Source organism: Coturnix japonica, chromosome 24 (assembly GCF_054131305.1).
Source record: "Coturnix japonica strain WE chromosome 24, WE-NBRP24, whole genome shotgun sequence".
NCBI lineage: Eukaryota > Metazoa > Chordata > Aves > Galliformes > Phasianidae > Coturnix > Coturnix japonica.
In genome coordinates, this window is record NC_140686.1 from 2080544 (window position 1) to 2224722 (window position 144179).

Genomic DNA, 144179 nt, shown 5'->3' on the forward strand with positions numbered 1-144179 from the left:
ACAGACACTAGTGAATTTTCGAGGAATTTTTTTTTTTTTTTTTTTTTTTTTTTTTCAGGGAATTTCCCCAAATCTAAACTAAAGAGAGGAGAAGTCGGGTTCTCAAGTTAGTTGCTGGATTGGCTGCATGACAAAGGGAACAAAAACAGCACTTAAGGACAAAGTTCCCTTCCCTCCTCCAATACTGATAGAAATGCTGCCTTTTTACCTTTAGCATCTTCACAACGGATTGGCAGATTCCTACGTTCCTAAAGACCTCAATGCTGCTCAGCACAGACTCGGGGCACCAACTGTCACTGGACTCTGCACCGTGGAACACGCACACAGCTCAGCACTTCTGTTTCCTCACAATTGGAAGGGTTCTGGAATCGGGAGCATGAAGCGGACTAGAAATACCTCACATCCCTCTGCTCCTTACGAGCCCTTCCATTTTAAAACAAGATAACCCCAGACACATCTGTTAGCACAGCAGCCCAAATGCTAACCAGAACACACAGTGTGTAACGCTGAAAGTACCAGTTTAATGCCATGCCACAAACCCTATTTAATGGTGCAGGTGACCGCCCCTATCAGATACCCGTGACCTCCATGACTCCAGCCCTGGTGCACGCAAGCACCACCTGCCCAATACCCAACATCTACCCCCTCTTTATCATCTCCAGCCCCTGTAAAGGTTCCCCCACGTACTCCCTGTTACCCCAAAGGTGATTTGCACATTTAAGGCTATTCCGCAAATGAATCAATCATTAAACATATGCGAAAAACAATGAAACTGTCATAATAACATACCAAAGAGATGCAGCTGCAGTGACTACAAACCTGAAAGCACACAACAGCAATCTGCCTAAAAATTGTGAAATGCTGTATGGCAACACTTAGTCAACTTGTAGAGAACGGTGCATTCAAGTTCAAGATAACAGCACAGTACACAATGGAGTTACAACTTCTCCAAGTTCAATGTAACACTATTGTACAGAATCTTCGTGGCAATCCAGTTCTGTCCAGTGTGCATTATAATGTCACACTCCATAACCAAATAAGAAGACAAAAACATATTGGCTGTGCAGAATCGTTCTGAATGTCCACCACTGGGGGACTATCCAGGAACAAGGTCTCCCCCGCTCACGAACTATCAGTCCGGCATGAAGGCTGGATTCCCAGTTCGGACCTTCAGGCACATTGGGAGCAACGCAGTCTCATGTGCCGTTACCAGCAGCCGCTGCCCAGTGCTGACGTCAAATCACTGGCTGCACTGGAGACATTAACCAAGGAGTTGTTGACCAAAACCGGTGCTGAGATGTTCAGATCCTCACGGTGCACAGGATGGCTCATCATTTGGTGCCGGCTTAACCCAACGCTCCGGCAGCCAGCAGGGCCCACTTGGGGTCCCGACACAGACGTGTTTCCTGCCCTTGACAAGGAGTGGCATAGGGTCTGGGAGCCATGGCCCTCCGTCGGGTCTGATCAGGACCTGACCTATTGGTGTCCATTCGGTCAGCTGATGGTCTCCCATCCGATTCTCTTACGCAGGAGGAGAGCGTGTGGGCACAGCTCAGGCCCCTTCAGCCCTCCCCCCTCTTTAAGCGCACAAAGACGCCCCTTCAAGGTCTGATGTGCACACTCCATAATAGCCTGACAGGTGCTGCTGCCGGGAATGCTGAAGATATGCTTAATGCCCCAAGCTGTGCACCAGCGTCCAAAACATGCACTTCTATGTCCTGGGCCATTGTCAGTCTTTAACTCATGAGGTGCACCCATGACAGCGATGGCCATGCACAATGCTTTTATGTAATGCATGGCGGTCTGTCCAGATTGTGCCACAGCCCAGAGAAAACCACTGCATGTGTCAGTTGTGACATGCAAGTGATGGAAACACCCAAACTCTGGGAAGTCTGTGACATCCATCTGCCAAACCTCATTTGGTCTCAAACCTCTGGGGTTCACCCCTGCAGGAAACAGGTTAGCCATAACTCCCGCTCCTCCTTGGCCAATTCAGTTAACTTTCTAAGAGCACCAAGGGCGGGTAGCAGCTTCTGCGCCTCTTTGTCCCCCGCACAAGCTCACAGAGCTCCTTGCTGGCTTTCTCTAATGCTGACCGACTCACACAGTGAGAAGCTTCATCCGCCAGACCTCTCCGCATCATCCGCTTAATAAGCAATTGAGGTCCTCATCACACACTCTGTGCCATCTCTTGTCAGCATGTCCTGTCCCATCCCTGGTTCTCCAGCAGGACTGTAATGCTGGGGTGAGCAACACTGGGCACTGTCAGTGTGTTTTTCTTGCAAGCATCTTCCAGGGCAACACGTGCAGGCGTTCCCCACTCCTGGCCGTATCTCTGCAGTGCTGGGTCCTGTGTGAGCAGAGCTCTCTGCCCCAGAAGCCAAGTCACTGCTGTGCAGAGCTCAGCCTCGGGCTGAATGTGCTCCTGAGATTGTCCCAGTGCAAGGACAACCTTCTCATTGCCCTTTAGGAGCACCTCTGGTGATGATGGGTGCTCTGCTCTCAGCAACCACTGGATACACGGCTCCAGGCGCGTGTGTGCTTTGTCACCTTGAGCTGTTTGCTCTGATCGCATCTCACCCTGGGGAGCCGGGATTTCCCTTTGGTCTCGGTGTCACTTCGAGACCAGTAGCAACACTAGGGGTCAGAGGAGAGCTGCTGAATGTGTGAGCACAGCTTCTAATTGAGAAGGAGGTCGCACTCGTGTGACTTCGAAACCCGAATTAATGAGCTTACCTTCACCCTCCTGACTAATGCAGACCTCATGCAGCCCTGGGCCTGCCCTTCTCCAGCCTCCTGCCTTGTTTTGCCTACTCATAGGAAAAGATTTAGCACAGCTCAGAGCCCCAGGCGGCGCTTGGAATGCCAGCAGGAAAGAGCTGCTGGTGTCCACATAGCTCAGGACTGCAGCAGTGGGGCTGCTGGACCTCAGTGTTCTGAACACTCTGATGTGGAAGTGATTGGCAGATGCTGTGGCCGGAGGGATGAGGTGCCTGCAGGGCGTCCCTTGGAAGAAGGTTTGGTGAGGATGGATCCTCTGAGCCAGCATCGGGCACAGGGTGCTGGGTGCAAATGCCAGTGCTGCCCTCTGTCATCCTTTTGGTTTTAAAAGGAGTACAGCTCCGTTTCCAAACGTTGCCAACCACAGGCTGGCTGGCAGCTTGAAGGAACTGCCATGAAATAGGTCTAATGAAGCGTTCCTGGCAGAGCTTCAGGATGGAGAAATTGCAGTTTGTCCTCAACTGAGCTGGGGTCCAATGAGCTGAGTTTCCTGGCTCAGAGCAGAGGCCGTGAGCATCACGTCTCACAGTCTGTGTCACCTGGGCAGAGCCATTAGGCAGGGGCTGCTAGTGGGGAGATGCCAAGGTTTTCCATGAAGATGATTGCTCAGATATGCCTGAGTTCAGATGGAGGGGCCCATTGCCCTTCCAAACAGTGGAAGATGCTTGGGGGTGAGGCAGCTCGTGCTTTCCCATGCCTGTAGGACCTTACAGTGCTGTGCCTTTCCACATACCTACCCCACCTTCTTTCTTTCCCATGCAGGGGGCATCATTAATCCAGTGGGTGGCACCAAGAATGCCCGGACAGCCCCACTGCAGTGCGTCGCTGTGGCAGAAGGACACACCAAGCCTGTGCTCTGCCTGGATGCCACTGATGAACTGCTTTTCACTGCCTAAAAAGGTATATGTTGGACAGAACAGGTGTGGGGGCTGCTGGCTTTTTATGCGCTATTCTCATAGATCTCCCCAGGCTGGTGTGGGGAATTGGGGTGCATGGCAGGGATGGCTCCTTCTGGGCTGCTCCCCTGTCCCTGCCTTCTGATGTCCAGGTGCTGGAGCAGGCTGGCTCCATTGCCCTGGAGTGGAGCTGTGGGTGGTGGGAGGCAGTGCTTGGGAAGGAGTCGGTGCCTCCACGCCACGGATGAACTCCCCAGCCCAACTCTCTCAGGCACGTTCTTCTTCCTACAGACCGGAGCTGTAAGATGTGGAACTTGGTGACGGGTCAGGAAATTGCTTCCCTCAAGGGTCACCCAAATAATGTTGTTTCCATCAAGTACTGCAGCCACACGGGGTTGGTGTTCACCGTGTATCATGGTTTTGTAATTTTGTAATTTTGCTATCAGTATTCCACATCATAACATCATGTAAAGTATATATATGTTCCTATGCATTCATTCTATGCGGAAGTCTCCTCCAGAACCAGAGAATGATGACTGGCAGGGAATATGGAAAGGTTTAGGAAAAGTCTTAGAAGCATGGGGACCCTCAGTGTCATGGGATTTCACTCTTGAACACCTAAGGGACCCTAAGAAATTAAGTGAGTATTTGGGTCAGAGATCTAAGGAGGTAAACCTTATGTGGGGTTTGGCTTATGCATACCGTGCTTTGTATCATACTATTCTGGAGAGAGAGAGTTTCCGATCTGAGATTCAAGCCCAAATTAATTCTGATCAGTCACAGGAGGCATCAGTAGCAATATCAGTTGCCCCTGTGGAAGGCAAGAATTGGAAACGGGTGTCCATGTGTCTAGGAGAAGCACAGGGGGGGGCAGCAGAAGAACCAGGTGCTGGGCATGGAGCAGTACCGAAAAAAGCAAAGGCAAAAACCAAGAGGCATGAAGAAGAGACTGATGATGAGGAGGAAATCACCTATTGTCAGCCTCTGAAGCTGACTGAAATCCAAGGCTCAAGAAAGGAGTTCACATGGCGTCAAGATGAAGGTATCCTTGCTTGGTTGCTTCGCTGCTGGGACAACGGGGCCAACAGCTTGTCTCTAGATGGTAATGAAGCTCGCCAACTAGGAAGCATTGCCCAAGATGCAGGTATCGACAGAGGGATTAGCAGATGTTCGGATGGAGCTGCCACTCTCTGGTTGCGGCTGTTAGAAGCCGTGAGAGAAAGGTACTCCTATAAGGATGCTTGGAAGCCTAAATTTGATAGTTGGAATACAGTCCAAAAAGGTATTCAGCGCCTGAGGGAATTGGCCATGGCGAAAATGTTGTACAGCCCTGATCCAAGCGAACTTGACCCTGAGAGAGTGAGGGCCGATCCTGACATGTGGCAGAAAATCACAAGTACAGCACCAGAGAGAATTGCACAGTCATTGGTAACAGGTTCTAAAGGGTTCGAGGACAGATGGCCCCGAGTTGTTGAGCTGATTATAATGCTTCAAACCACCGATCAGCAGCTCCCTCAACTGCATGCCGCAGTTTCTGCCATCTCACGGCTAGAAGACCGAGTGGATGAAATGTGCAAGAAATTGTTTCCATCAACTAATCGTAATGATCCCGTAATAGTATCAGAAACAACTGATGAAGGTCAATCCTCGTACGGGCCACTAGGTCTAATGAAGGATCTGATCAAAGTATTCCAGTCCTACTCCTCACCTGCATCACCAAAAGTCTCAGCTGTTAAACGCACACGCTTCCCAGCTCGAGCAAAGAACAACAGTACGATTGCACCGCGTGTTTCCATGTGGCGCTACCTACGTGACCGTGGAGAAGACATGAGGAAGTGGCATGATCAGCCTACTTCTGCACTACGAGCACGGGTGAAAGAACTACTAGACATACCAACCACCAGTGGAGTTGCTCCAGTCATCACAGGTAACCAATAGAGGGGCCCTGCCCTCAGTCAGGGGAGGGAAAGGGATAATAGAGTTTATTGGACTGTGTGGATTCGATGGCCTGGCACATCAGAACCACAGGAATATAAGGCGCTGGTGGATACCGGTGCACAGTGCACCCTAATGCCCTCCAGTCATGAAGGGACAGAATCAATCCATATTTCTGGAGTGACTGGGGGCTCTCAAGAATTGACTGTGCTGGAGGCTGAAATAAGCCTCGCTGGCAAAGACTGGCAAAAACATCCTATTGTGACTGGCCCAGGGGCTCCATGTATACTGGGTATTGATTACCTCAGAAGGGGGCATTTCAAGGATCCTAAGGGGTATCGATGGGCCTTTGGGATAGCTGCTGTAGATATGGACAACATTAAGCAGCTGTCTGTTTTGCCTGGCCTGTCAGAGGACCCGTCTATTGTGGGGCTGCTATGAGTAAAAGAGCAGCAGGTACCGATTGCTACAAAGACAGTGCACAGACGGCAGTATCGCAGCAACAGGGATTCCTTGCTCCCCATTCATGATTTGATTCGCCAGTTGGAGAATCAGGGAGTGATCAGTAAAACTCACTCACCTTTTAACAGTCCCATATGGCCAGTGCGTAAAGCCAGTGGAGAATGGAGGCTGACAGTAGACTACCGTGGCCTGAATGAGGTCACACCCCCATTGAGCGCTGCTGTGCCGGACATGTTGGAACTCCAGTACGAGCTGGAGTCAAAAGCAGCCAAATGGTATGCCACCATTGACATTGCCAATGCCTTCTTCTCTATTCCTTTGGCTGCAGAATGTAAGCCACAGTTTGCCTTCACCTGGAGGGGCATTCAATATACTTGGAACCGTTTGCCCCAGGGGTGGAAACACAGCCCAACCATTTGCCATGGGTTGGTCCAAACTGTACTGGAACAGGGTGGTGCTCCTGAACACCTGCAGTACATTGATGACATTGTTGTGTGGGGTGATACAGCAGAAGAGGTTTTCACAAAAGGAGAGCAGATCATCCAAATTCTTCTACAAGCCGGCTTTGCTATTAAGTGAAGCAAAGTAAAAGGACCTGCCCAGGAAATTCAGTTCTTAGGTATAAAGTGGCAGGATGGACGTCGTCACATCCCAACAGATGTGATCGACAAAATCACTGCCATGTCTCCACCAACTAGCAAGAAAGAGACACAATCTTTCCTGGGTGCAGTAGGCTTTTGGAGGATGCACATTCCAAACTACAGCCTCATTGTAAGCCCCCTTTATCAGGTGATGCGGAAGAAGAACGATTTTGCATGGGGCCCTGAGCAGCAGCAGGCTTTTGAACAGATTAAACAAGAGATAGCCCGTGCTGTAGCCCTGGGGCCAGTACGGACTGGACAGGATGTAAAGAACATCCTCTATACTGCTGCTGGAGAGAAAGGCCCCACTTGGAGTTTGTGGCAAAGAGCCTCAGGAGAGACCCGAGGCTGACCCCTGGGATTCTGGAATCGATCATATAAGGGGTCTGAAGAGTGCTACACTCCAACTGAGAAGGAGATCTTAGCCGCGTATGAGGGGGTTCGGGCTGCTTCCGAAGTAGTCGGGACTGAAACACAGCTCCTTTTGGCACCTCGACTGCCAGTGCTGAACTGGATGTTCAAAGGACAGGTTCCCTCCACTCGTGCTACTGATGTCACCTGGAGCAAGTGGATTACGCTGATTACACAGCGAGCACGAATGGGAAATCTCAATCGTCCAGGAATCCTAGAGGTAATCATGGAGTGGCCTGAAGATAAAAAGTTTGGAACATCACCAGCAGAAGAGGTATCACGTGCTAAAGAGGCCCCACCATACAACGAATTACCAGAAAATGAAAAGAAATATGCCCTATTCACAGACGGATCATGTCGCATTGTAGGGAAGCATCGCAAATGGAAAGCTGCTGTGTGGAGCCCCACACGACAGGTTGCAGAGGCCACTGAAGGTAAGGGAGAATCAAGTCAGTTTGCAGAGGTAAAAGCTGTCCAGCTGGCCTTAGATGTTGCGGAACGGGAGAGGTGGCCAATGCTGTATCTTTACACTGACTCATGGATGGTGGTAAATGCCTTATGGGGGTGGTTACAGCGGTGGGAACAAAATAACTGGCAACGGAGGGGAAAATCTGTTTGGGCCGCTGAACTATGGAAGGACATTGCTTCCCGAACAAAGAATATGGTTGTAAAGGTGCGTCATGTGGATGCACATGTGCCCAAAAGTCGGGCTACTGAAGAACAACAAAACAACCATCAGGTAGATAAAGCTGCTAGAATTGAGGTGGCTCAAATCGACTTGGATTGGCAGAATAAGGGTGAATTATTTCTAGCTCGATGGGCTCATGAGACCTCAGGCCATCAAGGAAGAGACGCGACATATAAGTGGGCCAGAGATCGAGGGGTGGACTTAACCATGGACGCTATTGCGCAGATTATTCATGATTGTGAAACATGTGCCATAATTAAACAAGCCAGAAGGATGAAACCTCTCTGGGAGGAAGGGCGATGGCAAAAGTATAAATATGGGGAGGCGTGGCAGGTTGATTATATCACCTTGCCACGATCTCGCAGTGGTGTTATGTACTCACCATGGTAGAGGCAACCACTGGGTGGCTTGAAACATACGCAGTACCCCATGCTACTGCTCGAAACACCATATTAGGTCTTGAGAAACAAGTCCTGTGGCAACATGGTACCCCAGAAAGAATTGAATCTGATAATGGGACACATTTCAAAAATTCCCTTATAAATACTTGGGCCAAAGATCATGGCATTGAGTGGATTTATCATATTCCCTACCATGCACCAGCTTCTGGTAAAATTGAACGATATAATGGGTTGTTGAAAACTATGTTGAAAGCAATGGGTGGTGGAACATTTAAGCACTGGGAGAAGAATCTGGCAGAAGCCACTTGGTTGGTGAATACTAGAGGATCTGTCAATCGTGATGGTCCTAGTCAATCTAGCCCCCTACACACTGTAGAAGGAGATAAGGTCCCTGTTATACATGTAAAGAACATGTTGGGAAAAGCTGTTTGGGTCCTTCCAGCTTCTGGAAGGGGCAAACCTATCCGTGGAACTGTCTTTGCCCAGGGACCTGGGTGCACTTGGTGGGTAATGCAGAAGGATGGGGATGTTCAATGTGTGCCACAAGGGAATTTGATGCTGGGGGAGTGCAGTCAATAATTTTATGTATTTATATATATATGTTTGCATGTGTAGTGTATTTTAGTTATTATAGTTGTACATTTAGTTATGTTACATGCAATTCTACTGTTTAGCTATCATAATTTTACATACGTGTATATATATGTATATATATATTTACCATGATGTAATAATGTAGAATAAGGGGTGGTATGTCATGGTTTTGTAATTTTGTAATTTTGCTATCAGTATTCCACATCATAACATCATGTAAAGTATGGATACTTCTATTGAATGTGCAGTCCACAGAAGAAGACTACATATCCCAGAGAACAACAGGGGTAATAATAAGTCACGGGACCAGGACTCTATATAATCTCGTTCCCAGGCTGGAGTGCCCTTCTTCTTCTCTTGAACTTCTTGGGGAGTGGGAAGCGTTCCAGCCGTGTCGCCTAGAGTTCACAGTAGGCCTCTCGGTTTTCGGGGACTCTCTCTCTCTGTTTCGTTCGATTTGTTAGCCTCAATTATATTATATTGTGTTATCTTGTATTTCGATATTTAGTAAAATAAGTTTTTCCTCCTTAGATTGTCGCTGTTTTATCCCACTCCCTTTTTCCCCCTCCTTTCCGGGCCCCAGGGTGGGGGCCCACGGGTTGGCTTCCCCTGTCATGGGCATAGGTAAATCTAAGTAACCCGTGATAGGGACATGGGGGGTTATTTGGGGGGGATGGGGGGTTATAGGGGGTTATTGGGGGGGATGTGGGGGTTATGGGGGGTTATAGGGGGTTATAGGGGGCTTATGGGGGGGATGGGGGGTTATTAGGGGGCTATTGGGGGGAAAGGGGTGGGATGGGGCGTTATAGGGGGTTATGGGGGGGTTATGGGTGGGATGGGGGCTTATAGGGGGTTTATGGGGGGGATGGGGGGGTTATAGGGGGTTTATGGTGGGAGATGGGGGGTTATGGGGGTTATTGTGGGGTATGGAGGTTTATGGGGGGTTATAGGGGGTTTATGGGGGGAATGGGGGGTTATAGGGGGTTTATGGTGGGAGATGGGGGGTTATGGGGGTTATTGTGGGGTATGGAGGGTTATGGGGGGGTTATAGGGGGTTTATGGGGGGGCTATAGGAGGTTATTGGGGGGTGTGGGGGGGAATGGGGGGGTTATAGAGGGTTATTGGGGGGGATAGGGGGGATGGGGGGTTATAGGGGGTTATTGGGTGTGTGGGGGGAAGGGGGGTTATAGGGGGTTATGGGGGTGTTATGGGGGGATGGGGGGTCATGGAGGGGGATGGGGGGGTTATAGGGGTTATAGGGGGTTATTGGGGGGATGTGGGGGTTATGGGGGGGATGGGGGGTCATAGGGGGTTATAGAGGGTTTATGGGGGGGATGGGGGGTTACTAGGGGGGTTATAGGGGGGAATGGGGGGGATGGGGGGTTACTAGGGGGGTTATTGGGGGGAATGGGGGGGATGGGGGGTTATAGGGAGTCATTGGGGGTTTATGGGGGGGATGAGGGGGTTATTGGGGATTATAGGGGGTTTATGGGGGACGATGGGGGGTCATTAGTGGGATATGGGGGGGAGATGGGGGTTATGGGTGGGATGGGGGGACATGGGTGGCTTATGGGGGGGGATGGGGCTGTTATAGGGTCCATGGGGGTCATGGGTGGGTTATGGGGGGGGATGGGGGGGTTATGGGGGTGATGGCGGGACATGGGTGGGTTATGGGGGGGTTATCGGGGGGTTATAGGGTCGATGGGGGACACGGCTGGGACATGGGGGGAGATGCGTGGGTTATGGGGGGTGACATGGGGGTATGAGGGTTAATGGGTGGGTTATGGGGGGATGGGAGTCATGGGGAGGGGATGGGGGGGATAGGGGGACGGGAGGGGTAATGCGGGGGAGTTGGGGGTGGTCATGGGTTGGTATGGGGGGGTATGGGGTCTATGGGGGGACATGGGTGGGGTAATCCACTGTTAACTGAGAAAGCCGCTTGGCATTCTGATCTGCTCATCATCATGGGAATCTTGCTACCCTTGTGGAGATGTCTTACTTTTGAACTCAGTCCTGTCCTGTTTCTGTCTAGTTCTTCGTAAATACTGATGCATCAGGAAGGAGAAATACTAGGGATTACTAGGAAGAACAATAGAACAGCAGGCATCATTGTGTCATTGCGTAAATACCTGGTATGCCTTGAATTTCAGAGGGTTGCAGTAGGAAAATTCACAATGAGCAGAAGTTAGAATAACAAGAGGTATGAAATGTTATATGTCAAGGAAAACCTGAATAGACAAAGGCTTCTCAGTGTGGAAAAGGCACAGCTGTAGAGTCAGCTGATTGCTGAAATGGTACAATGAGGTGGGAGAATACCACGAGAATTTGGCATTTAAGTGATAGAGCTCTACAGTTAAATTTAAGCAATAAAAACAAAACTAAGTCTTCACTTTCTAGGTTTGCATCAGAGGATTTTAACAATTGGTAACTTGTTTTTTATTACAGTGCTGTCATTGGTGAGATCGATGAAGAGACAGATTCAGCTCTTGACTTAGGGAATATTCGAGCAGAACCCTTAAGTTCAGTTGTGCATTGAAAAGAAGAGAATGCACAAGGACTTTGTAAATCTTTGGTTGTACAGACCTATTTAACAATGTTCAACAGTTTTTAGAAATTGTACGTAACTTGTCTAGTCACCAGTTGTTTTTTTTTTTTATTATGAATATGTTGTAGTTTCGCTTGTAAATTAAAGTTTCTACATTTTACTAAGTATGTTTTTGTTGGATTTACTTTAGACATTTCATGCTGTGTAATTTCACTATGAATAATGGGAAACTCAAGCAATATCAGGACAGGGGGCTCTGGTATAGAGTTCAAAGAAGGTAATGCATCTCTATTCACAGGCTGACAAAGATGTAGGTGCTAGAGCATTCTTGGAGAAGCTGAGAAAGGTGATTTCAGACTCTTTCAGAAAAGACTGCTGACAAAAACTGGCAGCACAAAGCCCCATTAGGTTGATAGGCTGTGCATTGTTGAACTGACTCTTCTTCAACAAGGTAGGCAAAGGATGGTCTGCTCACGGGTCTGGTTAGAATTTCAGACTGCAATTCAGTGCTGCCAGGAGGGAGACTACTCAGAAGCAAAGTTCTGTGTGACAGCTTAAACTGTCAGCTGTGAAGTTTGGTTACCTACACATGTAGACAGCAGCAATGTTAAGATTATTTTTTACTTTTGGATTGCATTCAAATTTTCTGTTTCAACAGCAGATTTTATTTCAGTTTTGATGCCATTGGTTTTGGTCTGGATTTGACCAAAGACTGTGCTGGTTACACTGGTGAAGAAATCGGAGAGAGAAGAACTGGTAACAAAGGGGTTCTTTAAATCAAACAGAAGGCCCACTACCCTTCTAAAAACTACAAAGGTGAAATCATAGCCTAATAAAGTTACACTCTACAGTGGATTGTTAGGTCTTAATTAGAGCTTAATTTTGAGAGAAGTTTCATTCTCAGATGTTGGAAGAAGTCTGGGAGAGGAAAAAGGGAACCACAAGCCGTTATTGTTTTGGACAGGGCTGTGCCAGTTGCTGTGTGCCATTTGGCTGGCTGCTAAGATTCCTGTGGTTTCCCACTCTGTACGGAGGTAGAAAAGAAAGTGTTTCCTAGGAGATAAGTGGTAATTTCTGCAAAAGAAGTCCTTTCTCTCACTGAAGGAAAGAAAAAAGTACTCAACAAAGAAGAACAATTCTCAGGCTTGAAGGTACTCTCAGTACGGACTGCTGGTCTTAAGACTGACAGATGGTTCCTCAGTACATGGAGAGTCCTACTGAAATACATATAAGGTGTCAGTTCACAGTGTTCTTGAAAAGCGGCTTTTCCTGCCAAGAGCCAAAATCGAGTATGATAAATAACAAGAAACTGAGTAAAATTCAATGTGTCCTTGCAAATTAGCAAACTGATTTTACAAAAATGAGCAGGGAAGAGAAAGATGATGTTGAGGACAAAAGGAAGTAACACTGAATTGGAGGTAATCGTCATAATCCACTACGTTTCCTGTGTTGCCTGATGTTGGTCGCTTCCTCCTTTTGTTTATTTAAAAGACATCTTGGAGTTAAGGGACAAATCTTGGCTAACACTGGAAAAGGATGTCTCCAGTGAAAGGACTGAGCTGGCTTATAAAAAGATGTGTTGAATTCATTTGGTGTGCTTGAAGCAAAACAAAAGCCACCTTTGTAGTCAAAGAGCAAGTTCCTTAATTGCAATCCGTGTGCAGAGCCTCCGTGTCCACACGTCTGCAAAATTCTTCAAACATTAGTTGGTCAACCCATAGGTTGAAGGAATGTGATTCTGTTTTGAGGACTTAGTCTGATAAGGGAGGCTTTCTGTCCAGCTCATCCCTTGCTATCAGCTACAGCCTGTTATCCTTAGGCCTTGGACTTGGTGAGTATCAAACATGCTGAGCTAGATCTGGAGACTCATCAGGTAGTGTGATGTATCTAGTACGATTCCATCAGTATACTACCTTCCCAACAAACATACCAGTTCTGTATGTGTGAATAGATGCTTTTCCACCTATTAGCTTCCGATGGGTGAAGCTGTGCTCCACTGAGAATTTTACTCTGCAGGTAAAATGATCCTAAATACCTGGCTGGTGTTCTCAATGCCTTGCTGAGAGGTGATTTAGTTGATTCCATGGCTGACAGTTCATGGCTTGGTATTTGGTCATGTTCCTTTAGGAACTGAATGACCTTGAAGGCACTTCTCAGCACAATGAAAGCCTCTCAGAAGAGACTCAAACTCCAAATGGGAGTAATGCCACTGTAACTACATGGTTTATGCTTGCAAGGTTTATTTGGTCTATAGTATTTGTGAACACATCTGCCTCTTTCGCATCCTTCAGGCTGTGGGTTTAAGGAGTGACAGTGACAACCAAAGGAAGTGTGAGCCATGGAGCCAGACATAGCAGCTCTGCCTTCATGTCTGGCAGCACTGTATGCAACTTGGCTAATTTTTAGTAATTGTATTTTCATTCCTACCTTCCAGCTGTGTGTTCTGCTTAGTGATTAGAACCATGAAAGTCCATGAGTTTTCTTTGAGTGGAAGAGGGTTCTTCAGTCTCAGTTGCTGTCCAGTCAATGAGGGGAAACTTGTACCAGGTTTAGTTTAACTACATGTGGCAGAAGGTAATGAGTCAGGTGTTTGCCTTGAAAATCCCACACTTGCCTCTAATACTCTTTTAAGGATTTATTTATTTATTTATTTATTTATTTACAGTAATTTTTACAGCAATTACAGAAACTGTGACATTTCTTCCAGTAGTAGAATCTTCCCTGAAGAAAATAAAAGCTCTGCTGACGAAGGTAGAAATCAAAGGTGAAAACAATAGCAGTCAGACTCCTGCCAAGAGCCACTTGCCTGCACTGTGATCCTGACCTTATCCAGGCAGTAATATCTTCCTTCCTGGACCTTGCAGCATGTTCCAGGAACTCAGGGACTTGTGCTGAACAATGTGTTGCTGCTGTTAGTCTGACATCAATAACGCTGGCCCTGAGTGGGTGCCAAGAAATGTCACTCCACAATGAACTCCTCCACTTGCACTGTTATATAAACGGTGTTGGTTTCTCCTGGGGACACGAGGGCAGGAGGAGGGCAGTCCCTGTACGATTTTTGTTCTCTGAAACATCAGTAGTGGTTGTTCCCCACACCTCCTTGTCATCATTGTGTCATGGTTTTGTAATTTTGTAATGTTGCTATCAGTATTCCACATCATAACATCATGTAAAGTATGGATACTTCTATTGAATGTGCAGTCCACAGAAGAAGACTACATATCCCAGAGAAAAACAGGGATAACGAGAAGTCACGGGACCAGGACGCTGTATAATCTTGTTCCCAGGCTGGAGTGCCCTCCTCCTTCTCTCGGACTTCTCGGAGAGTGGGAAGCGTTCCAGCCGTGTCACATAGAGTTCACAGTAGGCCTCTCTGTTTTCGGGGACTCTCTCTCTCTCTGTTTGTTCGATTTGTTAGCCTCAATTATATTATATTGTGTTATCTTGTATTTCGATATCATATCCGCAGGCACCGAACCCCAAGGGGCCGCACACGCTCTGCCTCACTGCTCCGGCAGCCCAACTCTAACTCGGTCCGGTCCCGGGCTCGGCGCAGCTGCTAGTCCGATGGCAATGGAAATTATAATAATTGATCACAGTCCGTTACAGATTTCTTTGTTCTTTCTCCACACCCACTCCTGCATTTGACTAGTCTTTAAAAAATCTGTCATGGGTTACTTAGATTTACCTATGCCCGTGACAGGGGAAGGCACCCCGTGGGCCCCCCCTGGGGCCCAGAAAGGAGGGGGAAAAAGGGGAATGGGATAAAAACAGCGGCAATCTAAGGAGGAAAAACTTATTTTACTAAATATGATATTGAAATACAAGACTCCTCACAAATTGAGGATTTCCCCTGCAGTTTCCTTAAATGACAGCATTCCCTGTCCCTTCTCTATTACAAGGAACTATCCACTCCCTGCACTGAATCTAGTTTAAAGTGCTGGTAATCAATCCAACCAGCTTGCTCCCCAGCATGCTTTTGCCCCACCTGCTCTGTCACATTCTGTCTGATGTCTACATACCTGGTCTCTCAAAGGCCTGCCCAAGATCACAGTAACCAAAACCTTGATCTGACACCATTACCTGAGCCAGTAATTTACCTGGCCCATTCTCCCCCTTCATTTCTCAGCCCCCAGTCAGCAGTACAGAGAAGACTACTTGTGTTCCTGCTCCCTTTAACATCTTCCCAAGGGATTCAAAGTCCCTTTTAATGTTCTGTAATTTCCTTTTTGCAGCCTCCTGGGACCCTACTTGAATGAGACCTTGAGTGGGTAGTAGCCTTCTATTTTATCAGAGGCAGTAGAGTCTTCTTAACATCTGTGACATGTGCCCCCAGATAACAGCAAACTGCTCTGGAGAGGTTATTTTTGGTGACAAATTCGAGGCCTCAGTGCCTCCCAGCAAGGAGTCCCAATTACCAAGGCTCGTCAGCTGTTTTTGGTGGCACTAGTTTTAATAGGACTCCTTGGTTGGCCCTGCCCCGCATGCTTGTTGTATGCAGTGGAAGCAGGGACAGGTAGCTGGGAAGGGGCCAGGGATGCTGTCTGGACATGCATGGGATCAGGAAGGCTGAGGCACAGATGGAACTGAACTTGGCGAGGGATGTAAAAATAACCAGAAGGGAGCCTACAGGTGCACTGGGCAGAAGTGACAGACCTGGGAGAGTGCACTCCCTCTGATAAATGAGGAGGGAGAACTGGCTTTAACCAACATGGAGAAGCGCAAGGTACTCTATGAGTGCTTTGCTGTCTGGATTCTGCTGGAGATATTCTTCCACCTGGCTCCTGGCTTGTACCAGCTGGAGAGAGCACAAAGGGCCACCAGAAGTTATCTCATAAAGGAATGTCCAACCTGCAGAAAAGGCTCCAAAGATCCCCCTCCCAAGCATGGCCAGGTTTACAACAGAGACTTTACCCTTGGCTTCCTGTTAATGAATCACCACCGAAGACCTGAAAGTGGTTCAGCACACCCATTAAAATCACAACCCTCCACACTTGTTTCAAGCATATACCCCTTAATTTCTATGATGACAAACCTTATGACATATAGTAGCTGTTTGCCCCACTGTTTCAAGTACCCAGGAGGAAAAGAACACAACATGCTGGCCACTTGTCTGATCTCAGGGCAGACTGAAGGCACCAGAAGGAGAGATGGAAGTGAGCAGAGGAGGACTGTAGCAAGTCATAGAGGCAAGGAATGAGGTGGAAAGCAAGTCAAGAAGGCCAACAGAATAAAACAAAGATGTACCAGATATGAAAGTTTATTAAATACCAAGTTGGAACATAAATATCTGGAATTAAATATAGCATATTAGTGTCACAAAATACATTCATATAAAAAGGTGCAGTACCAATTGGACAGAAGGTTGAAACATTAATTTTCCTTCTTACCACTATGAACCGCTTCAGGTTCATCATGTGTTCATCTACCAACTGTGAATGTCTTAAGATGAGTCAAATTCTAATGCAAAATCCAACAAGGATATCAAGTCAGAAATATCAAAAAGGTCACATTAAAGCTTTCTTGGCACTGCTACACACGCACAGTATTTTTAAACCCTAGGTGCGTGAAAGTGACAGCAATGTAAAGTGCATTCTTCTCCAGCTTAATCACTGCTAAAACTTCCACTTAACCAGCAGAAATATTCACAGCATCAGGACGGAAACAGCTGGCAGGAATCCAATCAAAATCTCCTATGCGTTAAAATAACACTGGAGACTCTACCACAAACAGTGGAAGGGTTAAATAGAACCAAAGGAATGCTTCTGGTAAAACCTTTAACAAAAAACATGGAGCAAAATAATGTGTCAAAAACATTTTGACAGTTCCGTCAAGCTCAAGAACCAACCTTACTCAGTCTGACAGTAATTAAAAATAGATATGGTTCTTATCCTGAGTGCAAAATAAACTGACTACCCCTCGGTGACCAACAGGTAAGTGCAGAGTGTCAACCTATTTAATATATTTAAAATTTATATTCAAACCGCAGTAAAGATGTTTCCACACTAAGCTGCAGGATGGGAAGTCACAGACCTCCTATGTAAACAAATGATCTCCAGTACTTTTCCCTTTACATTTTAAATAAAAATATATTTAGATCAGGTAATTTTGGTTTAAAACATCCCGGTACTCCTGTACCGCTCTGCAAAGGGGATCCTGGTCAACATTGAGATTTTTTGAAGATCCATAAGTAGATTTCATTGGAGAAGCTCTAGCAGTTTCAAGCTCAGCGGTGGCTGGAAAGAAAAGAAACAAGATTGACGATGTTACTTTTACAGTAGATTGAGTCAAATCAGTCACTGTAAAAACATTACTGATAACTGATCAGGCTACGCTCTACAGAGATATTTAAAAACTTCCAAGGAAAACACAAATCAAAAAGGACAGGCATAAAGGAAGAAACATTTTTTCACATTCAATGATCAGCCAATACAATTTTTAAAGCTAGTTAAAGAAATTCCAGGTTTTAGAAACACAGAATGGTTTGGGCTGGAAGGGACCTTTTAAGATCACCCAGTTCCAATCTCCCTTCTATAGGCAGGGACAGCTCCCTCTAGACCAGGTTCCTCAGAGCCCCATCCGGACTGGCTCTGAATGCCTGCAAGATGGGGGCTATGCACAACATCTCTAAGCAACTTGTTCCAGAGTCTCACCACCCTTACATTAGGAAGTAAAGAGTTTCTTCCTAATATCTAGTCTAAATCTACCTACTTTCAAGTTTACAGCCATTTCTCCGCATCCTGTTATTACATGCCCATATATATATATGAAAGTTTTAGCCTTAACTTTAACTGCCAGGGATGTCTTAACTTTCCCTGGCTAAACCCTCTTTCGTTCATGGAAACACATCTTCGATGGAAGCAGAAAAGGATTTTCAGTACTTCCATCCATCAGCCTTTTCCAGACAAGATCCCCAGACCAAGCAAATACTACGGCTCCTACTACACATGTAATTATGTTTGAATATGCAAATGAGCACATGGCAATGGGTTTCTGTCTATTCAGGGAAATTGGAAGAGCTGTGAAGCAACAGCTGGATTCTCAAGGGCTCCCTGCTTCAAAATAACTCTAGGAACAGCAGCAGTGACTCTGGCAGAATGCTAATTGTGAAACAGTATGAATTCTTCTTTGAAGACCTGGCCTTTTATTATAGAACAGGCTTTACACTGCATATTAAAAGCAATCAGTTCATGCTGTGTTTGCCTATATATTGCTGAATGATTTTTACCTAAAGAAAGGCTATCTTTTCCACTGATTCTTCTTTATCCAAAGACAAGTATGACAACATGTCAGGTACAAAAAAAAGCAATGAAAAAGAGCGAGCAAAAATTAAGAACACCAGAAAATGTATATGGTATATTTGAAGTGCTGAATGCAATGAATGTATGCAGAAAGAGAAGTAGTGACAGAAGTCCATAAAAATCTTATTTCTGGGCTTTTTTTTTTTTTTTTTACATTTGATGTTTGTGCCTGAGGATGAAAGGTGACTTCAGCTTAAGCCAAGTGTATCTGTGCGGGGGAGATGGTTTGCTCTCCATGCTTCTTCTCAAAAGTAGCTGCAGAACATTCTGAAGAGTATATTGGTTAGCAGGAAGTTTTCCATTAAAACTCTCTAAGTTAGAGTTAAAAACAGCCCCACACTGTGCTTCAAACAGCACAAATCTTGACAACTTTTGAAAATAATTACATAGAAGTTACGAACAGTCATCATCTTCCTTAAAAACACTGATATCAGAGTAGCATATTACCTTGCTGAAGTTCCTTATTGATTTTTTCCTCCAAATCCTTCTGTACCTAGAATTATAAATAACACATGCATTATAAATAACACTGCACATTTTATTAAGTAACAGAAACCAGCTTGGATCGCTAGAAAGGAGCATTTGCCCCTCGCTCTCCCAGGAGATGTTTATTTACTGTCATTTATTCTGAATGCAAAGTTTTCATAAGGAGAAATTAGACCTTTTAAAGGGCCACAGTCCAAACACCGTATGCGATCATTTACATTTGAAGATATTTGCGACTCCTGTGTTATTTTCCATCAGGTCTTTAACGCATAGAAGTAATTGTCAAAACAGACAGCATAAAGCTTCCAGACTCATGTAATTAGCAAATACAGTTAAGTGCTTGGAGCATGTGGCTTACGTGGAGAGGCTGAGAGCATCAGGACTGTTAAGCCTGGAGAACAGAAGGCTTGTGGTCTCACCTACAGGTGTAATTATCTGACTGTGGGATGCAGCATAAAGAAGACAGAGCAAGAAATTTCTCGGTGGTGCCAAGTAAAAGAACAAGAGGAACAGGCAGAAGTCAAAAGAGTGGAAATTTATAAGACTGCTAAAAATCAGGAGTGCAGACAGGAAATAAAATCAGAAAGGAAACAGAAACTGAGAGACGGAATGGGAAGTAGGTGTTCCCTTTCTTATGCTACCAGTAGGAAAACTGGTTTCATGAATCCATGCACTCACGCTGGTTGCAGCTAGCAGAAGTCACTATTATTTCCTGCACCCACTTTTCAGAGCTGCATTTCTTTCTCCTGTTTGTAATCAGTGCAATTTGTTTCTTCAAACAGTTGCATGGACAAAGTAATTGATACCAGCATTTTGAATAACGGCGGCGTAAAGTATTTTCAGCTTCTTATCCTTGAAGCTTTATCAAAGCTTTTGCAAAATCAAAGCCAAAATCTACACGAGCTTCCTCATCCCAGGAGATGCTCACACTCTACTTCAGATAACCTCCCTTACTTTGAAAAACACCAAATGTGCACTGAGAGCTTTACATAAAAACAAAAGTGCAAGATGACTACACGAGGCAAACTCCAATTTAAGTTCCTTAGTTTCCAGTTATTATGAACTTTACTGTCAGGAGAACTTGTAATCTCCTCCATCCAAGAAGGCAGCACTTAGTTTGAATTTAATGGCAATACAGAGGTGGTTTTTTTTGTTGCTTTTTTTTTTTTCCCAATAGAAGGAAACAGATTACTGGAAAAATCTGAGGTATAACTGAAGCAAAGACAAGGCTCAGAGTCAGGTAAACTCTTGTCTTTTTAAGTAGCCTGGTGAACAGGCCAAGTACTAAGCAGCACAACTGGCAAAGTACTTCAAAGCTATTGCAGAAGTTGCAATCATGTATAAATTGCTGCAAAATATTATAAAGCTGTGAAGACTTGAAGAGTAGGTTGTTGTTTTCTCAGGTAATAATACATAGCAGGAAGCACAAAAAGAAATGTTTACTAGGCACAGCATGCATCCCACAGCAGACTGTATAGGAAGAAGCAAAGCAATCATACTCATATCATCCTAGTTTTAAAGGATGTCTTTGTTAGTATTAATGTACTAAAAGAAACTAAAAATGAAGATCAGTAAGGAAAAAAACAACGTGGCTTGACCAGAGATGTCTGATGGGCTGAGCAAAGATGTCAAAGTTATCCATTTCAAGTATGTCATACACTTATGCACATTCTATACAGTAAAGTTTAATAAATAGCTTAGCTGGGAACTTCCAATGCCACAGCAGCTGCTTATTAAATTTTCTCTAGTTGAAAAAAAAGAAAAAAAAAAACAAAACACACAAAAACCTTACATAAGTACATAGTTATGTGTATATACAGTTAGATAGTTCATCATTTAGATGTCAGTATTTTTGGTGTCTGAGCACTCTAGGAATTCTGTACAATCTTAATGACCTAAAGTCTTCATCACTGAAGAGTATTTCACAATGCTTACCTTATCCATGTACACTTCAACTTTTTTTCTTGCCAATAATGCAATCCCAGCAGCATCTAGGAAGCATTCCTCTTGGCTGGAGCTTCTGTTTAGTGCGGAATTGTTTCTGAGATTTCCCAGTTCAGCTGAATATTTTCCTGGACTTGCAGGAGGACCTCCACTGACAGTGCTGCTCGCAATTAAAGATTTGTTTCTTTGGCGTTCCTCAAAGAGCTTACAATTGGCTTCTGCAAGTCTCTTGGTTGTTCTGAAATATTTAAAAACACACAAAGAATTATCTTTGATAATATTTTTGCAGAGTCACTTCTTCCAGGTCTTTGACTACTATTCAGCTTTTGAAAAGAGAAGGCATTAGAAGTCCAAAATGAGAGGGGCCCAAAGGCCATGTGTTAAAATGCTATCAACTTCAAACATGGGCCAGTGATGCCATAACTAGTGGTGTGACTGCTAGAACACTGAAGTGAAATGATGGTGGTTCCAAAAATAAAGGGGAAAGGTTTTAGAGGGTTACGCTTACATCCATAGTGCTGACAAGACACAGAAAAAGGATTTTAGGAGGAAACAGTACAAGGTTTTTCATGCAAGCTACTGCTACTTCACGTCTTGTTACCACTCCAAAAAAGCACGCACTTACCTTTCCAGCTTATTTGCTAGCCTTATTCTCATTTTCATTTCTTCACGATGCAGCTCTTTGTATTTTCCCAGTTCCGCAAGCATAGATTCGTTTTGAAAAATATTGTCTTTGGTATTTTTTATTTTGTCCAACTCACATTCAACCTCTTTTATTCTGCACTTCAGCTGGTCTCTCAGCGAGGCATGATGATTTTCTCTGATTTGTTCTATCTTGTCTTGTGAGGCTGCCTGGACCTGAAGCAGATAATACAATTTCAACCATTGCAAAGAAAAAGTGAACTGCATCTCCCTATACGGTTGCCCATAACCAATTTAAAGGGCCCAGTTTTACTCAACTGAGTCAACTGGACCTTTTCACTACTATCAGCAATCAAGGCAAAACCCTGGAACCAACACGTTAAATAACTGTTTTCATCCAGACAGATCTGCTCTTAGCAATATTACTTATGGGAGCAGCTACTAAAAGAATGCTATCGTTGAAGGACAGGGCACACAAAAAGGATTCTACAAAGAAATTATGAGAATCCCATCCCCACTCTTTCTGCCCCACGGTAACTTCAGTGACTTCTTCCCTGAGCATTTTATCCTGTACAATGATAAAACATAACCTGTACGTATGGCCAAGCCATCTCTAAGTTATAGCATTCATGTGATGAACAGCAATAACAAGATGACCAGATGGCCATAGCTTCTTCTAAGAACTGCAAAACAGAAGTCTGTCAAGGGACGGCTATTAGCTTGGGGACCTGCAGGCAAATTACACACACAAAAGCACTTTCGCCAAACAATTTTCCATTCTTCCACTTCCCTTCAGGAAATATAGAAGTATGGCACTAACACAAAAAACCAAAGTACGAACAAGAAATGGCAAAAAGAAGTTACATAATAAAAACTATAGACATACACAACAAATTCACTTACCTGCAAAAACAAATTGACTTCTTGAAGTTTTTGATTTATTTCTTGTGCAGCTCGCTCTTCCACTTCTTTCTTGTATCGTTCGATTTGGTTGTAAGTCATCATGTGCACATTGTGGACAGCCTCCAGATGTTGTCTCAGGTTTGCCACCTCTTCTTTCAGCTGGCATCTGGTCTTCTCTAGTTTTTCATGTTTTTTCATGTTTAGAGCCAGCAGTTCTTGCAAATAATGGTTTTGTCCTTGTAGTTGGACGCATTTTTTACACTCTAAATCCAGCTGATGAGAAAGTTCAGTAACCTACAGACAGTAATAAAATGAACTTAGAGGGGTGTAAAATTATTCTCTGAAAATTTATGAAGGGGAAGACCATCAAGTCTGTAACTGTCATCTGCTGACTCAGTACCCGAGTCAAAGGAAAGACAAGATCATCTTTTAAGGGAAGAACAACTTTTAAGTTCTTGCCAATAGGGTTCCTTGACTTACAACCTTCCTCAGTTCTGCAGCAAGTAAAAGATCAACAAGTAGCAAACTAGCAGAATTTCACTTACGGGAGTGTGCTGAAAGGCACTAGGGCCATTCTTTTGTGCACTGCTCTACTGCTCGATGGAAATCAAACCACTCTACCCAGACAGCAGAAAGAATGCCTATCATGCTTCAGGGGGAATGTTCCAGTACAGAGTTAACTAGGCACAGGAAACAAGTACTCCTCCTGCCATTGCTCTTGAAAGCTTTGTAAACAGTGCTTCAAAAAGCAGCTTCCACAGCAGTGGTAAAGGAAGGTATTTTCTCTCTAGGTCAAATCCAGTGTCTGGTTGCAAGAATATGTACAAAATATGAGATGTTTCAGTAGTTTCCAAGGTCAACTGTGAAGCCAATTTTCTCTCCCAGAAATATAACTTTTCCATACCTACTGAAAAGAATATTACAAGTCTCTAGAAATTAACATGACCCAAAGAAAACAACAACAACAACAAAAACAAACAAACAACAACAACAACAACAACAAAACCACCAAAAAAAACCAAAAAGAAACAACAAGAACTTGCCTTTGTTCTTAATTTTTCAACTTCATTCACCATTTCAGAATACCTGTTCTTCATTTCTCCCTGGAAATTAAACTGGGAGTCTCTTTCTTTGGCTTCATGCATCTTTAGTTTTTTCACAGCTTTCTTCAAAAGGCTCTTGAACCTGCACAACAAATCAGTCAAGAAAATAAGCACAGGAACTAGGTATCTATTTGTCACGCTTGTACAAGAAAAGCATAGCTATGGCTTGCTTCATTTTTAACATGCTCAACAGGCCAAAAGTTAATAAGAAAAACCAGCATTTCAATGCAATAGATCACCTGGAGGGTCCACATTTCACCTCAACAGAGGAAAAAAAGACTTCCCTCCCAGAAGTGCAAGGCAGCCTACATTTGCTCTTCTTATGGCAGCTACAGAAAATCATAGGCTCATGTACCAGAACTGTCTTGCAAGAACTGATGTGAGATCTGAATTTGTTCAGAGTTAAACACACCTACTTTTACATGCAAGTTCCTTAAAGCCTGACTTCTAACCTACATGAGCTCTCTTTCAAGTACTAGTGAACCATACCTGTCACATTCCTTCTGCAGTTCAGTATTTCTTTCCCTTTCCTGGTCAAGACATGCTTCAAGTGGTCGTTTCAATTCTATCGGCTTCTTCACATTCTTTCTTTCATTCTCACACTTTCAAAAAACAAACAAACAAAAATACATGATACACTCAGCACAGGACAGTACACATAGCAACTGCAGATAGCACATATCCATCCCTTTGCCACATTCAGCAGAACACTGAGGCACAGGATTCTTGTAAACATTTAAATCACTTCAGGCTTCACACAAGCGGGCCAAGACCTAGGGATACCAATTAACGCCCCTGCTGAAGCAAATGCTCCTCTGCCCCCTTATTGGGCTTCGTCCCAAAAAGCTGGAAAAAAGATGCTAGAGAACAGCTTCCGCAGTTCCTCTGCTAATAGGTCAGCTTGCACAGGTAGCCACAGCCCTGGAGAACACTGCACACTCTACAGCATTCATTCCAATGACCAGCAGGCTCTTGTGGAAGAGTCTGCTTTTCTGGAATTCACCAGTGTCTTCTCAGTCATTACTTCCGTATCTTATTTGTGGGTGTTTACTAATTTAGTTGCTGTTCCTCATGGTGTTTTTTCAGACAAACTACAGGAGAACTGGCAACTAGTTCTGTAGTTTGCATTTGCACCATATTTATTCTGCAAGGGTTTTAAGCTCCTGTTATTCTGAAAACATGCAGCAGTTCCTCCGTACACTGCACTGAAAATAAGGGGTGTTTTAATCCTGCTTGGAAATCAAGGGGTCAGACAATAACCAGAAGGAAATCAAATAAAGAACACAGGAACTGCTGCCTTGCTCCATGTGCTCAACTGGTATCAAACCACACCGTCTTTCTGATAGCACAACTCCAAGATATTCTCTTGGCTTTTATTCAATTCCTTCATGACACCCAAATCACAATAGTACTCAGGGCCTGAGTAGCAGGGATATAAAATCAGAGTATGTAAGAACTCAAGAAAATGTCAGCATTGCTCTGGGTATTGGCTAGGTGTTAGGGACTGTTTTCTGGGCTCACTTCTTCTAAAAGCTCAGCATTTTCCCTACTCAGTTTAGCAATATGGTCTTCAAGGTGGGCTCTCGACTTTCGATCTTCCTCGCACATCATGCATGAGCCTCTGGATGTCATAGCCAACATATTCTGATTTTGTATCTATGGAAACAACAATGACAAAGGGAATGCCAAGATAACCAGAGAGACAACACTGCACATGAACTGCATTATAAACTAGTAACTCAAATGGAGGCAGGGCTAAGCTCTCACCACTAAGGATCTATAGTGAATGTTACACTGAGTTTATAAAAGATGGCTTGAGAAGCACTGTCAAGAATAGCACTTAATGCTAGTGGAAAAAGTGAATGCTCTCTATACGATAAAATGAGGTTACATCATTTGGAGATAAGAAGACACACATACAACATTAACTCACAGTTTTCTTAAAATTCCCTACACTTACTGACTGTGAAATAACTGCAGATCTCCTCAGAGCAAGAAAATGTTTTCAGAACAGCAATGTTACTTATCCTTTTACACAAAGGAGCAAAGATTTGCATCACAGATGCATTTGTGTGTAAACAAGTTTGCTTATTCAGTTCCCTTTGTAAAGAATGAAAGTTGCCTACATGCTTTGAATAGCACATTTTAAGAAAAAGAGAGACATCCCTGACGTACAGAAGGACATAAAAACCTGAGCTTAAAGGCTTATATGACAAACTCATAAAACTTCCTCATGTGTCTTTACAGGATATGTTAAATGTTGGTTCTCCCTATGTGACAATGTATGGGTAAAATACAGAAGTGTTAAAAATGCTAAAAACCTTCTAATTGGTATATCACCAAAAGAAGATGACAGGAAAGGAACCTGGAAAAGAACTCAGACTTTTTGGGTGCAGATAATCAACAGCTTTTCCCTTCCACTAGATCCTTCTTATTCTCCCTATAGCAGCTTAATTTTCCAACAGCAAACTAATTAAAGAATATTCCAAGGTTACACAAGATGCTAAGCCATGCATGCACACCAGCTACTTCCCAGCTGCCTGCCACTGACTGCACAGCATTACTTCACCTAGTTGTTCTTTCCTTACCTCAGCCCCCTGCGGGGCAGTAAAGAACCAACACATATTCACAAATGGAAAAAGAACCTAATGAGCTCAGGTGGAAACTATGACAAAGCTCTGAAGATAAAATAGATTTCTCACATCCAGGTTTCCCCTCCCAGATCTCAACCACACATCTCCCTCCTGCTGACACTGTCCGTCCTATCCATCAAAAGAATCATGCTGATTAACACAAACATTTTCATACTACTGCAAAGACAGAAATGGCAGCAGTGAAAGGTGGAGATTTACAACCTTTACCTTATGGGAAAACTCTCAAAACTGGAGAATAGACCATCAGGATTTTCAGAGTACCCTACAGTCACACCACAGCTCAGATGACTCAGCTCCCCTATGATCCCCAGGAAAACCACATAACTTCCCCACGAAAAATATCTAAATAGGCTCAGAAGCTCACATAAAAAAATAAAAAATAAATAAATAAAAGGGAAGTTTATGACTGGCTTACTGAGGCTTCAGTTCTCTTGTCCTGGTGTTGCGCAGCAGCTTCCACTCTGGCATTTTCCATTTCAAGCCTTAAAGAGAAGCACAGATCTTATTAGACAAATCCATAATAGCGCACACTGCAAAAGAATGGTGTGAAAGAATGCTATTTAAAGCAAGAGCTTCTTTTAAAATCATGTTTTACCCTGATGATGCAACAAGGCAATTCTGACGTTTTCAGAGAATCCCAGAAAGCAAAACCTTGCTTCACTCTGTTATTTTCTTACCGTTGGACATGTTCTTCCAGCTGCTTTATTGTAGAACTGCTTCTGGAAGCTGCTAACAGAAGGTCTTTCATTTTTTGGTTAGAAGCTGATATTTGTCTTTCCTTATTATCTAGGTCAGTCTTCAAATCTTGAATGCAACGCTCATATTGAATACGCTGTTTTTCAGAGTCATGTAACTGTAAAGTAGCAATGAGAATCCTCAGCAGCCCGGTTAGGTTCAGTATAGAGAGCTCAGTGAGCACTGAAGAATTTGGATATTGCATGTATCTACATACACCCCCTACCCAAAGTACTGGAATCGTTTCCAATTCATTCAAGCCTTCATTTCTCTTAGCAAATGAACAATAACAGATGATATTTCATCCTCTGTGACACTGGCCTCTCCCATCTGTACAAAGGATTTTCTATAACACCATTATGAGCATTGACACTGCCAATCCTACCTTCTCAGTGACTTGTGACATCCTGAAATTACTTGTTTGCTATTCTATCGAAAATATTAACCAAAAAACCTCATCCTTTTCCTAAAGTGATTTCACAGCTCATTAGTACGTTATTATGGTAGATGTTTCAGAAAAAACCCACAACTCTCACAGAGAGCAAAAAAGAAAAACTCAAATTCAGCTGTCCAGTATTTCTACTTTTTCTCAGAAATCAGACACCAAACTTGGCCAAACCAAAAGCGATAACCTGCTGAGACACCAGGTCATTTTGCAAAGCAGCTTATCAAATACAGATCTTCTCCAGTTAAAGACATAATGACTTCGTGTCGAAGACCACCCAGTCATGGACACCAAGTGCACAGAACAATGCAGTTCATATACTTGTCTTTAAATCTATACCCCTGAATTTATTTCTAGGATAGGAGGACATTTGCTTATACTTTGAACTCTCTGCTCTGATTTGGCACAGGCATGACTGTGATCACAGATGACAAGGGGCAAGTTGAGAAGACTAAGGGGATAAAGACCACCTTATAGTGTTTACAACCAACCTTATAAGACATAGAAAAACAATTTGTAAATTCAGAGCACCTGTGTAATGTTGCTTCAGATAGTTGGTAGTTTGTACACATCCCATCCACAAATAAATTCTTAATTGTGTTTGACACCAGGAGAGGGAAGTAAGTTGGGAAAAGAAAGAACACTGCTACAACACCCTGGAGCCACAAGAAGAACTTTAGCTGTGGGGCTGAAGAACGGCTCCTACTTGCAAAAGAAACTAGTTGGCTTTTTGATGATTCTAGTAACACTTATCTTTCACTACAGAGGAGGAGGCCAGCTGGCAAAGATTTCACCAGCTTCGTGAATTATGACAGGGTATCACTGCTAACCTCCTTAGCTCTCTCTGGTACTTGCTCTCAGAACATTATTTTTCTCTTCTTCACCAGAAACAGGGAAAAATCACCCTCAGATTTTATGTGTAAGTTACAGCCTCTCTGTACCTTAGCTTTAATCCTGTCCAGTTCCTTCTGCAAGTGCAATTTGTCTTCCTCAAGGTCACTGCGGTAGCATGTAGTAACTACAAGGGAAGCTTCTGACATAGACTGCTTTTTAAGAGCATCAGCAAGCTCCTGCTGCAGCTGTCTGACCAAACCCTAAGGAAACAGATAAACATGAGGAAAAACATGAAACTTGACTTTACTCCTTTAAACTGACTATATTATACAGTTCAGTCATTTACCGGTCCTCCTTAATTCTAAGAGAAAAAACAATGAACCACAACAAAACAACACAATTTGGTCCTATGTGTAAAACTTACACCTGATGCATTTTAGAAATACAAAATCATTTTATGAATTGAAACATTTTAATTTATTCTAATTGTATAGCTTACCTCTCTTTCTACTTTGTCAGTCTCATATTTAAAGACTTGTTCCTTTAAATCAGTACACTTGGTATTTAATTCCTTGTTTCTCTCTTCCATGAGGTAAACCTGCTTTTCACTGTCAGCTCTGAGTTTGTTGAACATATCATGAAATCTGTCCTGGACATCATTCACAACCTTTTCTTTGATGATCTCCTTGTTCTGCAAATCTTCCAGCTGCTGACGGAGTAAAAGGTTTTCACTTTGGAGCTGGGCCAATCGTTCCTGCATAGATTCATGCTTTATCATAAATTTACTGACTTGATCTTTCTCAAGTTGCCACGCATGCTCATTTTCTTTTGCTTGACACTGGGCTTGATTTAAGTCTTTTTGTGTCATTTCTAAAAGCAGTGTTTTTTCTCGAAGTGTTTGTTCCAACTGGTGAAGCTCGTTTTCTAGACTATTAACTTTGCTTTCCGTTTTACTCAGCTGCTGAGACAAGCTCTTGTTGTTCTCTCGCACCTCAGAGAGCTCACGATGGAGCTTGTCTTGTAAACGAAGCCATTCATCACGTTCTCTCTGAAATGTTCGTTCGGCATCACTTTTCAATGACTGATGACGTTCGAGATCTTGAACCACTGCATTCAAGCGGGAACAGAATGATTCAATCTCTGTTTCCAGTCTGTCTTTGCTTTCTTTTTTCTGTTCAAGCTTGGAAGTTAGCATTGCAGATTCCGTCTTGAGTAAATTCAGCTGTCCGTTGTACTGAAATACTGTCTGTGTTAAGGTTTCCTCACTCAGTTTAAGTTCCTTCTGAAGAGAACCATTCTTTTCTTTCAAAGACTCATTTTCCTCTAAGTATTTTCCTTCATCCTCCTGGTGCTTAAGTTTTACTTGATCGAGTTCTAGTCTTAGCATAGCAATCTCTTCTTGCAGTAACTGATTTCTGTGTAGCAGATCCTTTTCTCTGTCATTAGTGTCAGATTTCTGTGCGATAAAGGACAATAATGAATAGTTAGTTGGGAAATAAATTCAGGTTTAACCCATCAGGCAGCTAGGCACCACACTCTCATCACTAAGTGGGATGAGGGAGAGAACAGGAAACAAAACAGAACTCATGGGCCGTGATAAAAATAATTTATTAAGCAAAAAGATGAAGGACATGGAAACAAGAAAGTGATGACAGTATAATAACGAATTCAAAAGCCAAGTAATAGGATCACAAACAGCCTCAGCCAGCTTCTTTCCTAGTGAATCTCCAGATATCTGGACATTTCACCTTAGAAATGATTGTAACAACTATACAGTGAAGAACAGCAGGCAGTTTAAGAGACTGGGAACACAATGTCTTATTTTCCAGTGGCTTCCTACTTCCACATGCAATTCAGATCTATGTGGGATTGATGATGCTATTCAGAGTTTTTAGACAACAGTAACAAAATTTGGTTATATTGATAAACTGTAGATAATCCACGAAAAGGCACAAAAGGTTATTTTTCTTAAGGTTTTAGAATGAGCACAGTGAAGTATAACCAAATTAATTAGGAATGGAACTGCTTACCTCTGAATTTTTCCCAATAGTTTTTCTTGTCTCTTCTTCCAGCTCCTTCTGTCTCCACAGGTGGTTGCTCAAAATTCCTTCTTGCAGAGCTCTAGCACTCCTTTCATTAGAGAGCTGTCTCTGTGTTTCATCACGCTCTTCTTCAACCTACAGTAATATAGTTGAACTTGTGAATCTTGAACAAAATCAGAATTAGCAATACCTTCCTATTTCATTCTTTTTATTCTTACATTCTATTAATTCTATTAAGAGTCATTTATCATAAAATCATAGAATGACCTGCATATCAATTTTCCATGTTTGCAAACAAACATCTTTAGATTTATCTGAATTGAAAGTTATAAGGATAGTGTGAGTCCTTTGCACAAATCAGCATCATAGAAGTTTTATACTTAATGAATCTCCCTCTATAACACAAGAAAAAAACAAACAAACTAGAACTACTATTCTTGGAAACATACAGAGTTTAAGTAGAAACCCAAGTTATCTTTCTAACAAACTATATATACATACTAAAACCAGAGATGGACACTCATATGCTTACAGTCAAAGATTTAAAAACATCTATTCATCAATATGAGCACTAACACTAAGAACTGCACAAAACAAATGACTAAGATTTCCAAAAGCACAATAACTACACTTACTTTACCCCACTGCAAGGTCTTAAGTCTACATCTCTTCTACTAATATTTAGAAATGCTTCAGAAAATGTGCCAATCCATTTTCAGTTTACCAAAATCTAGCAATACTGCTGGATAAATTGAGTTGTATGAGATTTCCAAAGGCTATTAATGAAGTGAGACACAGAAGAGGACTGACCAGCTGAACAGCAGACCAGGAGGTAAACTAATGCCAATGATGTCCCTGTTAAATCCAGGCAGACTGAAAGAGGTGATGCTAACTACTTACTGCTTCTGCCAGAGCAACGTGGCCACTGAGGATCCTTAATGACCACTTTCACATGTTCTTAATATGTTTGCAAATACAAGTTCTGAAAATTTGAGGCTTACTATTTATGGGGAAAAATACAACACAACAGACCGAATTTCCGAGGTATATTTCAAACTGCGTAGAACCATGACAGGAATGCTGAAAAGTAGGTAAAGGCCAGTGAAAAGACCCTCAAAACTGTATGTAAGAACTGAAGAATTCATGCAGGTTGTGTACAGTGAGAACATCATCATCTCAATTGCATTAAATAAGCCACTAAACTTGTAATAAAAATAAAGGTGAGAGTTTTTCTGGATTCAGTCTTGATTGTAAGCAACTGAGGCAATTTACAGATTATCAGGTAAACAGTAACATTTAGGCCTAAATTTAAATTCATGTAAGTATAATTGAAAGAATACTACAAACAGTAACTGTAATTTCCTTCTGAAGAAAAAAAACAATAATAAAAACATTATATATATATATATATACACATATAATATATATACAGATATATAGATATAGACATACATATACACACACGCGCACAGAGTTCTGTAGTAATTAGGAAAAATAACTCAAAGAGAAGCTTTGCCTGAAGCACAAACCAAACTATAATTCTGAAAAATGTGAAAAGGTATCATGAACTTGTTTGTTCACGCTGGTTTCATGACAATGGTCCTCAAAATGCACCAAGATAATTACCTAATGTCTCTTTCACCAACAAGTTGAACATACTAGCATAAAATATCAGTTTGAAAGAAACAGAAAAACAGAAGATATATATTTAATATACCTGTTTCTTGAGCTGTTTCAGCGTTATTAACTCTGTTTCTAAATTCCTTACACGAAACTCAAGTTGTTTTTCCTCTGTCTCTCTAGAATATTGATCCTTTTCCCTCTTTAGTTGCTTTCTTGTTTTTTCATATTGCATTTCAGCTCTATGTCTCTTTTCCTCTTCTTGTTTCACAGAAAATCTGGGATTTAAAAGAGAGTATTTGAGGAATTAAAGCACTGACAAAAAAGTAAATATGCCACATCATGAACCAGGAGAAACAACTTAAAACTGTAGAAATGTCACACCTTTTCAAATATAGAAGTTTTTCTGCAATTTGAAACTTTTAACATCACTCTAATTTCATTCCATTAGTGGTGGAAGACACCTTATACATGAGCTGCACAAGACTGACAAATAAGCCCTTAAGTGATGTACAAAATTCATCATGTATTTCCATGTCGACATAGGTAAACATGAACAGTAAACCATGAACTTTTACTAACAAAAATACACTGTTTTTAATAAGTTGATCATCACCTACATAGTACAGATTCATAATGACTGCAAGTAATACCGATAAAACATCACATCACTTATCTAAGACAATTCAAAAACTTTTAAGAAGCCTTCCCTAAGACTATAACAACTGCTTACCATGTGCGGATGAACCTTTTCATTTCTTTTAATAAATTAAAGGATAAGGATAGTGTTCAAAAAAAGATTTGAATATCACCAACCACTAACAAGTAGTTCAAAACATTGGCTGTAACATCAGTATTGAAGCAGCTTATTCTAAAGGAGAAAGATTTACATGTAGTCTTTAGCTTCCCAAAAAGTACAGCTTTTACTCATGTATAGCTAATACTGTTTTGAGATTTTACATAGAAGAAAAAATTAATTCCTTCTATTTACAGATGTTTGGGAATTCTGAAAAATGTTTAGAATCAAATCCAGGCCAAATCAGGAACGGCTTTGTCTTACTTACAATCCCCTTCCACGTACTGGGAGACTGTTGGCACATCCTGAAGTTTATTTCCCTCAGCTTATTCTCACAGAGTTTCATGCTCTGTGATCAGCCTGGAAAGCCTCTACTGAACTCACACATGTTGACTACGATCTCTTGAAGGCCATAAAAAGAAATGCACACAAGTACTTGGAGGCCAAAAGTTGGACCCAGTGCTCCAGACACAGACCAACTAGATGCTAAGTAGGGATGGACTCCTCCCTTCAGCTTCTTGACTCTGCAACCCAGGATGCTGCTGGCCTTCTCAGCTGCAAGATCATCCTGACTCATGTTGCACTTAATCTCTGCCAAAGCCCCCAGAGGCTTCTCAGCGAATCAGCTCACCAGCCAGAGCATTTCACTGTGTACACAAGGGGTTCCTCCATCCCACGTGCAAGGGCTTTGAATTCGTTCTTGATTAATTTATTAGGCATAGGAGGTAAGATTCTAAAGACACGATTAGAGTCAGTGTTAAGGAAGAAATTCTCTGGGAAGCCTGGTCTGGTGGTTGGTGACCCTGCACATAGCAGGGGGGTTGAAACTAGATGATCATTGTGGTCCTTTTGAACCTGGGCCATTCTATGATTCTGTGATTAAGACCTCTATCACCTCCAGCAAAATTAATCTGAACCTCCACTGTGCATTTAGTTCTTTGAAAAATATACTTTTAAAACAGTTTGGGGAGCAGGGGACTACTCAGCATAGCTTTCAATACCGAGGAAAGTGCTTCAATTACAAGATTTAAAACAATCTAATTCTACGGATTATTTTATTAGCTTACCCTTTTACTGGCATTTCAAGTAATTTTGGTCTCTCCTCAGATGAAGAATTCTTTGTGTGTTTTTCTTCTATCATTTTTTCATTCTTCCTTAGAGCAAGCTTTTCTTTTACTGGTTGATGGGTAATATTGCCCACTGGTGTATTTGATTTATCAAGACTTTCCTGTTTCTCCACTGCTTGCATTTTGAAATGTTTCTGCTTCCTTTTTTCCTTCTCAACCTATGAAGAGAAAATTAAGCTTCATATATTTTTCTGATTCTAAAGGAGATCCAAGACCAAATAATCTAAGCTTGACTTTTAAAATAATGTAAAATAAAAAAGATTTTCCCCCAAAATTACTCTACAAAATGTACCAAGTCAACAAATATACTCTGAATTCACTCTTGATTTGAAGTATAACAATCAAACAAAAACAAAAAAGCAAAGCAGCCCTAAGGAAACAAACAATAGAAGCATTACTGATGGATAAGAAATCAGATGGACTACACAACAGTAGTTGTAGAAACACAAAGTATGAGTGGATGTATGATGTCGTACTTCCTTAATGATGAGGAAAAAAGCAAACTGAACTCAAAAGCAGAAACAGCTTCACAGCAATCAGGAATTTTAGTGAGAGGCAATGAAGGCACACCATGCACAAACCACAGCAAATGAAGAGATAAATCAAGACCCTGTTCAGAAGCTATTTTCATTCCTTGATCGACAATCAAAACTGGTGTACTTGTATGAATTTCTTTTTATGGTAATGAGGTGATAACTACTTACACTGGAAATGACTGCCACCTACTGTCAAACTGAAACAATACATTTTGCTTTCTCAAAACCTTCTGATTACATTATGGGGAAAAGCACAGTTCTCCACTGCTTTCCTTATTTATGAGTAACGTTCTTCTCTTAAGACAAAAAAACCAATTTGCACAAAGCACCTTCTTTTAATGATCAATAGCTAACATGAACAGGACCACCGATACTGAGAAAGACTAAAGAATAAGGAAAAGCAGGTGAACTTCTACCTCTTTTTGTAGCTCTACCTTCTCTTTTTCCAAAGCCAGGAATACCATTTGCAGCATTCCTACCTTACTCTTAAATCTTTCCACATCTTGTTTTAGTTCTTCATCCAGATTCCTTTTCAGCATGCCACAAGGTTGCTGAGCATGCGGGAAAAGATTTTCGATTTCTGTTTCTCCTATTTCCTTGTTTTTGATAAGGCAGTCTCTGGGAACACTGTCACTAAGACAGATGTCCTTGCCAATTTTCTTCTCACTTATAAAGCCAAGTGTACTTTCACCATTTGTGGAAACAGGTCTTATATTAGGAAGATTATTAGAAATGTCATCCCAAATATTTGTTTTTAAACAATGTCTCAGGGAATACTCAGGACTTCCCTCTACATCTCTACTAATCCCATTCTCATTCTCTTCCATTTCCTCTGCTTTTGATAGATGTACTTTTGTATTATCTGTGTAATTAGTGCAGCCTTCTTCATCTGGTATTCTCCAGGTATTTTCCATGCTCGCATTTAAGTTATTGTGATCAGGAAGGACACAGAGACTCAGAATAACTATTTCAGGTTTGGGTTCTTTTAGGTCTACATTAAGCTTCACATCTCCAAATTCACCTTTACTTTCTAACTTATCACTTGATTCTGTCACACAAGACGAAACACAAAGACTCTTCAATTCTTCAATGAGGTCATCTTCTGACACTTCTGCCACAAGGGATGGAGCTTTCTCAGATTCATTAATTTCACCAAACAGCTGCTTCAGCTCTGCTGTAATGTTTGTAAAATTTCTTTTCAACTCCCTTTTCTCTTTTTCAATCCACATTTTTTGTATCTTTCTTCCCACAGCTTTAGACTTAACTGCTTGTCAGCACTGTGGGATTCCTCATTTTCTGCTAGGGCTTCCTGATGAGAAATTTCTGCTTTGTCAGTCTGCTTTTCATGTGCTGTATTTTCTATCAAGTTGGTAGTTTCTAAAACATATTTATCCTTAAGTAAGCAGGTAAAGACAGAAAAATTACCAAGAAAAATGAAATTACCGTTAAGCCATATAATTTACATTGCAAACTCATCCCATCATACAACAACAACAAAACAAAGATACCTTATTTATTTTTTCCTCAAAACAGAAGGATCTAGTTTAGAAACATAAACCAATCAAACAGATCAAAACCAATCAGTAACAACAGAAAACACAACTGCCCAAATTTTCCCATACTCCATTACTTTCTACTGACTGTCCCTTTAAACCCCCTGCTGGTGAGCGTTCATAACAAGCGTGAGTGATCATAACAAGCTTTTTTACTAACCACCACAAGGGACTGGCTACATTACAATCACTTATGCTCCTCAGAGTCAGAATTATTAAATTCTATTCCAAGCTCCCAAGACAAATATTTACAAGGAATACCTGTTCATTCCTGCCCTCAGCCCAAAATCAAGAACTGAGACATCTATCCAAACGGTACCATGCCTCAAGCTCACTGACCAGCTCCTCTCTCCAGCCTTCTCACTATCTCTGACTTCACAGTCCCTGCAAAGTTGCCCTTGGTTTGTGTTCCCTTCTGAACAAGGTCTGCAGCCTTGGCATCCCAAGGAACCACAACTATTGTCCTTCTTACTCTGGTTATAGAGGCCCTTTTCTCCTTCCACATCGTAACTCCACAAAAATCTTTCACAATGGAGAGCATCTCAGTCACCACCTGTCTCAGCCACTTCATTTCCAAGCTCCATTCACTTTGCACATCCGCTACCACCTTCCAATACTTAAGTTCCGCTCTCTACCTGCTGAAATGAATCACATCCCTCTTCCACAGTGCCTTGGATGTATGATGATATTACTTCCTCCACTTCCCTTGAGGTATTACAGAAGACTCCAGACACTCAATGAAGATCCCTACCCAGTCCTGTATGCTCAATACAAACAGGACGCCTAGCCTATATGACCATAATGACCTTCAAAAAATATTTTCGAACACTTACTAACTTGATCAGATAAGGAGATATTTTGCAGAGGCAGAGAAAGCACTGACAGATCATATTTCAGGTTTTTACTTAATCTTTCTAATACACAGAGGAAAATCTGGCATGTTTTGTCAAAGAAATAATCACATGATATAAAATTTTGCTCCCAAATGAGTATGTATTTTGCATAGGAAAAAACAAAAAACCCACCACATGACTGCACTGTTTCTCAGAATTGCACGCAAGGAAAAACACAATATTTGGTTTCACATACCTGCCTCCCAAAGTTTTCAGTGGCATCCTTGACCATCTCTTTTTTAGCTGATGACGACACATGAACGGTAGATTGTGAGCGCTCACCTACAGTGAAAAAATTACATCTTTATAACGAACATGACTTATTACAAATTAATTATACCTAGAGTACATCCTGAATCATTGCATTTGTGAGAAAATAGCACAAACTAACACAGCCTCTCAAGCGTATGATTATTTACGATTTGAACATAATATTACAAAACAGTTTGAAGATGCCTCTGTGCGAACTAATCCCTCTCAGGGCATTTTCCCTTTCATTCCTAAGGGAAATTTGATGAAAATCAGTCAGAAATACACCTTTAAGAATCTCAAATGGTTTACATGTAGAACTATATTTATACATACATGACACACTGTATGCTAGACAGCAATCGGCTAGATTCCTCTAGCTACTTTCATTTCTCCTTGTTTTGTGCCACAAAGGGTCTCATTTAACCCTTTTAGAGTTAGAAATACTTGTACCATAGGAATTATAACACTCTGCAGAAGAAATACAGCTTGCTGAAACCCAAACATAGGAGTTTGAGACAAACTTTCACATATATTTCTTAATACCTGATCTTTGAGCAAATACATGGATTATAGAAAAAAAACAGACACGAGGAAGGATGAACAGAAAATACATGAAATGATGACATAAAATGAGCTATGAAAAGACTGTTTTTCCTATCTAACTTTGCCACGTCCCACACCATCACTGGACTACATTTCACATGACTACATAAAACAGACAAAACAAGAACTCACAGAATCACAGAAACACAAAGGATGGAAAAGACCTCCAAGATCATGGGTAAATTAGGTTGCTAAGTCACTATCCACCATATTTAAAGAGTTGTGGCAGTCAGGTAAAACCCTTTGTGACAGGAGAAAGGGAAACATCACACTTGTTTTTAAAGAGTTTAAGAAAGGAGGTACTTTCCAAGGCCCAGACAACCTTCTATTATGGAGTGACTAGAGTGGAGGATAAAGAAATAGCAACTGATGTTAGCTACCTAGAGAGCTCATCTCTCTAAATTGGAGAAATATCATGGATGGATTCTTTGGTAGACAGGGAAGTGCTGCCAAGTGGTGTATCTGATATGTTAGTGAAAAGAGATCGCATTCAGACAGATACTGACAGCCTACAGAAGAAGGTCTTATGATGTTTAGCAAGGCCAAGCGCAAGATCCTGCACCTGGGTTGGGAAGTCATCAGCTTCAGCACAGGCTGGACAATGAACAGACTGAGAGCAGTCCTGTGGAAAAGGACTTGGGGATAATGCTGGATGAAGAATTACATATAAGCTGAGAATGCATGCTTGCAGTCCAAAAAGCCAATTGCACCCTGGGCCACAAAAAAAGAAGCACTGCATGGCCAGCAGGCCAAGAGAGGTGGTGTCCCCTTCTACTCCACTCTTTCAAAACCCTACCAGGAGCACCGAGTTCATCTCCGGGGCCCCCAGCACAAAAAATCTCTGGCTAGAGCAGGTCCAGGGAAGGGTCTCAAAAAACAATTTGAGGACTGGAACACTTTTCCTATGAGGAAAGCTGACAGAGTTGGGGAATATAAGAGTTTGCAGAGACCGTATGATGGCCTTTCAATAATTAATGGGGGCTTACACGAAAGACTTTTAACTATGGCCTGTAGTGACAGAGCAAAGGGTAACAGTTTTAAACTAAAAGATTGTTCAGATTAGATATAAGGAATAAATTCTTGATGAGGGTGATGAGGCACTGCAACAGGTTACCCACAGCTGGGAAGTTTCAATTAGGTGATTTTTAAAGGTCCTTTCCAGCCCAATTCTATAATTCAATGATTCTAACCACCTTTTGTGCATCTTACAGAAACAATATCACTGCAGTAGAGAATCTCCTTTTCTTTATGCAAACGCACGTACATTTTTTTTTCTAGAAAGAAGTTTAACCTCTATTGTCATCAAAAGAAACAGTACCTTTTTTCCCAAGACATGGATGTCAAACAGCTTGGAGCAATTTCCATTCCATACTTAGAAGTTGCAATAGTTTTCTGAACTCTTATCTAATCATCTACTTCATATGCTTGCTTATATAGGTTTTCACCTGATTTGTAATTTTCAGGGCTCGTTGTAGAAATTCTAAGACCTTAATAGGGAACTGTTTTGTATCTCGCTAACAAATACTTAAATTCACATATATCAGAATTAAGAAACTAAGAACCCATTGAGGTTAGATATACTCTCTCCCATGTATAACAAATGATCTAGCTGCTTCACTTTTATTTATCTTTCCCAACCAAAAGGAATACCTGCCAACATACTTCCACTCACTACCTCCCACCTACACTCTCTTTCCCATGTCCTTCCACTAGCTCTAAACTCAGTGGCCAGTTTAAACAAAACATGAGAGGATGGCTTTGGAAGAGCATATGTAATACATGTTTTCATACAACTGCCAGAGAGGCAAAGAAAAAGCCAGGTAAATAATCAATCATGCTAATGAAGCATAAGCCTGTGAATCACCCATTCTGTCCCACCTGCAGCTCCTGGACAGCTCCATCTGCAGACCCTAGCCAGGAATCAGACACAGGACATGACCCCTATTGCTCCTCTGCAGATTGGTATATTTGGCAATGAGAAGGAAATGAGTAAATGTGGACTGCCTGACAAGGGGTGATGATAGCAGGTATGCTGGAGGAACCTTACACTGTAGAAGGATGTTTAGAAATGTTGAATGGAGCTGTAGTGGAGAAAACACCCAAAGATAGAGCCATATTTCATTAAATCTGCTGCTGAAATAACATCTTGCTAGCAAAACATTAATTTAATATGAAGAATTTACAACTACAATGTATCTGCCCACAAAGGGACATGACAAAAAAAAAACAACAACTATTTATAAATACCTTCAATATCATCTACACTCAATTTCTCCTGTGGATCTGCAAAACAAATGAATCAAATGCTTAATTAAATATGCTTATCAGAAAGATTTTGAAGCTAAAATCAGAATATAAAAGACAACATTACCTGATTTTTGCTTTTCTGTTTTTGAAGATGTTTCATTCATCTCTAAAACTGCAGAAACCTTTAACTATGAAAGACAAACCAATGAAAAATAAACACCCATACATTCAAAGTAACTACATATTCATTAATGAGCAGGACAAGTAGATTTCAGTGAAAAGCATTTACCTGCAAATTACTGGGTTTCTCTGAAAAGCCTGGAGATGAAAAATGAAAGCGTTATTTTATTTAATTGAAGATATCTTTTATTCTTTACAACATTAGTAGGCTCTGTAATTGTTTCTTGCACAAATTACTTCATTGAGAGTGAAATAGCTAATATCCAATTATCTTATCACACAGAACTTGTAGTAGTATATAAGAAATACAGAGTAATTCCCATCATCCAACTTTTATTAAAAAAAAAAAAAAGAATCAAATCACAGAATGACAACAATTCATGTGAAGCATTAAGTCATGTCTATTAAGAGAACAAGATTAAATTATTTTGTTCCTTTTGGAAGCTGAATTCTGCTTTCTGGAAAAATTAATTAGAGCAGATAGCTTTGGCTTCTTAATGACCAATCAAGAAAGAACCCAGCAGAACTATGACTACTTCTATTCTAGCAGTGCATAATGTTGAGGCTACTTTCTCATTAACAGCTTATGGAGAGCAAGGGTACAGACACAGCAACCTCATACAAACATCATTCAATGAGGTAAAAACAATCTGGTTCTCAACTGACCTCTCTGGATCAGTTTGCAAGGAAATAAATGATACAAACATTGCTTGGTTGTAATGCACAACATGTGCGTTATTCCAAATCTTTTTCAAGTTTAGTGTCAAATCTTATTTCCTAACTCACACAACCTACTGCCCTGTGCTGCAGTCATCTTATACTTTACGACTCCATTCATGAAACACGCATACAAAATGCTTCTACGAATTGTTCCACAAAATAATTTTTAGATTTAAATAAATACTAAAAACAAATCATCAAGACTTGATTTTCAAACACTAGGTGGTCAAGTAACATGGAAATACATTAGAAAGACTACCACAGTCACCTCTTCCCCCCTCCCACACTGATTTAAAGCTTAGCAGAATCATATGAAGCAGACATTAAAGACAATTGGTAAGTTGATTTATGGATTCCAGAAGCTTGCTAAGATTTGGTGTCTGATTACAAAAATAAAATTGGACTTGCCTCTTAGGCTATGTCATTGAATCCATATTATAAGCCACATTGCCAAAGCACTCTCAAAAAGATAAAAGATTTATTCCAATAGCAAAATTTTCCAGCACACTTATGATCAATCAGGATGGTCATAAAGCAACTGCCATGAGCTGCAGGTGGAAACCCGCAGAAACATAACAAGAATTTGCCCACATATTTTAGTTCTTAAAGAAAAACAGGAAACTAAAAAAAATTAAATAAACAAACAAAAAGATTAACCAAATGATATTTTTCTTCTACTGATTATCCAGAAATATCCAAATCCTCAGACAGATAAATCTTAAACCAGATATCACTCCCACCACTTTAAGCAACCACTTAAAGCAAAGAAAAACACCCGAACAAATACATATCCAAAAAGTATACATAATGAACGCAAGAACCGCCTGGACTAATCAAGCAGGCCAGCAAGTTCAGTGTTCACTGCTGTTAATTAACATCAGCCAAGCACTTCATTGCTACAGCACATACTCACTGAACAACAGGACTGACAAGGAAAACAAAAGAAAAAGTTCACTTGTCTATAAACACAGACAAATCCAATCTATCAGATAGTTACCCTTGTTGTGCTCCCCTGAAACACTCTGCAAGCGTACTCCATGTTCAACTGCAGGTGGGAGAAACACAGGAGGAGATGCTTTCCTCGAACCTTCAGAACACGGCTGTATAATACAGTACATACGCGTAAGAATTTGTACAAAACAATTTTTTAAAAATAAAATCTAAGAAAGGCTTTTGCATTTTAAATAAAAGGGCAAAAAAATCCTCACAATTCATCTAAACTATTCCATAATGTTGATTAAGGCTGGCAAATCACAGAGCCACACAAGAAATTAACACAGGAAATCAAGATGTTGATTGTGAACAAGAAGCTGCAGCTCTGTGTTGATTGAACATTGGCATCAAATTTGCACCTGGCATTCAAATATCAGCCTACATTGCTGGGGCACATGTCCCACAATGTTGAGTGAGTGCATCACTACGTTGCAAAAGCAAGATTTGATTTGCTTAAAGGCCAAAAAGGCAAAGCTGATAGCGATTAAGCTATCTAGAAAGTCTTGTATTTTTAAGAAAGGAGTGGGGAATTAGTTTTTTTCCCAACAACAAAGGCTAGAGGGGAAGTAGCTACAGACCCTGCTCACTCTCATCTTGAGAATTATCAGACAGAAAGGATAAACACAGCCAGCACACTTGGTGTCTGCTGAACATGATTTTCAAAATCGGATTAAGTCTATCTAGAGAAGACAGAGGTTCTATACAGAAAAATCTAAATGTCTGGGTTGCTCAATGTATTGGCATCCATTAAACTCTGACTGGATCAGCAGAATAGATCTGAATAGTAGGAAAAAAAAAAAATCCTCACAAAAATATGCCTGAGAAATTCATAAGTTTAAAAGCAGCAATAAACTGCTGTATTAAAACTGTGCTAGAAAATCAACTCCAAAGCCTGCAGCCAGGAGGCCAACGTAAGTAGTCTGACATAACTTTGTCCCAGTACTATCTCAACAGAGAACCTACGCTACAGGTATTTCAATGACCCTCAGATACAGGACATCGAGCAGCAGCAACATGGGGTAAATAAGCCTCACCAGGGGCGGGGCTCAACTCAAAGGCAAGCTCTCACGTAGTTCTCATCTGGCTCTCCCACAGACCGGGGAGATGCACATATCACAAAAAGTACCTCAGAATCCCAGGGAGAATCAGACTCTTCCTTTTTCTCTGTTCCTACTGCTGGCAGAGCACCTACAAAAAAATGGACAAAGAGAGACACTGAGAATTTACTGCACTCCACTTTTATACCCCATCAGTCAAACAAAGGATCTGAAAGATGAGTAACAGTACTACAGCAAAGGACAAACCAAGAAATGAGTTACACTCAACGGTAGCTTTACACCCAGTCACATCACAGTATTCTGTTTTCTCCTCTTCATTTCTTTTCCAGCAAAAGATGCATAAGAATGGTGGCTGACATGACAATGTCCCTCGTGTTGGGACAACGTTAAGGAAGAAACTCCAGCATGCTTCAGTCTCAGCATATGGACACCCTGAGTCATCTTCCCTCTTGCCTACACCTCCATTATCTGGCACTTACTATCACATTCCACTCTACAGGACATACCACAAAAGCACGATACAAAACAACATCAAACTAAGAGGAAGCTGCCAACACACACGGCTCCTTGCTTAGTGCTATCAAGGGATACCTCACCTGACCATGATTCATAATCCTGCAACTTCTGACCAGGTACATACATAAGGACTGACATTTAGGAATGAAACAGAAGCTCACAGCTCCAATACAGTCCAGAACACTGCAAGCATTTTAAATCTTATCACTTCAAAGACTAGTATCTTCTGACCACCAAACTCCCATCTAGAGCAGACCACTGTCAGTTCTCTCTTCTAAGCTACTCCATTATGTAAAACAAACTCAGGATTGACTCACACAGAAACGCAAGGAAAATTTACAGGAATGAGCCAGACAGGAGCAATGGCGTCCACTCTGGAAAACCATAACTGCAGATTCCAGCCTGAGTGCTGACTACTCACGCTTTTCCAAAATAAACTCTTTGCACATAAAATGCACTAAGAGAAAAGTGAATGCACCGTGAGTGCTGCTTCCACACCTTCTGAGCAGCAACTGACCAATAGCTACACGAGCTCTGAAAACATCTACAGCAACAAGATATCCTCTGGAGACGGACATACTATCTTCTGCTCTGAGACCCTGGGGTGAGTACCTAAGCACCCACCTCTCTCTGAGGTCATGCTCTCAAGCATACAAACGAGTAGCACAGGAGAGATCTCCTACATTTTACAACTGAACAAGGTGAGGCACTGGAAGAGTCTTCTCCGACTTTGAATCAGGTCAGCTCTTGGCTGAAGCCCTGAAAAACCACAGCTTTTCAATCTGATAGTACCCATTAGAAAGGGAATCAATAGTGTCACACACAAGGCACACTAGACTACCTACTTGTTTTGTGCAGATCAAGGAGAACACAGCAACAAAATTAATAAAGAAACTTGCATCATACATAATCATTAGGAACCCAGCACCACCATTTGTGACCTTTAGGAAAGAACGAAAAGCAACAAAAGCTGCAGACCTTCTCTACCACAGCAGGCTAGGGTTCACAGCTAAATCTTAAACCAGATACCACTCCCACCACTTTAAGCAACCACTTAAAGCAAAGAAAAACACCCGAACAAACACATATCCAAAAAGTATACATAATGAACGCAAGAACCGCCTGGACTAATCAAGCAGGCCAGCAAGTTCAGTGTTCACTGCTGTTAATTAACATCAGCCAAGCACTTCATTGCTACAGCACATACTCACTGAACAACAGGACTGACAAGGAAAACAAAAGAAAAAGTTCACTTGTCTATAAACACAGACAAATCCAATCTATCAGATAGTTACCCTTGTTGTGCTCCCCTGAAACACTCTGCAAGCGTACTCCATGTTCAACTGCAGGTGGGAGAAACACAGGAGGAGATGCTTTCCTCGAACCTTCAGAACACGGCTGTATAATACAGTACATACGCGTAAGAATTTGTACAAAACAATTTTTTTAAAATAAAATCTAAGAAAGGCTTTTGCATTTTAAATAAAAGGGCAAAAAAATCCTCACAATTCATCTAAACTATTCCATAATGTTGATTAAGGCTGGCAAATCACAGAGCCACACAAGAAATTAATACAGGAAATCAAGATGTTGATTGTGAACAAGAAGCTGCAGCTCTGTGTTGATTGAACATTGGCATCAAATTTGCACCTGGCATTCAAATATCAGCCTACATTGCTGGGGCACATGTCCCACAATGTTGAGTGAGTGCATCACTACGTTGCAAAAGCAAGATTTGATTTGCTTAAAGGCCAAAAAGGCAAAGCTGATAGCGATTAAGCTATCTAGAAAGTCTCGTATTTTTAAGAAAGGAGTGGGGAATTAGTTTTTTTCCCAACAACAAAGGCTAGAGGGGAAGTAGCTACAGACCCTGCTCACTCTCATCTTGAGAATTATCAGACAGAAAGGATAAACACAGCCAGCACACTTGGTGTCTGCTGAACACGATTTTCAAAATCGGATTAAGTCTATCTAGAGAAGACAGAGGTTCTATACAGAAAAATCTAAATGTCTGGGTTGCTCAATGTATTGGCATCCATTAAACTCTGACTGGATCAGCAGAATAGATCTGAATAGTAGGAAAAAAAAAATCCTCACAAAAATATGCCTGAGAAGTTCATAAGTTTAAAAGCAGCAATAAACTGCTGTATTAAAACTGTGCTAGAAAATCAACACCAAAGCCTGCAGCCAGGAGGCCAACGTAAGTAGTCTGACATAACTTTGTCCCAGTACTATCTCAACAGAGAACCTACGCTACAGGTATTTCAATGACCCTCAGATACAGGACATCGAGCAGCAGCAACATGGGGTAAATAAGCCTCACCAGGGGCGGGGCTCAACTCAAAGGCAAGCTCTCACGTAGTTCTCATCTGGCTCTCCCACAGACCGGGGAGATGCACATATCACAGAAAGTACCTCAGAATCCCAGGGAGAATCAGACTCTTCCTTTTTCTCTGTTCCTACTGCTGGCAGAGCACCTACAAAAAAATGGACAAAGAGAGACACTGAGAATTTACTGCACTCCACTTTTATACCCCATCAGTCAAACAAAGGATCTGAAAGACGAGTAACAGTACTACAGCAAAGGACAAACCAAGAAATGAGTTACACTCAACGGTAGCTTTACACCCAGTCACATCACAGTATTCTGTTTTCTCCTTTTCATTTCTTTTCCAGCAAAAGATGCATAAGAATGGTGGCTGACATGACAATGTCCCTCGTGTTGGGACAACGTTAAGGAAGAAACTCCAGCATGCTTCAGTCTCAGCATATGGACACCCTGAGTCATCTTCCCTCTTGCCTACACCTCCATCATCTGGCACTTACTATCACATTCCACTCTACAGGACATACCACAAAAGCATGATACAAAACAACCTCACACTAAGAGGAAGCTGCCAACACACACGGCTCCTTGCTTAGTGCTATCAAGGGATACCTCACCTGACCATGATTCATAATCCTGCAACTTCTGACCAGGTACATACATAAGGACTGACATTTAGGAATGAAACAGAAGCTCACAGCTCCAATACAGTCCAGAACACTGCAAGCATTTTAAATCTTATCACTTCAAAGTCTAGTATCTTCTGACCACCAAACTCCCATCTAGAGCAGACCACAGTCAGTTCTCTCTTCTAAGCTACTCCATTATGTAAAACAAACTCAGGATTGACTCACACAGAAACGCAAGGAAAATTTACAGGAATGAGCCAGACAGGAGCAATGGCGTCCACTCTGGAAAACCATAACTGCTGATTCCAGCCTGAGTGCTGACTATTCATGCTTTTCCAAAATAAACTCTTTGCACATAAAATGCACTAAGAGAAAAGTGAATGCACCGTGAGTGCTGCTTCCACACCTTCTGAGCAGCAACTGACCAATAGCTACACGAGCTCTGAAAACATCTACAGCAACAAGATATCCTCTGGAGACGGACATACTATCTTCTGCTCTGAGACCCTGGGGTGAGTACCTAAGCACCCACCTCTCTCTGAGGTCATGCTCTCAAGCATACAAACGAGTAGCACAGGAGAGATCTCCTACATTTTACAACTGAACAAGGTGAGGCACTGGAAGAGTCTTCTCCGACTTTGAATCAGGTCAGCTCTTGGCTGAAGCCCTGAAAAACCACAGCTTTTCAATCTGATAGTACCCATTAGAAAGGGAATCAATAGTGTCACACACAAGGCACACTAGACTACCTACTTGTTTTGTGCAGATCAAGGAGAACACAGCAACAAAATTAATAAAGAAACTTGCATCATACATAATCATTAGGAACCCAGCACCACCATTTGTGACCTTTAGGAAAGAACGAAAAGCAACAAAAGCTGCAGACCTTCTCTACCACAGCAGGCTAGGGTTCACAGCTAAATCTTAAACCAGATACACCTCCCACCACTTTAAGCAAACACTTAAAGCAAAGAAAAACACCCGAACAAACACATATCCAAAAAGTATACATAATGAACGCAAGAACCGCCTGGACTAATCAAGCAGGCCAGCAAGTTCAGTGTTCACTGCTGTTAATTAACATCAGCCAAGCACTTCATTGCTACAGCACATACTCACTGAACAACAGGACTGACAAGGAAAACAAAAGAAAAAGTTCACTTGTCTATAAACACAGACAAATCCAATCTATCAGATAGTTACCCTTGTTGTGCTCCCCTGAAACACTCTGCAAGCGTACTCCATGTTCAACTGCAGGTGGGAGAAACACAGGAGGAGATGCTTTCCTCGAACCTTCAGAACACGGCTGTATAATACAGTACATACGGTAAGAATTGGTACAAAACAATTTTTTTAAAATAAAATCTAACAAAGGCTTTTGCATTTTAAATAAAAGGGCAAAAAAATCCTCACAATTCATTTAAACTATTCCATAATGTTGATTAAGGCTGGCAAATCACAGAGCCACACAAGAAATTAACACAGGAAATCAAGATGTTGATTGTGAACAAGAAGCTGCAGCTCTGTGTTGATTGAACATTGGCATCAAATTTGCACCTGGCATTCAAATATCAGCCTACATTGCTGGGGCACATGTCCCACAATGTTGAGTGAGTGCATCACTACGTTGCAAAAGCAAGATTTGATTTGCTTAAAGGCCAAAAAGGCAAAGCTGATAGCGATTAAGCTATCTAGAAAGTCTTGTATTTTTAAGAAAGGAGTGGGGAATTAGTTTTTTTCCCAACAACAAAGGCTAGAGGGGAAGTAGCTACAGACCCTGCTCACTCTCATCTTGAGAATTATCAGACAGAAAGGATAAACACAGCCAGCACACTTGGTGTCTGCTGAACACGATTTTCAAAATCGGATTAAGTCTATCTAGAGAAGACAGAGGTTCTATACAGAAAAATCTAAATGTCTGGGTTGCTCAATGTATTGGCATCCATTAAACTCTGACTGGATCAGCAGAATAGATCTGAATAGTAGGAAAAAAAAAAAATCCTCACAAAAATATGCCTGAGAAGTTCATAAGTTTAAAAGCAGCAATAAACTGCTGTATTAAAACTGTGCTAGAAAATCAACTCCAAAGCCTGCAGCCAGGAGGCCAACGTAAGTAGTGTGACATAACTTTGTCCCAGTACTATCTCAACAGAGAACCTACGCTACAGGTATTTCAATGACCCTCAGATACAGGACATCGAGCAGCAGCAACATGGGGTAAATAAGCCTCACCAGGGGCGGGGCTCAACTCAAAGGCAAGCTCTCACGTAGTTCTCATCTGGCTCTCCCACAGACCGGGGAGATGCACATATCTCAGAAAGTACCTCAGAATCCCAGGGAGAATCAGACTCTTCCTTTTTCTCTGTTCCTTCTGCTGGCAGAGCACCTACAAAAAAATGGACAAAGAGAGACACTGAGAATTTACTGCACTCCACTTTTATACCCCATCAGTCAAACAAAGGATCTGAAAGATGAGTAACAGTACTACAGCAAAGGACAAACCAAGAAATGAGTTACACTCAACGGTAGCTTTACACCCAGTCACATCACAGTATTCTGTTTTCTCCTCTTCATTTCTTTTCCAGCAAAAGATGCATAAGAATGGTGGCTGACATGACAATGTCCCTCGTGTTGGGACAACGTTAAGGAAGAAACTCCAGCATGCTTCAGTCTCAGCATATGGACACCCTGAGTCATCTTCCCTCTTGCCTACACCTCCATCATCTGGCACTTACTATCACATTCCACTCTACAGGACATACCACAAAAGCACGATTCAAAACAACCTCACACTAAGAGGAAGCTGCCAACACACACGGCTCCTTGCTTAGTGCTATCAAGGGATACCTCACCTGACCATGATTCATAATCCTGCAACTTCTGACCAGGTACATACATAAGGACTGACATTTAGGAATGAAACAGAAGCTCACAGCTCCAATACAGTCCAGAACACTGCAAGCATTTTAAATCTTATCACTTCAAAGTCTAGTATCTTCTGACCACCAAACTCCCATCTAGAGCAGACCACAGTCAGTTCTCTCTTCTAAGCTACTCCATTATGTAAAACAAACTCAGGATTGACTCACACAGAAACGCAAGGAAAATTTACAGGAATGAGCCAGACAGGAGCAATGGCGTCCACTCTGGAAAACCGTAACTGCTGATTCCAGCCTGAGTGCTGACTATTCATGCTTTTCCAAAATAAACTCTTTGCACATAAAATGCACTAAGAGAAAAGTGAATGCACCGTGAGTGCTGCTTCCACACCTTCTGAGCAGCAACTGACCAATAGCTACACGAGCTCTGAAAACATCTACAGCAACAAGATATCCTCTGGAGACGGACATACTATCTTCTGCTCTGAGACCCTGGGGTGAGTACCTAAGCACCCACCTCTCTCTGAGGTCATGCTCTCAAGCATACAAACGAGTAGCACAGGAGAGATCTCCTACATTTTACAACTGAACAAGGTGAGGCACTGGAAGAGTCTTCTCCGACTTTGAATCAGGTCAGCTCTTGGCTGAAGCCCTGAAAAACCACAGCTTTTCAATCTGATAGCACCCATTAGAAAGGGAATCAATAGTGTCACACACAAGGCACACTAGACTACCTACTTGTTTTGTGAAGATCAAGGAGAACACAGCAACAAAATTAATAAAGAAACTTGCATCATACATAATCATTAGGAACCCAGCACCACCATTTGTGACCTTTAGGAAAGAACGAAAAGTAACAAAAGCTGCAGACCTTCTCTACCACAGCAGGCTAGGGTTCACAGCTAAATCTTAAACCAGATACCACTCCCACCACTTTAAGCAAACACTTAAAGCAAAGAAAAACACCCGAACAAACACATATCCAAAAAGTATACATAATGAACGCAAGAACCGCCTGGACTAATCAAGCAGGCCAGCAAGTTCAGTGTTCACTGCTGTTAATTAACATCAGCCAAGCACTTCATTGCTACAGCACATACTCACTGAACAACAGGACTGACAAGGAAAACAAAAGAAAAAGTTCACTTGTCTATAAACACAGACAAATCCAATCTATCAGATAGTTACCCTTGTTGTGCTCCCCTGAAACACTCTGCAAGCGTACTCCATGTTCAACTGCAGGTGGGAGAAACACAGGAGGAGATGCTTTCCTCGAACCTTCAGAACACGGCTGTATAATACAGTACATACGGTAAGAATTGGTACAAAACAATTTTTTTAAAATAAAATCTAAGAAAGGCTTTTGCATTTTAAATAAAAGGGCAAAAAAATCCTCACAATTCATCTAAACTATTCCATAATGTTGATTAAGGCTGGCAAATCACAGAGCCACACAAGAAATTAATACAGGAAATCAAGATGTTGATTGTGAACAAGAAGCTGCAGCTCTGTGTTGATTGAACATTGGCATCAAATTTGCACCTGGCATTCAAATATCAGCCTACATTGCTGGGGTACATGTCCCACAATGTTGAGTGAGTGCATCACTACGTTGCAAAAGCAAGATTTGATTTGCTTAAAGGCCAAAAAGGCAAAGCTGATAGCGATTAAGCTATCTAGAAAGACTCGTATTTTTAAGAAAGGAGTGGGGAATTAGTTTTTTTCCCAACAACAAAGGCTAGAGGGGAAGTAGCTACAGACCCTGCTCACTCTCATCTTGAGAATTATCAGACAGAAAGGATAAACACAGCCAGCACACTTGGTGTCTGCTGAACACGATTTTCAAAATCGGATTAAGTCTATCTAGAGAAGACAGAGGTTCTATACAGAAAAATCTAAATGTCTGGGTTGCTCAATGTATTGGCATCCATTAAACTCTGACTGGATCAGCAGAATAGATCTGAATAGTAGGAAAAAAAAAATCCTCACAAAAATATGCCTGAGAAGTTCATAAGTTTAAAAGCAGCAATAAACTGCTGTATTAAAACTGTGCTAGAAAATCAACTCCAAAGCCTGCAGCCAGGAGGCCAACGTAAGTAGTGTGACATAACTTTGTCCCAGTACTATCTCAACAGAGAACCTACGCTACAGGTATTTCAATGACCCTCAGATACAGGACATCGAGCAGCAGCAACATGGGGTAAATAAGCCTCACCAGGGGCGGGGCTCAACTCAAAGGCAAGCTCTCACGTAGTTCTCATCTGGCTCTCCCACAGACCGGGGAGATGCACATATCACAGAAAGTACCTCAGAATCCCAGGGAGAATCAGACTCTTCCTTTTTCTCTGTTCCTACTGCTGGCAGAGCACCTACAAAAAAATGGACAAAGAGAGACACTGAGAATTTACTGCACTCCACTTTTATACCCCATCAGTCAAACAAAGGATCTGAAAGACGAGTAACAGTACTACAGCAAAGGACAAACCAAGAAATGAGTTACACTCAACGGTAGCTTTACACCCAGTCACATCACAGTATTCTGTTTTCTCCTCTTCATTTCTTTTCCAGCAAAAGATGCATAAGAATGGTGGCTGACATGACAATGTCCCTCGTGTTGGGACAACGTTAAGGAAGAAACTCCAGCATGCTTCAGTCTCAGCATATGGACACCCTGAGTCATCTTCCCTCTTGCCTACACCTCCATCATCTGGCACTTACTATCACATTCCACTCTACAGGACATACCACAAAAGCACGATTCAAAACAACCTCACACTAAGAGGAAGCTGCCAACACACACGGCTCCTTGCTTAGTGCTATCAAGGGATACCTCACCTGACCATGATTCATAATCCTGCAACTTCTGACCAGGTACATACATAAGGACTGACATTTAGGAATGAAACAGAAGCTCACAGCTCCAATACAGTCCAGAACACTGCAAGCATTTTAAATCTTATCACTTCAAAGTCTAGTATCTTCTGACCACCAAACTCCCATCTAGAGCAGACCACAGTCAGTTCTCTCTTCTAAGCTACTCCATTATGTAAAACAAACTCAGGATTGACTCACACAGAAACGCAAGGAAAATTTACAGGAATGAGCCAGACAGGAGCAATGGCGTCCACTCTGGAAAACCGTAACTGCTGATTCCAGCCTGAGTGCTGACTATTCATGCTTTTCCAAAATAAACTCTTTGCACATAAAATGCACTAAGAGAAAAGTGAATGCACCGTGAGTGCTGCTTCCACACCTTCTGAGCAGCAACTGACCAATAGCTACACGAGCTCTGAAAACATCTACAGCAACAAGATATCCTCTGGAGACGGACATACTATCTTCTGCTCTGAGACCCTGGGGTGAGTACCTAAGCACCCACCTCTCTCTGAGGTCATGCTCTCAAGCATACAAACGAGTAGCACAGGAGAGATCTCCTACATTTTACAACTGAACAAGGTGAGGCACTGGAAGAGTCTTCTCCGACTTTGAATCAGGTCAGCTCTTGGCTGAAGCCCTGAAAAACCACAGCTTTTCAATCTGATAGTACCCATTAGAAAGGGAATCAATAGTGTCACACACAAGGCACACTAGACTACCTACTTGTTTTGTGCAGATCAAGGAGAACACAGCAACAAAATTAATAAAGAAACTTGCATCATACATAATCATTAGGAACCCAGCACCACCATTTGTGACCTTTAGGAAAGAACGAAAAGCAACAAAAGCTGCAGACCTTCTCTACCACAGCAGGCTAGGGTTCACAGCTAAATCTTAAACCAGATACCACTCCCACCACTTTAAGCAACCACTTAAAGCAAAGAAAAACACCCGAACAAACACATATCCAAAAAGTATACATAATGAACGCAAGAACCGCCTGGACTAATCAAGCAGGCCAGCAAGTTCAGTGTTCACTGCTGTTAATTAACATCAGCCAAGCACTTCATTGCTACAGCACATACTCACTGAACAACAGGACTGACAAGGAAAACAAAAGAAAAAGTTCACTTGTCTATAAACACAGACAAATCCAATCTATCAGATAGTTACCCTTGTTGTGCTCCCCTGAAACACTCTGCAAGCGTACTCCATGTTCAACTGCAGGTGGGAGAAACACAGGAGGAGATGCTTTCCTCGAACCTTCAGAACACGGCTGTATAATACAGTACATACGGTAAGAATTGGTACAAAACAATTTTTTTAAAATAAAATCTAAGAAAGGCTTTTGCATTTTAAATAAAAGGGCAAAAAAATCCTCACAATTCATCTAAACTATTCCATAATGTTGATTAAGGCTTGCAAATCACAGAGCCACACAAGAAATTAACACAGGAAATCAAGATGTTGATTGTGAACAAGAAGCTGCAGCTCTGTGTTGATTGAACATTGGCATCAAATTTGCACCTGGCATTCAAATATCAGCCTACATTGCTGGGGCACATGTCCCACAATGTTGAGTGAGTGCATCACTACGTTGCAAAAGCAAGATTTGATTTGCTTAAAGGCCAAAAAGGCAAAGCTGATAGCGATTAAGCTATCTAGAAAGTCTCGTATTTTTAAGAAAGGAGTGGGGAATTAGTTTTTTTCCCAACAACAAAGGCTAGAGGGGAAGTAGCTACAGACCCTGCTCACTCTCATCTTGAGAATTATCAGACAGAAAGGATAAACACAGCCAGCACACTTGGTGTCTGCTGAACACGATTTTCAAAATCGGATTAAGTCTATCTAGAGAAGACAGAGGTTCTATACAGAAAAATCTAAATGTCTGGGTTGCTCAATGTATTGGCATCCATTAAACTCTGACTGGATCAGCAGAATAGATCTGAATAGTAGGAAAAAAAAAAAATCCTCACAAAAATATGCCTGAGAAGTTCATAAGTTTAAAAGCAGCAATAAACTGCTGTATTAAAACTGTGCTAGAAAATCAACTCCAAAGCCTGCAGCCAGGAGGCCAACGTAAGTAGTCTGACATAACTTTGTCCCAGTACTATCTCAACAGAGAACCTACGCTACAGGTATTTCAATGACCCTCAGATACAGGACATCGAGCAGCAGCAACATGGGGTAAATAAGCCTCACCAGGGGCGGGGCTCAACTCAAAGGCAAGCTCTCACGTAGTTCTCATCTGGCTCTCCCACAGACCGGGGAGATGCACATATCTCAGAAAGTACCTCAGAATCCCAGGGAGAATCAGACTCTTCCTTTTTCTCTGTTCCTACTGCTGGCAGAGCACCTACAAAAAAATGGACAAAGAGAGACACTGAGAATTTACTGCACTCCACTTTTATACCCCATCAGTCAAACAAAGGATCTGAAAGATGAGTAACAGTACTACAGCAAAGGACAAACCAAGAAATGAGTTACACTCAACGGTAGCTTTACACCCAGTCACATCACAGTATTCTGTTTTCTCCTCTTCATTTCTTTTCCAGCAAAAGATGCATAAGAATGGTGGCTGACATGACAATGTCCCTCGTGTTGGGACAACGTTAAGGAGGAAACTCCAGCATACTTCAGTCTCAGCATATGGACACCCTGAGTCATCTTCCCTCTTGCCTACACCTCCATCATCTGGCACTTACTATCACATTCCACTCTACAGGACATACCACAAAAGCACGATTCAAAACAACCCCACACTAAGAGGAAGCTGCCAACACACACGGCTCCTTGCTTAGTGCTATCAAGGGATACCTCACCTGACCATGATTCATAATCCTGCAACTTCTGACCAGGTACATACATAAGGACTGACATTTAGGAATGAAACAGAAGCTCACAGCTCCAATACAGTCCAGAACACTGCAAGCATTTTAAATCTTATCACTTCAAAGTCTAGTATCTTCTGACCACCAAACTCCCATCTAGAGCAGACCACAGTCAGTTCTCTCTTCTAAGCTACTCCATTATGTAAAACAAACTCAGGATTGACTCACACAGAAACGCAAGGAAAATTTACAGGAATGAGCCAGACAGGAGCAATGGCGTCCACTCTGGAAAACCATAACTGCAGATTCCAGCCTGAGTGCTGACTATTCACGCTTTTCCAAAATAAACTCTTTGCACATAAAATGCACTAAGAGAAAAGTGAATGCACCGTGAGTGCTGCTTCCACACCTTCTGAGCAGCAACTGACCAATAGCTACACAAGCTCTGAAAACATCTACAGCAACAAGATATCCTCTGGAGACGGACATACTATCTTCTGCTCTGAGACCCTGGGGTGAGTACCTAAGCACCCACCTCTCTCTGAGGTCATGCTCTCAAGCATACAAACGAGTAGCACAGGAGAGATCCCCTACATTTTACAACTGAACAAGGTGAGGCACTGGAAGAGTCTTCTCCGACTTTGAATCAGGTCAGCTCTTGGCTGAAGCCCTGAAAAACCACAGCTTTTCAATCTGATAGCACCCATTAGAAAGGGAATCAATAGTGTCACACACAAGGCACACTAGACTACCTACTTGTTTTGTGCAGATCAAGGAGAACACAGCAACAAAATTAATAAAGAAACTTGCATCATACATAATCATTAGGAACCCAGCACCACCATTTGTGACCTTTAGGAAAGAACGAAAAGCAACAAAAGCTGCAGACCTTCTCTACCACAGCAGGCTAGGGTTCACAGCTAAATCTTAAACCAGATACCGCTCCCACCACTTTAAGCAACCACTTAAAGCAAAGAAAAACACCCGAACAAACACATATCCAAAAAGTATACATAATGAACGCAAGAACCGCCTGGACTAATCAAGCAGGCCAGCAAGTTCAGTGTTCACTGCTGTTAATTAACATCAGCCAAGCACTTCATTGCTACAGCACATACTCACTGAACAACAGGACTGACAAGGAAAACAAAAGAAAAAGTTCACTTGTCTATAAACACAGACAAATCCAATCTATCAGATAGTTACCCTTGTTGTGCTCCCCTGAAACACTCTGCAAGCGTACTCCATGTTCAACTGCAGGTGGGAGAAACACAGGAGGAGATGCTTTCCTCGAACCTTCAGAACACGGCTGTATAATACAGTACATACGGTAAGAATTGGTACAAAACAATTTTTTTAAAATAAAATCTAACAAAGGCTTTTGCATTTTAAATAAAAGGGCAAAAAAATCCTCACAATTCATCTAAACTATTCCATAATGCTGATTAAGGCTGGCAAATCACAGAGCCACACAAGAAATTAACACAGGAAATCAAGATGTTGATTGTGAACAAGAAGCTGCAGCTCTGTGTTGATCGAACATTGGCATCAAATTTGCACCTGGCATTCAAATATCAGCCTACATTGCTGGGGCACATGTCCCACAATGTTGAGTGAGTGCATCACTACGTTGCAAAAGCAAGATTTGATTTGCTTAAAGGCCAAAAAGGCAAAGCTGATAGCGATTAAGCTATCTAGAAAGTCTTGTATTTTTAAGAAAGGAGTGGGGAATTAGTTTTTTTCCCAACAACAAAGGCTAGAGGGGAAGTAGTTATTCTGTTTCACTACTGTGCTAGAAAATCAACTCAAAAGCCTGCAACCAAAGGGCCGATACAAGAAGCTTAACCTAACTTTGTCCCAGTACTATCTCCACACAGAACCTACACTACAAGTATTTCGTTGACCCTCAGATACAGGACATAGAGCAGCAGCAATATGGGGTAAATAAGCCTCACCAGGGGCAGGGCTCAACGCAAAGGCAAGCTCTCACGTAGTTCTCATCTGGCTCTCCCACAGACTGGGGAGATGCACATTTCACATAAAGTACCTCAGAATCCCAGGGAGAATCAGACTCTTCCTTTTTCTCTGCTCCTACTGTGGGTTGGGCTTCTACAAAAAAAAAGGAGAAATACAGACACTGAGAAATATACTGCACTACACTTTTATACCCCATCAGTCAAATTAAGGATCTGAAAGACGAGCAGTAATTCTACAGCAAAGAACAAACCAAACAGTGAGTCCCACTCAAGGGTAACTTTACATCCAGTCACATCACAGTATTCTCTTCACTCCTCTTCATCTGTTTTCCAGCAGAAGATGCCCAAGCAGGACAGCTGACATGGCTACGTTCACCATGTTTGGACAATGTTCTGTGCAGCATCTGACCAATAGCTACACATGCTCCGAAGAAGTCTACTGCAACAAGCAGTGCTCTGGAGTCAGACAATGGAAATAGTATCTTCTGCTTTCACACCCTGGGGTCTATGCCAAATTACCCAACTCTCTCTGAGCTGGTCATGCTCTCAAGCCCACAAAGGTTTAGCAAAGGAGAGATCTCCTACATTCTACAACTGAACAAGTCGAGGTACTGGAAGAGTCTTCTCTGAGTTTGAATCAGGTCTGCTTTTGGCTGAAGCCCTGAAAAACCACAGCTTTTCAATCTGACAGTACCCATTCGAAAGGGAATCAGCAGTGCCACACACAAGACACACTAGACTACCTACTTGTTTTGTTCAGATATAGGAGAATACAGCAACAAAATTAATAAAGAAACTTGCATCATACGTAATCATTAGGAATCCAGCACCACCATTTGTGACCGTTAGGTAAGAACGAAAAAAAACAAAAGCTGCAGACCTTCTCTACCACAGCAGGCTAGGGTTCACAGGTAACAGGAAAGTTTATCATCTTTGAGGATAATCATCATTTTACTTTATTTACTGAACATTAATACTTATAGAGGAGCAATCAGGATCATATTTAAACTCACTTCTCGCATAAGCTGTGTCTTCTGAAACTTTACGGACTTGATGTTTATTACTAGAAACAGAATGTTTCACATCCCCCAAAACTGTCGTTTGCAGCTTCCTTCTTGTATCTTCCTTCTCCTGTTCTTCTTTCCATTTAGGTGACTCCTTCTAAAACAGATTGACCAAAACAGCTGAAAAGCACAGAAATCAATATCTACTTCACCACCCATTAACAACTTGGAAAACGGTTTTCTTGGGTAAGACTTAAATGAAGCAAAGTGCAACATGGTTTCTAAAGGCCTACAATTTTTAGTGGGAATCTGCACAATTAAACTGCAGTGCCTCATGTTGTAAACCTCATCTCTGGCTATGCAAAACCTCTGAGAAGCACTTCCTTGTGTCAATCTAAATGCAGTTTCATTGATATTATTCAGAAAGTCTTCTTTCTGCCTACATATCTCACAATTTCACTAGTTTCCTGCCCTCAATTTCATTCAAAACTTCCTTTTGTTTCTTCATTTCCAGTCATTACCTCATGAATTCTACTAAATGGCTACAACTTCTAATGGATATTATCCATTCCCTCAGTTTTACATAACAGAAAGTGCACAGATTCCAGAAAGAATGAAGTTTCCTGTCTTTCTCCTTCCAAAACTCTCCAATCTCATAATAAAAATATTGAAAATAATGTCTGAGTTTGGCTATGAACAAGATGTTTTCAGTATCAAAATACAATGATTGAATACAGATACGTGATTGAGTATTAACAGGAAAATAGTTTACTGTCGCTTACCTGTATTACCCTTAACAAACTCTTCCAATTGAATCATCCCTGTACACTTACTTTTGTGCTTGAGGGAAATGCTGCCCATAGATTTTCCTCATATCTATTTAGGCCCAGGTTTTCACTTTCTTGTTTTAGTGTTTCATGGAATTTATTATGTACCTCTTTGCACTGCCCTTCTTCCTCTTCCACCAATTCATCTTCCTCAAGGTTGCCTGAATCTGAGACATCTTGTTTCAACAACTCTCCACATTCTCCTCTGCTCAGATTTGCACCTGTTGGTTTTTTTTGTTTGAGGCTTTTCTTCTGTGACTTAGGAATTTCAATTCTAGAACTATCACCACCACCTTAAAGCATGAGAAAGGGAAAGAGGAATATGAATCAAATGGGTTATATAAATAGCAGCAGGCATTTTACCCATTAAAAACACAGGAAAGTAGTCATCTGGGACTGTATGGAAAAGAAGCCAGGTAAGGGCAGGATGGGAGAAGGACACATCAGACACAAAGGCTTAGGAGGGGACTCAGTATGGTCATTTCCATTATCTTACTTATTTTATTCTGACATGACCATCTGTTCTGTTCTTATAACACTACTTTCCTCAATTACTACAGCCAAGTGAAAACAACAACAACAAAAACCGAAATGAAATTACTTAGTAAGTTTACTTTTGTATGTCATTGTATTATGAAGTACTTTCCAAATAACTTACCATTATTTCTGAATTTTTGGGGAACATTCGTTAACGATGTCAAGTTTGGCTTCTGTGGCTTCTGCAAATAAAAACACATTTTAAAAGAATTATTTGATCTGTTTTTGTTTGCTTTTTTGTTTTAAAGCAAATCCTTTACTTACATCAAATCTTGAACAGTAAATACAACCAGGCTGTTGTATTTTGAAAGGACTCAGATACTTGCTAGATCCTTCAACTTTAATTACACAAACATTCCTCTCCTCTTGTGTACAAGTCAGTGACTATTCAAAACTATCTGTAAATGCGTAACAATTCTAAAAAGGTACTTTAATCTATTGGTAAAATACAACTACACTCGCGATTACTTACTTGTAAGTATGCACAACTCAAGTATCAATTAAAGTTCCTGAAGCTTGAAGAATAAATTAGTTAATATAACTCCACTTAGTGAAATATCTGTAAATTTCAAAATAATGCTAGAAATTTGAATCACTTCCCCTAAAATCAATGTAAGAAAATAGAAAAAATTTTAAAGTACACATGCTTACATCTCCAGCATTACAGAGTGTGCTGAACTAACAAACTAAAGTTCCTAATCACTGCAGAATCCCAGTGCAACAGACTAAATACTCCAGACGCCATTGAAAAAACTGGTAATCCTTTGGAACATTCATAAAAACAGCAGGATAAGCACATGGAGCTTATAAAGAGAAAAATCCAAATATTCAAAAAATGAAGATAGTCATGCAGTGTGAGATTATATACAAGCACGGAATGTCATCCCACAGAAGGAAAAAAGAAAGAAAGAATAATTATTTGAGCAACTCAAGTATCGAACACTCGAGGAACCTAGCGAGGAAGGAAAGAGAACCAGGTGATGAACAATTTCACTAGATTTTGATAAATAAATGTTCTTTTTCATTATCGTGTTCTTTTTCATTAATCATCCTATCATGTAAATTAGGGGAAACAATTGTGAAGTTTGAAAGAGAACAGAACAGGTTATTTATTAACTTATCAATTCCTAGGGTTGGCAAATCTCACTCAATGAACAACTAATACGATGTGGTAGTTTATCTTAATATCTACTCTTTTGCCTCAAACCACAAATCTACTGCATGTTCTGCCAAAGCAACAATTTTTAGGAAAAACTTACAGCAGAAGAAAGGTTGGCAGATGAGAGACTCTTCTTAAGGAGGAAAAAAAAAAAAAAAAAAAAAAAGAATTGGCTGGAAAAAGAGTTTCCTTCTATCTCATAGGAAATTGCCTTCAAATCACTTATTTTACACAACTATTTTCCCATAAAGGCACCATACCTTGGCTGTAAAATCCAGTTCTTCTTCCTCAGAATTATTCCAGGTGCCATTACTGCCCTCTTTTTCAGAACTTCAAAAACAACGAAAAGTAAGTACTGGTCCTCTCAAATAATTCCTCAAATAAGCATTTGGTATTTTTATAAGACTCACCTTGTTGAGTATCCTTCGAAAAAGTCATCCATTGCTGTTCAAATATAAATCGACATGTTGAGATTAGATTTTGCATACTAAAAATTAACCAATACAGACATTTAACATGAAAACAGCTCATAAGAGTACAGAAGCTGAAGTGGCCAATTCAATAAGAACAGCATGAAGGAAAGTATTTACAAAACAAATGCTTTTTCAAATTATACTGAAAAACAAATCAGACATATCTACAATATCTACCATTTTTTGCTGCCGTACCTTGCTATGGATTATAAATAAAGTATATTTATAAATACAAAGAAAATCAAAAAGCATACTCAGGAGCTATAGGTTATCCCTAGCTAGAAGAATCACCAGCATTTCTCTACAGTGAATCAAAAAATGATATACTTGAGACAAAAGGAGCATTAGCAGGGCATGCTATACTACACCCCCAAGTTTTTATCAGTTCAGTGAAGGTAGTAACTCACACCTAAGACTATAGGATAGGTCAGGTCAAAAGGGATCTCTGGAAGTCTCTCAACCAACTACTTAAAGCCAGCTCAGCTTTGAGGTCAGGAAAAGTTGGTCAGGGTTTTATTCAGTCTAGTCTTGAACACCTCCAAGAGAAGGTTCACAACTTCTCTATTTTGCCATCCTTATCATGGCAACACTTTTCATCTCCAGCTAGAAACCATCTTGCTTCCATTTATACCTCTTGCCATCTTCGCTTCCTGTCAAGTATCACAGGGAAGCATCTGGCTTTGTCTTCTCATCTGCATTGGACGCTGCAGTTAGGGCCCTTCAAAGCTGCCTCTTCTTCAGGCTGAGTAAGTCCACTTTCTCAGCCCTCTCTCACAGGGCAAATACTCCTTCACAAATATGATGGCTCCCTAGAGAATTAGCTTGCTATTGATCCATCGACCTCTCACGTAGAAGGAACTCAAAATTACAGCCAAGGCACAGTCAAGTGAGTGCTAAACAGGGGCTGACAATCGCTTCTCTCAGTCTCCTGGCTTTGCTACTCTTAGCACAGTGCAAGCTGCAGCCCTTAGCTGCCAGAGCACCCTGCTGCCTCATGCTCAGCTTGCCTTCTGACAGGTCTGTGTCCTTTCTCAGCAGAGCTGCTCCCCTGCCGTGCAGTCCCATCATGTTTTGTAGGAAGGGGCTTTTTCACCCCAAATGGGTCTTGGTATTTGCCCCCGATGGATTTCTTAAGATGCCTGCCAGTCTATTGCCCTGGCTCATTGAAGTCCCTCTGAATGCCAGCTCTGTGCTGAAGCATATCCAACAATCGCTCTTACTTCAGATCATTAGCAACCCTGATGAGAGCGCCCTGCAGTAAATCCTTCAGGTCACCGTTCTAATGAAAACTGCAGTCTAGGAACACAATTTTTGAAGCGCTAACACCTCTTAACAACTAAAACATAATAGAAGGACTTTCTGATTCCCAGCACAGAAGGGAAAACAGACATACCTGATCTCCACATAGAAATCATAATTCCTGAAGTTTCTGAACTGTTAAATATTATAACAAAAAGAAGGGTTACTACTAACAACCTACAAATGAGTGTACAAATTTTGCCTTTCCTAAACACAGTATGCGAGAATATTCCCTGATCTGAACACAGCTTTCTGAGATGCAGTACAGTATAAATGTTCAAAGAAATCTCATGGAGAAAAAAGCTAGAGGCTGAAACTTCCCATCTGAGGGCATCTTAAATGGTTCAAATGCTAACAATCTGATTTTTGATGTTTTCCACTACAGAAAACACAGAATATTCTTAAATGCTAATGGAATCCTGCTGTATGTAAAGCTAAATAACTAATTCAGTACTATGACTCTATCTGCTAACTTTCCACGCAGAACAGAAAATTGCTGCTGTGTGGAACAGTTAAACTCTGGACGAACGACTTCAGTTACATCTTCAATGAGTACCACTAGAAGTAAGGAAAACAGCTCATTAAATTACCTACACTTTTGCTTTCAACATATAAATACTGCCAATGATCCTGCTATCCTTTAGAAGGCGAGACAGGAATTTGATGAGATAGCTTTCAGCTAGACCAAAACCACAGCCATGATGCACTGACACAGAAATGAGATCTAGTCTCCAGGGACCCGTTTCCACTTTAACTGAAGCCTATATCACCATTTCTGAGCAAGAGGAGAACAGATTACAAAACAAACAACCCCAAAACCAACACTATCACAAGTGATAAAAGCAAATGCTGAATTCAGTAATAAGGGACTCATGCAAAACATGCAAAGAAACAAAAGCTGCCCCAAATCCACTCTAACTCATAGATCTTAAATCATCAAGATACAGATCTGCAAGATAATAAGCACCTATGATGAATAAGTATTTGTGTATCACAAGACATGTGTGGTATTTAAAATACTGCTGTGCAGAATGAATACCTTCACTCGATTCTCCTGTTCTCAGAGTCTGCTCAGGGGACCGTTGCATTTCTATATCCATTAAGGGAAAGGCATGGAAAGGACAGACAACAATGACATCAGAATAAATGCGGAATCTCACAAGTTTGGAAAATACAAAAAGCACACACACAAAGCTACAGCACTGGGAGAATGCGCTGTGACTATGACATGCATTTGTGTGCATGTGTACATCTGTGTGTCAAAAGAGAAACTGTGGAACACTACCTTGACATCAAATTCTTTCACAATAAATCTGTTACTTTTCTCTGGAGCAGAAGATTGTCCTACTTACATGGATTTTATCACATACACATGCAGTGCTGTGGAAAAACAGCTACTATCAGAAACATACAATTAAGAGAAAGTTTAAAAGAATCATAGGATGGCTTGGGTTGAAAAGAACCTCAAGATGATTTCTCATCCCTTCTGGCTTTTCTCTGTTTCCTTAAGAGGGAATACAGGAAAAGTTTTATCTGACCTCAGGAGATAAAAATCACACAGAAGTGATAATTTACTTTTGTAAAGAGTTTTACAATGCTGAGACAATTCCTCTAATCATAGAAACACTAAGGTTGGAAAAGATTATCAAGTCCAATTGCAAATGACTCAGGGAAACGCTGAACAATACACTAGTATGTGCTGCAGTGGCCAAACATACTGTCACTGCAAACATACTAGAAACAGAAATAGCACAACTACTGTTTTCCTCAAAAAGAAATTGTTACTTAAAATCTAAGAGATCGGTCATTCAATATGTTCTGGAAGCCAATCTGTACGTGATTAATAAAAGGGTTCATGTTCTGACATCCAAATAATCATGAGCAAACTTGTTGAAAAATGCTGACCTGTTCAACATTCTTCAGAATCTCCTCTTCTAATTAGAAAGTACAAAAGTAGCAGAAAGGATAAGGTCAAAATTTTAGATAGCAGAAAAATAAAACAGAAGAGCAAAAGACAATAAAAGAATTCCAAAGTGGGTATTTCTCTGGTCTCTCTCTCAACATCCCGGCTTCTCCTCTAAAGGACACTTTTAAGACTGTTACTGTGGCATATTAAAAGGACTCTCATGATTCAGGGTGTGGATGCAATCAGAGACTGCAGAATTAATTCCAATATTGTTTCTACTACGCTACTGAACTTTCTCTCTGCTCCCTCCTACTCCTCATGCTGGTGTCATCTTTAAGAGACTGAGCACAGGGAGAATCACAGAATGGTTTGAGTTGGAACAGACCTTTAATATCATCTAAATCCAACTCCCTGCTATAGGCAGGGACACCTCCCTCTAGACCAGGTTGCTCAAAGCCCCATCCACCTTTGGCTTTGAATGCTTGCAGGGAGGGAGCATTTACAACCTCTCTGGGCAACCTGTTCCAGTGTCTCATCCCCCTCACAGTAAAGAATTTCTTCCTGATATCTAGTCTAAATGTACCCTCTACTTGGAAGAAGAAACCCTCAAATCACATATTTTAAATTAACCCAGGCCTGTTAGTCCTTACAATGGGGTACCAGAGCAACTATCTACGTGCATGGAAGGTAGCAACTGAGTGGATTTGGATAAAAAAAAGTATTTCAATGATTAAACCAACTGTATCGAGCCCCACTGAAAAACAAGCAAACAAAACTTCAAAACCAAGCTACGAAGAAACTTTTTCAACCACTCTCTAGTTCAAAGTAACTGCTCCTAAGTCAAAGGCAACATCACTTGGGTCTAAAATCTATACTTCCATCTGGGATAAGTCCAGGAAGAAAAAATATGCCATGTATTCTTTGTTCATATTTCTAAGTCTTTATAATAAAAAAGTAATGAATTGTGTTTGAACAGTCTGCTGCCCATCTGACACATGATTCTCACAAAACCCTTAAAAATAAGGAACAAATAAAACCTCGTACGTTGGGGCTTGAAACGTAAACTGCAAGGCAATCTCATTCATACTAAAATAGCAACTTTCTAAGATTCATTTAGGGCAATTTGAGCTTATAAACGCTGCCTGGATTTTACAAATTCATTGAAGGAATGTATTTCTTTTATTTACAAGGCAATGAGAAAATGTAACAGTTTTTCTGGATCACAAAGTCTTTCTCAGTTGTTTTTTTTTTTTCTTTTTTAAATAAAAGTAATTGAAAAAAACATTATTTGATTATAAATCAAACCATGTCCAAAAAGATACGGTGTATACAAACAATGTACTGTTGTTGCTTATGAAGTTATTTTTCCAAGACAATTTTTGTTACGTCTCCACAACACAAACAAAAGCAATTGTAATTGAAGGTGAGAAATTATGTCTCCCAAAAAAGGAGCTTTATGCAGGTGAAACTATTAAAATTAAAACAAAGTGACAGAAATCCAGTGGTAATCAACAAAAGATGCATCTTCTTGCAATTCATCTGCTGCTTCGCTGCTACAGAAGATAAAACTACTATTTGGGATGAAACTACAGCTTTTGCAATTGGATTTTCTGAACAACAATCTAAATGAGCATCTCTAAGAAAAATTGCACACCCATAAAACAAGGCTACTTTAACCTATTTTGTTTCTTCTCTTCCCTCCTCCCCCTTGCTAAAGGGACAGTTTAAATAAATGGGCAACTTGATGTGCTGAAAGTGACAACTGTATGAGCAGATGGATGTAGTGCACACAAATCACAACTGTCCCCACAGCCTGTGGAGATGCAGTGTAAACTAGCAGCAAGCAAACACATTCATAACACTTCTTATTACAGTCCACCTGATGCTTCCACTGAAGTCCACACTGAGCACGGTGAATTTAAAAGATGCAAACCAACCTAAGGAAGGGGCCACCACGATTCTGCCCATTAGCTCTACCACAGTTAAGTATCCTACCTCCTCTGCTCGAAGCAGCTGCACCCAACGTAAAGCCAGCAGCTCTTGCCTGGTGAGGAGTCACTGGCACAGGGATGCCTCCTTTAGCACCTGCAGAAGCTTCCCCTGCATTCTCATGGTCTGCATATTCTGCCAGTGTTTTACTAAGACTATGGAGAGCAAAAAAGGAAATGCATTTGGGAAAAATAATCCCATAGCTACATAAACACTTAATGGGATAATAAGAGCCTTATACTATCCATCCTAAACATAACCATAGCCAAAACAATTTTCATATTCAGTAAGTGTAACATACTCTACTTTTTGCAAACCGTAACATACTCAAATATAATGGACACATCTATTTTATAGATGCACATCCAGATCTATGAAGTTATTTACTTCTGCTCGGTACCCTTTGCAGTCCAGTTTTTACAAATACAACCACTCTTATGAATGAACACCCATGGGTAAAATACTTATGTGTAGGAGGAGTTAAACTGCTTAGTAATTTAACAAAAGAAATAACAGCTAGATCTCCTCTGAAACAAAACAGGTGGTTCCTGCTCAGTGGAACTGAAGACAGTAATAACAAGGGTTCTGTTTTGAGAAGAATTTACAAACATTTCAGTTTTTCAAGTTGAACTTCTGCGTCTGTGGGCTACAGACACATTTTAATAGTGTATAGCAGGCAGACATCAGCTTAGAAACAAACACTTGAAATCTTACAGAGAATTTTGAGCAGAAGCCCTTTTCTCAACTTTCAAATTAACACCAGACACATGAACAGTATACGTGAGAAGATGTCAATGAACACATCTTCAAAATAGCACCGTTAAACTTGGTGCTGTTACCAAAAAGGTTCAAACTCAACACTGATAACTAAAAACCTAGCAATAAATTTAAAAGTTTACCTAGCATTTCCATGAAGAATAGCATAGTCCTCAGCTGTCCATCCATTAACGTCTTTATGGAAAATTTCAGCACCATAGCGAAGAAGCATTTCTACCAACTTAAGCTCCCCACCGGCCGCTGCAGTCATAAGTGGGGTTCTACAGCATCCAAAATACAAGACAAACCATACAATTTAGTCAGACATTGTAATTATTTTAATTCCCATTTGCTCAATCTCAAAGAAAAATAAAATCACTTTATGAACAGAAAAAAAAGCTTCTATATTAACAACACTTGCATACAAACTTGGCATCAATTTGAAAAACTCTCTCTGGCATAACAGCAATGTTGCTGGCACAATAGCAATTTTCCTGCCACAGCGGCTACCAGAAACAATGTTTTCTTGCAGTTCTCAATGCAGAAAACATGCAATAATGCATGTCACCTGCCAAGCTGAGACCTGCTTTCGCCAGTCACTCAACGAGCTCTTTCTCTGTGTCTTTCTACTTCAATGCTCATTCCCATCCCTCCCATCAGTCCAACCTGAAGACAACTAAGGTGACCTGCAGAGTTTAGACCATCTCCTCACCTTTCACACGGATCTCGAGTGTGAACATCAGCTCCTTTTTTAAGAAGGAGCTCTACCATTTCTTTGTGATTTTCAGAGATAGCAAGAGTAAGAGGAGTACATCCGTCCTGAAAGAACAGAAATAATTCAAGTTAAAAATCAAAAGAAACAAACAAAAAATCTACAATAAAAATATCAATGCAACTTTTTGAACTTCTCTATTGAATATCGAAATGTACCTTATTCTGAGCATTGATACGGGCACTGTGCTCAATTAACATCCCTGCTAGAAATGTGTTAGGAGTTACAGCAGCCAAGTGAAGGGCAGTGTTGCCACCAGCATCTGCCAGGTTCGGATCAGCACCATGCTCTAGCAGGATCACTGCACATCTTTCTTTCTGGCATTGTACTGCCTGGAAACAACACACACACACACACACAAAAAAAAAAAGGTAAAATTTCCAGCAGTCATATTTCACTGTGTCACTACTACTACAACTTCCCATTCCTGGAATATAAAAGCATCTGCCAAGATTAGCTAGCACATGCCAAAGCCACACTGATTACAGCATGCATGCTTCTACACAGACTTACTTAAAGAATCTGGAAAGACATCATTTAATACATAATCAATAATTCCTACTTGCAGCAACATAGTATGTTCTACTTACCTTCATCAGTGGAGATCTGTTATCACTGTCAAAAAGATTTAGCTTACACTTGTTTTCTACTAGAAACGTAACGACATCCTCACGTCCATTTGCACAAGCAAGATGCAGTGGTGTCCTAAAAGTGAAACGTGTAAATTGAAACAGACAGCTAAATAAATATTTTCACTCTGTGGTACATGAACAGGGCAAATTGCATTTCTTTATCCCAATTACCTCCCAAAATAAACAAAATAAAATAAAAACAAGCTTATTCCATTACCAGCGTGCACCAAACCATGTCCCTTAGTACAACATCTACATGTTTCTTGAACACCTCCAGGGACGGTGACTTTACCACCAACCTGGGCAGCCCATTCCAGTGCACAACCACTCTCTGGAGAGGCTTATCCTAGCATCCAACGTGAACCTCCCCTGGTGCAAGCTGAGGCTGTTCCCTCTTGTCCTAACAGCTCCCATCACGGGCAGGCTGATGAGTACCCTCCATAAGACCAGCTTCCTCCAAGGCAGAGAAGATGAGGACGAAATAACAGGCAGAACGTCAAATAACTCATCATGCCTTGTCACAGACATGGAACAACTCGAGGGTGACTGTCCCCACTGAGAAATTCCCAAATAAGTATACAAGATCCTTCACCTCCGAACAGAAGCCTGACAATATTGATCTGAGCACTGTATTTATTATTTATTTAGCACAGTGTACCGCAAAGAGCTCGAATGAGTAATTTAACTGTAACAAACACAACTTTGTGCAGGAGCCCCTCCTCACCCAAAAGCAGCCGTTACCAAGCACTGGGGAATATGACAACCTAAAGGAACCACCATCAGCTTCGCAAGCAAGAAAGCCTTCATGAAGCCAGCAGCCTTATCGCTGCCCTTTCTCACCAGCCCCCAACAGAGCTCTCAGCTCGGAGGAATGCCGAGCAGCCCTACGAGGGATCCAGGCCGGGAGGGCACATCGGAGCGGCCTCTACCGGCCGTCCCAGCCACGCGCGGCCCCCGTTAACAGCAGCCCTCTGTGCCCAGGTCATGCAGCGGGGATCCCGGCCCGGCCCGCCCCCCTTACCGCTGCGCCCTGTCGCGCTCGTCGATGTCGTGCTTCTTCAGTCCTTGCTGCACCAGGGCCAGGTCTCCGGCGGCGGCCCCTCGGTGCAGCTTGGTCAGCTCCTTCCGGCGGATCTCGTACGCACCGGCGGAGCACGCCGAGGCGGCGCTGCCGGGCGGCGGATCCCGTTTTTTCTTCTTTACGAAGCTGAGTATCTTCTTCATGTCGTCTTAAAACACTGCCGGGCCGAGCCCCGAGCAGGACGCGGAAACACGGCGCAGGCTCAGGAAGCCGCGGCCCAACCCACAGGCTGCAGGGCAGCCTCAGGCTCCCAGCCGGAGCCGGGAGCCCCACGTATGCGTTATACGTGCGATATTAAGCGATATGAAGCGATAGTAAGCGATATGAAGCGATATCAAGAGGATACACACCCGCGGAGAGCAGGAGTGTGCGCGTCTGTAGGCTCAGCTGCCTCAGAAAGCGGTTGGCAACGGTGTGTCCTGGGGCCGTTGCCTTTGGAATAGTCACGGGGATAACCGTCTGCAGGGTTATTTCTTGCTCTACTTGTGGGTATTATTTAATAGGGATCTCAAAGCACACGTTTTTAACCTGTTACTAAACCAGTTGTCAGCTTTCTGTCTTCAGTTTTCCCATCTTCCCCTCCCCCCCTCCACCTTTATTCATACTGTTTATTAAATCTTTAATATGGGTGATTTTGAATAATATTTTAAATTCATTCCTGTTAAAAACAAATAGTTCCATTTAATTTTTATTTTTCTTCAGAAATTGGTATTTCCTGTCACAGTTCCTCATATTCTCAGTGTGTTCTCTTTGATAATCTGGAGCTTTCTCTAAGAACCATTGAGCAATTGCTATTCCTGTTGCTGTCTGCGTGAGGTGATTCCTCTTCTTTTACCCAGTACTAGATCCACGTAGCACAGTAAGATTTTCAAGTAAGGGCTTAAGTGTGGCTTAAGTGTTGCGTAAGCATTGGCATTTGGGTTAGTCTGCTAAAGACTCACCTTTCCTTTGACATAACAATACGGCTGGATAATTTAGCTCACAATCCTTGCAGCTCTGAGGTACAAAATGGCAGTCTGAAGCTCTCTTTTTGCAGTCTTTATTTTTCCCCTATTAAATCACTGTGTGTATTTTGCTTATTGAAGAGTAACAATGGCAGTAAAGGCTTGTGTGCTGCGTGTTGTCTGGTCATAGAATCTTTTAATCATAGAATGGAATGGCCTGGATTGAAAAGGCCCACAATGACCATCTAGTTTCAACCCCCCTGGATATAGCCACATCCAGCCTGGCCTTGAATGTCTCCAGGGATGGGGCATCCTCAACCCCCTTGGGCAACCTGTTTCAGTGAGTTACCACCCTCTGTGTGAAAAACTTCCTCCTAATATCTAACCTAAACCTCCCCTGCCTTAGTTTCAAACCATTCCCCTTGTCCTATCAGTATCCACAGGTGATTTACTACGCCTGATTTGCAGCTGATGTGTTTACAAGCTGGGAAATCTGGCTGGGCAGATAGCATGTTTCTGCATTGCTTGCTCCAGGGCTTTGAAGAGAACTGGGCAGTTGCAGGTAGAGACTATAGCAGCTCCAGCTCTGTCTAGGTTGGAGAGCTGGAGCTGAGGTGGTGCTTTTGATGTTACACTCTTGCTTCCCTATGCAGCCAATGTGTATGCTTAAATACAGTTTTGCTTGTTCCTGGTCCAGTCTGAAGCTCTCACACTGTATCTCATGCACATGGTCTGTTAATCCTCAGCTGGATTAACAGCTAGTTTCTATTGATAATGCTGAAAGAATTCCTTTTGGCTTACTCTAAATGAAAAAGATGCAGCTATGCTTCCCATTTTAACAATGAAAATTAAGAATAGGTTTCAAGATTGAAAAAAAAAATATATCATTTATTTGCTTTCTTTATGACTCCATTTTCAGTTGACATAAATACATGACTTGCAGATTTTCAAATGGAATATATGGAGTTGCAACTAAAAGTTTGATCATGTCTCTCTACCAGACCTCTACAAGTCTCATTTTACCAGAGAGAAATATCCTCCTTCTTACTTGTGTCACCGCTTCTGGCAGTAAATACATTTGTGAGTGACTGTTTTTCAAGGCTGAAGCACAGGAAGAGTAAAATTTCATCAAAACTGTGATCAAAACCTGGAGTTCTCACTGAGAATGGCAATCACTGCCATTAAAGCAGCCTCATGTGGTTGTTTCACAGAAACAAGATCACATATCCCACTAGTTTTGTGGGTTTTTTGGTCTCTTTTTTACATGCTTTAATAATAAAGACTAAAAATTAAGTTTTGTTATTTTGTATATGCAGTGTTTCTTCCTGAAGTTCACACCTTATTGCCACTCTTGCCAGTATCAGTACAGCACAGGGCCTGCAGTCACCTCCCTACCTCCCCAGACCAAATCCATGAATCATTTGCTTCTCATAGGCCTCAGATGAAAATACTATTTTATAACAACTCTAACCACGTTAAGGACAGTGAGACACTTTAAGTCAGTGCTGTGCAGTTCTACAAACTTGGCAAATACCTCTAATGAGGAGGAATGTCTAACGTGCAGCCTGAGGTCTTCGATACCACAACTAAAGCAGATCTAAACCTGAAAATACTTACACCAGCATGTTAGTGTAAACCCTTACCTTCTCTAGTGTTAACTACGGCTTGTCATAGCATCGTGGCAAGTCTCAAAACCACAAACATGGGGAAATAACGAATGGCAGGATTTTCAGAGTAGCCTATGGTCAGCACAGCTTGGGAATTCAGCTCTCCTAGGCCCTCCAGGAAAATGTCATCATGCATTTTCCTCACAGAATTACTTAACTAGTCTCAGGAGCTTGCAAAACCCACAGAGGTTTTTAACTAGCTTACTGAAGCAAAGGCTTGAAGGTTGTCCTGAGGGGCTTCATTCGTTTTGCTTTGTTGCTGAGCTGTGGTTTCCAGTCTGTCACTTCCAGCCTTGAGCCTGAAAGAGAGACAGGCCTTGCTGTGGACATTCACAAGAGCGCAACTTCTGAAAGAGCAGTCTTTATGGAGGGAAACTGACAACTTCTACTTTCAAAAACTCACGTTACTTAATTGCATTCCCTTCTATTAGAATTCAAAAAATAGCTTTTTGAAAGGAACATGCACACAATTCTCCCAGCATGGAAAAAGCAACTTCTTGATTGGCAGCCCTCCTAATTACAGGTTAGTAAAACAAGGCAACCAACTTTCATATCACTGAATCTACCCTGCTGAAACGATGCTCAGTGTGCTACAGCAACCTGAGCTCATGCCCCCACTGTAACCTTAAGCTGCTCATAGGAGCAGACACGGAATGCAGCAGCCCCATTCCTTCCCAGTCACTGTCATAGCTGAGTGCACGCTGAAGCATCCTGAGCTACAGAAATGTCCCAGAGAAGGAATCAGCTCTCCACTCTGGGTTGTTACAGCAAAGACCTGAGCACCACTCTCTGGGAACTACGTGGAAACTTAGGACGGACATGGAGAAACCTCAGAGTCCAGAGCTTTGATGTGAGTATATGGCTTGTGTTGTCGTGTAATTTGGTGCCTGTTTACATTAAACATCCCCAATATGGCTGCAGTCTTTCATGTGGCACAAGCTTAGCAAAAGGGCCAATTCACAGTTGGGCATTGAAGGCAGGAGCTTGGGCTCCTCCTAGAATCAGGGATGGGGAGAATTCAGAAATACCCATTGCTCATCCACTGTTAGGTTCATGTCAGCTTCAGTGCAGAAACCTGCAGGGGGAGCAAAGTGTTTCTGTGTATCCACTAGAAGGCTGTTTCTAACACACTGCTTTGCCCCTCCAGCTTGTGAAAAGCACCCAGGCCTGCTAGCAGCATTATGTACCTTGAACAGCTGGCCTAGAGCTTAAGTATTTCAAGGTCTCATTGTTCAGAAGCATAAGGCAGAGGCAGCAGCAGAGGGAGGTGGGTCCAGAGGTGACAAGCCTAGAAGTAAGCAAGCCAAGAAGTAAGCAAGCCAACAGGGGTCCCTGCACATCCTTCAGAGAAAGTACCTCAGAGTACTGGGGAGATTCAGTCTTCCTCTTGCTCTGCTCCTGCTGCGGGCAGGGCACCTATGAAGAATGGACAAAGTGAGACACATTCAGTCTCTTGCAGTGAGTTTTCCTAAGTCTGTTAAGCCCTGTCATCAAAGCTTTGCCATGCTCTCTGTGGGGAAGTGCAGCTGCAAGCTTTGTTAAAAATTGGTGTTATCTAGCTTTACAACGTGAGTTTTCCAGTTATCATGTTCTGTGTTTTTTTTCAAGATTGTAATAGGGCCCTCTGTCAAAAGAAGCCCAACTCTATGCAGAGAGATGTGCATAATCAGGCAGAGCTTTCTAAAGAACAGCACCTGTTGCAGAACGGCAGGAGAAAAGCAAACGATCACACCTGTCATTGACATATGATCAGCTAATCTCGTTTATTCCTTGGCTGCGTGTACATTTATAATACGGATAATTAGCTCATACATATTGCAAAAGTGGAGCTCATCATTGGTTCCCAATTACATACCATCCCCAAGTATCTTTGCAACTTCTTGTTATCAACCTGAAAGCTACTCCCTTGCTGAGTTCACAGAACCATGGCTAGTTTCTCACCATCCCAGGGCATCCTGTTGTTCTCACTGTCCTTGCAGGTGGTATGGCTGCTTGATTAACTGCACCGTGTTTACGACCCTTCTCAGCTAACTAGCTGTAAAAAACACTCTCTACATTTCCCCCGTTTTCTTTTAGGCTGAAAAGGCTCAGTTTACCGACCGACTAACCATATTTAACAAGCAATTCAGTTCATTTGTTCAATTAGTTCTCATGTAGTTTTATCCTGCCCCGTAGCTGCTGCTCTGTGAACTCCTTATCTTGATCCATGGCTGCTGCTCCATAAATTCTTCTTGTATTACAACAATTTCAAGATACTGCCTATAGAATAACAACACTACTTATATTAATAACATAACTATGATAACTCAATCAAGGCCTTGATTGACAATACTCTGAAAGTGAAAAAAGAGACAAGTCAAATACAACATAACAACATTACTGTTAAACCCACTAAAAAGAACAAATATGTTTGTACTGCAACCTAAGTTTCTGCAACCTGAAAATAAATCTGTGAGGGTCCCATTGTGTTAATCTGTAACTGATTTGGAAAAGTCTTCAATTTTCATATACTCTGATACATTGATTTTTTAATGACCACTAAAATTTGTGCAATAAATGCTTTTAAGATGCTCATAACCATGCTCTACTGACTGAGTTATCCGGGCTAATAATTGATTAATGATCGCGCAATTTAATGGAATAGCATGTCAAATAGAACCAATTTTAGAGGAAAAATGTACTAGAGTATCACTAGGGGCATTATTACTTACTGACCCTTGAGAAACAGCAAGCCATGTTGGTGTTGGATGTAACAGGCGGTGCCAGCAGGGCGTCCCCTGCTTCAAGGTGCACATTTCCTCTCTCACCCATCACAGATTCTCTCCTGCATTCAGGGTCTGAAGGATTTCTTCCAGTTGTACACCATATCTGCGTGGCCAGTACGTGATACAGAGCCCAAGTGCAACACCTGCTTGGAAAACAGAATAAACTATCAAATTTAGTTCTATTAGCGTGCACTTTTGTCTAAAATGATCACAGAGGCTGCCTGCAGTGAGTGGGGAAAAAGGCATCATTAGTCTCAGGCAATGTGATGGGGTTACTTCCTGCTAGCAAACATTTCCAGGCTGATTAAGAGAGGTGCTGGGAAGATATCCAGGGCCTACTGACGCGAGAACAAAGAGGGACAGCAAACTTGCATTTCAGTTGCCTTTGCCCGCCTGCCTACGAAAAGAGCCCTCAGCCTTCAGTACTGCTGCACTTGCAGGTGGGGGGGAGTGAGGGTCACGAAGCACTGGAACAGGCTGCCCAGGGAGGTGGTGGAGTCTCCTTCTCTGGAGATATTCAAGACCCGCCCGGACGCCGAGCTGTGTGATGTGGTATATGGAGCCTGCTTTGGCAGGGGGGTTGGACTCGACGATCTCTAGAGGTCCCTTCTAGCCCCTACAATTCTGTGATTCTGTGATTCCGGGAGGGACGTGAAGCCGACCACTTCATGGCCCTGCAATTGCCAGCCCGAGCCAGGCACTGTATTGAGCAGCTACTGAAAGAGGCAGCAACACTTATCAAATGTTTGTTTCGCTTTTATTTACAACAAAGAGAAGCCAAATGCATCCAAAATACATTTCAATATGAAATCAAAAAGGCGGAATACTGGTAATGATTAAAGACACAGCTTCCTTAGTTCCCCTCTGGAGTCCATGAAAGGGAAAGCACAGCCAGGCCTGAAAACCGCACCACACAGTGTGTGTCCTTTGGTGCACCTGTGAGGACGCAATCCAGGCGATTCTGCTGTCCTTTGTGCCTTTCTGCTCAAGCCCTTATCGTTTCTTTTTGCTTTCCTTCTTGGCTTTCTTGCTCAGCTGAGCAGCACTTGCCTTGGGTTTCTTCACTGTCTCCCAAGTCTGATACTCAAAACCCTCCGAGTCCTGCAAGAATCAATTGGGAAACAGTCAGGGAGCTTTAACCATAGCCAAAACAATTTTCATATTCAGTAAGTGTAACATACTCTACTTTTTGCAAACCGTAACATACTCAAATATAATGGACACATCTATTTTATAGATGCACATCCAGATCTATGAAGTTATTTACTTCTGCTCGGTACCCTTTGCAGTCCAGTTTTTACAAATACAACCACTCTTATGAATGAACACCCATGGGTAAAATACTTATGTGTAGGAGGAGTTAAACTGCTTAGTAATTTAACAAAAGAAATAACAGCTAGATCTCCTCTGAAACAAAACAGGTGGTTCCTGCTCAGGGGAACTGAAGACAGTAATAACAAGGGTTCTGTTTTGAGAAGAATTTACAAACATTTCAGTTTTTCAAGTTGAACTTCTGCGTCTGTGGGCTACAGACACATTTTAATAGTGTATAGCAGGCAGACATCAGCTTAGAAACAAACACTTGAAATCTTACAGAGAATTTTGAGCAGAAGCCCTTTTCTCAACTTTCAAATTAACACCAGACACATGAACAGTATACGTGAGAAGATGTCAATGAACACATCTTCAAAATAGCACCGTTAAACTTGGTGCTGTTACCAAAAAGGTTCAAACTCAACACTGATAACTAAAAACCTAGCAATAAATTTAAAAGTTTACCTAGCATTTCCATGAAGGATAGCATAGTCCTCAGCTGTCCATCCATTAACGTCTTTATGGAAAATTTCAGCACCATAGCGAAGAAGCATTTCTACCAACTTAAGCTCCCCACCGGCCGCTGCAGTCATAAGTGGGGTTCTACAGCATCCAAAATACAAGACAAACCATACAATTTAGTCAGACATTGTAATTATTTTAATTCCCATTTGCTCAATCTCAAAGAAAAATAAAATCACTTTATGAACAGAAAAAAAAGCTTCTATATTAACAACACTTGCATACAAACTTGGCATCAATTTGAAAAACTCTCTCTGGCATAACAGCAATGTTGCTGGCACAATAGCAATTTTCCTGCCACAGCGGCTACCAGAAACAATGTTTTCTTGCAGTTTTCAATGCAGAAAACATGCAATAATGCATGTCACCTGCCAAGCTGAGACCTGCTTTCGCCAGTCACTCAACGAGCTCTTTCTCTGTGTCTTTCTACTTCAATGCTCATTCCCATCCCTCCCATCAGCCCAACCTGAAGACAACTAAGGTGACCTGCAGAGTTTAGACCATCTCCTCACCTTTCACACGGATCTCGAGTGTGAACATCAGCTCCTTTTTTAAGAAGGAGCTCTACCATTTCTTTGTGATTTTCAGAGATAGCAAGAGTAAGAGGAGTACATCCGTCCTGAAAGAACAGAAATAATTCAAGTTAAAAATCAAAAGAAACAAACAAAAAATCTACAATAAAAATATCAATGCAACTTTTTGAACTTCTCTATTGAATATCGAAATGTACCTTATTCTGAGCATTGATACGGGCACTGTGCTCAATTAACATCCCTGCTAGAAATGTGTTAGGAGTTACAGCAGCCAAGTGAAGGGCAGTGTTGCCACCAGCATCTGCCAGGTTCGGATCAGCACCATGCTCTAGCAGGATCACTGCACATCTTTCTTTCTGGCATTGTACTGCCTGGAAACAACACACACACACACACACACACACACAAAAAAAAGGCAAAATTTCCAGCAGTCATATTTCACTGTGTCACTACTACTACAACTTCCCATTCCTGGAATATAAAAGCATCTGCCAAGATTAGCTAGCACATGCCAAAGCCACACTGATTACAGCATGCATGCTTCTACACAGACTTACTTAAAGAATCTGGAAAGACATCATTTAATACATAATCAATAATTCCTACTTGCAGCAACATAGTATGTTCTACTTACCTTCATCAGTGGAGATCTGTTATCACTGTCAAAAAGATTTAGCTTACACTTGTTTTCTACTAGAAACGTAACGACATCCTCACGTCCATTTGCACAAGCAAGATGCAGTGGTGTCCTAAAAGTGAAACGTGTAAATTGAAACAGACAGCTAAATAAATATTTTCACTCTGTGGTACATGAACAGGGCAAATTGCATTTCTTTATCCCAATTACCTCCCAAAATAAACAAAATAAAATAAAAACAAGCTTATTCCATTACCAGCGTGCACCAAACCATGTCCCTTAGTACAACATCTACATGTTTCTTGAACACCTCCAGGGACGGTGACTTTACCACCAACCTGGGCAGCCCATTCCAGTGCACAACCACTCTCTGGAGAGGCTTATCCTAGCATCCAACGTGAACCTCCCCTGGTGCAAGCTGAGGCTGTTCCCTCTTGTCCTAACAGCTCCCATCACGGGCAGGCTGATGAGTACCCTCCATAAGACCAGCTTCCTCCAAGGCAGAGAAGATGAGGACAAAATAACAGGCAGAACGTCAAATAACTCATCATGCCTTGTCACAGACATGGAACAACTCGAGGGTGACTGTCCCCACTGAGAAATTCCCAAATAAGTATACAAGATCCTTCACCTCCGAACAGAAGCCTGACAATATTGATCTGAGCACTGTATTTATTATTTATTTAGCACAGTGTACCGCAAAGAGCTCGAATGAGTAATTTAACTGTAACAAACACAACTTTGTGCAGGAGCCCCTCCTCACCCAAAAGCAGCCGTTACCAAGCACTGGGGAATATGACAACCTAAAGGAACCACCATCAGCTTCGCAAGCAAGAAAGCCTTCATGAAGCCAGCAGCCTTATCGCTGCCTTTTCTCACCAGCCCCCAACAGAGCTCCCAGCTCGGAGGAATGCCGAGCAGCCCTACGAGGGATCCAGGCCGGGAGGGCACATCGGAGCGGCCTCTACCGGCCGTCCCAGCCACGCGCGGCCCCCGTTAACAGCAGCCCTCTGTGCCCAGGTCATGCAGCGGGGATCCCGGCCCGGCCCGCCGCCCTTACCGCTGCGCCTTGTCGCGCTCGTCGATGTCGTGCTTCTTCAGTCCTTGCTGCACCAGGGCCAGGTCTCCGGCGGCGGCCCCTCGGTGCAGCTTGGTCAGCTCCTTCCGGCGGATCTCGTACGCACCGGCGGAGCACGCCGAGGCGGCGCTGCCGGGCGGCGGATCCCGTATTTTCTTCTTTACGAAGCTGAGCATCTTCTTCATATTGTCTCAAAACTCTGCCGGGCCGAGTCCCGAGCAGGACGCGGAAACACGGCGCACGCTCAGGAAGCCGCGGCCCAACCCACAGGCTGCAGGGCAGCCTCAGGCTCCCAGCCGGAGCCGGGAGCCCCACGTATGCGTTATACGTGCGATATTAAGCGATATGAAGCGATAGTAAGCGATATGAAGAGGATACACACCCGCGGAGAGCAGGAGTGTGCGCGTCTGTAGGCTCGGCTGCCTCAGAAAGCGGTTGGCAACGGTGTGTCCTGGGGCCGTTGCCTTTGGAATAGTCACGGGGATAACCGTCTGCAGGGTTATTTCTTGCCCTACTTGTGGGTATTATTTAATAGGGATCTCAAAGCACACGTTTTTAACCTGTTACTAAGCCAGTTGTCAGCTTTCTGTCTTCAGTTTTCCCATCTTCCCCTCCCCCCCTCCACCTTTGTTCATACTGTTTATTAAATCTTTAATATGGGTGATTTTGAATAATATTTTAAATTCATTCCTGTTAAAAACAAATAGTTCCATTTAATTTTTATTTTTCTTCAGAAATTGGTATTTCCTGTCACAGTTCCTCATATTCTCAGTGTGTTCTCTTTGGTAATCTGGAGCTTTCTCTAAGAACCATTGAGCAATTGCTATTCCTATTGCTGTCTGCGTGAGGTGATTCCTCTTCTTTTACCCAGTACTAGATCCACGTAGCACAGTAAGATTTTCAAGTAAGGGCTTAAGTGTGGCTTAAGTGTTGCGTAAGCATTGGCATTTGGGTTAGTCTGCTAAAGACTCACCTTTCCTTTGACATAACAATACGGCTGGATAATTTAGCTCACAATCCTTGCAGCTCTGAGGTACAAAATGGCAGTCTGAAGCTCTCTTTTTGCAGTCTTTATTTTTCCCCTATTAAATCACTGTGTGTATTTTGCTTATTGAAGAGTAACAATGGCAGTAAAGGCTTGTGTGCTGCGTGTTGTCTGGTCATAGAATCTTTTAATCATAGAATGGAATGGCCTGGATTGAAAAGGCCCACAATGACCATCTAGTTTCAACCCCCCTGGATATAGCCACATCCAGCCTGGCCTTGAATGTCTCCAGGGATGGGGCATCCTCAACCCCCTTGGGCAACCTGTTTCAGTGAGTTACCACCCTCTGTGTGAAAAACTTCCTCCTAATATCTAACCTAAACCTCCCCTGCCTTAGTTTCAAACCATTCCCCTTGTCCTATCAGTATCCACAGGTGATTTACTACGCCTGATTTGCAGCTGATGTGTTTACAAGCTGGGAAATCTGGCTGGGCAGATAGCATGTTTCTGCATTGCTTGCTCCAGGGCTTTGAAGAGAACTGGGCAGTTGCAGGTAGAGACTATAGCAGCTCCAGCTCTGTCTAGGTTGGAGAGCTGGAGCTGAGGTGGTGCTTTTGATGTTACACTCTTGCTTCCCTATGCAGCCAATGTGTATGCTTAAATACAGTTTTGCTTGTTCCTGGTCCAGTCTGAAGCTCTCACACTGTATCTCATGCACATGGTCTGTTAATCCTCAGCTGGATTAACAGCTAGTTTCTATTGATAATGCTGAAAGAATTCCTTTTGGCTTACTCTAAATGAAAAAGATGCAGCTATGCTTCCCATTTTAACAATGAAAATTAAGAATAGGTTTCAAGATTGAAAAAAAAAATATATCATTTATTTGCTTTCTTTATGACTCCATTTTCAGTTGACATAAATACATGACTTGCAGATTTTCAAATGGAATATATGGAGTTGCAACTAAAAGTTTGATCATGTCTCTCTACCAGACCTCTACAAGTCTCATTTTACCAGAGAGAAATATCCTCCTTCTTACTTGTGTCACCGCTTCTGGCAGTAAATACATTTGTGAGTGACTGTTTTTCAAGGCTGAAGCACAGGAAGAGTAAAATTTCATCAAAACTGTGATCAAAACCTGGAGTTCTCACTGAGAATGGCAATCACTGCCATTAAAGCAGCCTCATGTGGTTGTTTCACAGAAACAAGATCACATATCCCACTAGTTTTGTGGGTTTTTTGGTCTCTTTTTTACATGCTTTAATAATAAAGACTAAAAATTAAGTTTTGTTATTTTGTATATGCAGTGTTTCTTCCTGAAGTTCACACCTTATTGCCACTCTTGCCAGTATCAGTACAGCACAGGGCCTGCAGTCACCTCCCTACCTCCCCAGACCAAATCCATGAATCATTTGCTTCTCATAGGCCTCAGATGAAAATACTATTTTATAACAACTCTAACCACGTTAAGGACAGTGAGACACTTTAAGTCAGTGCTGTGCAGTTCTACAAACTTGGCAAATACCTCTAATGAGGAGGAATGTCTAACGTGCAGCCTGAGGTCTTCGATACCACAACTAAAGCAGATCTAAACCTGAAAATACTTACACCAGCATGTTAGTGTAAACCCTTACCTTCTCTAGTGTTAACTACGGCTTGTCATAGCATCGTGGCAAGTCTCAAAACCACAAACATGGGGAAATAACGAATGGCAGGATTTTCAGAGTAGCCTATGGTCAGCACAGCTTGGGAATTCAGCTCTCCTAGGCCCTCCAGGAAAATGTCATCATGCATTTTCCTCACAGAATTACTTAACTAGTCTCAGGAGCTTGCAAAACCCACAGAGGTTTTTAACTAGCTTACTGAAGCAAAGGCTTGAAGGTTGTCCTGAGGGGCTTCATTCGTTTTGCTTTGTTGCTGAGCTGTGGTTTCCAGTCTGTCACTTCCAGCCTTGAGCCTGAAAGAGAGACAGGCCTTGCTGTGGACATTCACAAGAGCGCAACTTCTGAAAGAGCAGTCTTTATGGAGGGAAACTGACAACTTCTACTTTCAAAAACTCACGTTACTTAATTGCATTCCCTTCTATTAGAATTCAAAAAATAGCTTTTTGAAAGGAACATGCACACAATTCTCCCAGCATGGAAAAAGCAACTTCTTGATTGGCAGCCCTCCTAATTACAGGTTAGTAAAACAAGGCAACCAACTTTCATATCACTGAATCTACCCTGCTGAAACGATGCTCAGTGTGCTACAGCAACCTGAGCTCATGCCCCCACTGTAACCTTAAGCTGCTCATAGGAGCAGACACGGAATGCAGCAGCCCCATTCCTTCCCAGTCACTGTCATAGCTGAGTGCACGCTGAAGCACCCTGAGCTACAGAAATGTCCCAGAGAAGGAATCAGCTCTCCACTCTGGGTTGTTACAGCAAAGACCTGAGCACCACTCTCTGGGAACTACGTGGAAACTTAGGACGGACATGGAGAAACCTCAGAGTCCAGAGCTTTGATGTGAGTATATGGCTTGTGTTGTCGTGTAATTTGGTGCCTGTTTACATTAAACATCCCCAATATGGCTGCAGTCTTTCATGTGGCACAAGCTTAGCAAAAGGGCCAATTCACAGTTGGGCATTGAAGGCAGGAGCTTGGGCTCCTCCTAGAATCAGGGATGGGGAGAATTCAGAAATACCCATTGCTCATCCACTGTTAGGTTCATGTCAGCTTCAGTGCAGAAACCTGCAGGGGGAGCAAAGTGTTTCTGTGTATCCACTAGAAGGCTGTTTCTAACACACTGCTTTGCCCCTCCAGCTTGTGAAAAGCACCCAGGCCTGCTAGCAGCATTATGTACCTTGAACAGCTGGCCTAGAGCTTAAGTATTTCAAGGTCTCATTGTTCAGAAGCATAAGGCAGAGGCAGCAGCAGAGGGAGGTGGGTCCAGAGGTGACAAGCCTAGAAGTAAGCAAGCCAAGAAGTAAGCAAGCCAACAGGGGTCCCTGCACATCCTTCAGAGAAAGTACCTCAGAGTACTGGGGAGATTCAGTCTTCCTCTTGCTCTGCTCCTGCTGCGGGCAGGGCACCTATGAAGAATGGACAAAGTGAGACACATTCAGTCTCTTGCAGTGAGTTTTCCTAAGTCTGTTAAGCCCTGTCATCAAAGCTTTGCCATGCTCTCTGTGGGGAAGTGCAGCTGCAAGCTTTGTTAAAAATTGGTGTTATCTAGCTTTACAACGTGAGTTTTCCAGTTATCATGTTCTGTGTTTTTTTTCAAGATTGTAATAGGGCCCTCTGTCAAAAGAAGCCCAACTCTATGCAGAGAGATGTGCATAATCAGGCAGAGCTTTCTAAAGAACAGCACCTGTTGCAGAACGGCAGGAGAAAAGCAAACGATCACACCTGTCATTGACATATGATCAGCTAATCTCGTTTATTCCTTGGCTGCGTGTACATTTATAATACGGATAATTAGCTCATACATATTGCAAAAGTGGAGCTCATCATTGGTTCCCAATTACATACCATCCCCAAGTATCTTTGCAACTTCTTGTTATCAACCTGAAAGCTACTCCCTTGCTGAGTTCACAGAACCATGGCTAGTTTCTCACCATCCCAGGGCATCCTGTTGTTCTCACTGTCCTTGCAGGTGGTATGGCTGCTTGATTAACTGCACCGTGTTTACGACCCTTCTCAGCTAACTAGCTGTAAAAAACACTCTCTACATTTCCCCCGTTTTCTTTTAGGCTGAAAAGGCTCAGTTTACCGACCGACTAACCATATTTAACAAGCAATTCAGTTCATTTGTTCAATTAGTTCTCATGTAGTTTTATCCTGCCCCGTAGCTGCTGCTCTGTGAACTCCTTATCTTGATCCATGGCTGCTGCTCCATAAATTCTTCTTGTATTACAACAATTTCAAGATACTGCCTATAGAATAACAACACTACTTATATTAATAACATAACTATGATAACTCAATCAAGGCCTTGATTGACAATACTCTGAAAGTGAAAAAAGAGACAAGTCAAATACAACATAACAACATTACTGTTAAACCCACTAAAAAGAACAAATATGTTTGTACTGCAACCTAAGTTTCTGCAACCTGAAAATAAATCTGTGAGGGTCCCATTGTGTTAATCTGTAACTGATTTGGAAAAGTCTTCAATTTTCATATACTCTGATACATTGATTTTTTAATGACCACTAAAATTTGTGCAATAAATGCTTTTAAGATGCTCATAACCATGCTCTACTGACTGAGTTATCCGGGCTAATAATTGATTAATGATCGCGCAATTTAATGGAATAGCATGTCAAATAGAACCAATTTTAGAGGAAAAATGTACTAGAGTATCACTAGGGGCATTATTACTTACTGACCCTTGAGAAACAGCAAGCCATGTTGGTGTTGGATGTAACAGGCGGTGCCAGCAGGGCGTCCCCTGCTTCAAGGTGCACATTTCCTCTCTCACCCATCACAGATTCTCTCCTGCATTCAGGGTCTGAAGGATTTCTTCCAGTTGTACACCATATCTGCGTGGCCAGTACGTGATACAGAGCCCAAGTGCAACACCTGCTTGGAAAACAGAATAAACTATCAAATTTAGTTCTATTAGCGTGCACTTTTGTCTAAAATGATCACAGAGGCTGCCTGCAGTGAGTGGGGAAAAAGGCATCATTAGTCTCAGGCAATGTGATGGGGTTACTTCCTGCTAGCAAACATTTCCAGGCTGATTAAGAGAGGTGCTGGGAAGATATCCAGGGCCTACTGACGCGAGAACAAAGAGGGACAGCAAACTTGCATTTCAGTTGCCTTTGCCCGCCTGCCTACGAAAAGAGCCCTCAGCCTTCAGTACTGCTGCACTTGCAGGTGGGGGGGAGTGAGGGTCACGAAGCACTGGAACAGGCTGCCCAGGGAGGTGGTGGAGTCTCCTTCTCTGGAGATATTCAAGACCCGCCCGGACGCCGAGCTGTGTGATGTGGTATATGGAGCCTGCTTTGGCAGGGGGGTTGGACTCGACGATCTCTAGAGGTCCCTTCTAGCCCCTACAATTCTGTGATTCTGTGATTCCGGGAGGGACGTGAAGCCGACCACTTCATGGCCCTGCAATTGCCAGCCCGAGCCAGGCACTGTATTGAGCAGCTACTGAAAGAGGCAGCAACACTTATCAAATGTTTGTTTCGCTTTTATTTACAACAAAGAGAAGCCAAATGCATCCAAAATACATTTCAATATGAAATCAAAAAGGCGGAATACTGGTAATGATTAAAGACACAGCTTCCTTAGTTCCCCTCTGGAGTCCATGAAAGGGAAAGCACAGCCAGGCCTGAAAACCGCACCACACAGTGTGTGTCCTTTGGTGCACCTGTGAGGACGCAATCCAGGCGATTCTGCTGTCCTTTGTGCCTTTCTGCTCAAGCCCTTATCGTTTCTTTTTGCTTTCCTTCTTGGCTTTCTTGCTCAGCTGAGCAGCACTTGCCTTGGGTTTCTTCACTGTCTCCCAAGTCTGATACTCAAAACCCTCCGAGTCCTGCAAGAATCAATTGGGAAACAGTCAGGGAGCTTTAACCATAGCCAAAACAATTTTCATATTCAGTAAGTGTAACATACTCTACTTTTTGCAAACCGTAACATACTCAAATATAATGGACACATCTATTTTATAGATGCACATCCAGATCTATGAAGTTATTTACTTCTGCTCGGTACCCTTTGCAGTCCAGTTTTTACAAATACAACCACTCTTATGAATGAACACCCATGGGTAAAATACTTATGTGTAGGAGGAGTTAAACTGCTTAGTAATTTAACAAAAGAAATAACAGCTAGATCTCCTCTGAAACAAAACAGGTGGTTCCTGCTCAGTGGAACTGAAGACAGTAATAACAAGGGTTCTGTTTTGAGAAGAATTTACAAACATTTCAGTTTTTCAAGTTGAACTTCTGCGTCTGTGGGCTACAGACACATTTTAATAGTGTATAGCAGGCAGACATCAGCTTAGAAACAAACACTTGAAATCTTACAGAGAATTTTGAGCAGAAGCCCTTTTCTCAACTTTCAAATTAACACCAGACACATGAACAGTATACGTGAGAAGATGTCAATGAACACATCTTCAAAATAGCACCGTTAAACTTGGTGCTGTTACCAAAAAGGTTCAAACTCAACACTGATAACTAAAAACCTAGCAATAAATTTAAAAGTTTACCTAGCATTTCCATGAAGGATAGCATAGTCCTCAGCTGTCCATCCATTAACGTCTTTATGGAAAATTTCAGCACCATAGCGAAGAAGCATTTCTACCAACTTAAGCTCCCCACCGGCCGCTGCAGTCATAAGTGGGGTTCTACAGCATCCAAAATACAAGACAAACCATACAATTTAGTCAGACATTGTAATTATTTTAATTCCCATTTGCTCAATCTCAAAGAAAAATAAAATCACTTTATGAACAGAAAAAAAAGCTTCTATATTAACAACACTTGCATACAAACTTGGCATCAATTTGAAAAACTCTCTCTGGCATAACAGCAATGTTGCTGGCACAATAGCAATTTTCCTGCCACAGCGGCTACCAGAAACAATGTTTTCTTGCAGTTTTCAATGCAGAAAACATGCAATAATGCATGTCACCTGCCAAGCTGAGACCTGCTTTCGCCAGTCACTCAACGAGCTCTTTCTCTGTGTCTTTCTACTTCAATGCTCATTCCCATCCCTCCCATCAGCCCAACCTGAAGACAACTAAGGTGACCTGCAGAGTTTAGACCATCTCCTCACCTTTCACACGGATCTCGAGTGTGAACATCAGCTCCTTTTTTAAGAAGGAGCTCTACCATTTCTTTGTGATTTTCAGAGATAGCAAGAGTAAGAGGAGTACATCCGTCCTGAAAGAACAGAAATAATTCAAGTTAAAAATCAAAAGAAACAAACAAAAAATCTACAATAAAAATATCAATGCAACTTTTTGAAGTTCTCTATTGAATATCGAAATGTACCTTATTCTGAGCATTGATACGGGCACTGTGCTCAATTAACATCCCTGCTAGAAATGTGTTAGGAGTTACAGCAGCCAAGTGAAGGGCAGTGTTGCCACCAGCATCTGCCAGGTTCGGATCAGCACCATGCTCTAGCAGGATCACTGCACATCTTTCTTTCTGGCATTGTACTGCCTGGAAACAACACACACACACACACACACACACACAAAAAAAAGGCAAAATTTCCAGCAGTCATATTTCACTGTGTCACTACTACTACAACTTCCCATTCCTGGAATATAAAAGCATCTGCCAAGATTAGCTAGCACATGCCAAAGCCACACTGATTACAGCATGCATGCTTCTACACAGACTTACTTAAAGAATCTGGAAAGACATCATTTAATACATAATCAATAATTCCTACTTGCAGCAACATAGTATGTTCTACTTACCTTCATCAGTGGAGATCTGTTATCACTGTCAAAAAGATTTAGCTTACACTTGTTTTCTACTAGAAACGTAACGACATCCTCACGTCCATTTGCACAAGCAAGATGCAGTGGTGTCCTAAAAGTGAAACGTGTAAATTGAAACAGACAGCTAAATAAATATTTTCACTCTGTGGTACATGAACAGGGCAAATTGCATTTCTTTATCCCAATTACCTCCCAAAATAAACAAAATAAAATAAAAACAAGCTTATTCCATTACCAGCGTGCACCAAACCATGTCCCTTAGTACAACATCTACATGTTTCTTGAACACCTCCAGGGACGGTGACTTTACCACCAACCTGGGCAGCCCATTCCAGTGCACAACCACTCTCTGGAGAGGCTTATCCTAGCATCCAACGTGAACCTCCCCTGGTGCAAGCTGAGGCTGTTCCCTCTTGTCCTAACAGCTCCCATCACGGGCAGGCTGATGAGTACCCTCCATAAGACCAGCTTCCTCCAAGGCAGAGAAGATGAGGACGAAATAACAGGCAGAACGTCAAATAACTCATCATGCCTTGTCACAGACATGGAACAACTCGAGGGTGACTGTCCCCACTGAGAAATTCCCAAATAAGTATACAAGATCCTTCACCTCCGAACAGAAGCCTGACAATATTGATCTGAGCACTGTATTTATTATTTATTTAGCACAGTGTACCGCAAAGAGCTCGAATGAGTAATTTAACTGTAACAAACACAACTTTGTGCAGGAGCCCCTCCTCACCCAAAAGCAGCCGTTACCAAGCACTGGGGAATATGACAACCTAAAGGAACCACCATCAGCTTCGCAAGCAAGAAAGCCTTCATGAAGCCAGCAGCCTTATCGCTGCCTTTTCTCACCAGCCCCCAACAGAGCTCCCAGCTCGGAGGAATGCCGAGCAGCCCTACGAGGGATCCAGGCCGGGAGGGCACATCGGAGCGGCCTCTACCGGCCGTCCCAGCCACGCGCGGCCCCCGTTAACAGCAGCCCTCTGTGCCCAGGTCATGCAGCGGGGATCCCGGCCCGGCCCGCCGCCCTTACCGCTGCGCCTTGTCGCGCTCGTCGATGTCGTGCTTCTTCAGTCCTTGCTGCACCAGGGCCAGGTCTCCGGCGGCGGCCCCTCGGTGCAGCTTGGTCAGCTCCTTCCGGCGGATCTCGTACGCACCGGCGGAGCACGCCGAGGCGGCGCTGCCGGGCGGCGGATCCCGTATTTTCTTCTTTACGAAGCTGAGCATCTTCTTCATATTGTCTCAAAACTCTGCCGGGCCGAGTCCCGAGCAGGACGCGGAAACACGGCGCACGCTCAGGAAGCCGCGGCCCAACCCACAGGCTGCAGGGCAGCCTCAGGCTCCCAGCCGGAGCCGGGAGCCCCACGTATGCGTTATACGTGCGATATTAAGCGATATGAAGCGATAGTAAGCGATATGAAGAGGATACACACCCGCGGAGAGCAGGAGTGTGCGCGTCTGTAGGCTCAGCTGCCTCAGAAAGCGGTTGGCAACGGTGTGTCCTGGGGCCGTTGCCTTTGGAATAGTCACGGGGATAACCGTCTGCAGGGTTATTTCTTGCCCTACTTGTGGGTATTATTTAATAGGGATCTCAAAGCACACGTTTTTAACCTGTTACTAAACCAGTTGTCAGCTTTCTGTCTTCAGTTTTCCCATCTTCCCCTCCCCCCCTCCACCTTTGTTCATACTGTTTATTAAATCTTTAATATGGGTGATTTTGAATAATATTTTAAATTCATTCCTGTTAAAAACAAATAGTTCCATTTAATTTTTATTTTTCTTCAGAAATTGGTATTTCCTGTCACAGTTCCTCATATTCTCAGTGTGTTCTCTTTGGTAATCTGGAGCTTTCTCTAAGAACCATTGAGCAATTGCTATTCCTGTTGCTGTCTGCGTGAGGTGATTCCTCTTCTTTTACCCAGTACTAGATCCACGTAGCACAGTAAGATTTTCAAGTAAGGGCTTAAGTGTGGCTTAAGTGTTGCGTAAGCATTGGCATTTGGGTTAGTCTGCTAAAGACTCACCTTTCCTTTGACATAACAATACGGCTGGATAATTTAGCTCACAATCCTTGCAGCTCTGAGGTACAAAATGGCAGTCTGAAGCTCTCTTTTTGCAGTCTTTATTTTTCCCCTATTAAATCACTGTGTGTATTTTGCTTATTGAAGAGTAACAATGGCAGTAAAGGCTTGTGTGCTGCGTGTTGTCTGGTCATAGAATCTTTTAATCATAGAATGGAATGGCCTGGATTGAAAAGGCCCACAATGACCATCTAGTTTCAACCCCCCTGGATATAGCCACATCCAGCCTGGCCTTGAATGTCTCCAGGGATGGGGCATCCTCAACCCCCTTGGGCAACCTGTTTCAGTGAGTTACCACCCTCTGTGTGAAAAACTTCCTCCTAATATCTAACCTAAACCTCCCCTGCCTTAGTTTCAAACCATTCCCCTTGTCCTATCAGTATCCACAGGTGATTTACTACGCCTGATTTGCAGCTGATGTGTTTACAAGCTGGGAAATCTGGCTGGGCAGATAGCATGTTTCTGCATTGCTTGCTCCAGGGCTTTGAAGAGAACTGGGCAGTTGCAGGTAGAGACTATAGCAGCTCCAGCTCTGTCTAGGTTGGAGAGCTGGAGCTGAGGTGGTGCTTTTGATGTTACACTCTTGCTTCCCTATGCAGCCAATGTGTATGCTTAAATACAGTTTTGCTTGTTCCTGGTCCAGTCTGAAGCTCTCACACTGTATCTCATGCACATGGTCTGTTAATCCTCAGCTGGATTAACAGCTAGTTTCTATTGATAATGCTGAAAGAATTCCTTTTGGCTTACTCTAAATGAAAAAGATGCAGCTATGCTTCCCATTTTAACAATGAAAATTAAGAATAGGTTTCAAGATTGAAAAAAAAAATATATCATTTATTTGCTTTCTTTATGACTCCATTTTCAGTTGACATAAATACATGACTTGCAGATTTTCAAATGGAATATATGGAGTTGCAACTAAAAGTTTGATCATGTCTCTCTACCAGACCTCTACAAGTCTCATTTTACCAGAGAGAAATATCCTCCTTCTTACTTGTGTCACCGCTTCTGGCAGTAAATACATTTGTGAGTGACTGTTTTTCAAGGCTGAAGCACAGGAAGAGTAAAATTTCATCAAAACTGTGATCAAAACCTGGAGTTCTCACTGAGAATGGCAATCACTGCCATTAAAGCAGCCTCATGTGGTTGTTTCACAGAAACAAGATCACATATCCCACTAGTTTTGTGGGTTTTTTGGTCTCTTTTTTACATGCTTTAATAATAAAGACTAAAAATTAAGTTTTGTTATTTTGTATATGCAGTGTTTCTTCCTGAAGTTCACACCTTATTGCCACTCTTGCCAGTATCAGTACAGCACAGGGCCTGCAGTCACCTCCCTACCTCCCCAGACCAAATCCATGAATCATTTGCTTCTCATAGGCCTCAGATGAAAATACTATTTTATAACAACTCTAACCACGTTAAGGACAGTGAGACACTTTAAGTCAGTGCTGTGCAGTTCTACAAACTTGGCAAATACCTCTAATGAGGAGGAATGTCTAACGTGCAGCCTGAGGTCTTCGATACCACAACTAAAGCAGATCTAAACCTGAAAATACTTACACCAGCATGTTAGTGTAAACCCTTACCTTCTCTAGTGTTAACTACGGCTTGCCATAGCATCGTGGCAAGTCTCAAAACCACAAACATGGGGAAATAACGAATGGCAGGATTTTCAGAGTAGCCTATGGTCAGCACAGCTTGGGAATTCAGCTCTCCTAGGCCCTCCAGGAAAATGTCATCATGCATTTTCCTCACAGAATTACTTAACTAGTCTCAGGAGCTTGCAAAACCCACAGAGGTTTTTAACTAGCTTACTGAAGCAAAGGCTTGAAGGTTGTCCTGAGGGGCTTCATTCGTTTTGCTTTGTTGCTGAGCTGTGGTTTCCAGTCTGTCACTTCCAGCCTTGAGCCTGAAAGAGAGACAGGCCTTGCTGTGGACATTCACAAGAGCACAACTTCTGAAAGAGCAGTCTTTATGGAGGGAAACTGACAACTTCTACTTTCAAAAACTCACGTTACTTAATTGCATTCCCTTCTATTAGAATTCAAAAAATAGCTTTTTGAAAGGAACATGCACACAATTCTCCCAGCATGGAAAAAGCAACTTCTTGATTGGCAGCCCTCCTAATTACAGGTTAGTAAAACAAGGCAACCAACTTTCATATCACTGAATCTACCCTGCTGAAACGATGCTCAGTGTGCTACAGCAACCTGAGCTCATGCCCCCACTGTAACCTTAAGCTGCTCATAGGAGCAGACACGGAATGCAGCAGCCCCATTCCTTCCCAGTCACTGTCATAGCTGAGTGCACGCTGAAGCATCCTGAGCTACAGAAATGTCCCAGAGAAGGAATCAGCTCTCCACTCTGGGTTGTTACAGCAAAGACCTGAGCACCACTCTCTGGGAACTACGTGGAAACTTAGGACGGACATGGAGAAACCTCAGAGTCCAGAGCTTTGATGTGAGTATATGGCTTGTGTTGTCGTGTAATTTGGTGCCTGTTTACATTAAACATCCCCAATATGGCTGCAGTCTTTCATGTGGCACAAGCTTAGCAAAAGGGCCAATTCACAGTTGGGCATTGAAGGCAGGAGCTTGGGCTCCTCCTAGAATCAGGGATGGGGAGAATTCAGAAATACCCATTGCTCATCCACTGTTAGGTTCATGTCAGCTTCAGTGCAGAAACCTGCAGGGGGAGCAAAGTGTTTCTGTGTATCCACTAGAAGGCTGTTTCTAACACACTGCTTTGCCCCTCCAGCTTGTGAAAAGCACCCAGGCCTGCTAGCAGCATTATGTACCTTGAACAGCTGGCCTAGAGCTTAAGTATTTCAAGGTCTCATTGTTCAGAAGCATAAGGCAGAGGCAGCAGCAGAGGGAGGTGGGTCCAGAGGTGACAAGCCTAGAAGTAAGCAAGCCAAGAAGTAAGCAAGCCAACAGGGGTCCCTGCACATCCTTCAGAGAAAGTACCTCAGAGTACTGGGGAGATTCAGTCTTCCTCTTGCTCTGCTCCTGCTGCGGGCAGGGCACCTATGAAGAATGGACAAAGTGAGACACATTCAGTCTCTTGCAGTGAGTTTTCCTAAGTCTGTTAAGCCCTGTCATCAAAGCTTTGCCATGCTCTCTGTGGGGAAGTGCAGCTGCAAGCTTTGTTAAAAATTGGTGTTATCTAGCTTTACAACGTGAGTTTTCCAGTTATCATGTTCTGTGTTTTTTTTCAAGATTGTAATAGGGCCCTCTGTCAAAAGAAGCCCAACTCTATGCAGAGAGATGTGCATAATCAGGCAGAGCTTTCTAAAGAACAGCACCTGTTGCAGAACGGCAGGAGAAAAGCAAACGATCACACCTGTCATTGACATATGATCAGCTAATCTCGTTTATTCCTTGGCTGCGTGTACATTTATAATACGGATAATTAGCTCATACATATTGCAAAAGTGGAGCTCATCATTGGTTCCCAATTACATACCATCCCCAAGTATCTTTGCAGCTTCTTGTTATCATCCTGAAAGCTACTCCCTTGCTGAGTTCACAGAACCATGGCTAGTTTCTCACCATCCCAGGGCATCCTGTTGTTCTCACTGTCCTTGCAGGTGGTATGGCTGCTTGATTAACTGCACCGTGTTTACGACCCTTCTCAGCTAACTAGCTGTAAAAAACACTCTCTACATTTCCCCCGTTTTCTTTTAGGCTGAAAAGGCTCAGTTTACCGACCGACTAACCATATTTAACAAGCAATTCAGTTCATTTGTTCAATTAGTTCTCATGTAGTTTTATCCTGCCCCGTAGCTGCTGCTCTGTGAACTCCTTATCTTGATCCATGGCTGCTGCTCCATAAATTCTTCTTGTATTACAACAATTTCAAGATACTGCCTATAGAATAACAACACTACTTATATTAATAACATAACTATGATAACTCAATCAAGGCCTTGATTGACAATACTCTGAAAGTGAAAAAAGAGACAAGTCAAATACAACATAACAACATTACTGTTAAACCCACTAAAAAGAACAAATATGTTTGTACTGCAACCTAAGTTTCTGCAACCTGAAAATAAATCTGTGAGGGTCCCATTGTGTTAATCTGTAACTGATTTGGAAAAGTCTTCAATTTTCATATACTCTGATACATTGATTTTTTAATGACCACTAAAATTTGTGCAATAAATGCTTTTAAGATGCTCATAACCATGCTCTACTGACTGAGTTATCCGGGCTAATAATTGATTAATGATCGCGCAATTTAATGGAATAGCATGTCAAATAGAACCAATTTTAGAGGAAAAATGTACTAGAGTATCACTAGGGGCATTATTACTTACTGACCCTTGAGAAACAGCAAGCCATGTTGGTGTTGGATGTAACAGGCGGTGCCAGCAGGGCGTCCCCTGCTTCAAGGTGCACATTTCCTCTCTCACCCATCACAGATTCTCTCCTGCATTCAGGGTCTGAAGGATTTCTTCCAGTTGTACACCATATCTGCGTGGCCAGTACGTGATACAGAGCCCAAGTGCAACACCTGCTTGGAAAACAGAATAAACTATCAAATTTAGTTCTATTAGCGTGCACTTTTGTCTAAAATGATCACAGAGGCTGCCTGCAGTGAGTGGGGAAAAAGGCATCATTAGTCTCAGGCAATGTGATGGGGTTACTTCCTGCTAGCAAACATTTCCAGGCTGATTAAGAGAGGTGCTGGGAAGATATCCAGGGCCTACTGACGCGAGAACAAAGAGGGACAGCAAACTTGCATTTCAGTTGCCTTTGCCCGCCTGCCTACGAAAAGAGCCCTCAGCCTTCAGTACTGCTGCACTTGCAGGTGGGGGGGAGTGAGGGTCACGAAGCACTGGAACAGGCTGCCCAGGGAGGTGGTGGAGTCTCCTTCTCTGGAGATATTCAAGACCCGCCCGGACGCCGAGCTGTGTGATGTGGTATATGGAGCCTGCTTTGGCAGGGGGGTTGGACTCGACGATCTCTAGAGGTCCCTTCTAGCCCCTACAATTCTGTGATTCTGTGATTCCGGGAGGGACGTGAAGCCGACCACTTCATGGCCCTGCAATTGCCAGCCCGAGCCAGGCACTGTATTGAGCAGCTACTGAAAGAGGCAGCAACACTTATCAAATGTTTGTTTCGCTTTTATTTACAACAAAGAGAAGCCAAATGCATCCAAAATACATTTCAATATGAAATCAAAAAGGCGGAATACTGGTAATGATTAAAGACACAGCTTCCTTAGTTCCCCTCTGGAGTCCATGAAAGGGAAAGCACAGCCAGGCCTGAAAACCGCACCACACAGTGTGTGTCCTTTGGTGCACCTGTGAGGACGCAATCCAGGCGATTCTGCTGTCCTTTGTGCCTTTCTGCTCAAGCACTTATCGTTTCTTTTTGCTTTCCTTCTTGGCTTTCTTGCTCAGCTGAGCAGCACTTGCCTTGGGTTTCTTCACTGTCTCCCAAGTCTGATACTCAAAACCCTCCGAGTCCTGCAAGAATCAATTGGGAAACAGTCAGGGAGCTTTAACCATAGCCAAAACAATTTTCATATTCAGTAAGTGTAACATACTCTACTTTTTGCAAACCGTAACATACTCAAATATAATGGACACATCTATTTTATAGATGCACATCCAGATCTATGAAGTTATTTACTTCTGCTCGGTACCCTTTGCAGTCCAGTTTTTACAAATACAACCACTCTTATGAATGAACACCCATGGGTAAAATACTTATGTGTAGGAGGAGTTAAACTGCTTAGTAATTTAACAAAAGAAATAACAGCTAGATCTCCTCTGAAACAAAACAGGTGGTTCCTGCTCAGTGGAACTGAAGACAGTAATAACAAGGGTTCTGTTTTGAGAAGAATTTACAAACATTTCAGTTTTTCAAGTTGAACTTCTGCGTCTGTGGGCTACAGACACATTTTAATAGTGTATAGCAGGCAGACATCAGCTTAGAAACAAACACTTGAAATCTTACAGAGAATTTTGAGCAGAAGCCCTTTTCTCAACTTTCAAATTAACACCAGACACATGAACAGTATACGTGAGAAGATGTCAATGAACACATCTTCAAAATAGCACCGTTAAACTTGGTGCTGTTACCAAAAAGGTTCAAACTCAACACTGATAACTAAAAACCTAGCAATAAATTTAAAAGTTTACCTAGCATTTCCATGAAGGATAGCATAGTCCTCAGCTGTCCATCCATTAACGTCTTTATGGAAAATTTCAGCACCATAGCGAAGAAGCATTTCTACCAACTTAAGCTCCCCACCGGCCGCTGCAGTCATAAGTGGGGTTCTACAGCATCCAAAATACAAGACAAACCATACAATTTAGTCAGACATTGTAATTATTTTAATTCCCATTTGCTCAATCTCAAAGAAAAATAAAATCACTTTATGAACAGAAAAAAAAGCTTCTATATTAACAACACTTGCATACAAACTTGGCATCAATTTGAAAAACTCTCTCTGGCATAACAGCAATGTTGCTGGCACAATAGCAATTTTCCTGCCACAGCGGCTACCAGAAACAATGTTTTCTTGCAGTTCTCAATGCAGAAAACATGCAATAATGCATGTCACCTGCCAAGCTGAGACCTGCTTTCGCCAGTCACTCAACGAGCTCTTTCTCTGTGTCTTTCTACTTCAATGCTCATTCCCATCCCTCCCATCAGTCCAACCTGAAGACAACTAAGGTGACCTGCAGAGTTTAGACCATCTCCTCACCTTTCACACGGATCTCGAGTGTGAACATCAGCTCCTTTTTTAAGAAGGAGCTCTACCATTTCTTTGTGATTTTCAGAGATAGCAAGAGTAAGAGGAGTACATCCGTCCTGAAAGAACAGAAATAATTCAAGTTAAAAATCAAAAGAAACAAACAAAAAATCTACAATAAAAATATCAATGCAACTTTTTGAACTTCTCTATTGAATATCGAAATGTACCTTATTCTGAGCATTGATACGGGCACTGTGCTCAATTAACATCCCTGCTAGAAATGTGTTAGGAGTTACAGCAGCCAAGTGAAGGGCAGTGTTGCCACCAGCATCTGCCAGGTTCGGATCAGCACCATGCTCTAGCAGGATCACTGCACATCTTTCTTTCTGGCATTGTACTGCCTGGAAACAACACACACACACACACACACACACACAAAAAAAAAAGGTAAAATTTCCAGCAGTCATATTTCACTGTGTCACTACTACTACAACTTCCCATTCCTGGAATATAAAAGCATCTGCCAAGATTAGCTAGCACATGCCAAAGCCACACTGATTACAGCATGCATGCTTCTACACAGACTTACTTAAAGAATCTGGAAAGACATCATTTAATACATAATCAATAATTCCTACTTGCAGCAACATAGTATGTTCTACTTACCTTCATCAGTGGAGATCTGTTATCACTGTCAAAAAGATTTAGCTTACACTTGTTTTCTACTAGAAACGTAACGACATCCTCACGTCCATTTGCACAAGCAAGATGCAGTGGTGTCCTAAAAGTGAAACGTGTAAATTGAAACAGACAGCTAAATAAATATTTTCACTCTGTGGTACATGAACAGGGCAAATTGCATTTCTTTATCCCAATTACCTCCCAAAATAAACAAAATAAAATAAAAACAAGCTTATTCCATTACCAGCGTGCACCAAACCATGTCCCTTAGTACAACATCTACATGTTTCTTGAACACCTCCAGGGACGGTGACTTTACCACCAACCTGGGCAGCCCATTCCAGTGCACAACCACTCTCTGGAGAGGCTTATCCTAGCATCCAACGTGAACCTCCCCTGGTGCAAGCTGAGGCTGTTCCCTCTTGTCCTAACAGCTCCCATCACGGGCAGGCTGATGAGTACCCTCCATAAGACCAGCTTCCTCCAAGGCAGAGAAGATGAGGACGAAATAACAGGCAGAACGTCAAATAACTCATCATGCCTTGTCACAGACATGGAACAACTCGAGGGTGACTGTCCCCACTGAGAAATTCCCAAATAAGTATACAAGATCCTTCACCTCCGAACAGAAGCCTGACAATATTGATCTGAGCACTGTATTTATTATTTATTTAGCACAGTGTACCGCAAAGAGCTCGAATGAGTAATTTAACTGTAACAAACACAACTTTGTGCAGGAGCCCCTCCTCACCCAAAAGCAGCCGTTACCAAGCACTGGGGAATATGACAACCTAAAGGAACCACCATCAGCTTCGCAAGCAAGAAAGCCTTCATGAAGCCAGCAGCCTTATCGCTGCCTTTTCTCACCAGCCCCCAACAGAGATCCCAGCTCGGAGGAATGCCGAGCAGCCCTACGAGGGATCCAGGCCGGGAGGGCACATCGGAGCGGCCTCTACCGGCCGTCCCAGCCACGCGCGGCCCCCGTTAACAGCAGCCCTCTGTGCCCAGGTCATGCAGCGGGGATCCCGGCCCGGCCCGCCGCCCTTACCGCTGCGCCTTGTCGCGCTCGTCGATGTCGTGCTTCTTCAGTCCTTGCTGCACCAGGGCCAGGTCTCCGGCGGCGGCCCCTCGGTGCAGCTTGGTCAGCTCCTTCCGGTGGATCTCGTACGCACCGGCGGAGCACGCCGAGGCGGCGCTGCCGGGCGGCGGATCCCGTTTTTTCTTCTTTACGAAGCTGAGCATCTTCTTCATATTGTCTCAAAACTCTGCCGGGCCGAGCCCCGAGCAGGACGCGGAAACACGGCGCACGCTCAGGAAGCCGCGGCCCAACCCACAGGCTGCAGGGCAGCCTCAGGCTCCCAGCCGGAGCCGGGAGCCCCACGTATGCGTTATACGTGCGATATTAAGCGATATGAAGCGATAGTAAGCGATATGAAGAGGATACACACCCGCGGAGAGCAGGAGTGTGCGCGTCTGTAGGCTCGGCTGCCTCAGAAAGCGGTTGGCAACGGTGTGTCCTGGGGCCGTTGCCTTTGGAATAGTCACGGGGATAACCGTCTGCAGGGTTATTTCTTGCCCTACTTGTGGGTATTATTTAATAGGGATCTCAAAGCACACGTTTTTAACCTGTTACTAAACCAGTTGTCAGCTTTCTGTCTTCAGTTTTCCCATCTTCCCCTCCCCCCCTCCACCTTTGTTCATACTGTTTATTAAATCTTTAATATGGATGATTTTGAATAATATTTTAAATTCATTCCTGTTAAAAACAAATAGTTCCATTTAATTTTTATTTTTCTTCAGAAATTGGTATTTCCTGTCACAGTTCCTCATATTCTCAGTGTGTTCTCTTTGGTAATCTGGAGCTTTCTCTAAGAACCACAGAGCAATTGCTATTCCTGTTGCTGTCTGCGTGAGGTGATTCCTCTTCTTTTACCCAGTACTAGATCCACGTAGCACAGTAAGATTTTCAAGTAAGGGCTTAAGTGTGGCTTAAGTGTTGCGTAAGCATTGGCATTTGGGTTAGTCTGCTAAAGACTCACCTTTCCTTTGACATAACAATACGGCTGGATAATTTAGCTCACAATCCTTGCAGCTCTGAGGTACAAAATGGCAGTCTGAAGCTCTCTTTTTGCAGTCTTTATTTTTCCCCTATTAAATCACTGTGTGTATTTTGCTTATTGAAGAGTAACAATGGCAGTAAAGGCTTGTGTGCTGCGTGTTGTCTGGTCATAGAATCTTTTAATCATAGAATGGAATGGCCTGGATTGAAAAGGCCCACAATGACCATCTAGTTTCAACCCCCCTGGATATAGCCACATCCAGCCTGGCCTTGAATGTCTCCAGGGATGGGGCATCCTCAACCCCCTTGGGCAACCTGTTTCAGTGAGTTACCACCCTCTGTGTGAAAAACTTCCTCCTAATATCTAACCTAAACCTCCCCTGCCTTAGTTTCAAACCATTCCCCTTGTCCTATCAGTATCCACAGGTGATTTACTACGCCTGATTTGCAGCTGATGTGTTTACAAGCTGGGAAATCTGGCTGGGCAGATAGCATGTTTCTGCATTGCTTGCTCCAGGGCTTTGAAGAGAACTGGGCAGTTGCAGGTAGAGACTATAGCAGCTCCAGCTCTGTCTAGGTTGGAGAGCTGGAGCTGAGGTGGTGCTTTTGATGTTACACTCTTGCTTCCCTATGCAGCCAATGTGTATGCTTAAATACAGTTTTGCTTGTTCCTGGTCCAGTCTGAAGCTCTCACACTGTATCTCATGCACATGGTCTGTTAATCCTCAGCTGGATTAACAGCTAGTTTCTATTGATAATGCTGAAAGAATTCCTTTTGGCTTACTCTAAATGAAAAAGATGCAGCTATGCTTCCCATTTTAACAATGAAAATTAAGAATAGGTCTCAAGATTGAAAAAAAAAATATATCATTTATTTGCTTTCTTTATGACTCCATTTTCAGTTGACATAAATACATGACTTGCAGATTTTCAAATGGAATATATGGAGTTGCAACTAAAAGTTTGATCATGTCTCTCTACCAGACCTCTACAAGTCTCATTTTACCAGAGAGAAATATCCTCCTTCTTACTTGTGTCACCGCTTCTGGCAGTAAATACATTTGTGAGTGACTGTTTTTCAAGGCTGAAGCACAGGAAGAGTAAAATTTCATCAAAACTGTGATCAAAACCTGGAGTTCTCACTGAGAATGGCAATCACTGCCATTAAAGCAGCCTCATGTGGTTGTTTCACAGAAACAAGATCACATATCCCACTAGTTTTGTGGGTTTTTTGGTCTCTTTTTTACATGCTTTAATAATAAAGACTAAAAATTAAGTTTTGTTATTTTGTATATGCAGTGTTTCTTCCTGAAGTTCACACCTTATTGCCACTCTTGCCAGTATCAGTACAGCACAGGGCCTGCAGTCACCTCCCTACCTCCCCAGACCAAATCCATGAATCATTTGCTTCTCATAGGCCTCAGATGAAAATACTATTTTATAACAACTCTAACCACGTTAAGGACAGTGAGACACTTTAAGTCAGTGCTGTGCAGTTCTACAAACTTGGCAAATACCTCTAATGAGGAGGAATGTCTAACGTGCAGCCTGAGGTCTTCGATACCACAACTAAAGCAGATCTAAACCTGAAAATACTTACACCAGCATGTTAGTGTAAACCCTTACCTTCTCTAGTGTTAACTACGGCTTGCCATAGCATCGTGGCAAGTCTCAAAACCACAAACATGGGGAAATAACGAATGGCAGGATTTTCAGAGTAGCCTATGGTCAGCACAGCTTGGGAATTCAGCTCTCCTAGGCCCTCCAGGAAAATGTCATCATGCATTTTCCTCACAGAATTACTTAACTAGTCTCAGGAGCTTGCAAAACCCACAGAGGTTTTTAACTAGCTTACTGAAGCAAAGGCTTGAAGGTTGTCCTGAGGGGCTTCATTCGTTTTGCTTTGTTGCTGAGCTGTGGTTTCCAGTCTGTCACTTCCAGCCTTGAGCCTGAAAGAGAGACAGGCCTTGCTGTGGACATTCACAAGAGCACAACTTCTGAAAGAGCAGTCTTTATGGAGGGAAACTGACAACTTCTACTTTCAAAAACTCACGTTACTTAATTGCATTCCCTTCTATTAGAATTCAAAAAATAGCTTTTTGAAAGGAACATGCACACAATTCTCCCAGCATGGAAAAAGCAACTTCTTGATTGGCAGCCCTCCTAATTACAGGTTAGTAAAACAAGGCAACCAACTTTCATATCACTGAATCTACCCTGCTGAAACGATGCTCAGTGTGCTACAGCAACCTGAGCTCATGCCCCCACTGTAACCTTAAGCTGCTCATAGGAGCAGACACGGAATGCAGCAGCCCCATTCCTTCCCAGTCACTGTCATAGCTGAGTGCACGCTGAAGCATCCTGAGCTACAGAAATGTCCCAGAGAAGGAATCAGCTCTCCACTCTGGGTTGTTACAGCAAAGACCTGAGCACCACTCTCTGGGAACTACGTGGAAACTTAGGACGGACATGGAGAAACCTCAGAGTCCAGAGCTTTGATGTGAGTATATGGCTTGTGTTGTCGTGTAATTTGGTGCCTGTTTACATTAAACATCCCCAATATGGCTGCAGTCTTTCATGTGGCACAAGCTTAGCAAAAGGGCCAATTCACAGTTGGGCATTGAAGGCAGGAGCTTGGGCTCCTCCTAGAATCAGGGATGGGGAGAATTCAGAAATACCCATTGCTCATCCACTGTTAGGTTCATGTCAGCTTCAGTGCAGAAACCTGCAGGGGGAGCAAAGTGTTTCTGTGTATCCACTAGAAGGCTGTTTCTAACACACTGCTTTGCCCCTCCAGCTTGTGAAAAGCACCCAGGCCTGCTAGCAGCATTATGTACCTTGAACAGCTGGCCTAGAGCTTAAGTATTTCAAGGTCTCATTGTTCAGAAGCATAAGGCAGAGGCAGCAGCAGAGGGAGGTGGGTCCAGAGGTGACAAGCCTAGAAGTAAGCAAGCCAAGAAGTAAGCAAGCCAACAGGGGTCCCTGCACATCCTTCAGAGAAAGTACCTCAGAGTACTGGGGAGATTCAGTCTTCCTCTTGCTCTGCTCCTGCTGCGGGCAGGGCACCTATGAAGAATGGACAAAGTGAGACACATTCAGTCTCTTGCAGTGAGTTTTCCTAAGTCTGTTAAGCCCTGTCATCAAAGCTTTGCCATGCTCTCTGTGGGGAAGTGCAGCTGCAAGCTTTGTTAAAAATTGGTGTTATCTAGCTTTACAACGTGAGTTTTCCAGTTATCATGTTCTGTGTTTTTTTTCAAGATTGTAATAGGGCCCTCTGTCAAAAGAAGCCCAACTCTATGCAGAGAGATGTGCATAATCAGGCAGAGCTTTCTAAAGAACAGCACCTGTTGCAGAACGGCAGGAGAAAAGCAAACGATCACACCTGTCATTGACATATGATCAGCTAATCTCGTTTATTCCTTGGCTGCGTGTACATTTATAATACGGATAATTAGCTCATACATATTGCAAAAGTGGAGCTCATCATTGGTTCCCAATTACATACCATCCCCAAGTATCTTTGCAGCTTCTTGTTATCATCCTGAAAGCTACTCCCTTGCTGAGTTCACAGAACCATGGCTAGTTTCTCACCATCCCAGGGCATCCTGTTGTTCTCACTGTCCTTGCAGGTGGTATGGCTGCTTGATTAACTGCACCGTGTTTACGACCCTTCTCAGCTAACTAGCTGTAAAAAACACTCTCTACATTTCCCCCGTTTTCTTTTAGGCTGAAAAGGCTCAGTTTACCGACCGACTAACCATATTTAACAAGCAATTCAGTTCATTTGTTCAATTAGTTCTCATGTAGTTTTATCCTGCCCCGTAGCTGCTGCTCTGTGAACTCCTTATCTTGATCCATGGCTGCTGCTCCATAAATTCTTCTTGTATTACAACAATTTCAAGATACTGCCTATAGAATAACAACACTACTTATATTAATAACATAACTATGATAACTCAATCAAGGCCTTGATTGACAATACTCTGAAAGTGAAAAAAGAGACAAGTCAAATACAACATAACAACATTACTGTTAAACCCACTAAAAAGAACAAATATGTTTGTACTGCAACCTAAGTTTCTGCAACCTGAAAATAAATCTGTGAGGGTCCCATTGTGTTAATCTGTAACTGATTTGGAAAAGTCTTCAATTTTCATATACTCTGATACATTGATTTTTTAATGACCACTAAAATTTGTGCAATAAATGCTTTTAAGATGCTCATAACCATGCTCTACTGACTGAGTTATCCGGGCTAATAATTGATTAATGATCGCGCAATTTAATGGAATAGCATGTCAAATAGAACCAATTTTAGAGGAAAAATGTACTAGAGTATCACTAGGGGCATTATTACTTACTGACCCTTGAGAAACAGCAAGCCATGTTGGTGTTGGATGTAACAGGCGGTGCCAGCAGGGCGTCCCCTGCTTCAAGGTGCACATTTCCTCTCTCACCCATCACAGATTCTCTCCTGCATTCAGGGTCTGAAGGATTTCTTCCAGTTGTACACCATATCTGCGTGGCCAGTACGTGATACAGAGCCCAAGTGCAACACCTGCTTGGAAAACAGAATAAACTATCAAATTTAGTTCTATTAGCGTGCACTTTTGTCTAAAATGATCACAGAGGCTGCCTGCAGTGAGTGGGGAAAAAGGCATCATTAGTCTCAGGCAATGTGATGGGGTTACTTCCTGCTAGCAAACATTTCCAGGCTGATTAAGAGAGGTGCTGGGAAGATATCCAGGGCCTACTGACGCGAGAACAAAGAGGGACAGCAAACTTGCATTTCAGTTGCCTTTGCCCGCCTGCCTACGAAAAGAGCCCTCAGCCTTCAGTACTGCTGCACTTGCAGGTGGGGGGGAGTGAGGGTCACGAAGCACTGGAACAGGCTGCCCAGGGAGGTGGTGGAGTCTCCTTCTCTGGAGATATTCAAGACCCGCCCGGACGCCGAGCTGTGTGATGTGGTATATGGAGCCTGCTTTGGCAGGGGGGTTGGACTCGACGATCTCTAGAGGTCCCTTCTAGCCCCTACAATTCTGTGATTCTGTGATTCCGGGAGGGACGTGAAGCCGACCACTTCATGGCCCTGCAATTGCCAGCCCGAGCCAGGCACTGTATTGAGCAGCTACTGAAAGAGGCAGCAACACTTATCAAATGTTTGTTTCGCTTTTATTTACAACAAAGAGAAGCCAAATGCATCCAAAATACATTTCAATATGAAATCAAAAAGGCGGAATACTGGTAATGATTAAAGACACAGCTTCCTTAGTTCCCCTCTGGAGTCCATGAAAGGGAAAGCACAGCCAGGCCTGAAAACCGCACCACACAGTGTGTGTCCTTTGGTGCACCTGTGAGGACGCAATCCAGGCGATTCTGCTGTCCTTTGTGCCTTTCTGCTCAAGCACTTATCGTTTCTTTTTGCTTTCCTTCTTGGCTTTCTTGCTCAGCTGAGCAGCACTTGCCTTGGGTTTCTTCACTGTCTCCCAAGTCTGATACTCAAAACCCTCCGAGTCCTGCAAGAATCAATTGGGAAACAGTCAGGGAGCTTTAACCATAGCCAAAACAATTTTCATATTCAGTAAGTGTAACATACTCTACTTTTTGCAAACCGTAACATACTCAAATATAATGGACACATCTATTTTATAGATGCACATCCAGATCTATGAAGTTATTTACTTCTGCTCGGTACCCTTTGCAGTCCAGTTTTTACAAATACAACCACTCTTATGAATGAACACCCATGGGTAAAATACTTATGTGTAGGAGGAGTTAAACTGCTTAGTAATTTAACAAAAGAAATAACAGCTAGATCTCCTCTGAAACAAAACAGGTGGTTCCTGCTCAGTGGAACTGAAGACAGTAATAACAAGGGTTCTGTTTTGAGAAGAATTTACAAACATTTCAGTTTTTCAAGTTGAACTTCTGCGTCTGTGGGCTACAGACACATTTTAATAGTGTATAGCAGGCAGACATCAGCTTAGAAACAAACACTTGAAATCTTACAGAGAATTTTGAGCAGAAGCCCTTTTCTCAACTTTCAAATTAACACCAGACACATGAACAGTATACGTGAGAAGATGTCAATGAACACATCTTCAAAATAGCACCGTTAAACTTGGTGCTGTTACCAAAAAGGTTCAAACTCAACACTGATAACTAAAAACCTAGCAATAAATTTAAAAGTTTACCTAGCATTTCCATGAAGGATAGCATAGTCCTCAGCTGTCCATCCATTAACGTCTTTATGGAAAATTTCAGCACCATAGCGAAGAAGCATTTCTACCAACTTAAGCTCCCCACCGGCCGCTGCAGTCATAAGTGGGGTTCTACAGCATCCAAAATACAAGACAAACCATACAATTTAGTCAGACATTGTAATTATTTTAATTCCCATTTGCTCAATCTCAAAGAAAAATAAAATCACTTTATGAACAGAAAAAAAAGCTTCTATATTAACAACACTTGCATACAAACTTGGCATCAATTTGAAAAACTCTCTCTGGCATAACAGCAATGTTGCTGGCACAATAGCAATTTTCCTGCCACAGCGGCTACCAGAAACAATGTTTTCTTGCAGTTCTCAATGCAGAAAACATGCAATAATGCATGTCACCTGCCAAGCTGAGACCTGCTTTCGCCAGTCACTCAACGAGCTCTTTCTCTGTGTCTTTCTACTTCAATGCTCATTCCCATCCCTCCCATCAGTCCAACCTGAAGACAACTAAGGTGACCTGCAGAGTTTAGACCATCTCCTCACCTTTCACACGGATCTCGAGTGTGAACATCAGCTCCTTTTTTAAGAAGGAGCTCTACCATTTCTTTGTGATTTTCAGAGATAGCAAGAGTAAGAGGAGTACATCCGTCCTGAAAGAACAGAAATAATTCAAGTTAAAAATCAAAAGAAACAAACAAAAATCTACAATAAAAATATCAATGCAACTTTTTGAACTTCTCTATTGAATATCGAAATGTACCTTATTCTGAGCATTGATACGGGCACTGTGCTCAATTAACATCCCTGCTAGAAATGTGTTAGGAGTTACAGCAGCCAAGTGAAGGGCAGTGTTGCCACCAGCATCTGCCAGGTTCGGATCAGCACCATGCTCTAGCAGGATCACTGCACATCTTTCTTTCTGGCATTGTACTGCCTGGAAACAACACACACACACACACACACACACACAAAAAAAAAAGGTAAAATTTCCAGCAGTCATATTTCACTGTGTCACTACTACTACAACTTCCCATTCCTGGAATATAAAAGCATCTGCCAAGATTAGCTAGCACATGCCAAAGCCACACTGATTACAGCATGCATGCTTCTACACAGACTTACTTAAAGAATCTGGAAAGACATCATTTAATACATAATCAATAATTCCTACTTGCAGCAACATAGTATGTTCTACTTACCTTCATCAGTGGAGATCTGTTATCACTGTCAAAAAGATTTAGCTTACACTTGTTTTCTACTAGAAACGTAACGACATCCTCACGTCCATTTGCACAAGCAAGATGCAGTGGTGTCCTAAAAGTGAAACGTGTAAATTGAAACAGACAGCTAAATAAATATTTTCACTCTGTGGTACATGAACAGGGCAAATTGCATTTCTTTATCCCAATTACCTCCCAAAATAAACAAAATAAAATAAAAACAAGCTTATTCCATTACCAGCGTGCACCAAACCATGTCCCTTAGTACAACATCTACATGTTTCTTGAACACCTCCAGGGACGGTGACTTTACCACCAACCTGGGCAGCCCATTCCAGTGCACAACCACTCTCTGGAGAGGCTTATCCTAGCATCCAACGTGAACCTCCCCTGGTGCAAGCTGAGGCTGTTCCCTCTTGTCCTAACAGCTCCCATCACGGGCAGGCTGATGAGTACCCTCCATAAGACCAGCTTCCTCCAAGGCAGAGAAGATGAGGACGAAATAACAGGCAGAACGTCAAATAACTCATCATGCCTTGTCACAGACATGGAACAACTCGAGGGTGACTGTCCCCACTGAGAAATTCCCAAATAAGTATACAAGATCCTTCACCTCCGAACAGAAGCCTGACAATATTGATCTGAGCACTGTATTTATTATTTATTTAGCACAGTGTACCGCAAAGAGCTCGAATGAGTAATTTAACTGTAACAAACACAACTTTGTGCAGGAGCCCCTCCTCACCCAAAAGCAGCCGTTACCAAGCACTGGGGAATATGACAACCTAAAGGAACCACCATCAGCTTCGCAAGCAAGAAAGCCTTCATGAAGCCAGCAGCCTTATCGCTGCCTTTTCTCACCAGCCCCCAACAGAGATCCCAGCTCGGAGGAATGCCGAGCAGCCCTACGAGGGATCCAGGCCGGGAGGGCACATCGGAGCGGCCTCTACCGGCCGTCCCAGCCACGCGCGGCCCCCGTTAACAGCAGCCCTCTGTGCCCAGGTCATGCAGCGGGGATCCCGGCCCGGCCCGCCGCCCTTACCGCTGCGCCTTGTCGCGCTCGTCGATGTCGTGCTTCTTCAGTCCTTGCTGCACCAGGGCCAGGTCTCCGGCGGCGGCCCCTCGGTGCAGCTTGGTCAGCTCCTTCCGGCGGATCTCGTACGCACCGGCGGAGCACGCCGAGGCGGCGCTGCCGGGCGGCGGATCCCGTTTTTTCTTCTTTACGAAGCTGAGCATCTTCTTCATATTGTCTCAAAACTCTGCCGGGCCGAGCCCCGAGCAGGACGCGGAAACACGGCGCACGCTCAGGAAGCCGCGGCCCAACCCACAGGCTGCAGGGCAGCCTCAGGCTCCCAGCCGGAGCCGGGAGCCCCACGTATGCGTTATACGTGCGATATTAAGCGATATGAAGCGATAGTAAGCGATATGAAGAGGATACACACCCGCGGAGAGCAGGAGTGTGCGCGTCTGTAGGCTCGGCTGCCTCAGAAAGCGGTTGGCAACGGTGTGTCCTGGGGCCGTTGCCTTTGGAATAGTCACGGGGATAACCGTCTGCAGGGTTATTTCTTGCCCTACTTGTGGGTATTATTTAATAGGGATCTCAAAGCACACGTTTTTAACCTGTTACTAAACCAGTTGTCAGCTTTCTGTCTTCAGTTTTCCCATCTTCCCCTCCCCCCCTCCACCTTTGTTCATACTGTTTATTAAATCTTTAATATGGATGATTTTGAATAATATTTTAAATTCATTCCTGTTAAAAACAAATAGTTCCATTTAATTTTTATTTTTCTTCAGAAATTGGTATTTCCTGTCACAGTTCCTCATATTCTCAGTGTGTTCTCTTTGGTAATCTGGAGCTTTCTCTAAGAACCACAGAGCAATTGCTATTCCTGTTGCTGTCTGCGTGAGGTGATTCCTCTTCTTTTACCCAGTACTAGATCCACGTAGCACAGTAAGATTTTCAAGTAAGGGCTTAAGTGTGGCTTAAGTGTTGCGTAAGCATTGGCATTTGGGTTAGTCTGCTAAAGACTCACCTTTCCTTTGACATAACAATACGGCTGGATAATTTAGCTCACAATCCTTGCAGCTCTGAGGTACAAAATGGCAGTCTGAAGCTCTCTTTTTGCAGTCTTTATTTTTCCCCTATTAAATCACTGTGTGTATTTTGCTTATTGAAGAGTAACAATGGCAGTAAAGGCTTGTGTGCTGCGTGTTGTCTGGTCATAGAATCTTTTAATCATAGAATGGAATGGCCTGGATTGAAAAGGCCCACAATGACCATCTAGTTTCAACCCCCCTGGATATAGCCACATCCAGCCTGGCCTTGAATGTCTCCAGGGATGGGGCATCCTCAACCCCCTTGGGCAACCTGTTTCAGTGAGTTACCACCCTCTGTGTGAAAAACTTCCTCCTAATATCTAACCTAAACCTCCCCTGCCTTAGTTTCAAACCATTCCCCTTGTCCTATCAGTATCCACAGGTGATTTACTACGCCTGATTTGCAGCTGATGTGTTTACAAGCTGGGAAATCTGGCTGGGCAGATAGCATGTTTCTGCATTGCTTGCTCCAGGGCTTTGAAGAGAACTGGGCAGTTGCAGGTAGAGACTATAGCAGCTCCAGCTCTGTCTAGGTTGGAGAGCTGGAGCTGAGGTGGTGCTTTTGATGTTACACTCTTGCTTCCCTATGCAGCCAATGTGTATGCTTAAATACAGTTTTGCTTGTTCCTGGTCCAGTCTGAAGCTCTCACACTGTATCTCATGCACATGGTCTGTTAATCCTCAGCTGGATTAACAGCTAGTTTCTATTGATAATGCTGAAAGAATTCCTTTTGGCTTACTCTAAATGAAAAAGATGCAGCTATGCTTCCCATTTTAACAATGAAAATTAAGAATAGGTCTCAAGATTGAAAAAAAAAATATATCATTTATTTGCTTTCTTTATGACTCCATTTTCAGTTGACATAAATACATGACTTGCAGATTTTCAAATGGAATATATGGAGTTGCAACTAAAAGTTTGATCATGTCTCTCTACCAGACCTCTACAAGTCTCATTTTACCAGAGAGAAATATCCTCCTTCTTACTTGTGTCACCGCTTCTGGCAGTAAATACATTTGTGAGTGACTGTTTTTCAAGGCTGAAGCACAGGAAGAGTAAAATTTCATCAAAACTGTGATCAAAACCTGGAGTTCTCACTGAGAATGGCAATCACTGCCATTAAAGCAGCCTCATGTGGTTGTTTCACAGAAACAAGATCACATATCCCACTAGTTTTGTGGGTTTTTTGGTCTCTTTTTTACATGCTTTAATAATAAAGACTAAAAATTAAGTTTTGTTATTTTGTATATGCAGTGTTTCTTCCTGAAGTTCACACCTTATTGCCACTCTTGCCAGTATCAGTACAGCACAGGGCCTGCAGTCACCTCCCTACCTCCCCAGACCAAATCCATGAATCATTTGCTTCTCATAGGCCTCAGATGAAAATACTATTTTATAACAACTCTAACCACGTTAAGGACAGTGAGACACTTCAAGTCAGTGCTGTGCAGTTCTACAAACTTGGCAAATACCTCTAATGCAGGAGGAATGTCTAACGTGCAGCCTGAGGTCTTCGATACCACAACTAAAGCAGATCTAAACCTGAAAATACTTACACCAGCATGTTAGTGTAAACCCTTACCTTCTCTAGTGTTAACTACGGCTTGCCATAGCATCGTGGCAAGTCTCAAAACCACAAACGTGGGGAAATAACGAATGGCAGGATTTTCAGAGTAGCCTATGGTCAGCACAGCTTGGGAATTCAGCTCTCCTAGGCCCTCCAGGAAAATGTCATCATGCATTTTCCTCACAGAATTACTTAACTAGTCTCAGGAGCTTGCAAAACCCACAGAGGTTTTTAACTAGCTTACTGAAGCAAAGGCTTGAAGGTTGTCCTGAGGGGCTTCATTCGTTTTGCTTTGTTGCTGAGCTGTGGTTTCCAGTCTGTCACTTCCAGCCTTGAGCCTGAAAGAGAGACAGGCCTTGCTGTGGACATTCACAAGAGCACAACTTCTGAAAGAGCAGTCTTTATGGAGGGAAACTGACAACTTCTACTTTCAAAAACTCACGTTACTTAATTGCATTCCCTTCTATTAGAATTCAAAAAATAGCTTTTTGAAAGGAACATGCACACAATTCTCCCAGCATGGAAAAAGCAACTTCTTGATTGGCAGCCCTCCTAATTACAGGTTAGTAAAACAAGGCAACCAACTTTCATATCACTGAATCTACCCTGCTGAAACGATGCTCAGTGTGCTACAGCAACCTGAGCTCATGCCCCCACTGTAACCTTAAGCTGCTCATAGGAGCAGACACGGAATGCAGCAGCCCCATTCCTTCCCAGTCACTGTCATAGCTGAGTGCACGCTGAAGCATCCTGAGCTACAGAAATGTCCCAGAGAAGGAATCAGCTCTCCACTCTGGGTTGTTACAGCAAAGACCTGAGCACCACTCTCTGGGAACTACGTGGAAACTTAGGACGGACATGGAGAAACCTCAGAGTCCAGAGCTTTGATGTGAGTATATGGCTTGTGTTGTCGTGTAATTTGGTGCCTGTTTACATTAAACATCCCCAATATGGCTGCAGTCTTTCATGTGGCACAAGCTTAGCAAAAGGGCCAATTCACAGTTGGGCATTGAAGGCAGGAGCTTGGGCTCCTCCTAGAATCAGGGATGGGGAGAATTCAGAAATACCCATTGCTCATCCACTGTTAGGTTCATGTCAGCTTCAGTGCAGAAACCTGCAGGGGGAGCAAAGTGTTTCTGTGTATCCACTAGAAGGCTGTTTCTAACACACTGCTTTGCCCCTCCAGCTTGTGAAAAGCACCCAGGCCTGCTAGCAGCATTATGTACCTTGAACAGCTGGCCTAGAGCTTAAGTATTTCAAGGTCTCATTGTTCAGAAGCATAAGGCAGAGGCAGCAGCAGAGGGAGGTGGGTCCAGAGGTGACAAGCCTAGAAGTAAGCAAGCCAAGAAGTAAGCAAGCCAACAGGGGTCCCTGCACATCCTTCAGAGAAAGTACCTCAGAGTACTGGGGAGACTCTTGCTCTGCTCCTGCTGCGGGCAGGGCACCTATGAAGAATGGACAAAGTGAGACACATTCAGTCTCTTGCAGTGAGTTTTCCTAAGTCTGTTAAGCCCTGTCATCAAAGCTTTGCCATGCTCTCTGTGGGGAAGTGCAGCTGCAAGCTTTGTTAAAAATTGGTGTTATCTAGCTTTACAACGTGAGTTTTCCAGTTATCATGTTCTGTGTTTTTTTTCAAGATTGTAATAGGGCCCTCTGTCAAAAGAAGCCCAACTCTATGCAGAGAGATGTGCATAATCAGGCAGAGCTTTCTAAAGAACAGCACCTGTTGCAGAACGGCGGGAGAAAAGCAAACGATCACACCTGTCATTGACATATGATCAGCTAATCTCGTTTATTCCTTGGCTGCGTGTACATTTATAATACGGATAATTAGCTCATACATATTGCAAAAGTGGAGCTCATCATTGGTTCCCAATTACATACCATCCCCAAGTATCTTTGCAGCTTCTTGTTATCATCCTGAAAGCTACTCCCTTGCTGAGTTCACAGAACCATGGCTAGTTTCTCACCATCCCAGGGCATCCTGTTGTTCTCACTGTCCTTGCAGGTGGTATGGCTCCTTGATTAACTGCACCGTTTTTACGACCCTTCTCAGCTAACCAGCTGTAAATAAAACTCTCTACAGGAAATAAAGTCTAGTTATCTGGTAAAGACACGAGGGAACAGTGCCAGTCTCATTGGAGAAAGCGCACACACACAGATTGCCTCCTTTCATTAAATGCATTTGAGTCTAAATATTGCTTTAGCATCTTGGGTTCTAGCAGTCAGAGCTTGCCAACTGGAAAAGGACACACAGAAAACAGCAGAGCAAGATGTGCTAGCTTCAAGCTTCCAACACAGAGCACCAGATAATAGAGGGGCAGACACGCATCTGACAGTATCCTTTAATCAAAGAGTCCTGTTCAATCATCTCTAAAGTCAATGGGCTATTACGGTTCACATCTGTGTGGCTTTCCAAGGAAAGCGAGTTGGCTGCCTTTCCAAAGGCTGTAATCAGTGCACGGGGAGCTGCGAGGCTCTGCAGAAACAGAGCAACAAGCAGCTATTACTCAGGTTTGTAGATTGGTGCTGCTGAGAAGTGAACACTGCTTCCTTCTGCTGTTCGAACCAAGGTAGTCTCCAAAGCCTGAAGCCTCTAAAACGAAGCTCATCTGTACCTGAACCTAAGCATCATTCCTAAGAAATGGAGATTGTCTCTTTTGTTTATTGTCATGTGAATTCATCACATGCACAGGGAATCATGGGGACAGTGCATATACAGAGAAAATAAGAAATAGAGCATACAAACAACCTGAACACAAACAAGTTTGTCAGTTCCATCGCATTAATTGGAGGAATGAGGGCCAGAAACCCCACATCAAACAAAGCGGTCATCATTCCCAAAGAACAAGCACAAGATATACAGTATCTCAACTAAATTCATTGAGGGAAATGATGGGTAGTGATGGCTGCAAAGAGAACAGAGGAGTAACGGAGAATCAGCACCAGCAATTGCAGGCTCTGCCTCACTGCAGACCACATCACTGAGGTCCAATTTTAACTAAAGGGAAGGTGGCATCATAGTCTCCTGTCTCACATGAAAACTTCACCTAAAGCTTCAGCTGTACAACCTCAAAGAGCAAGTGTGGAAGCCAGTACTGGAAACAGCCAGTAAACACAAAACCCTCCGAGTCCAACATGCAGCTGGGCTTCCCAGTACAAACAGCAACAGACAGTGCATCAGAACCCAGAAAAAGCCAAAGGGCTTGAGACAAACTCAAGGCGCAGGGACACCTTTCTTCCTTCCACGCTGCTTTTGTTTCTCTCAGCCCTCACAGAGCAGGGGATGCTCACAGTCCGTCGCCAGCAGTTCCAGATGGGCTGAAAGGCCACCAGTTGGGAACACCAAAACGGAAACATGGGACAAGCAGCTCCATTTCCAGGAGGGATGTGAAGCCAACCAGTTCATGACCCTGCGATTACCAGCCCGAGCCAGGCATGTTTTGAGCAGCTATTGAAAGAGGCAGCACCACTATTCAAATGTTTGTTTCGCTTTTATTTGCAACAAAGAGAAGCTAAATGCATCCAAAATACATTTCAATATGAAATCAAATAGGAGGGATACTGGTAGTGACTAAAACTTCCTTAGTTCCTCTCCGCAGTCCACGAAAGGGAAAGCATGGCCAGGCCTGAAAACCAGACCACGCAGTGTGTGTCCTTTGGTGCACCTCTGAGGATGCAATCCAGGCGATTCTGCTGTCCTTTGTGCCTTCCTGCTCAAGCCCTTATCGTTTCTTTTTGCTTTCCTTCTTGGCTTTCTTGCTCAGCTGAGCAGCACTTGCCTTGGGTTTCTTCACTGTCTCCCAAGTCTGAGACTCAAAACCCTCTGAGTCCTGCAAGAAGCAATTGGGAAACAGTCAGGGAGCTTTCTTACAACTGGCTGACAGCTGCTTTGGGAGAAAAAGTCACCTGACCGAGCAGCTTTGGGGGCCAGCACTGGAAACCGCCTTCCTGACCTCAAGGCACATTAGAAACTCCACCTCTGTCTAGTTCCCAAAAATCCCATGCAAACCAGAGCCTAAAGTCCTCTCTAGCAAGGCGGTCCGTGCTGGGAGGGTGGACCCTCTGCCTGGCAGCTCATAGGGCGCAGCAGCAGCTGAAGGATAGGATGAGCTGGCAGCTCAAGGCTGCTGGCGTGCGGAAGGAAGGACAGAACCAAGTGCGGCACTCTCAGCAGTGCTGGGGCACACTGCCGTAGGCAACAGCTACAGACGGTTCCCTCCCAGCCGACTGCCTGAGCATTCCTATCAATCTCACACAGCGCTACTTACTGCCTCTGGGGACTTGGAAACTGGCAGGATGATGGCCAGCACACACAGGAGCTGGAAAAGGTCTCCAAACAAGAGTCCGTAGCGCAGCATGTTCTCCAGTATCGTGGGCTCAGGGATCTCAGGTGGTGAGAAATGCAGTTCAACAGCCATAGCACAGACAGCTGCTGCTCCACTGCTCTCACAGAGGCTGCCTGCAGTGAGTGGGGAAAAAGGCATCATTAGTCTCAGGCAATGTGATGGGGTTACTTCCTGCTAGCAAACATTTCCAGGCTGATTAAGAGAGGTGCTGGGAAGATATCCAGGGCCTACTGATGCGAGAACAAAGAGGGACAGCAAACTTGCATTTCAGTTGCCTTTGCCCGCCTGCCTATGAAAAGAGCCCTCAGCCTTCAGTACTGCTGCACTTGCAGGTGGGGGGGAGTGAGGGTCACGAAGCACTGGAACAGGCTGCCCAGGGAGGTGGTGGAGTCTCCTTCTCTGGAGATATTCAAGACCCGCCTGGACGCCGAGCTGTGTGATGTGGTATATGGAGCCTGCTTTGGCAGAGGGGTTGGACTCGATGATCTCTAGAGGTCCCTTCTAGCCCCTACAATTCTGTGATTCTGTGATTCTGGGAGGGACGTGAAGCCGACCACTTCATGGCCCTGCAATTGCCAGCCCGAGCCAGGCACTGTATTGAGCAGCTACTGAAAGAGGCAGCAACACTTATCAAATGTTTGTTTCGCTTTTATTTACAACAAAGAGAAGCCAAATGCATCCAAAATACATTTCAATATGAAACCAAGAAGGCGGGATACTGGTAATGATTAAAGACACAGCTTCCTTAGTTCCCCTCTGGAGTCCATGAAAGGGAAAGCATGGCCAGGCCTGAAAACCGTACCACACAGTGTGTGTCCTTTGGTGCACCTGTGAGGACGCAATCCAGGCGATTCTGCTGTCCTTTGTGCCTTCCTGCTCAAGCCCTTATCGTTTCTTTTTGCTTTCCTTCTTGGCTTTCTTGCTCAGCTGAGCAGCACTTGCCTTGGGTTTCTTCACTGTCTCCCAAGTCTGATACTCAAAACCCTCCGAGTCCTGCAAGAATCAATTGGGAAACAGTCAGGGAGCTTTCAAACAACTGAAAAGGAAGAGAAACAAGAGAGGATGGGTGGGTGTCAATAAGGGAAAAGCTTAACAGGCAAGAATAAACCTATCCATGAGCTCCAGCACACACACGTGACCACTGCCTTGATACTAACAGGAACGTTATTCTAGCCATTAAAGTTACCCATGTTCACGTACCTGGTTGTGGACGTGTTCGTGGCCTTGCTGCTGCTGTGCTCTACAACGCCAGCCACAGAAATAAAGAGTGCAGAAAGCTGATCTGTTGAAGACAGAGGAGTGAGCTGTGCTTAACCAACACTGCTTCAGCACACGCTTACAGTAAGGCACACCTACCTTACAACGGCCACGCAGGAAGCTCCAGACACAGCTCCGGACTGTTTCCATGAAGCCCAATTGCATTTCACAGCCACTCACGCTCTGCTCCTCGACAGTCTGCAACAGAGAAGTCACAAGATGCAAATCCCATCCCTCTGAGATGTCACAGACCTCTGCACTCATGAAGCAGCACTCATGTCATTGGGTGAGAAAGCAGACGTGTGCTTACCGAGTAAGCGCTGTTTGCTGCCATCTGCTGGTAGGACCCCACCTAACTCTAAGTACGAACAGTAACCTATGCCTAACTCTAAAACAGGAACAGAAACCTACACCTAACACTAAAACATGAACAGTAACCTACAACTAGCTCTAAAACAGGAACAATCATCTACTAACACTAAAACGTGAACAATAACCTACTCCTAACTAAAAAACGCAAACAATAACCTACTCCTAAAACTACAACTAAACTTAACACTAAAATCCACAATAGAAATAGGGTTAGGACGGAACTGGGGGCCCGCAGAGGTCTCAAAGGAGGAGCTGATGTTAAATGAAGCCACCCAGCTAATGCCGGGGGCGGGGGCCGCGCAGGCGGTAAGGAGCCCAGCGCCTGGACCAGTGATGGCGGAGCTGAGATGGTAAGGATGTGGGGCCTGGCACGGTGGTGTGGTGCCAGGCCAGCTGTGCCACGGGCGGATCCACCTCCATGGGTTCATCTGGAGGTGGATCCACCTCCATGGGCTCATCTGGAGGTGGATCCACCTCCATGGGCTCATCTGGAGGTGGATCCACCTCCATGGGCTCCACGGAGGTGGTCATGCAGCTGGTCCAGGCGCGATGGGAACGGGCTCGCTTGCCTGTCTGCCACCTGATGGTCATGGCGGGCCCCCTCCTCCTCCTCTTTGACCCTGCAGTGCCCGGCTCCATCTTCCCACCTAAATCATGGGAATCCTCCAGCCTTGCTCTCTTGGCTTCCGGCATGGCTGTCAACGTCCAGAGCTCTCAGAGGCGAGTGCGTTGCGTGGGGCAACGGTGACCAAGGTGACCAAGGTGACATGGCCGGGGTTCTAACATGGCGGCCGCACTGCTGGCACTGCTGGCACTGGCGTGGGACACACCAGCTCTGCTCTCCATGCTCCAATCCTGAGCCTCTCCTTGTAACACCTCTGACTCCATTTGCATCCACTCACTCTCATTACATCCCACATCTGCACACCGTGCTGGAACACACACGGGGCCACGCTGCCTCACCGACCCTCAGTGGGGACCCACAGCCGTACAGCACCATCAGCACAGCAGAACCGGGCCGTGCTCCTGATGCTGCCGCTTGTCCAACCTCCCTCTCGCTGCCCCCATTCTGCTCAGGCAGCCGGTCCCAGCAACAAACACCAGCACAGAACTGCAGCCCCGACTCGTCCCGCTCACTGACAGCCAGAGCAAGGACATGTTACACACCTTCCTTCAGCTCCGATCACCTTCCCGGCGCCACCATGCCGCCATGGCCTGGAACTGCTCCCGCCGGCACCAAGCGCTTCCTGCCCCTCCATCCCCCGCTCCTCCTTTCCCTTCACTGTCCATCCGCACTCAGGACGCAGATCTCAATGGAGGTGGCTGCAGAACATCATCAGTGCAGGCAATCAATGGCTCGTGCTGCGCTTCACTGCCTTGTGCTCCTCACTGACTGCTCTGTTGTGCCCTTTCCTAACCCTGCAGGATCAGGATGGCCCGGCTGGCTTTACTGCAGAGCCTCATCATCTGAGTCTGAAGCCTTGGGGGAAAAGCTCAGCAGCTGCCGAGGGAAGATTTCATGCCGTGTCCTGCACACAGCCCAGCCCTCACTGCTCTGCGCTCCTGGCATCCCCTGCAGCCCCTGTGCTGTGACCAACACGATTTGTGCTCGGACCCAACGCCCTCCCTGCTGCCGGCCCTCCCCCATGCCCATGTGCTGCACCCACAGCGGCTGCCCCAGCCCCACAGCCCCGCAGCCTCCTGCAGGCAGCACAGCCCCGGGCACCGGGCTCGGCCCCAGCCCCGAGGTGCTGCTGCACGGGCTGAGCCCAGACCCACAGCTGAGATGCAATGACCACTCATCAATCTTTGGCTTCCCTCCTTCACATCCAGGTCCTTTGCTGCACACAGCCCAACAATCCTCTCTTTCACCTCCGGCAGTGCTGCTTGCTGCCATGCAGGCAGCAGGAGGCAGTGCCTTGTAGCTCATTGTACCGAGTCCACTGTGCAGGCTGGTGGAAGAAGAAAGACGCCAAGGCGCCAATTGAAAATGGCCACCAGACACTCCTGGCATCCAGCCTCTCCTCTTTGGGCTCTGGCTCAGCAACGTGCCCTCGCAGCACCCTGGCACTAAACACGCAGCGCTGCCCATCGCGTGCTTGAAGCCATTGGAGCTGAAGCAGCGCCGCGCGGCTCAGGACCCTCCCGGCTCACGGCTCAGCTCTGTGCCTGAGGCGCGTTCACCTGCAGCCCTCCAGCTGCCCTGTCCTCCTCCATGCGTGCAGCTGGGCTTCCCGGGGCAAACAGCAACACACGGTGCATCAGAAGGCTGAAAGAGCCAGCCGGAAATACAGACAAGCTCAAGAGGCTGAGTGCAGGGACACCCTTCTTCCTCCCGCCCTGCTTCCTTTCCCTTGCTTTCCTCTCAGCCCTCGCAGAGCAAGGGGATGCTCACAGTCTGTTGCTAGCAGTTCCAGTTGGGCTGAAAGGCCACAGGTGCAGAACACCAACAGGGAAACGGGGGAAAAGCAGCTACATTTCCATGGAGGGACCTGAAGCCGACCGCTTCATTGCCCTACGATGGCCAGCCCAAGCCAGGCACATTTTGAGCAGCTACTGAAAGAGACAGCACCAGTTTTAAAAAGTTTGGTTGGCTTTTATTTGAAATGAAGAGATGCAAAATGCAACTAAAATACATTTCAACACAAAATTAAGTAGGTAAGATACTAACAATGACTAAAGACATGCTATAAGGTCAGCTAATAATCAATATAAGCTGAAGCAAACAGGCTTGCAGTGAAGCATGGCCTTGCAGGAAGGCAGGACACTGGTGTGGAGTGTGGCCCAGCTGTGAAGAGAGCTATAGACACACAGCAGGCATCTGGGTTCTGGGTCCTGTCTTTCTAGTCAGGCTTGCTGTCTGTCCTTTCTTGCGACTGTTGTCATTGCATGTTGCTTGAGGTCTTGCAGTTGGAGGGGTTGACAGTGACCTTTCCTGTCCAGGATTGGAAAATCAAGCCCACAGTTCACCCAAGAGCCTAAGATCCATTGCAGTCAACACTGGAGATGAGATTTCTCCGTATCGTGGCCCAGTTGGGCCTTTGGTCTTGATGAGGGGGGTTGGTCTCGATGATCTCTGGATGTCCCTTCCAACACCTCTAATTCTGTGATTCTGTGCCAGTTTGCAGACTGAAGGTAGTGCTGGACTCATTAAATCTTGCAGCTTCCCCTTTCTTGGTTCTAACAGGGAGAGGTGCTGAGCCAAATGGCAAGATCTATGTGAAAGCTGCTCTCCAGGCTGGAGGGCTTCCTGGAACAGCAGGTCCCAGGACAGGGGGACGACCTTCCCCTGCAGTTGACAACTACTCCTTCTGCAGGACGGTGGCTGCAAGAAAGCGCAAGGGAGTGGAGGAAGAGGAGCAAAAAGTAGAGCTGTGGCCTGCCAAAAAACACGCGAAGGTGGAGCGCAGTGTGGCAAAGGCCCAGAGCCCACATCAGAGCAGAGGCAGTGTGCCAGCTCCAGAAGTACATCCTGGGCTAGAAGTAAGAAGATGCTGTTGTAGCTGCGTTGGTGAAGCACTTCCCTTATCAAGTGCATGGAGTTTGCTTGGGGTTTGCTTTGCTTTTTCCTTCTCTGGACAGAGAAGGGAAAAGAGTTGAAGGCTACCCAGTCCATGTCCTTGACCATGACCATGCCACAGTGCGTGACCCCCTCTTTTCCCTTTAACCCCACGTCCCACTAGAAGTGTCTAGTGTCATATGAGTATCCTCAGTGAAAATCCATTGAATGATTTGCTAAGAAGCTTCAGATCGTTTCCCATAGTCAGTCACAGTCTTACCAGCCTGCTGTAACAATTTCCAATGATGCACTTCCCACCGAGCAGCTCCCTGCTGATCGTCTATCAGCGGGCAAGCGAGCTGAAACACAGCTTGACACGGTCCCTCCAATATCATGTCTCTAATGACTCCAGACCAACGCAAAGGTGGAGGATCGCTACGTGTGGGGGGGAATCGCATAGACAGGGGCTGTAAAGACATCGGTGAAACGCTCGAAGAGACTGATGCCTCCTTCGTACGCAGTTCTAAGTCCTGCAGCTCCTCAGTTAATGTTTTATTATGTTCCTCCAACGCTTTCTCATTCCCACCATTATCCGAGTCGCTTTCACTCTCAGGAGCTTCTTGCTGCTCTGCACACCCCTCAGCCCCCCCCCACCGCACCTTCCTCACCAGCCAAAACCGGATCTGCCAGAGACGTTGAAGAGGACGAGGACGGGGGATTATTCGGGGCTTCTGCGGCAGCCCTGACTTGTGAGGCTGATGAGCAAACGGAGTACGAAACTCCTGGTAACAGGGAGTCAAGTTCTGACCTTGACTGAGCACTAGGTCCGGATAGAGCTTGTACCACAGCAGCAGCAATCTGCCGCTCGGCTTGCATATTCTTCAATGTATTTATTTTGTATTCCTTATTTTTGGAGATAACAAAGTCCCACATATGGTCGACTATTTCTCGACATTCGGCTACAGTGAACATCAGTGCCACCTCCTGAAGGTGTCCATTCATATGAGCCCATTTTACCAGCTCGGATATGCATTTAGGAGATACCTGCTCCCCTGTCTTAGAGAGAATACATTCGAGCAGTTCCTCCACAGCTTCCCACAACATCGTGGATGGCAGAGAACGGGATGGTACCCCGATGAGAGGTGAGTGCCATCCCCCCCCCCCCACAGTTCTTTATTGCCCCCACCTCATTATTTGTGGTTCCTATCCCTTTATTTTGTTCTCTCCCCCATATTTGTGCCCTCACTCTGTGTTTATTTTGCTCACCCCCCCTCCGCCCCCGCAATTTTTTCAAACCAGCTTCGTCTGCACCAGCAAGCACCTGCGGGACCCTGAAGCTGGTGGGGGACGTGGGGACCCCCCTGAGAGGGGAGAGCGCAACAGCCGCTTGGACTGGGAGCAGGAGCCGGAGCCTGAGGAGCGGGGGAGGCGAGAGCAGGATGGGCAGAGGGGCAGGGGGCGTGGGCAAAGCTGTGGGTGAGTCAGTGATGTATGGGTGCATCTGTTGTGGGGTGGTGCTGAATGGGGTGGAAGCTGTGCTGACCTCACCCCCCCACAGCTGTGCCTTTGTCACCTACAAGAAGATGGAATCAGCTGACCAGGCTCTGGGGATCCCTGGGTGAGCTGGGGGGCACTGGGGGGGCACAGGGACGGTGTGGGGGTGCCAGCAGTGCTGAGTCCCTGCCCCCATCCTGTGCCCCAACAGCCGTAAAGAACAGTGCCAAGGGCTCGCACCGCGACAAGCGGGCGCAGGTGGTGTACAATGAGGACCTCTTCGGGGGGCAATAAAGGTTTAGTGCACACAGCAGTGGTGTGGCAGGGTGACAATGGGACAGCGGGAGAACGGGGATGGGGGAACTGTGGGACACGGGGAGCTGCAATGGGGGAGGCTGAGTGGTGACCAGCTGCACACACACCTGTAACTGAACTGCCAGCCTCACCTGGCTGTGGTGCTGAGCATGCTGGGCTGCCTGGCCCTGCTCTCAGCAGCACTGTGTCCTCCCTCCCAGCCCCCACAATTCCACTGATACAGTTATGTCTGTTAGAGAGATTCACACTGCATGGAATGTGCCACGGCCAATAGCAACTGAAGGGTTCAGAGCCAAATAAGTGTGAGGAGGCCGTGCTGGAGCTCATCTCTTCCATGGAGCTCATAACAGCAGCACAGCAGTAACCCTGGTGGCAGCAGCACCAGGATGTTGTTGGAGCAGCACTCCTGGCTCCCCTCCTGCTCCCTCCAAGAGCTGCAGGCAGACGTACAGCACTGCTGTCCTGTGCCAGGTTTATTTCAAAACACAGCTGAGAGCCGCCGGCATAAACAGAGGAGCCTGACTACGTTCATACAATATCTTAAATAGAAGGCAAATACAAAAGGAAAAGATAAAATATTTACAGTAACAGTGGCAGACACGACATGGGCACAGTCCCACCCAGAGTCAGCAGAAAACCACTCAATACCCTGCTGAAGCACAGAGTCACCACGGCGTCCTCCAGCAGGGCCAGGGCTGCACTGTGCCCACAGCAGGGCTGGGATGGCTGCACTCTGAACTGATACAAGCGAAGCGCACACGTGTTGGCTTCCAGAAATCATCAGCACAGCATCAAGCTCTGCCAGCAAACAGCACTGGAAATCCAGAAAAAGGGAAAGGAGGGAATAACGCAGCAGTGGCGTGCAGCTCCCGCTTCTCACACTGCTGCTGCATCACTGCTGATAACTGGAAGGCAGGGAGCACCCCCCGCCTTGGTGGCACATTTGGTCCAAAACACCAGAATAATTCTGCTCCCTCCCACCCCCACATTGTCATTAAGTTGCCTTAAAGGATTCAAGTCATAAACAAAAGCATACACCAAAAAAACTCAAGAGCTGGCAGAACTCCAGTGTCACGGGTTACTTAGATTTACCTATGCCCGTGACAGGGGAAACCACCCCACGCCCCCCCCCCCGGGGCCCGGAAAGGAGGGGGAAAAGGGGAGTGGGATAAAACAGCAACAATCTAAGGAGGAAAAACTTATTTTACTAAATATGATATCGAAATACAAGATAACACAATATAATATAATTAAGGCTAACAAATCGAACGAAACAGAGAGAGAGAGTCTCTGAAAACCGAGAGGCCTACTGTGAACTCTAGGCGACACGGCTGGAATGCTTCCCACTCTCCGAGAAGTTCGAGAGAAGAAGGCCGGCACTCCAGCCTGGGAACGAGATTATATAGAGTCCTGGTCCCGTGACTTATTGTTACTCCTGTTGTTCTCTGGGATATGTAGTCTTCTTCTGTGGACTGCACATTCAACAGAAGTATCCATACTTTACATGATGTTATGATGTGGAATACTGATAGCAAAATTACAAAATTACAAAACCATGACATTCCACCCCTTATTCTACATTATTACATCATGGTTAATATATACATATATATACATATATATACACGTATGTAAAATTGTGATAGCTAAATAGTAGAATTGCATGTAACATAACTAAATGTACAACTATAATAACTAAAATACACTACACATGCAAACATATATATATATATATAGATACATAAAATTATTGACTGCACTCCCCCAGCATCAAATTCCCTTGTGGCACACATTGAACATCCCCATCCTTCTGCATTACCCACCAAGTGCACCCAGGTCCCTGGGCAAAGACAGTTCCACGGATAGGTTTGCCCTTTCCAGAAGCTGGAAGGACCCAAACAGCTTTTCCCAACATGTTCTTTACATGTATAACAGGGACCTTATCTCCTTCTACAGTATGTAGGGGGCTAGATTGACTAGGACCATCACGATTGACAGATCCTCTAGTATTGACCAACCAAGTGGCTTCTGCCAGATTCTTCTCCCAGTGCTTAAATGTTCCACCACCCATTGCTTTCAACATAGTTTTCAACAACCCATTATATCGTTCAATTTTACCAGAAGCTGGTGCATGGTAGGGAATATGATAAATCCACTCAATGCCATGATCTTTGGCCCAAGTATTTATAAGAGAATTTTTGAAATGTGTCCCATTATCAGATTCAATTCTTTCTGGGGTGCCATGTCGCCACAGGACTTGTTTCTCAAGACCTAATATGGTGTTTCGAGCAGTTGCATGGGGTACTGCGTATGTTTCAAGCCACCCAGTGGTTGCCTCTACCATAGTGAGTACATAACACTTACCACTGCGAGATCGTGGCAAGGTGATATAATCAACCTGCCACGCCTCCCCATATTTATACTTTTGCCATCGCCCTTCCTCCCAGAGAGGTTTCATCCTTCTGGCTTGTTTAATTATGGCACATGTTTCACAATCATGAATAATCTGCGCAATAGCGTCCATGGTTAAGTCCACCCCTCGGTCTCTGGCCCACTTATATGTTGCGTCTCTTCCTTGATGGCCTGAGGTCTCATGAGCCCATCGAGCTAGAAATAATTCGCCCTTATTCTGCCAATCCAAGTCGATTTGAGCCACCTCAATTCTAGCAGCTTTATCTACCTGATGGTTGTTTTGTTGTTCTTCAGTAGCCCGAATTTTGGGCACATGTGCATCCACATGACGCACCTTTACAACCATATTCTTTGTTCGGGCAGCAATGTCCTTCCATAGTTCAGCGGCCCAAACAGATTTTCCCCTCCGTTGCCAGTTATTTTGTTCCCACCGCTGTAACCACCCCCATAAGGCATTTGCCACCATCCATGAGTCAGTATAAAGATACAGCATTGGCCACCTCTCCCGTTCAGCAACATCTAAGGCCAGCTGGACAGCTTTTACCTCTGCAAACTGACTTGATTCTCCCTTACCTTCAGTGGCCTCTGCAACCTGTCGTGTGGGGCTCCACACAGCAGCTTTCCATTTGCGATGCTTCCCTACAATGCGACATGATCCGTCAGTGAATAGGGCATATTTCTTTTCATTTTCTGGTAATTCGTTGTATGGTGGGGCCTCTTTAGCACGTGATACCTCTTCTGCTGGTGATGTTCCAAACTTTTTATCTTCAGGCCAGTCCATGATTACCTCTAGGATTCCTGGACGATTGAGGTTTCCCATTCGCGCTCGCTGTGTAATCAGCGTAATCCACTTGCTCCAGGTGACATCAGTAGCATGATGGGTGGAGGGAACCTGTCCTTTGAACATCCAGTTCAGCACTGGCAGTCGAGGTTCCAAAAGGAGCTGTGTTTCAGTCCCGACTACTTCGGAAGCAGCCCGAACCCCCTCGTACGCGGCTAAGATCTCCTTCTCAGTTGGAGTGTAGCACTCTTCAGACCCCTTATATGATCGACTCCAGAATCCCAGGGGTCGGCCTCGGGTCTCTCCTGAGGCTCTTTGCCACAAACTCCAAGTGGGGCCTTTCTCTCCAGCAGCAGTATAGAGGATGTTCTTTACATCCTGTCCAGTCCGTACTGGCCCCAGGGCTACAGCACGGGCTATCTCTTGTTTAATCTGTTCAAAAGCCTGCTGCTGCTCTGGGCCCCATGCAAAATCATTCTTCTTCCGCGTTACCTGATAAAGGGGGCTTACAATGAGGCTGTAGTTTGGAATGTGCATCCTCCAAAAGCCCACTGCACCCAGGAAAGATTGTGTCTCTTTCTTGCTAGTTGGTGGAGACATGGCAGTGATTTTGTCGATCACATCTGCTGGGATGTGACGACGTCCATCCTGCCACTTTATACCTAAGAACTGAATTTCCTGGGCAGGTCCTTTTACTTTGCTTCGCTTAATAGCAAAGCCAGCTTGTAGAAGAATCCGGATTATCTGCTCTCCTTTTGTGAAAACTTCTTCTGCTGTATCGCCCCACACAACAATGTCATCAATGTACTGCAGGTGTTCAGGAGCACCACCCTGTTCCAGTACAGTTTGGACCAACCCATGGCAAATGGTTGGGCTGTGTTTCCACCCCTGGGGCAAACGGTTCCAAGTATACTGAATGCCCCTCCAGGTGAAGGCAAACTGTGGCTTACATTCTGCAGCCAAAGAAATAGAGAAGAAGGCATTGGCAATGTCAATGGTGGCATACCATTTGGCTGCTTTTGACTCCAGCTCGTACTGGAGTTCCAACATGTCCGGCACAGCAGCGCTCAATGGGGGTGTGACCTCATTCAGGCCACGGTAGTCTACTGTCAGCCTCCATTCTCCACTGGCTTTACGCACTGGCCATATGGGACTGTTAAAAGGTGAGTGAGTTTTACTGATCACTCCCTGATTCTCCAACTGGCGAATCAAATCATGAATGGGGAGCAAGGAATCCCTGTTGGTGCGATACTGCCGTCTGTGCACTGTCTTTGTAGCAATCGGTACCTGCTGCTCTTTTACTCGTAGCAGCCCCACAACAGACGGGTCCTCTGACAGGCCAGGCAAAACAGACAGCTGCTTAATGTTGTCCATGTCTACAGCAGCTATCCCAAAGGCCCATCGATACCCCTTAGGATCCTTGAAATGCCCCCTTCTGAGGTAATCAATACCCAGTATACATGGAGCCCCTGGGCCAGTCACAATAGGATGTTTTTGCCAGTCTTTGCCAGTGAGGCTTATTTCAGCCTCCAGCACAGTCAATTCTTGAGAGCCCCCAGTCACTCCAGAAATATGGATTGATTCTGTCCCTTCATGACTGGAGGGCATTAGGGTGCACTGTGCACCGGTATCCACCAGCGCCTTATATTCCTGTGGTTCTGATGTGCCAGGCCATCGAATCCACACAGTACAATAAACTCTATTATCCCTTTCCCTCCCCTGACTGAGGGCAGGGCCCCTCTATTGGTTACCTGTGATGACTGGAGCAACTCCACTGGTGGTTGGTATGTCTAGCAGTTCTTTCACCCGTGCTCGTAGTGCAGAAGTAGGCTGATCATGCCACTTCCTCATGTCTTCTCCACGGTCACGTAGGTAGCGCCACATGGAAACACGCGGTGCAATCGTACTGTTGTTCTTTGCTCGAGCTGGGAAGCGTGTGCGTTTAACAGCTGAGACTTTTGATGATGCAGGTGGGGAGTAGGACTGGACTAGTTTGATCAGATCCTTCATTAGACCTGGTGGCCCGTACGAGGATTGACCTTCATCAGTTGTTTCTGATACTATTACGGGATCATTACAATTAGTTGATGGAAACAATTTCTTGCACATTTCATCTACTCGGTTTTCTAGCCGTGAGATGGCAGAAACTGCGGCATGCAGTTGGGGGAGCTGCTGATCGGTGGTTTGAAGCATTATAATCAGCTCAACAACTCGGGGCCATCTGTCCACGAATCCTTTAGATCCTGATACCAATGACTGTGCAATTCTCTCTGGTGCTGTACTTGTGATTTTCTGCCACATGTCAGGATCGGCCCTCACTCTCTCAGGGTCAAGTTCGCTTGGATCAGGGCTGTACAACATTTTCGCCATGGCCAATTCCCTCAGGCGCTGAATACCTTTTTGGACGGTATTCCAACTATCAAATTTAGGCTTCAAAGCATCCTTATAGGGGTACCTTTCTCTCACGGCTTCTAACAGCCGTAACCAGAGAGTGGCAGCTCCATCCGAACATCTGCTAATCCCTCTGTCGATACCTGCTTCTTGGGCAATGCTTCCTAGTTGGCGAGCTTCATTACCATCTAGAGACAAGCTGTTGGCCCCGTTGTCCCAGCAGCGAAGCAACCAAGCAAGGATACCTTCATCTTGACGCCGTGTGAACTCCTTTCTTGAGCCTTGGATTTCAGTCAGCTTCAGAGGTCGACAATAGGTGATTTCCTCCTCATCATCAGTCTCTTCATCATGCCTCTTGGTTTTTGCCTTTGCTTTTTTCGGTACTGCTCCATGCCCGGCACCTGGGTCTTCTGCTGCCCCCCCCTGTGCTTCTCCTTCTTTTCGTTCTAGACGCATGGACACCCGTTTCCATTTCTTGCCTTCCACAGGGGCAACTGATATTGCTACTGATGCCTCCTGTGACTGATCAGAATTAACTTGGGCTTGAATCTCAGATCGGAAACTCTCTCTCTCCAGAATAGTATGATACAAAGCACGGTATGCATAAGCCAAACCCCACATAAGGTTTACCTCCTTAGATCTCTGACCCAAATGCTCACTTAATTTCTTAGGGTCCCTTAGGTGTTCAAGAGTGAAATCCCATGACACTGCGGGTCCCCATGCTTCTAAGACTTTTCCTAAACCTTTCCATATTCCCTGCCAGTCATCATTCTCTGGTTCTGGAGGAGACTTCCGCATAGAACGAATGCATAGGAACATATATGCATGCATTGATAGTGATAACATGAATGCAAATATGAACCCTATCTCAGTTATTGAAAAGCGTGTGGAAATCTGAGAGTACAACCTAAATAAAAAGGGTTTTTTTAGCCTGTACAATGAATTAAACATGGTGGTGTTTGTAAAATTGCCTGTTCCATCTGGGATGCAAGTATCTGTAAAATTGCCTGTTCCATCTGGGATGCAAGTGTTTGTAAGATTCACAATTCCATCTGGGGTGTAGATGCCAAAATTCTGACCATACCACATCTCGTAAAAGTACCAGGCAGGTGTCTCCATCAGTATCCACCTTATTAGGCTATATATCTGCACAATTCCACAACACCAAATTATGGTGTTAATAGTTGACCAATACTTTAAGAAGATCATAATTGCTTTCAATCCCTTAAACAGAGCAACTGGGATGAAGAGTGGATTCATAGCTGGCAGGCTCTGTAAAAGTCAGAGCTAGCTAGCTTTGCTCTAAGGGAGAAAGAAATCCCTTTGTTTTCTACACAAAAGTTAGATAGCAATGCTGAGAATGTGCAGCAGCCCTTAATGTTGACAATTTGTCTGGTATTTCAAGGTCACGTTCTCCGTGAGCAGCTACGGAAAGATAACACTCCCAACACTCCGTAACAAAGCTCTTTAAGAGCAAAGAGAGAGTTGTTCTAAAAGCTAAAAAGCTCTATGCCCGCATTCTCCACCAAAAAATCTGTCACGGGTTACTTAGATTTACCTATGCCCGTGACAGGGGAAACCACCCCACGCCCCCCCCCCGGGGCCCGGAAAGGAGGGGGAAAAGGGGAGTGGGATAAAACAGCAACAATCTAAGGAGGAAAAACTTATTTTACTAAATATGATATCGAAATACAAGATAACACAATATAATATAATTAAGGCTAACAAATCGAACGAAACAGAGAGAGAGAGTCTCCGAAAACCGAGAGGCCTACTGTGAACTCTAGGCGACACGGCTGGAATGCTTCCCACTCTCCGAGAAGTTCGAGAGAAGAAGGCCGGCACTCCAGCCTGGGAACGAGATTATATAGAGTCCTGGTCCCGTGACTTATTGTTACTCCTGTTGTTCTCTGGGATATGTAGTCTTCTTCTGTGGACTGCACATTCAACAGAAGTATCCATACTTTACATGATGTTATGATGTGGAATACTGATAGCAAAATTACAAAATTACAAAACCATGACATCCAGGCTAGACATGGGGACTGCCCGAGAAATGGGAGCACCGAAGAAGCTTCCAGCTGCACCCAACGTTGAGCATGGCCAAGGGAGGAGGAAGGAAGGAGCTTGAGGTTGAAGCCTTCAGAGCGTCACTGAATCAGGAGATCAATTGCCAGGCACTGCAGCACACAGATGGACGTCCTTCTGGGCTGTCACAGAACTGCTTTGTCCTCTTGCTGCTGAAAGGAGCCAACCAGGATCAGGGAATGGATGCACAGGGCCTCAACTCTGACCAGCAGGAAAACTCAGGACAATGGAATGCAGTCTGCCAATCTTTTACCAGTTCAGCTGTGCTTTAAGACTCATTATTGTGAAGCCTCCTTTAGTAAAGTATCACCCTGGGGTATCCAACCAAAAAGAAAAGGTTTTTATTAAATTAAAGGGTTTTTTTTTGCTTTTTTTGTTTTTTGTTTTTTTAAACATACTATAATAACTACTATGCAGTTCAACTATGCTAGAGCTGTTACATACCACATTCTATTTGAGCAACAGAAAGTCATTCCTGTTCCCCTACACAACATCCACCCACAGTCTGATTTCATTGAACACGAAGCCATCGTGACCTTTTTGTATCCAGTGCTCCCACCTTAACCTCACAAGTTGTACCTGGTGCCAGCAGGGTTACTGCCTCACTGCCAGATACAATCAGATCAATTCTGAGTTTGAGGAGTGCAAAGCTGTCTGGGAAAGCCATTGAAAGTATCAGGATTGTGAAACATGGCTGCAGCTCTTCACCAAAGGCAGGAAGGTAGGAATGCACTCATGATGGTGGCACATGGTGAGCAGTGAGACATGAGAACATGTGAAGAAATTGTGTCACTGGGTCCATCTTCAGAAGGGACTCACCTCTGCGGGTGCAGAGACAGCTTTGGGAGCAGCCCTGCTCCATTCCACAGTCTTTTCCTCTTCTCTTCCAGGTTCTTTAAAACAAGGAAAAAGAAAATCACTTGGTCAACAGCAAGCATAGAAAGAAACCTGAGTGCCAGTGTTTCCTCCATGTGCTTATTTCCTCACATTCAATAACAAAGAACACGAGAGAGGCGACATCTTGCAGTCCATACAGTATCCAAGCTCTTCCCTCCTTCACATGCTGTCTCTTCACAAAGCCTCTCTCACCTCCCCAATGAATGAATGAACTCACCCCCCTGACCTTTCTGACAGAGGTTGGCCCCCATGTTAAAAACTCAATCCATGCTTTACAAACACATTTACATATTAAAACAAGCAACACGCCAAAGATGAAGATAACCTTGGCGTCAACACACAGAACATGCCACACCAAAAACATGGCAGAAAGAAAGTACAGGAGAAACTGAATTACAAAACCTCACAGCGAATGAATTTTCCAGAATGAAGCAGGCAGACACCACGGATTCAATGGAAAAACACATGGATGGACATCTGGCACTTCCTGCCTTTGCATTTGGTAAGAAACAGCCCAGGCAATTCTAAGCAAACTCCATTTGCTTGACAGGGGAAGCACTTCAGCAGAGCAGACAGTGAAACACCTCGTTACCTGCTGGCTTTGCGATCTGCTGCATCCGCAGGGCTTTCTCCTGCTTGATTTCTTCCAAGCTTTTAATATGCATTTCTTCCAATTGCTTGATTTTACGCGGTGGCTCTTCCAGTTTCACGTTACCAGGCTCAGGTGGAGGGAAAATTCTCTTCTTCTTGCGCTTATCCTTAGATCTCTTCTCAGTAAGAACCTCTTCTACTTTTTGCTTCTCTTCTCCCAGTCGTCTCTTCTTCCAGATCTCCCCTGCTGGCTTGGCACCCTTCTCTGTCATCATCAAGAAAGGAGAAGCATAAGGATTACAGGAAATTCCAACGAGAGCTCAAGTTTCCAGATTTGTCATAATATTACAGAATATACGTGTTCCCAACAACAACGCTCCTGAGAAAGAATAAGCAGAAAGCCTAGAGAATCTGTGCAGCAAACACCAATGACCATTTACCTCTCCTTGGTGCTCTGTCAACCTCGATCTTCTTCCCCAGCCTTTCTACGAGGCTACGCTTCAGCGGAAGGCCACTGACATCAGCTACAGAGAGAAAACAACAACATTCCTAAGATAATTCCTTTGGAGAAAGATTTTTACAAGTCAACCACAAACTTTGGTTTCTCCAAGTGTATGTTCTCAAATTCACCTTTCAGCTGCTACACTTGTGTGCCACTTGGAGTCATCACAGACCCACGACACAATTTCCTCCCTCCTGCTTCAGCAGTGCCCTCCCATTTACGTGGAGGCAGCCAAACAGCAGCTCACAAGCAGCCCTTACCTACAGAGGATTTCCGTTTTCCAGGTTTATTAGCAGTATTCAGTTGAATCAGAGGCACCTCCCCTAAAACAAAGAAAAACAAAGTGCTTATTTGACAGAAACCAACAGAATTACTGTCTTGTGAGCCCATTTCCCACCCAAAACAAATACAACCAAAAGACACCACTTTGACAGCCCTGACACAAAATAATATTGCAACTGTAATGCACTCAGGGTAAGTCCCAATTGTAATTTATCCATTCCACTTAGCAGCCACCAAATGGAAGCAAAGGTACTCATCATTACCCTGCTTTGCAGGCAGCGTCACAGTTCTGACCAGTGTCCGCACATTCTCCTTCTTAGGCACACAAACAATCTGAGATTTGAGCCGATGAGCAGGAGCTCCTGAAGGTCCTTCTGATCCGAGTGTTTTTATTCCAGCATTCAAACTGTCATCTGGGAACACAGAGCAGTAAATGAGACTGAAGGACAGAGGCACACGCTGAGGACCACAGCTCTGCAAACTGCCTCCTGCTCAGAAGCATGCAGAACAAACCCTGTCAGCTCTCCCCACAGCTAAGAGCACCATGGACCTGATGTCTGTCTGCTGCCCTCCTTTCATCCTTCTGGATATTAAAAGTAGGCTTTATCCTTTACTTTAACCCATCCACATGACATTACATTCCTCTCTCAGCAAATGTGGCTTTCACCACTGGTTGGAAAGATGCACATACAGGCACTTAAACTCCATGCTGTGGCCTCGTCTTGCTCTAATGATGTAAACAAAGGAGTTTACCTTCCTAATCTGAAAGGCACATGAAGTTACGAGGTAGGAACAAGATCATGGAAATAGCTGATTCCATTCAGCAACCCTATGTTCTGTTGTGTTTGTACAATGAATTGCTTTGGAGTTAATTGGCAAGTGCTTCTGATTAATCCTGGAATACCTTGTTTTGTATCAGCATCAGATTTTGTAGTGGAAATTATCTGCAATCCAAGATGGTTTTCTTCAGCTGGTTGCTGGACAGGTGTTTTTGTTTCTTCTCCCTCCTTAGAAAGCTGGTCTGTACAAGCAAAGAAAAAATCAGTCTCTTCAGTTATGCGGTAGGAATTCAATCAGATTATCCACTGCACAAAGATGGCAGGCAAGGCTGAAAACCCACACAGATAAATGCTGAGTCTCCACTTGCCCATCCAAATGGCTTCTCTGTGAACAAAGAAATCCCCCCCTACACAACATTCATCTCCCTGACACCCAGTAAAAGCTTAAATGCAGGAGAACAACCTGCAAGGCAAAGGCCACAGGAGCAGAGAGAAGCTGAGCATGCAAGATAAAACTGAGGTATCAGAAGCGCACAAAGTTCAGCTGTGCACCTATCTATCAGCTCACAAGTGAACGTTACCTGGCGTTCTTTATGACACTATACCCACCTGTGAGTAATAGAGTTAATCTTTCGTACCTAAAAAAGACAAACTCACTTTGGCTTGGTGGAAAGAAAACCCCATTGAGGTAACGTCCCTTGGTGTGATGGAAGGCACAGTTGGATTTCTGGCAGCCTCCTGGCTGGTTCTCCCAGTAGCAGGAAATCATGCTGCGTTTTTTCTGAAGACAGAAAGGAAGAAGAGCTGATGGTAACGTGGACCTAAGATCTGCAAAGGGAGACTGAGCTCCAGATGGTGCCAGTGAGCAGAATGCCACAAAGCAGCACTCAAACACCACTCTGAAGAGTGCGCAGGCTGGGAGCACCAGGCTCACTGAGCTTTCCTAGCATTCTGTGGGTGAGGACACCAGTTTAGAAGGGGTTAAACTAACACACCTTGCAGAATGCTTGTCTGATTGATGTGGTTCTTTAGTATCTGTTGATAGAACACTGTTGGTATCAACTACAAGAATATTCTGCTATGATATACCAATGCCATTGAGCTCTCTTCCCTCTGCTTCCTCCCCTATTCTTAACCGTAGGAACCATCATCATTTCAAAGCAAATGAACCTAATCTGCAAAAGCACATTCAGCCCACCTAAAGAAATGAGAAGTGGGTTTGGTGATAAACTCTGAGGAGCCAACACTCACACTGATCTCCATGTGCCTGAACCTGCAGACATTCCTGAAGCAGCGGCCCTCCTTCCACAGCGTGCAGATGGTTTCATTGCCCAAAGCGGCTTCACAGTGCCTGAAGGGACAGTTGTCTCCCTGTAACCCAATGGAAACCAAGAGAGGAAAATGAAATAGTACAGCCTGAGAACTGGCCATGCTTTGAGCTCATTTTTAGCGAGTTGCTCTATTGTACAATGCAATTAGTTATGAAGTTTGCTGAAGACCAGTAATACTTCTACTTATTCTACCCATTCCTCTTAACTTCAGAACTGAAAGAAAGAAAAAATGAAGGAAAAAACCCAAGCAGACCTTTTTACAAGTGGAATAGAAGTAGAAATAGCAATCATTTCCTTTAATCGACATGCTGGACGAGCGTACAGAAGCAGTTCTGGTCTCGGGGATCTCTGTGCAGCTCTTCCTGTGCTTCTCAAAGAGCTGGCTCGTGCTTCCTTGGACTGAAAGTCTTCTACTGTCTTGATCAGTGAAATCTTCTTTTGAAAAGGAACCCTAAGCAAAACACCGACAAGCAGAAAAGAATGAGGAATGCCCACCCATCTTCCCAGCTTTCTTCTGTTCATTCAATCAGTCTTTCTGGAGCAGTTGTTTCAAAACATTGCCCTCCTCAACACTGGTCAAACTCTAGTAACATCACCCTGACTCAGCACGGAGTCCCTGGGCTGCACGGCTGCAAGCCCTCCAATGGAGCCCCTCCTTCAACACCACGAGTGACAGCAGTGAGTAAACCCAACACATTTGTCTGACCACTGCAGGTCTTCAAGCTCAACCACCTGGACAACCTCAGCAAATACAGTGATCTTCAAAGCTTTGCAGTTCACTTCTCCTGTAGGCCGAACCAACACTGAATCCGTGAATTAATTAATTATAACAGGTTAGGAAGAATTTTCCTCCTCACTTTGCCTATGTCAAATTCTGTAAGTTGGAATTTCTGGTCTTCAAGGATTCTTCACCTTTGAAGACTCCACAAAAACCATCCTCCGTCTTTATTACCTGTACAGCAAAAGCATGACAGTGCGTATCAATACACAAATCCACACACATGTGCCTGTATACTGTAACTCAGCACTGCATGGAGCTGCAACACGTTCTGCTCAGCCACAACAAGGGTTTGGGTTGGTTCATTTTTTTTTTTCTTTTCTGATGTAAAAATCAAATATTTTGGTATTTTAGATTTGTTTTGTTGCTTTTTTTTTGAAGGTACCAAATGCAGTAAAACCTGCAACCAGGCCAGACAGAAGATCAAATTCAAGTGATTCAGAACTCTTTCATTAAAGTGCTGCACATTTCTGAGCTAAGCATTTCCGATAGTCAATAAAGGTTGGAACCTTTTACTCACACAGACACTAGTGAATTTTCGAGGAAATTTTTTTTTTTTTTTTTTTTTTTTTCCCAGGGAATTTCCCCAAATCTAAACTAAAGAGAGGAGAAGTCGGGTTCTCAAGTTAGTTGCTGGATTGACTGCATGACAAAGGGAACAAAAACAGCAGTTAAGGGTAAAGTTTCCTTCCCTCCTATAATACTGAAAGAAATGCTGCCTTTTTACCTTTAGTACCTTCACAACAGATTCCTCTCTGGCAGATTCCTACGATCCTAAAGACCTCAATGCTGCTCAGCACAGAAGCCGGGCACCAACTGTCACTGGACTCTGCACCGTGGAACACGCACACAGCTCAGCACTTCTGTTCTCCTCACAATTGGAAGGGTTCTGGAATCGGGAGCATGAAGCGGACTAGAAATACCTCACATCCCTCTGCTCCTTACGACCCCTTCCATTTTAAAACAACATAACCCCAGACACATATGTTAGCACAGCAGCCCAAATGCTAACCAGAACACACAGTGTGTAACGCTGAAAGTACCAGTTTAATGCCGCGCCACAAACCCTATATAGTGGTACAGGTGACCACCCCTATCAGATACCCATGACCTCCATGACTCCACTGCTGGTGCATGCAGGCACCACCTGCCCAATACCCAACATCTCCCCCCTCTTTATCATCTCCAGCCCCTGTAAAGGTTCCCCTGCATACTCCCTGTTACCCCAAAGGTGATTTGCACATTTAAGGCTATTCCGCAAATGAATCAATCATTAAACATATGCGAAAAACAATGAAACTGTCATAATAACATACCAAAGAGATGCAGCTGCAGTGACTACAAACCTGAAAGCACACAACAGCAATCTGCCTAAAAATTGTGAAATGCTGTATGGCAACACTTAGTCAACTTGTAGAGAACAGTGCATTCAAGTTCAAGATAACAGCACAGTACACAATGGAGTTACAACTTCTCCAAGTTCAATGTAACACTATTGTACAGAATCTTCGTGGCAATCCAGTTCTGTCCAGTGTGCATTATAATGTCACACTCCATAACCAAATAAGAAGACATAAACATATTGGCTGTGACGAATCATTCTGAATGTCCACCACTGGGGGACTATCCAGGAACAAGGTCTCCCCCGCTCACGAACTATCAGTCCGGCATGAAGGCTGGATTCCCAGTTCGGACCTTCAGGCACATTGGGAGCAACGCAGTCTCCTGTGCCGTTACCAGCAGCCGCTGCCCAGTGCTGACGTCAAATCACTGGCTGCACTGGAGACATTAACCAAGGAGACATTGACCAAAACCGGTGCTGAGATGTTCGGATCCTCACGGTGCACAGGATGGCTCATCATTTGGTGTCGGCTTAACCCAACGCTCCGGCAGCCAGCAGGGCCCACCTGGGGTCCCGACACAGGCGTATCCCCTGCCCATGACGAAGAGTAGGGTCTGGGAGCCATGGCCCTGTGTCAGGTCTGTTCAGGACCTGACCTATTGGTGTCCATTCGGTCAGCTGATGGTCTCCCATCCGATTCTCTCACGCAGGAGGAGAGCGTGTGGGCACAGCTCAGGCCCCTCCAGCCCTCCCCCCTCTTTAAGCGCACAAAGACGCCCCTTCAAGGTCTGATGTGCACACTCCACAATAACCTGGCCTGTGCTGCTGCCAGGAATGCTGAAGATATGCTTAATGCCCCAAGCTGTGCACTAGTGTCCAAAACATGCACTTCTATATCCTGGGTCATTGTCAGTCTTTAACTCATGAGGTGCACCCATGACAGCGATGGCCATGCACAACGCTTTCATGTAATGCATGGCGGTCTGTCCAGATTGTGCCACAGCCCAGAGAAAACCACTGCATGTGTCAGTTGTGACATGCAAGTGACAGAAACACCCAAACTCTGGGAAGTCTGTGACATCCAGCTGCCAAACCTCATTTGGTCTCAAACCTCTGGGGTTCACCCCTGCAGGAAACAGGTTAGCCATAACTCCCGCTCCTCCTTGGCCGATTCAGTTAACTTTCTAAGAGCACCAAGGGCGGGTAGCAGCTTCTGCGGCTCTTCATCCCCTGCACAAGCTCACAGAGCTCCATGCTGGCTTTCTCTAATGCTGACCGACTGACACAGTGAGAAGCTTCATCAGCCAGACCTCTCTGCATTATCCACTTAATAAGCAGGGAGGCTTATTAAGTCCAGAAAAAGGGAAAGGGGGGAATAACGCAGCTGTGTCGTGCAGCTCCCGCTTCTCACACTGCTGCTGCATCACTGCTGATAACTGGAAGGCAGGGAGCACCCCCCCGCCTTGGTGGCACATTTGGTCCAAAACACCAGAATAATTCTGCTCCCTCCCACCCCCACATTGTCATTAAGTTGCCTTAAAGGATTCAAGTCAAAAACAAAAGCATACACCAACAAAACTCAAGAGCTGGCAGAACTCCAAGCTAGACATAGGGACTACCCAAGAAATGGGAGCCCCAAAGAAGCTTCCAGCTGCACCCAACGCTGAGCATGGCCAAAGGAGGAGGAAGGAAGGAGCTTGAGGTTGAAGCCTTCAGAGCATCACTGGATCAGGAGATCAATTGCCAGGCACTGCAGCACACAGATGGACGTCCTTCTGGGCTGTCACAGAACTGCTTTGTCCTCTTGCTGCTGAAAGGAGCCAACCAGGATCAGGGAATGGATGCACAGGACCTCAACTCTGACCAGCAGGAAAACTCAGGACAATGGAATGCAGTCTGCCAATCTTTTACCAGTTCAGCTGTGCTTTAAGACTCATTGTGAAGCCTTTTAAAATATTTATTTTTATATATATATACTACAAGACTACTCAGATATACTATCAATCATCTCAGAAAGTTCAAGATGGAGTTCATCAACGTCCTTCTCCAGCTCCAAGTCATATTGTCCTTCCATTTCCTCTAAGAATTCCGAGATGAACTTTTCGAGGTCATCTTCTTCTACAGCCTTGGTGAGCAGGCTGACCTCCGGCAGGGCTGGAGCAGCAGTCTGGGAAGAAGGAAGACAAAGTCAATGATTGCTCAGGAGATCCTTCCTCTGCAGCACTTCTCCTTCAGCACTGCTGAGCCTTAACCCAACACGGGGGCCAAGGGGCTCCTGAAGGACCTTATCTGTAAGCCTGACCAGGGCAGCACTCATGCTTCCTCCCCTCCTTACCAAAGCTGCTATTTTAGCTTTTTTAGCTGGAGGCTCCTCTTCTTCAGTGCTTCTCTGACGATTCACAGCTGCCACAGCAGAGGGAGAGATCTCAGCAGCCTTCCTCTTCCTTGCTCGCTTCGTGGGGCTGCTGGCTTTGCCATCCCAAGGCTTCTCACACACGTTGCCCTTGGCTACAGGAAGAAGAGAGAGCTGGTACAATTGTGCCTTGAGAGGAGTCCAGGTTGTCCTGTCATTCCCACAGCTCTTCTCCACAGTTAAATACATCTGGCCAGCAAAATTACATTGCTCTTTCCACAAATCTCAGCAGTATCTTCCACAGTAAGTGCTGCATACCAACAGTCCCACCAAAGGAACAAAGAAACTGCACAGCTACACCATATTATAACCCAGACAAGGGAAACAGCCATACAGCAGGAGAAAGCAATACATGGTCCCTCTAGAGAAAGGAAAAAGCAGGAGCTACAGACAAGAGTGTGCAACCAGACGCTGTGCAAGCCACAACAGACCCACAAAATACATCCAGGGGTTTATCACACAGGTAAGTCTGCAGCTCAGTGCCACTGTCTGTCCCTCGTTCTCAAGCTGAAGTCTGGCTGGAAGGAACACAAGTGAACTAAGAAAATAAGCATTTCCCTTTCTAGCACTAAGCAAAGGCATGCACCCACCATGAGCACTCAGGTCCCTTTACTTCCGAGGACCACCTCACACTCAACACTCATTCATAGTTCTCTGCTCCTGAGGTTGGGCTGATGGTTTCCCTGGCAATGCTGTTGCCCACCGTGCTGAGATTTCACTTAGGCCTTTGCAAGCTGATAAGCTGAACATGAAGGGTGGATTCAGGACTGCTAAGCTCTGCACTTTTACCTTTGACTGTTTCTTCAGCAGCAGCCGGCACAGCAGCCACTTCCTTCTTCAGCTTCTCCGGTTGTCTCAGCTGTAGCTTCTCCTTTATTGTCCCCTCAAGTCTCTTTGCTTGAGCTCTAGAATTTGGTGTACTCTGATCCGAGGGCTAAAAAGAAATAAAGTAAGTGCAAAATAAGAACAAACACCAGGGGGAGCATATGAAGGAAATCAGATTAGAGATGTTTCAAAAACGGGTTACTGCCTCTCTGCCAGATATAATCAGATCAATTCTGAGTTTGAGGAGTGCAAAGCTGTCTGGGAAAGCCATTGAAAGTATCAGGATTGTGAAACATGGCTGCAGCTCTTCACCAAAAGCAGGAAGGTAGGAATGCACTCATGATGGTGGCACATGGTGAGCAGTGAGACATGAGAACATGTGAAGAAATTGTGTCACTGTGTTCATCTTCAGAAGGGACTCACCTCTGCGGGTGAAGAGACAGCTTTGGGAGCAGCCCTGCTCCATTCCACAGTCTTTTTCTCTTCTCTTCCAGGTGCTTTAAAACAAGGAAAAAGAAAATCACTTGGTCAACAGCAAGCATAGAAAGAAACCTGAGTGCCAGTGTTTCCTCCATGTGCTTATTTCCTCACATTCAATAACAAAGCACAGAGGCGACATCTCGCAGTCCATACAGTATCCAAGCTCTTCCCTCCTTCACATGCTGTCTCATCACAAAGCCTCTCTCACCTCCCCAATGAATAATTCACCCCCCTGACCTTTCTGACATAGGTTGGCCCCCATGTTGAGGAGTCAATCCCTGCTTTTCAAATACATTTACATATCAAACTAAGCAACACACGCCAAAGATGAAGGCAACCTTGGCATCAACACACAGGACATGCTACACCAAAAACATGGCAGAAAAAAAAATGTACAAGAGAAACTGAATTACAAAACCTCACAGCGAATGAATTTTCCAGAATAAAGCAGACAGACACCACGGATTCAATGGAAAAACACATGGATGGACATCCTGGCACTTCCTGCCTTTGCATGTTGTAAGAAACAGCCCAGGCAATTCTAAGCAAACTCCATTTGCTTGACAGGGGAAGCACTTTGGCAGAGCAGACAGTGAAGCACCTCCTTACCTGCTGGCTTTGCGACCTGCTGCATCCGCAGGGCTTTCTCCTGCTTGATTTCTTCCAAAGTTTTAATATGAATTTCTTCCAATCTCTTGATTTTACGCCGTGGCTCTTCCAGTTTCACGTTACCCGGCCCAGGTGGAGGGATAATTCTCTCGTTCTTGCATTTACCCTCAATTCTCTTCTCAGTAAGAAGCTCTTCTACATTTTGCTTCTCATCCTCCAGTCCTTTGTGTTTCCTTTCAGCCAGGGCTTCCGAGTAGGTTTTAATGTGAACTGCAGGGGAAGGCCTCACCCCGGAGCTGGGATCCTCCACCTTACAGCACCCTTCTGCCTGGGGGGCAGCTGGGGTTTCTCCTCGCTGATTCGCTCTTTCAAGACGGATCTCTTCCAGAGTCTTGACATGGATCTCCCCTGCTGGCTTGGCACCCTTCTCTGTCATCATCAAGAAAGGAGAAGCATAATGATTAAATGAGAGTCCAACGAGAGCTTAAGTTTCCAGATTTGTCATAATATTACAGAATATACGTGTTCCCAACAACAACACTCCTGAGAAAGAATAAGCAGAAAGCCTAGAGAATCTGTGCAGCAAACACCAATGACCATTTACCTCTCCTTGGTGCTTTGTCAATCTTGATCTTCTTCCCCAGCCTTTCTGCGAGGCTGCGCTTCAGCGGAAGGCCACTGACATCAGCTACAGAGAGAAAACAACAACATTCCTAAGATAATTCCTTTGGAGAAAGATTTTTACAAGTCAACCACAAACTTTGGTTTCTCCAAGTGTATGTTCTCAAATTCACCTTTCAGCTGCTACACTTGTGTGCCACTTGGAGTCATCACAGACCCACGACACACTTTCCTCCCTCCTGCTTCAGCAGTGCCCTCCCATTTACGTGGAGGCAGCCAAACAGCAGCTCACAAGCAGCCCTTACCTACAGAGGATTCCTGTTTTCCAGGTTTATCAGCAATATTCAGTTGAATCACAGGCACCTCCCCTAAAACAAAGAAAAACAAAGTGCTTATTTGACAGAAACCAACAGAATTACTGACCTGTGAGCTCATTTCCCACCCAAAACAAAGACACCACTTTGACAGCCCTGACAGAAAATAATATTGCAACTGTAATGCACTCAGGGTAAGTCCCAATTGTAATTTATCCATTCCACTTAGGAGCCACCAAATGGAAGCAAAGGTACTCATCATTACCCTGCTTTGCAGACAGCGTCACAGTTCTGACCAGTGTCCGCACATTCTCCTTCTTCGGCACAGGAACAGTTTGAGATTGGAGCTGATGAGCAGGAGCTCCTGAAGGCCCTTCTGATCCAAGTGAACAAACAGACAGTGTTTACAACAGGAAAAAGAAAAGCCACTGCCAACAACAAAAACAAACCTGACAGAACCGTCACAAAGACCAAAGCGCATTTGTTACTCACTACTGTCCAATGTGCAACAACCACTGCACGGCTCTATTCCCCAACACAGTGCCAGCTATCTGAGTATTATCAGAAGGATAACAAAGTAGGGCATATGAACTCACCACTTTGTTGTTTGGTTTTATCCTTTTGTTTCTTCAGTCTGATTTCTTCAAGTGTTTTTATTCCAAAATTCAGACTGTCATCTGGGAACACAGAGCAGTGAATGAGACTGAAGGACAGAGGCACACGCTGAGGACCACAGCTCTGCAAACTGCCTCCTGCTCAGAAGCATGCAGAACAAACCCTGTCGGCTCTCCCCATAGCTAAGAGCACCATGGACCTGATGTCTGTCTGCTGCCCTCCTTTCATCCTTCTGGATATTAAAAGTAGGCTTTATCCCTTACTTTATCCCATCCACACGACATTAGATTCCTCTATCAGCAAATGTGGCTTTCACCACTGGTTGGAAAGATGCACATACAGGCACTTAAACTCCATGCTGTGGCCTCGTCGTGCTCTAATGCTGTAAACAAAGGAGTTTACCTTCCTAATCTGAAAGGCACATGAAGATACGAGGTAGGAACAAGATCATGGAAATAGCTGATTCCATTCAGCAACCCTATGTTCTGTTGTGTTTGTTCAATAAATTGCTTTGGAGTTAATTGGCAAGTGCTTCTGATTAATCCTGGAATACCTTGTTTGGTATCAGCATTAGATTTCCTGATGGAAATGATCCGCGATCCATGATGGTTTTCTTTAGCTGGTTTCTGGACAGGTGTTTTTATTCCTTCTCCCTCCTTAGAAAGCTGGTCTGTACAAGGAAAGAAAAAATCAGTCTCTTCAGTTACGCGGTAGGAATTCAATCAGATTTCCCATATTTATGTAGCTCATACAATGACACTTCAGCCCACAGTTAATATTCTTAAGTACAAATGTAAGTGACTACAGATGGGTTCTTTATTTAAACAGCTACACTTACCTGGTAAACCCATAGAAGCAGCCTATGTGAATAGATTAACTACTAGAGAACCAGGAAATCAACCACACTCACCATCACATTTGTCACCATGTGCAGAATTGATGACAACGGGAGGATGTGTCAGGCTTGGGACAGTCTCTGACTTTTCCACTTCCATCACTTCCAATGACTGTGGAAAGGGATCGGAGTGCACAGAAAGCTTGCTCTGCTGCACTGTTATCTGAGCTGCCCTCGGATCGTCACCTGCAGACTCTGGTGGACTCAGCAGAGTAGCTACAGGAAGAAAAGGATCAATTTAAAACTTTGATCCTAACCTTACAACCACTGCACAAAGATGGCAGGCAAGGCTGAAAACCCACACAGATAAATGCTGAGTCTCCAGTTGCCCATCCAACTGGCTACTGGGCGAACAAAGAAATTCCCCCCTACACAACATTCACCCAGTAAAAGCTTAAATTCAGGAAAACAGCCTACAAGGCAAAGGCCACAGGAGCAGAAAGAAGCTGAGCATGCAAGAAAAAACTGAAATATCAGAAGCACATAAAGTTGAGCTGTGCTCCTATCTATCATCTTCCCAGCTTTCTTCTGTTCATTCAATCAGTCTCTCAGGAGCAGTTGTTTCAAAACATTGCCCTCCTCAACACTGGTCAAACTCTAGTAACATCACCCTGACTCAGCACAGAGCCCCTGGGCTGCACGGCTGCAAGCCCTCCAATGGAGCCCCTCCTTCAACACCACGAGTGACAGCAGTGAGTAACCCCAACACATTTGTCTGACCGCTGCAGGTCTTCAAGCTCACCCACCTGGACAACCTCAGCAAAGACAGCGATCTTCCAAGCCTTGCAGTTCACTTCTCCTGTAGGCTGAACCAACACTGAATCCGTCAATTAAGAATAATGGGGTAGGAAGAATTTTCCTCCTCACTTTGCCAATGTCAAATTCTGTAAGTTGGAATTTCTGGTCTTCAAGGTTTCTTCACCTATGAAGAAAACACTAAAACCTTCCCCTGTCTTTGTTACTTGTACAGCAAAAGCATGCCAGTGCGTATCGATACACAAATCCACACACATGTGCCTGAATACTGTAACTCAGCACTGCATGGAGCTGCAGCACGTTCTGCTCAGCCACAACAAGGGTTTGGGTCGGTTTTTTTTCTTTTCTGATGTAAAAATCAAATATTTTGATATTTTAGGTTTGTTTTGTTGGTTGCTTTTTTTTTTTAAGGTATCAAATGCAGTAAAACCTACAACCAGGACAGACAGAAGATCAAATTCAAGTGATTCGGAACTCTATCATTAAAGTGCTGCACTTTTCTGTGCTAAGCATTTCCTACAGTCAGTAAGGAAAGGCTGGAACCTTTTACTCACACAGACACTAGTGAATTTTCCAAAAAATAATTTTTTTTTTTCAGGGAATTTCCCAAATCTAAACTAAAGAGAGGAGAAGTCGGGTTCTCAAGTTAGTTGCTGGACTGACTGCATGACAAAGGGAACAAAAACAGCAGTTAAGGATAAAGTTTCCTTCCCTCCTACAATACTGATAGAAATGCTGCCTTTTTACCTTTAGTACCTTCACAACAGATTCCTCTCTGGCAGATTCCTACGATCCTAAAGACCTCAATGCTGCTCAGCACAGACACCGGGCACCAAATGACTCTGGACTCTGCACCGTGGAACACGCACACAGCTCAGCACTTCTGTTCTCACAATTGGAAGGGTTCTAGAATCTAGAACCGCCTCATCAGATACTTGTGACCTCCCTGACTCCAGCCCTGGTGCACGCAGGCACCACCTGCCCAATACCCAACATCTCCCCCCTCTTTATCATCTCCAGCCCCTGTAAAGGTTCCCCCGTGTACTCCCTGTTACTCCAAAGGTGATTCGCACATTTAAGGCTATTCCGCAAATGATTCAAACATTAAACATATGTGAAAAACAATTAAGCTGTCATAATAACATACCAAAGTGATG

The 144179-nt window shown here is 43.7% G+C and overlaps 2 protein-coding genes and 1 pseudogene across 4 annotated transcripts; all 3 read right to left on the reverse strand.

Moving 5' to 3' along the window:
* Positions 1–16598: 16598 nt before the first annotated feature.
* Positions 16599–69676, reverse strand: LOC146756975 (ankyrin repeat domain-containing protein 26-like; annotated as a pseudogene). The gene is made up of 24 exons (XR_014936937.1): positions 69431–69676; positions 68368–68482; positions 67818–67824; positions 40360–40388; positions 40195–40258; positions 37165–37250; positions 34907–35915; positions 34713–34719; positions 33927–34144; positions 32161–32341; positions 30432–30578; positions 28901–29857; positions 28509–28661; positions 27065–27240; positions 26803–26869; positions 26322–26330; positions 25255–25389; positions 24223–24335; positions 23674–23815; positions 22631–22924; positions 21711–21943; positions 21077–21323; positions 19103–19148; positions 16599–17590 (listed from the first exon to the last, which is right to left on the reverse strand). The product of XR_014936937.1 is annotated as an ankyrin repeat domain-containing protein 26-like (transcript).
* On the reverse strand, positions 56180–67826 carry LOC146756976 (uncharacterized). 2 transcript variants are annotated; one of them, XM_085523366.1, is made up of 7 exons: positions 67149–67282; positions 60993–61026; positions 60843–60912; positions 59545–59605; positions 58995–59179; positions 58069–58216; positions 56180–57188 (listed from the first exon to the last, which is right to left on the reverse strand). In XM_085523366.1, the coding sequence occupies exons 1-7, from the start codon at positions 67222–67224 to the stop codon at positions 57031–57033; spliced, it is 732 nt and encodes a 243-aa protein (XP_085379492.1). In that variant the 5' UTR covers positions 67225–67282; the 3' UTR covers positions 56180–57030. The 2 variants fall into 2 exon arrangements, with proteins under 2 accessions (XP_085379492.1, XP_085379493.1); XM_085523367.1 differs by lacking the exon at positions 67149–67282 and adding an exon at positions 67718–67826 and having other exon boundaries at positions 56262–57188.
* A 35370-nt stretch (positions 69677–105046) lies between the features above and the next one.
* On the reverse strand, positions 105047–107614 carry LOC146756977 (uncharacterized). The gene is made up of 5 exons (XM_085523290.1): positions 107412–107614; positions 106349–106463; positions 105910–106083; positions 105693–105799; positions 105047–105261 (listed from the first exon to the last, which is right to left on the reverse strand). Exons 1-5 carry the CDS (start codon positions 107612–107614, stop codon positions 105120–105122), a joined length of 741 nt encoding a protein of 246 aa, XP_085379416.1. The 3' UTR covers positions 105047–105119.
* Positions 107615–144179: the final 36565 nt, after the last annotated feature.

Bases quoted from the DNA above. Each gene is read 5' to 3' on its own strand.
- LOC146756977 (XM_085523290.1), bottom strand. From the start codon at position 107,614: ATGAAGAAGATGCTCAGCTTCGTAAAGAAGAAAAAACGGGATCCGCCG. The intron at 106,084-106,348 runs GTAAGTAGAACA...TGTTGTTTCCAG, and splicing joins ACAGATCTCCACTGATGAAG to GCAGTACAATGCCAGAAAGA. The intron at 105,800-105,909 runs GTACATTTCGAT...CTGTTCTTTCAG, and splicing joins GTATCAATGCTCAGAATAAG to GACGGATGTACTCCTCTTAC.
- LOC146756976 (XM_085523366.1), bottom strand. From the start codon at position 67,224: ATGGTGCTGAAATTTTCCATAAAGACGTTAATGGATGGACAGCTGAGG. The intron at 59,180-59,544 runs GTAAGTTATTTG...TCATGCTTTAAG, and splicing joins CCAAAAATTCAGAAATAATG to GTGGTGGTGATAGTTCTAGA. The intron at 57,189-58,068 runs GTGAGTTTAAAT...TTTTTTTTGTAG, and splicing joins AGACACAGCTTATGCGAGAA to AAGCCCAACCCACAGTAGGA.